Source organism: Bombus flavifrons, unplaced genomic scaffold, assembly GCF_040668555.2.
Source record: "Bombus flavifrons isolate JBK064 unplaced genomic scaffold, iyBomFlav1_principal scaffold0040, whole genome shotgun sequence".
Taxonomy (NCBI): domain Eukaryota; kingdom Metazoa; phylum Arthropoda; class Insecta; order Hymenoptera; family Apidae; genus Bombus; species Bombus flavifrons.
In genome coordinates, this window is record NW_027184785.1 from 76,818 (window position 1) to 220,996 (window position 144,179).

At 34.6% G+C, this 144,179-nt stretch overlaps 13 protein-coding genes and 2 long non-coding RNA genes across 24 annotated transcripts in view; 8 read left to right on the top strand and 7 right to left on the bottom strand.

Moving 5' to 3' along the window:
* Window positions 1-2,374: 2,374 nt before the first annotated feature.
* Window positions 2,375-20,448, top strand: LOC138189427 (balbiani ring protein 3-like). The gene is made up of 31 exons (XM_069131483.1): window positions 2,375-2,380; window positions 2,490-2,693; window positions 2,792-2,887; window positions 3,094-3,297; window positions 4,302-4,505; window positions 5,510-5,605; window positions 5,812-6,015; window positions 7,020-7,223; window positions 9,738-9,941; window positions 10,040-10,243; window positions 11,228-11,452; window positions 11,834-12,058; window positions 12,137-12,361; window positions 12,763-12,966; window positions 13,045-13,269; window positions 13,348-13,572; window positions 13,954-14,178; window positions 14,257-14,481; window positions 14,863-15,087; window positions 15,489-15,692; window positions 15,771-15,995; window positions 16,074-16,298; window positions 16,680-16,904; window positions 16,983-17,207; window positions 17,609-17,812; window positions 17,891-18,115; window positions 18,194-18,418; window positions 18,800-19,024; window positions 19,103-19,327; window positions 19,729-19,932; window positions 20,314-20,448. Exons 1-31 carry the CDS (start codon window positions 2,375-2,377, stop codon window positions 20,446-20,448), a joined length of 6,177 nt encoding a protein of 2,058 aa, XP_068987584.1.
* A 387-nt stretch (window positions 20,449-20,835) lies between these two features.
* Window positions 20,836-28,986, bottom strand: LKRSDH (lysine ketoglutarate reductase/saccharopine dehydrogenase). The gene is made up of 10 exons (XM_069131474.1): window positions 28,764-28,986; window positions 28,190-28,672; window positions 27,406-27,631; window positions 26,095-26,422; window positions 25,563-25,926; window positions 24,731-25,053; window positions 24,327-24,576; window positions 22,879-23,142; window positions 21,302-21,683; window positions 20,836-21,023 (listed from the first exon to the last, which is right to left on the bottom strand). The coding sequence occupies exons 1-10, from the start codon at window positions 28,785-28,787 to the stop codon at window positions 20,908-20,910; spliced, it is 2,760 nt and encodes a 919-aa protein (XP_068987575.1). The 5' UTR covers window positions 28,788-28,986; the 3' UTR covers window positions 20,836-20,907.
* Window positions 28,987-31,089: 2,103 nt separating this feature from the next.
* On the bottom strand, window positions 31,090-33,951 carry TfIIFalpha (transcription factor IIFalpha). The gene is made up of 7 exons (XM_069131476.1): window positions 33,782-33,951; window positions 33,510-33,556; window positions 33,063-33,434; window positions 32,671-32,993; window positions 32,077-32,360; window positions 31,659-31,996; window positions 31,090-31,363 (listed from the first exon to the last, which is right to left on the bottom strand). The coding sequence occupies exons 1-7, from the start codon at window positions 33,803-33,805 to the stop codon at window positions 31,150-31,152; spliced, it is 1,602 nt and encodes a 533-aa protein (XP_068987577.1). The 5' UTR covers window positions 33,806-33,951; the 3' UTR covers window positions 31,090-31,149.
* A 1,381-nt stretch (window positions 33,952-35,332) lies between these two features.
* LOC138189421 (uncharacterized) lies at window positions 35,333-38,655 on the top strand. 3 transcript variants are annotated; one of them, XR_011176042.1, is made up of 4 exons: window positions 35,333-35,469; window positions 35,564-36,586; window positions 37,049-37,215; window positions 37,290-37,418. It is a non-coding gene; the product is annotated as an uncharacterized LOC138189421 (long non-coding RNA). The 3 variants fall into 3 exon arrangements; XR_011176041.1 differs by lacking the exon at window positions 35,333-35,469 and adding an exon at window positions 38,449-38,654 and having other exon boundaries at window positions 36,430-36,586; window positions 37,290-38,369; XR_011176040.1 differs by lacking the exon at window positions 35,333-35,469 and having other exon boundaries at window positions 36,437-36,586; window positions 37,290-38,655.
* A 225-nt stretch (window positions 38,656-38,880) lies between these two features.
* Window positions 38,881-40,925, top strand: KdelR (ER lumen protein-retaining receptor). Its single transcript, XM_069131472.1, has 3 exons — window positions 38,881-39,093; window positions 39,194-39,383; window positions 39,628-40,925. Exons 1-3 carry the CDS (start codon window positions 39,003-39,005, stop codon window positions 39,983-39,985), a joined length of 639 nt encoding a protein of 212 aa, XP_068987573.1. The 5' UTR covers window positions 38,881-39,002; the 3' UTR covers window positions 39,986-40,925.
* DNApol-gamma35 (DNA polymerase subunit gamma-2, mitochondrial) lies at window positions 40,390-42,799 on the bottom strand. 3 transcript variants are annotated; one of them, XM_069131471.1, is made up of 4 exons: window positions 41,962-42,102; window positions 41,440-41,708; window positions 40,982-41,358; window positions 40,390-40,897 (listed from the first exon to the last, which is right to left on the bottom strand). In XM_069131471.1, exons 2-4 carry the CDS (start codon window positions 41,519-41,521, stop codon window positions 40,469-40,471), a joined length of 888 nt encoding a protein of 295 aa, XP_068987572.1. In that variant the 5' UTR covers window positions 41,522-41,708; window positions 41,962-42,102; the 3' UTR covers window positions 40,390-40,468. The 3 variants fall into 3 exon arrangements, with proteins under 3 accessions (XP_068987572.1, XP_068987571.1, XP_068987569.1); XM_069131470.1 differs by lacking the exon at window positions 41,962-42,102 and adding an exon at window positions 42,661-42,799 and having other exon boundaries at window positions 40,982-41,708; XM_069131468.1 differs by having other exon boundaries at window positions 40,982-41,708; window positions 41,962-42,101.
* Window positions 42,800-43,050: 251 nt separating this feature from the next.
* LOC138189414 (uncharacterized) lies at window positions 43,051-44,561 on the top strand. 2 transcript variants are annotated; one of them, XR_011176037.1, is made up of 4 exons: window positions 43,051-43,213; window positions 43,443-43,544; window positions 44,160-44,240; window positions 44,453-44,561. It is a non-coding gene; the product is annotated as an uncharacterized LOC138189414 (long non-coding RNA). The 2 variants fall into 2 exon arrangements; XR_011176038.1 differs by lacking the exons at window positions 43,051-43,213; window positions 43,443-43,544 and adding an exon at window positions 43,574-43,919.
* Window positions 44,562-44,603: 42 nt separating this feature from the next.
* On the top strand, window positions 44,604-63,246 carry LOC138189406 (carbonic anhydrase 6). Of its 5 annotated transcripts, none has more exons than XM_069131463.1 (7): window positions 44,604-44,686; window positions 44,783-44,836; window positions 54,971-55,021; window positions 56,074-56,229; window positions 57,998-58,221; window positions 61,483-61,716; window positions 62,070-63,246. In XM_069131463.1, exons 2-7 carry the CDS (start codon window positions 44,830-44,832, stop codon window positions 62,256-62,258), a joined length of 861 nt encoding a protein of 286 aa, XP_068987564.1. In that variant the 5' UTR covers window positions 44,604-44,686; window positions 44,783-44,829; the 3' UTR covers window positions 62,259-63,246. The 5 variants fall into 5 exon arrangements, with proteins under 5 accessions (XP_068987564.1, XP_068987563.1, XP_068987560.1 ...); XM_069131462.1 differs by having other exon boundaries at window positions 44,610-44,694; window positions 44,792-44,836; XM_069131459.1 differs by lacking the exons at window positions 44,604-44,686; window positions 44,783-44,836 and adding an exon at window positions 51,160-51,223.
* Window positions 47,134-49,509, bottom strand: LOC138189405 (TWiK family of potassium channels protein 18). The gene has a single exon (XM_069131458.1). It carries the CDS (start codon window positions 49,261-49,263, stop codon window positions 48,244-48,246), a length of 1,020 nt encoding a protein of 339 aa, XP_068987559.1. The 5' UTR covers window positions 49,264-49,509; the 3' UTR covers window positions 47,134-48,243.
* Window positions 62,412-88,575, bottom strand: Kal1 (anosmin-1 Kallmann syndrome 1). The gene is made up of 8 exons (XM_069131456.1): window positions 87,957-88,575; window positions 82,033-82,157; window positions 74,206-74,398; window positions 72,144-72,473; window positions 65,472-65,668; window positions 64,886-65,030; window positions 64,567-64,784; window positions 62,412-63,628 (listed from the first exon to the last, which is right to left on the bottom strand). The coding sequence occupies exons 1-8, from the start codon at window positions 88,096-88,098 to the stop codon at window positions 63,395-63,397; spliced, it is 1,584 nt and encodes a 527-aa protein (XP_068987557.1). The 5' UTR covers window positions 88,099-88,575; the 3' UTR covers window positions 62,412-63,394.
* Window positions 65,983-71,228, top strand: LOC138189407 (odorant receptor 85f-like). The gene is made up of 5 exons (XM_069131464.1): window positions 65,983-67,405; window positions 68,872-68,971; window positions 69,079-69,183; window positions 70,254-70,409; window positions 70,963-71,228. Exons 1-5 carry the CDS (start codon window positions 66,621-66,623, stop codon window positions 71,017-71,019), a joined length of 1,203 nt encoding a protein of 400 aa, XP_068987565.1. The 5' UTR covers window positions 65,983-66,620; the 3' UTR covers window positions 71,020-71,228.
* Window positions 88,576-100,357: 11,782 nt separating the features above from the next.
* btn (buttonless) lies at window positions 100,358-106,647 on the top strand. Its single transcript, XM_069131479.1, has 4 exons — window positions 100,358-100,664; window positions 102,737-103,038; window positions 105,283-105,443; window positions 106,567-106,647. Exons 1-4 carry the CDS (start codon window positions 100,378-100,380, stop codon window positions 106,645-106,647), a joined length of 831 nt encoding a protein of 276 aa, XP_068987580.1. The 5' UTR covers window positions 100,358-100,377.
* A 13-nt stretch (window positions 106,648-106,660) lies between these two features.
* On the bottom strand, window positions 106,661-108,126 carry LOC138189422 (MKI67 FHA domain-interacting nucleolar phosphoprotein). The gene is made up of 4 exons (XM_069131477.1): window positions 107,929-108,126; window positions 107,601-107,831; window positions 107,135-107,243; window positions 106,661-107,052 (listed from the first exon to the last, which is right to left on the bottom strand). The coding sequence occupies exons 1-4, from the start codon at window positions 108,064-108,066 to the stop codon at window positions 106,811-106,813; spliced, it is 720 nt and encodes a 239-aa protein (XP_068987578.1). The 5' UTR covers window positions 108,067-108,126; the 3' UTR covers window positions 106,661-106,810.
* A 979-nt stretch (window positions 108,127-109,105) lies between these two features.
* Window positions 109,106-110,459, bottom strand: LOC138189415 (uncharacterized). Its single transcript, XM_069131473.1, has 3 exons — window positions 110,344-110,459; window positions 109,804-109,943; window positions 109,106-109,705 (listed from the first exon to the last, which is right to left on the bottom strand). Exons 2-3 carry the CDS (start codon window positions 109,838-109,840, stop codon window positions 109,209-109,211), a joined length of 534 nt encoding a protein of 177 aa, XP_068987574.1. The 5' UTR covers window positions 109,841-109,943; window positions 110,344-110,459; the 3' UTR covers window positions 109,106-109,208.
* Window positions 110,460-115,867: 5,408 nt separating this feature from the next.
* Window positions 115,868-144,179, top strand: part of LOC138189424 (tachykinin-like peptides receptor 86C) — a 46,153-nt gene continuing 17,841 nt past the window's right edge. The window contains exons 1-2 of the mRNA XM_069131480.1: window positions 115,868-115,928; window positions 117,853-118,469. Coding sequence (XP_068987581.1) covers window positions 118,175-118,469 — 295 coding nt within the window. The 5' untranslated portion in view covers window positions 115,868-115,928; window positions 117,853-118,174. The remainder of the gene's footprint in view (window positions 115,929-117,852; window positions 118,470-144,179) is intronic.

Consider the following 144,179-nt stretch of genomic DNA (forward strand, 5'->3'; position numbering starts at 1 on the left):
CTCCGTGCGGCCAAATACTCAGTTTAATTGAAAATAGCATTTCAAGAACCTATAAAATTAGGGATCTGTCCTGTTTGGTTGGAACTTAGCATATACAAGAACCTATGTATTTAAGCTTAAAGTTAGGAATCTGCCCCGTTTGGTAACACAATAGCATAGACGAGAACCTATTGAGTTTCAAGCTACAAGAACCTATTTAAGTGTACGATTCTATGAAAAAGTTCATATCTACTGTTCTATCCGAGATAGACAAATATAAGAATGACAGAATCGTGCAATACTGAAACTGATTACAAGTTGCCTAAGAAACAGAAATTAATCGTTTATTATATATTCTTTTTAGGGCAGAAAAGGGAATATTCCCTTTCAAACGATTATGGATTAATGGAACGATGCAATAATTCTAATAAATTTTCCATACATCATTTAGATTTAACATTAACTTTTAGCATTCGGCATGTCATTTGTACTAGCATAAACATTTTTTCATTTCGCATGGATCTGCACTTTCTTCTGTAGTACGTACGATGGCGTTTGTTGAGACGAATTTAACAACTTTGCATATGAGGTCATTTAAGTTATTTAAGATGATCGACATCTGTTGTAAGATGTTATAAATTCGTCAGTTCCTAAAGAATCACTTGAGTCAGGGTCGCTGGCTAGTGGCTAGAAACAAATATTTTGAATTTCTTATTTTCCATGATGCTTCTCAAATTATCAAACATCACCGAATGTTGAAAATTCATTTTAGTCGATATACTTTAGTCTTTATTAAATTATTGTTCATATATTATCACCTTATGAAACGAAAGAACCTTTTCGGACAACCTAATATTGCAAATTCGTCCACTCGTTCTTCTATCAGTCAACCTCAAAAATAATGACTGAATGCAATGTATATTACCGAAAATTTTTTTATTAATATCTTGGAAACTAATAAATAGCTGAACTAAGATTATGTATTTGAGGACCCCAAACTTTTTTCTATTTTTTTACACAATGTAACAACTGTTGACAAAAAACGCAACAAAAAAAAGATTTTTCTTTTGTCCAACTAAAAGAGGTACATTCTAATCTCAGTAGAGACTCATCATAAGATAAATTATCATAACATGAGTAATAAATGGTTACATATCAGTGATAACTGATCGGTATAAACTTTTATCTGTAAATCCTTCAGTTCATACAAAATCACCAACAACAAAAGCCAAACGGTAAGCAATTTCCTTATTTCTACCTCTATTATATGAATATTTGAAATATAAATTTGGGGTGAACTTAACAATCGCGCATTAACAATATTTTGTTATTTTTTTTATCGAAACTGAAATATTTACATAGATGTAATCCTGATGTGTTATACCCGTTAGAATCCAACGAGGAATCGAGGAGAAAGGTGTGTTCGGAAGCGCTGGAACAGTATTGATTGAGAAGAAAGAGAGATATCTTATATGACTCGTGCATTCAGGTGGTCACACCGATGATTTTGTACTGAAACTTATTATAATGGCGATTTATAGGAATTTTATCGAATCGTTATTAATTATTAAGTAATTAATTCATTCATTTTATCGACAAATAGGGATGACCATGTTTGATCACATCTCGAGGCACCTTGCAGTACAGTCGCCCCACGTGTTACTGACATGGACATTCCTAAATCGTACATTCGAACAGATATCAAAACCTTAACAATCTCTATACCTATACGTAAAGAATATGTTCAAAATATTATAGAATGTCCAAGCAAGTCAAAGAGTCCTTCTCATTTTCCCTGTCTTTTATAGAACTTAGGTGAAAGAGAATTGGTTCCTCATACAGAAACGCAGAACGCTAGAATACAAAACACAAAAACAATTGTTACGGCAGAAACAACAAATTCGCAGCAACAAAGCAGTGCGGCAAAACTACGGACGAATCATTACAAAGCCTTTTACAAAATCAGAGTGTACCGGATATGGATACAGACATATCTTCGCATGATTGTAAATGCAAAGACGGATGTTCTACACGGCGATGTGGCTGCGTAGCAGCTGGAATTTTATGTGAACAACGGTGCGAATGCAAACATTATGGATGTGATAATCAGGTACACGAATCACCTTCTTCGACTCCTCTTTCTAATTCACGACCGCCCTAACGCAAATTTGGATATTAATTTTTTTGGTAAAAACAACAAATTCGCAGCAACAGAGCAGTGCGGGGAAAACTACGGATGAATCGTCACAAAGCCGTTCACAAGATGAGAGTGTGGCAGATTTAGATACAAAGAAATCTTCGCAGGCTTGTAAATGCAATAAAGATTGTACTACACGGCGATGTGGCTGCGTAGCAGCTGGCATTCTATGTGGACAACGGTGCGAATGCAAACATTATGGATGTGATAATCAGGTACACGAATCACCTTCTTCGACTCCTCTTTCTAATTCGCGACCGCCCTAACGCAAATTTGGATATTAATTTTTTTGGTAAAAACAACAAATTCGCAGCAACAGAGCAGTGCGGGGAAAACTACGGATGAATCGTCACAAAGCCGTTCACAAGATGAGAGTGTGGCAGATTTAGATACAAAGAAATCTTCGCATGCTTGTGAATGCAAAAACGGATGTTCTACACGGCGATGTGGCTGCGTAACAGCTGGCACGCTATGTGGACAACGGTGCAAATGCAAACATTATGGATGTGACAATCAGGTACACGAATCACCTTCTTCGACTCCTCTTTCTAATTCACGACCGCCATAACGCAAATTTGGATATTAATTTTTTTGGTAAAAACAACAAATTCGCAGCAACAGAGCAGTGCGGGGAAAACTACAGATGAATCGTCACAAAGCCGTTCACAAGATGAGAGTGTGGCAGATTTAGATACAAAGAAATCTTCGCAGGCTTGTAAATGCAATAAAGATTGTACTACACGGCGATGTGGCTGCGTAGCAGCTGGCATTCTATGTGGACAACGGTGCGAATGCAAACATTATGGATGTGATAATCAGGTACACGAATCACCTTCTTCGACTCCTCCTTCTAATTCACGACCGCCCTAACGCAAATTTGGATATTAATTTTTTTGGTAAAAACAACAAATTCGCAGCAACAGAGCAGTGCGGGGAAAACTACGGATGAATCGTCACAAAGCCGTTCACAAGATGAGAGTGTGGCAGATTTAGATACAAAGAAATCTTCGCATGCTTGTGAATGCAAAAACAGATGTTCTACACGGCGATGTGGCTGCGTAACAGCTGGCACTCTATGTGGACAACGGTGCAAATGCAAACATTATGGATGTGACAATCAGGTACACGAATCACCTTCTTCGACTCCTCTTTCTAATTCACGACCGCCCTAACGCAAATTTGGATATTAATTTTTTTGGTAAAAACAACAAATTCGCAGCAACAGAGCAGTGCGGGGAAAACTACGGATGAATCGTCACAAAGCCGTTCACAAGATGAGAGTGTGGCAGATTTAGATACAAAGAAATCTTCGCAGGCTTGTAAATGCAAAAACGGATGTTCTACACGGCGATGTGGCTGCGTAACAGCTGGCACTCTATGTGGACAACGGTGCGAATGCAAACATTATGGATGTGATAATCAGGTACACGAATCACCTTCTTCGACTCCTCTTTCTAATTCACGACCGCCCTAACGCAAATTTGGATATTAATTTTTTTGGTAAAAACAACAAATTCGCAGCAACAGAGCAGTGCGGGGAAAACTACGGATGAATCGTCACAAAGCCGTTCACAAGATGAGAGTGTGGCAGATTTAGATACAAAGAAATCTTCGCAGGCTTGTAAATGCAATAAAGATTGTACTACACGGCGATGTGGCTGCGTAGCAGCTGGCATTCTATGTGGACAACGGTGCGAATGCAAACATTATGGATGTGACAATCAGGTACACGAATCACCTTCTTCGACTCCTCTTTCTAATTCACGACCGCCCTAACGCAAATTTGGATATTAATTTTTTTGGTAAAAACAACAAATTCGCAGCAACAGAGCAGTGCGGGGAAAACTACGGATGAATCGTCACAAAGCCGTTCACAAGATGAGAGTGTGGCAGATTTAGATACAAAGAAATCTTCGCAGGCTTGTAAATGCAATAAAGATTGTACTACACGGCGATGTGGCTGCGTAGCAGCTGGCATTCTATGTGGACAACGGTGCGAATGCAAACATTATGGATGTGATAATCAGGTACACGAATCACCTTCTTCGACTCCTCCTTCTAATTCACGACCGCCCTAACGCAAATTTGGATATTAATTTTTTTGGTAAAAACAACAAATTCGCAGCAACAGAGCAGTGCGGGGAAAACTACGGATGAATCGTCACAAAGCCGTTCACAAGATGAGAGTGTGGCAGATTTAGATACAAAGAAATCTTCGCATGCTTGTGAATGCAAAAACAGATGTTCTACACGGCGATGTGGCTGCGTAACAGCTGGCACTCTATGTGGACAACGGTGCAAATGCAAACATTATGGATGTGACAATCAGGTACACGAATCACCTTCTTCGACTCCTCTTTCTAATTCACGACCGCCCTAACGCAAATTTGGATATTAATTTTTTTGGTAAAAACAACAAATTCGCAGCAACAGAGCAGTGCGGGGAAAACTACGGATGAATCGTCACAAAGCCGTTCACAAGATGAGAGTGTGGCAGATTTAGATACAAAGAAATCTTCGCAGGCTTGTAAATGCAAAAACGGATGTTCTACACGGCGATGTGGCTGCGTAACAGCTGGCACTCTATGTGGACAACGGTGCGAATGCAAACATTATGGATGTGATAATCAGGTACACGAATCACCTTCTTCGACTCCTCTTTCTAATTCACGACCGCCCTAACGCAAATTTGGATATTAATTTTTTTGGTAAAAACAACAAATTCGCAGCAACAGAGCAGTGCGGGGAAAACTACGGATGAATCGTCACAAAGCCGTTCACAAGATGAGAGTGTGGCAGATTTAGATACAAAGAAATCTTCGCAGGCTTGTAAATGCAATAAAGATTGTACTACACGGCGATGTGGCTGCGTAGCAGCTGGCATTCTATGTGGACAACGGTGCGAATGCAAACATTATGGATGTGACAATCAGGTACACGAATCACCTTCTTCGACTCCTCTTTCTAATTCACGACCGCCCTAACGCAAATTTGGATATTAATTTTTTTGGTAAAAACAACAAATTCGCAGCAACAGAGCAGTGCGGGGAAAACTACGGATGAATCGTCACAAAGCCGTTCACAAGATGAGAGTGTGGCAGATTTAGATACAAAGAAATCTTCGCAGGCTTGTAAATGCAATAAAGATTGTACTACACGGCGATGTGGCTGCGTAGCAGCTGGCATTCTATGTGGACAACGGTGCGAATGCAAACATTATGGATGTGATAATCAGGTACACGAATCACCTTCTTCGACTCCTCCTTCTAATTCACGACCGCCCTAAAGCAAATTTGGATATTAATTTTTTTGGTAAAAACAACAAATTCGCAGCAACAGAGCAGTGCGGGGAAAACTACAGATGAATCGTCACAAAGCCGTTCACAAGATGAGAGTGTGGCAGATTTAGATACAAAGAAATCTTCGCAGGCTTGTAAATGCAATAAAGATTGTACTACACGGCGATGTGGCTGCGTAGCAGCTGGCATTCTATGTGGACAACGGTGCGAATGCAAACATTATGGATGTGATAATCAGGTACACGAATCACCTTCTTCGACTCCTCCTTCTAATTCACGACCGCCCTAACGCAAATTTGGATATTAATTTTTTTGGTAAAAACAACAAATTCGCAGCAACAGAGCAGTGCGGGGAAAACTACGGATGAATCGTCACAAAGCCGTTCACAAGATGAGAGTGTGGCAGATTTAGATACAAAGAAATCTTCGCATGCTTGTGAATGCAAAAACAGATGTTCTACACGGCGATGTGGCTGCGTAACAGCTGGCACTCTATGTGGACAACGGTGCAAATGCAAACATTATGGATGTGACAATCAGGTACACGAATCACCTTCTTCGACTCCTCTTTCTAATTCACGACCGCCCTAACGCAAATTTGGATATTAATTTTTTTGGTAAAAACAACAAATTCGCAGCAACAGAGCAGTGCGGGGAAAACTACGGATGAATCGTCACAAAGCCGTTCACAAGATGAGAGTGTGGCAGATTTAGATACAAAGAAATCTTCGCAGGCTTGTAAATGCAAAAACGGATGTTCTACACGGCGATGTGGCTGCGTAACAGCTGGCACTCTATGTGGACAACGGTGCGAATGCAAACATTATGGATGTGATAATCAGGTACACGAATCACCTTCTTCGACTCCTCTTTCTAATTCACGACCGCCCTAACGCAAATTTGGATATTAATTTTTTTGGTAAAAACAACAAATTCGCAGCAACAGAGCAGTGCGGGGAAAACTACGGATGAATCGTCACAAAGCCGTTCACAAGATGAGAGTGTGGCAGATTTAGATACAAAGAAATCTTCGCAGGCTTGTAAATGCAATAAAGATTGTACTACACGGCGATGTGGCTGCGTAGCAGCTGGCATTCTATGTGGACAACGGTGCGAATGCAAACATTATGGATGTGACAATCAGGTACACGAATCACCTTCTTCGACTCCTCTTTCTAATTCACGACCGCCCTAACGCAAATTTGGATATTAATTTTTTTGGTAAAAACAACAAATTCGCAGCAACAGAGCAGTGCGGGGAAAACTACGGATGAATCGTCACAAAGCCGTTCACAAGATGAGAGTGTGGCAGATTTAGATACAAAGAAATCTTCGCAGGCTTGTAAATGCAATAAAGATTGTACTACACGGCGATGTGGCTGCGTAGCAGCTGGCATTCTATGTGGACAACGGTGCGAATGCAAACATTATGGATGTGATAATCAGGTACACGAATCACCTTCTTCGACTCCTCCTTCTAATTCACGACCGCCCTAACGCAAATTTGGATATTAATTTTTTTGGTAAAAACAACAAATTCGCAGCAACAGAGCAGTGCGGGGAAAACTACGGATGAATCGTCACAAAGCCGTTCACAAGATGAGAGTGTGGCAGATTTAGATACAAAGAAATCTTCGCATGCTTGTGAATGCAAAAACAGATGTTCTACACGGCGATGTGGCTGCGTAACAGCTGGCACTCTATGTGGACAACGGTGCAAATGCAAACATTATGGATGTGACAATCAGGTACACGAATCACCTTCTTCGACTCCTCTTTCTAATTCACGACCGCCCTAACGCAAATTTGGATATTAATTTTTTTGGTAAAAACAACAAATTCGCAGCAACAGAGCAGTGCGGGGAAAACTACGGATGAATCGTCACAAAGCCGTTCACAAGATGAGAGTGTGGCAGATTTAGATACAAAGAAATCTTCGCAGGCTTGTAAATGCAAAAACGGATGTTCTACACGGCGATGTGGCTGCGTAACAGCTGGCACTCTATGTGGACAACGGTGCGAATGCAAACATTATGGATGTGATAATCAGGTACACGAATCACCTTCTTCGACTCCTCTTTCTAATTCACGACCGCCCTAACGCAAATTTGGATATTAATTTTTTTGGTAAAAACAACAAATTCGCAGCAACAGAGCAGTGCGGGGAAAACTACGGATGAATCGTCACAAAGCCGTTCACAAGATGAGAGTGTGGCAGATTTAGATACAAAGAAATCTTCGCAGGCTTGTAAATGCAATAAAGATTGTACTACACGGCGATGTGGCTGCGTAGCAGCTGGCATTCTATGTGGACAACGGTGCGAATGCAAACATTATGGATGTGACAATCAGGTACACGAATCACCTTCTTCGACTCCTCTTTCTAATTCACGACCGCCCTAACGCAAATTTGGATATTAATTTTTTTGGTAAAAACAACAAATTCGCAGCAACAGAGCAGTGCGGGGAAAACTACGGATGAATCGTCACAAAGCCGTTCACAAGATGAGAGTGTGGCAGATTTAGATACAAAGAAATCTTCGCAGGCTTGTAAATGCAAAAACGGATGTTCTACACGGCGATGTGGCTGCGTAACAGCTGGCACTCTATGTGGACAACGGTGCGAATGCAAACATTATGGATGTGATAATCAGGTACACGAATCACCTTCTTCGACTCCTCTTTCTAATTCACGACCGCCCTAACGCAAATTTGGATATTAATTTTTTTGGTAAAAACAACAAATTCGCAGCAACAGAGCAGTGCGGGGAAAACTACGGATGAATCGTCACAAAGCCGTTCACAAGATGAGAGTGTGGCAGATTTAGATACAAAGAAATCTTCGCAGGCTTGTAAATGCAATAAAGATTGTACTACACGGCGATGTGGCTGCGTAGCAGCTGGCATTCTATGTGGACAACGGTGCGAATGCAAACATTATGGATGTGACAATCAGGTACACGAATCACCTTCTTCGACTCCTCTTTCTAATTCACGACCGCCCTAACGCAAATTTGGATATTAATTTTTTTGGTAAAAACAACAAATTCGCAGCAACAGAGCAGTGCGGGGAAAACTACGGATGAATCGTCACAAAGCCGTTCACAAGATGAGAGTGTGGCAGATTTAGATACAAAGAAATCTTCGCAGGCTTGTAAATGCAATAAAGATTGTACTACACGGCGATGTGGCTGCGTAGCAGCTGGCATTCTATGTGGACAACGGTGCGAATGCAAACATTATGGATGTGATAATCAGGTACACGAATCACCTTCTTCGACTCCTCCTTCTAATTCACGACCGCCCTAAAGCAAATTTGGATATTAATTTTTTTGGTAAAAACAACAAATTCGCAGCAACAGAGCAGTGCGGGGAAAACTACGGATGAATCGTCACAAAGCCGTTCACAAGATGAGAGTGTGGCAGATTTAGATACAAAGAAATCTTCGCAGGCTTGTAAATGCAAAAACGGATGTTCTACACGGCGATGTGGCTGCGTAACAGCTGGCACTCTATGTGGACAACGGTGCGAATGCAAACATTATGGATGTGATAATCAGGTACACGAATCACCTTCTTCGACTCCTCTTTCTAATTCACGACCGCCCTAACGCAAATTTGGATATTAATTTTTTTGGTAAAAACAACAAATTCGCAGCAACAGAGCAGTGCGGGGAAAACTACGGATGAATCGTCACAAAGCCGTTCACAAGATGAGAGTGTGGCAGATTTAGATACAAAGAAATCTTCGCAGGCTTGTAAATGCAATAAAGATTGTACTACACGGCGATGTGGCTGCGTAGCAGCTGGCATTCTATGTGGACAACGGTGCGAATGCAAACATTATGGATGTGACAATCAGGTACACGAATCACCTTCTTCGACTCCTCTTTCTAATTCACGACCGCCCTAACGCAAATTTGGATATTAATTTTTTTGGTAAAAACAACAAATTCGCAGCAACAGAGCAGTGCGGGGAAAACTACGGATGAATCGTCACAAAGCCGTTCACAAGATGAGAGTGTGGCAGATTTAGATACAAAGAAATCTTCGCAGGCTTGTAAATGCAAAAACGGATGTTCTACACGGCGATGTGGCTGCGTAACAGCTGGCACTCTATGTGGACAACGGTGCGAATGCAAACATTATGGATGTGATAATCAGGTACACGAATCACCTTCTTCGACTCCTCTTTCTAATTCACGACCGCCCTAACGCAAATTTGGATATTAATTTTTTTGGTAAAAACAACAAATTCGCAGCAACAGAGCAGTGCGGGGAAAACTACGGATGACTCGTCACAAAGCCGTTCACAAGATGAGAGTGTGGCAGATTTAGATACAAAGAAATCTTCGCATGCTTGTGAATGCAAAAACAGATGTTCTACACGGCGATGTGGCTGCGTAACAGCTGGCACTCTATGTGGACAACGGTGCAAATGCAAACATTATGGATGTGACAATCAGGTACACGAATCACCTTCTTCGACTCCTCTTTCTAATTCACGACCGCCCTAACGCAAATTTGGATATTAATTTTTTTGGTAAAAACAACAAATTCGCAGCAACAGAGCAGTGCGGGGAAAACTACGGATGAATCGTCACAAAGCCGTTCACAAGATGAGAGTGTGGCAGATTTAGATACAAAGAAATCTTCGCATGCTTGTGAATGCAAAAACAGATGTTCTACACGGCGATGTGGCTGCGTAACAGCTGGCACTCTATGTGGACAACGGTGCAAATGCAAACATTATGGATGTGACAATCAGGTACACGAATCACCTTCTTCGACTCCTCTTTCTAATTCACGACCGCCCTAACGCAAATTTGGATATTAATTTTTTTGGTAAAAACAACAAATTCGCAGCAACAGAGCAGTGCGGGGAAAACTACGGATGAATCGTCACAAAGCCGTTCACAAGATGAGAGTGTGGCAGATTTAGATACAAAGAAATCTTCGCAGGCTTGTAAATGCAAAAACGGATGTTCTACACGGCGATGTGGCTGCGTAACAGCTGGCACTCTATGTGGACAACGGTGCGAATGCAAACATTATGGATGTGATAATCAGGTACACGAATCACCTTCTTCGACTCCTCTTTCTAATTCACGACCGCCCTAACGCAAATTTGGATATTAATTTTTTTGGTAAAAACAACAAATTCGCAGCAACAGAGCAGTGCGGGGAAAACTACGGATGAATCGTCACAAAGCCGTTCACAAGATGAGAGTGTGGCAGATTTAGATACAAAGAAATCTTCGCAGGCTTGTAAATGCAATAAAGATTGTACTACACGGCGATGTGGCTGCGTAGCAGCTGGCATTCTATGTGGACAACGGTGCAAATGCAAACATTATGGATGTGACAATCAGGTACACGAATCACCTTCTTCGACTCCTCTTTCTAATTCACGACCGCCCTAACGCAAATTTGGATATTAATTTTTTTGGTAAAAACAACAAATTCGCAGCAACAGAGCAGTGCGGGGAAAACTACGGATGAATCGTCACAAAGCCGTTCACAAGATGAGAGTGTGGCAGATTTAGATACAAAGAAATCTTCGCAGGCTTGTAAATGCAATAAAGATTGTACTACACGGCGATGTGGCTGCGTAGCAGCTGGCATTCTATGTGGACAACGGTGCGAATGCAAACATTATGGATGTGATAATCAGGTACACGAATCACCTTCTTCGACTCCTCTTTCTAATTCACGACCGCCATAACGCAAATTTGGATATTAATCTTTTTAGGCAAAAACAACAAATTCGCAGCAACAGAGCAGTGCGGCAGAAACTACGGATGAATCGTCACAAAGCCGTTCACAAGATGAGAGTGTGGCAGATTTAGATACAAAGAAATCTTCGGATGCTTGTGAATGCAAAGACGGATGTTCTACACGGCGATGTGGCTGCGTAGCAGCTAACATTCTATGTGGACAACGGTGCGAATGCAAACATTGTGGATGTGATAATCAGGTACATGCATCTCCTTCTTTGTCTCCTCCTTCTAATTCATGACTCCCCTAACGCTAATTTGGATATTAATCTTTTTAGGTAGAAACAACGAAATCGCAGCAACAGAGCAGTGCGGCAGAAACTACGGATGAATCGTCACAAAGCCGTTCACAAGATGAGAGTGTGGCAGATTTAGATACAAAGAAATCTTCGCATGTTTGTGAATGCAAAACAGGATGTTCTACACGGCGATGTGGCTGCGTAGCAACTAACATTCTATGTGGACAACAGTGCGAATGCAAATATTATGGATGTGATAATCAGGTACACGAATCACCTTCTTCGACTCCTCTTTCTAATTCACGACCGCCCTAACGCAAATTTGGATATTAATCTTTTTAGGCAAAAACAACAAATTCGCAGCAACAGAGCAGTGCGGCAGAAACTACGGATGAATCGTCACAAAGCCGTTCACAAGATGAGAGTGTGGCAGATTTAGATACAAAGAAATCTTCGGATGCTTGTGAATGCAAAGACGGATGTTCTACACGGCGATGTGGCTGCGTAGCAGCTAACATTCTATGTGGACAACGGTGCGAATGCAAACATTGTGGATGTGATAATCAGGTACACGAATCACCTTCTTCGACTCCTCTTTCTAATTCACGACCGCCCTAACGCAAATTTGGATATTAATCTTTTTAGGCAAAAACAACACATTCGCAGCAACAGAGCAGTGCGGCAGAAACTACGGATGAATCGTCACAAAGCCGTTCACAAGATGAGAGTGTGGCAGATTTAGATACAAAGAAATCTTCGGATGCTTGTGAATGCAAAGACGGATGTTCTACACGGCGATGTGGCTGCGTAGCAGCTAACATTCTATGTGGACAACGGTGCGAATGCAAACATTGTGGATGTGATAATCAGGTACATGCATCTCCTTCTTTGTCTCCTCCTTCTAATTCATGACTCCCCTAACGCTAATTTGGATATTAATCTTTTTAGGTAGAAACAACGAAATCGCAGCAACAGAGCAGTGCGGCAGAAACTACGGATGAATCGTCACAAAGCCGTTCACAAGATGAGAGTGTGGCAGATTTAGATACAAAGAAATCTTCGCATGTTTGTGAATGCAAAACAGGATGTTCTACACGGCGATGTGGCTGCGTAGCAACTAACATTCTATGTGGTGAACAGTGCGAATGCAAATATTATGGATGTGATAATCAGGTACACGAATCACCTTCTTCGACTCCTCTTTCTAATTCACGACCAACCTAACGCAAATTTGGATATTAATTTTTTTGGTAAAAACAACAAATTCGCAGCAACAGAGCAGTGCGGGGAAAACTACGGATGAATCGTCACAAAGCCGTTCACAAGATGAGAGTGTGGCAGATTTAGATACAAAGAAATCTTCGCATGTTTGTGAATGCAAAACAGGATGTTCTACACGGCGATGTGGCTGCGTAGCAACTAACATTCTATGTGGTGAACAGTGCGAATGCAAATATTATGAATGTGATAATCAGGTACACGAATCACCTTCTTCGACTCCTCTTTCTAATTCACGACCGCCCTAACGCAAATTTGGATATTAATCTTTTTAGGCAAAAACAACAAATTCGCAGCAACAGAGCAGTGCGGCAGAAACTACGGATGAATCGTCACAAAGCCGTTCACAAGATGAGAGTGTGGCAGATTTAGATACAAAGAAATCTTCGCATGTTTGTGAATGCAAAACAGGATGTTCTACACGGCGATGTGGCTGCGTAGCAACTAACATTCTATGTGGACAACAGTGCGAATGCAAATATTATGGATGTGATAATCAGGTACACGAATCACCTTCTTCGACTCCTCTTTCTAATTCACGACCGCCCTAACGCAAATTTGGATATTAATCTTTTTAGGCAAAAACAACAAATTCGAAGCAACAGAGCAGTGCGGCAGAAACTACGGATGAATCGTCACAAAGCCGTTCACAAGATGAGAGTGTGGCAGATTTAGATACAAAGAAATCTTCGGATGCTTGTGAATGCAAAGACGGATGTTCTACACGGCGATGTGGCTGCGTAGCAGCTAACATTCTATGTGGACAACGGTGCGAATGCAAACATTGTGGATGTGATAATCAGGTACATGCATCTCCTTCTTTGTCTCCTCCTTCTAATTCATGACTCCCCTAACGCTAATTTGGATATTAATCTTTTTAGGTAGAAACAACGAAATCAAAGCAACAGAGCAGTGCGGCAGAAACTACGGATGAATCGTCACAAAGCCGTTCACAAGATGAGAGTGTGGCAGATTTAGATACAAAGAAATCTTCGCATGTTTGTGAATGCAAAACAGGATGTTCTACACGGCGATGTGGCTGCGTAGCAACTAACATTCTATGTGGACAACAGTGCGAATGCAAATATTATGGATGTGATAATCAGGTACACGAATCACCTTCTTCGACTCCTCTTTCTAATTCACGACCGCCCTAACGCAAATTTGGATATTAATCTTTTTAGGCAAAAACAACAAATTCGCAGCAACAGAGCAGTGCGGCAGAAACTACGGATGAATCGTCACAAAGCCGTTCACAAGATGAGAGTGTGGCAGATTTAGATACAAAGAAATCTTCGGATGCTTGTGAATGCAAAGACGGATGTTCTACACGGCGATGTGGCTGCGTAGCAGCTAACATTCTATGTGGACAACGGTGCGAATGCAAACATTGTGGATGTGATAATCAGGTACACGAATCACCTTCTTCGACTCCTCTTTCTAATTCACGACCGCCCTAACGCAAATTTGGATATTAATCTTTTTAGGCAAAAACAACACATTCGCAGCAACAGAGCAGTGCGGCAGAAACTACGGATGAATCGTCACAAAGCCGTTCACAAGATGAGAGTGTGGCAGATTTAGATACAAAGAAATCTTCGGATGCTTGTGAATGCAAAGACGGATGTTCTACACGGCGATGTGGCTGCGTAGCAGCTAACATTCTATGTGGACAACGGTGCGAATGCAAACATTGTGGATGTGATAATCAGGTACATGCATCTCCTTCTTTGTCTCCTCCTTCTAATTCATGACTCCCCTAACGCTAATTTGGATATTAATCTTTTTAGGTAGAAACAACGAAATCGCAGCAACAGAGCAGTGCGGCAGAAACTACGGATGAATCGTCACAAAGCCGTTCACAAGATGAGAGTGTGGCAGATTTAGATACAAAGAAATCTTCGCATGTTTGTGAATGCAAAACAGGATGTTCTACACGGCGATGTGGCTGCGTAGCAACTAACATTCTATGTGGACAACAGTGCGAATGCAAATATTATGGATGTGATAATCAGGTACACGAATCACCTTCTTCGACTCCTCTTTCTAATTCACGACCGCCCTAACGCAAATTTGGATATTAATCTTTTTAGGCAAAAACAACACATTCGCAGCAACAGAGCAGTGCGGCAGAAACTACGGATGAATCGTCACAAAGCCGTTCACAAGATGAGAGTGTGGCAGATTTAGATACAAAGAAATCTTCGGATGCTTGTGAATGCAAAGACGGATGTTCTACACGGCGATGTGGCTGCGTAGCAGCTAACATTCTATGTGGACAACGGTGCGAATGCAAACATTGTGGATGTGATAATCAGGTACATGCATCTCCTTCTTTGTCTCCTCCTTCTAATTCATGACTCCCCTAACGCTAATTTGGATATTAATCTTTTTAGGTAGAAACAACGAAATCGCAGCAACAGAGCAGTGCGGCAGAAACTACGGATGAATCGTCACAAAGCCGTTCACAAGATGAGAGTGTGGCAGATTTAGATACAAAGAAATCTTCGCATGTTTGTGAATGCAAAACAGGATGTTCTACACGGCGATGTGGCTGCGTAGCAACTAACATTCTATGTGGTGAACAGTGCGAATGCAAATATTATGGATGTGATAATCAGGTACACGAATCACCTTCTTCGACTCCTCTTTCTAATTCACGACCAACCTAACGCAAATTTGGATATTAATTTTTTTGGTAAAAACAACAAATTCGCAGCAACAGAGCAGTGCGGGGAAAACTACGGATGAATCGTCACAAAGCCGTTCACAAGATGAGAGTGTGGCAGATTTAGATACAAAGAAATCTTCGCATGTTTGTGAATGCAAAACAGGATGTTCTACACGGCGATGTGGCTGCGTAGCAACTAACATTCTATGTGGTGAACAGTGCGAATGCAAATATTATGAATGTGATAATCAGGTACACGAATCACCTTCTTCGACTCCTCTTTCTAATTCACGACCGCCCTAACGCAAATTTGGATATTAATCTTTTTAGGCAAAAACAACAAATTCGCAGCAACAGAGCAGTGCGGCAGAAACTACGGATGAATCGTCACAAAGCCGTTCACAAGATGAGAGTGTGGCAGATTTAGATACAAAGAAATCTTCGCATGTTTGTGAATGCAAAACAGGATGTTCTACACGGCGATGTGGCTGCGTAGCAACTAACATTCTATGTGGACAACAGTGCGAATGCAAATATTATGGATGTGATAATCAGGTACACGAATCACCTTCTTCGACTCCTCTTTCTAATTCACGACCGCCCTAACGCAAATTTGGATATTAATCTTTTTAGGCAAAAACAACAAATTCGAAGCAACAGAGCAGTGCGGCAGAAACTACGGATGAATCGTCACAAAGCCGTTCACAAGATGAGAGTGTGGCAGATTTAGATACAAAGAAATCTTCGGATGCTTGTGAATGCAAAGACGGATGTTCTACACGGCGATGTGGCTGCGTAGCAGCTAACATTCTATGTGGACAACGGTGCGAATGCAAACATTGTGGATGTGATAATCAGGTACATGCATCTCCTTCTTTGTCTCCTCCTTCTAATTCATGACTCCCCTAACGCTAATTTGGATATTAATCTTTTTAGGTAGAAACAACGAAATCAAAGCAACAGAGCAGTGCGGCAGAAACTACGGATGAATCGTCACAAAGCCGTTCACAAGATGAGAGTGTGGCAGATTTAGATACAAAGAAATCTTCGCATGTTTGTGAATGCAAAACAGGATGTTCTACACGGCGATGTGGCTGCGTAGCAACTAACATTCTATGTGGACAACAGTGCGAATGCAAATATTATGGATGTGATAATCAGGTACACGAATCACCTTCTTCGACTCCTCTTTCTAATTCACGACCGCCCTAACGCAAATTTGGATATTAATCTTTTTAGGCAAAAACAACAAATTCGCAGCAACAGAGCAGTGCGGCAGAAACTACGGATGAATCGTCACAAAGCCGTTCACAAGATGAGAGTGTGGCAGATTTAGATACAAAGAAATCTTCGGATGCTTGTGAATGCAAAGACGGATGTTCTACACGGCGATGTGGCTGCGTAGCAGCTAACATTCTATGTGGACAACGGTGCGAATGCAAACATTGTGGATGTGATAATCAGGTACACGAATCACCTTCTTCGACTCCTCTTTCTAATTCACGACCGCCCTAACGCAAATTTGGATATTAATCTTTTTAGGCAAAAACAACACATTCGCAGCAACAGAGCAGTGCGGCAGAAACTACGGATGAATCGTCACAAAGCCGTTCACAAGATGAGAGTGTGGCAGATTTAGATACAAAGAAATCTTCGGATGCTTGTGAATGCAAAGACGGATGTTCTACACGGCGATGTGGCTGCGTAGCAGCTAACATTCTATGTGGACAACGGTGCGAATGCAAACATTGTGGATGTGATAATCAGGTACATGCATCTCCTTCTTTGTCTCCTCCTTCTAATTCATGACTCCCCTAACGCTAATTTGGATATTAATCTTTTTAGGTAGAAACAACGAAATCGCAGCAACAGAGCAGTGCGGCAGAAACTACGGATGAATCGTCACAAAGCCGTTCACAAGATGAGAGTGTGGCAGATTTAGATACAAAGAAATCTTCGCATGTTTGTGAATGCAAAACAGGATGTTCTACACGGCGATGTGGCTGCGTAGCAACTAACATTCTATGTGGTGAACAGTGCGAATGCAAATATTATGGATGTGATAATCAGGTACACGAATCACCTTCTTCGACTCCTCTTTCTAATTCACGACCAACCTAACGCAAATTTGGATATTAATTTTTTTGGTAAAAACAACAAATTCGCAGCAACAGAGCAGTGCGGGGAAAACTACGGATGAATCGTCACAAAGCCGTTCACAAGATGAGAGTGTGGCAGATTTAGATACAAAGAAATCTTCGCATGTTTGTGAATGCAAAACAGGATGTTCTACACGGCGATGTGGCTGCGTAGCAACTAACATTCTATGTGGTGAACAGTGCGAATGCAAATATTATGAATGTGATAATCAGGTACACGAATCACCTTCTTCGACTCCTCTTTCTAATTCACGACCGCCCTAACGCAAATTTGGATATTAATCTTTTTAGGCAAAAACAACAAATTCGCAGCAACAGAGCAGTGCGGCAGAAACTACGGATGAATCGTCACAAAGCCGTTCACAAGATGAGAGTGTGGCAGATTTAGATACAAAGAAATCTTCGCATGTTTGTGAATGCAAAACAGGATGTTCTACACGGCGATGTGGCTGCGTAGCAACTAACATTCTATGTGGACAACAGTGCGAATGCAAATATTATGGATGTGATAATCAGGTACACGAATCACCTTCTTCGACTCCTCTTTCTAATTCACGACCGCCCTAACGCAAATTTGGATATTAATCTTTTTAGGCAAAAACAACAAATTCGAAGCAACAGAGCAGTGCGGCAGAAACTACGGATGAATCGTCACAAAGCCGTTCACAAGATGAGAGTGTGGCAGATTTAGATACAAAGAAATCTTCGGATGCTTGTGAATGCAAAGACGGATGTTCTACACGGCGATGTGGCTGCGTAGCAGCTAACATTCTATGTGGACAACGGTGCGAATGCAAACATTGTGGATGTGATAATCAGGTACATGCATCTCCTTCTTTGTCTCCTCCTTCTAATTCATGACTCCCCTAACGCTAATTTGGATATTAATCTTTTTAGGTAGAAACAACGAAATCGCAGCAACAGAGCAGTGCGGCAGAAACTACGGATGAATCGTCACAAAGCCGTTCACAAGATGAGAGTGTGGCAGATTTAGATACAAAGAAATCTTCGCATGTTTGTGAATGCAAAACAGGATGTTCTACACGGCGATGTGGCTGCGTAGCAACTAACATTCTATGTGGACAACAGTGCGAATGCAAATATTATGGATGTGATAATCAGGTACACGAATCACCTTCTTCGACTCCTCTTTCTAATTCACGACCGCCATAACGCAAATTTGGATATTAATCTTTTTAGGCAAAAACAACAAATTCGCAGCAACAGAGCAGTGCGGCAGAAACTACGGATGAATCGTCACAAAGCCGTTCACAAGATGAGAGTGTGGCAGATTTAGATACAAAGAAATCTTCGCATGTTTGTGAATGCAAAACAGGATGTTCTACACGGCGATGTGGCTGCGTAGCAACTAACATTCTATGTGGACAACAGTGCGAATGCAAATATTATGGATGTGATAATCAGGTACACGAATCACCTTCTTCGACTCCTCTTTCTAATTCACGACCGCCCTAACGCAAATTTGGATATTAATCTTTTTAGGCAAAAACAACACATTCGCAGCAACAGAGCAGTGCGGCAGAAACTACGGATGAATCGTCACAAAGCCGTTCACAAGATGAGAGTGTGGCAGATTTAGATACAAAGAAATCTTCGGATGCTTGTGAATGCAAAGACGGATGTTCTACACGGCGATGTGGCTGCGTAGCAGCTAACATTCTATGTGGACAACGGTGCGAATGCAAACATTGTGGATGTGATAATCAGGTACATGCATCTCCTTCTTTGTCTCCTCCTTCTAATTCATGACTCCCCTAACGCTAATTTGGATATTAATCTTTTTAGGTAGAAACAACGAAATCGCAGCAACAGAGCAGTGCGGCAGAAACTACGGATGAATCGTCACAAAGCCGTTCACAAGATGAGAGTGTGGCAGATTTAGATACAAAGAAATCTTCGCATGTTTGTGAATGCAAAACAGGATGTTCTACACGGCGATGTGGCTGCGTAGCAACTAACATTCTATGTGGTGAACAGTGCGAATGCAAATATTATGGATGTGATAATCAGGTACACGAATCACCTTCTTCGACTCCTCTTTCTAATTCACGACCAACCTAACGCAAATTTGGATATTAATTTTTTTGGTAAAAACAACAAATTCGCAGCAACAGAGCAGTGCGGGGAAAACTACGGATGAATCGTCACAAAGCCGTTCACAAGATGAGAGTGTGGCAGATTTAGATACAAAGAAATCTTCGGATGCTTGTGAATGCAAAGACGGATGTTCTACACGGCGATGTGGCTGCGTAGCAGCTAACATTCTATGTGGACAACGGTGCGAATGCAAACATTGTGGATGTGATAATCAGGTACATGAATCTCCTTCTTTGTCTCCTCCTTCTAATTCATGACTCCCCTAACGCTAATTTGGATATTAATCTTTTTAGGTAGAAACAACGAAATCGCAGCAACAGAGCAGTGCGGCAGAAACTACGGATGAATCGTCACAAAGCCGTTCACAAGATGAGAGTGTGGCAGGTTTAGATACAAAGAAATCTTCGCATGTTTGTGAATGCAAAACAGGATGTTCTACACGGCGATGTGGCTGCGTAGCATCTAACATTCTATGTGGACAACAGTGCGAATGCAAATATTATGGATGTGATAATCAGGTACACGAATCACCTTCTTCGACTCCTCTTTCTAATTCACGACCAACCTAACGCAAATTTGGATATTAATCTTTTTAGGTAAAAACAACAAATTCGCAGCAACAGAGCAGTGCGGCAAAAACTACGGATGAATCGTCACAAAACCGTTCACAAGATAAGAGTGTGGCAGATTTAGATACAAAGAAATCTTCGCATGATTGTAAATGCTCTTGAAGTGGTCACCACTTATAAGAAAACTCTACATCTGGTCTTTTTAGTTTCTCAAGCACTGAAGCCATCGACAGCGCGTTTGACAAAAGACTGCGACGAAGTCAGACCATAAACAGTAGACAAGCGACGTTGGCTTCGGGGTTTTCAGTTATTGGGTAACACAGCTAGCGTGCGGATCTGGACCAGCTCAAATTGTATTCTTACTTATAATTACACTTATATTTAAATATATTTTCTGCCTTACAATTTATCCACTAGTTTTCTCTGATTATACATCGAATAACCTCAACAAATGCAAAGCAGTATGTTCTACACGGCCTACACAATAACAATTCTGTCGCTGTTGTTTTCGTATGCTTTGTGTTACAAGAGTGGCAATGGAAAGTTAGCTTATATAAGTTAATAATTATATTTATTTATACATTATATTTATAATTACTTGTTATTAATATTATAAAGATGTTAAATCCACTTGGATGTCTCAAAGAATTCTATTCCTTCAGCTTTCAATCGATTGAGTATTGGTCGATAAATATCTGGGGTAAACGGAAAGACTACTCCTCGTTGTTGAATTTCACCTATTAACGAAAAAGAAAAATAATGTACTTTGAAATTATTATTAAATTATATGGTAAAATTTGTTTAGAAGGATGACATGCAATGAAAGTATCAGAAATATACATATGCGTGGATATATAAAATTGCAATAATATGTATTACGTTCTGTGTAAACATAATTTTGAACGCCTTTATGTTAAAAGGGATAACAAATGTCAATCGTAATTTTTATTATTCGATATGTAATACTGAACGAAGAAACATCTTTTAGAATAAACGGGAAAAAGAAGAACTATACCGTCAAGGATCATTTTAACTGCTATTGCCGTCGGATATCCAACACTGCGCGCCATAGCAGAGTATCCTTGTGGTTCGCCATACAACACCAAATTAATTCCTCTGTTTTCTCTTCTGTTGTCTGGCCAGAGTATTCCAACGTCGTGTCTTAGAATTACTAGATCTCGTTCATTTTGATCATAGCACAACTTTTTTGACAAATAATGTGTCAAAGTATCGAGAGGCGTATTCAACTTCAATACTAAATCTTCTTCAAGGAGTCCCAAGTCTTCAATTGCTTTTACGCTCTCTTCCGAGTTTAGCATTTCTGCCAACTTCCTTTTCAAATTTTCATAGAAGATATTATCATTCGCCAAACCAAGCAAATTGCAAATTAATACTCTCTGGAACAATAAAAAGTTAAACTTAGGTAATCTATGTAAGATCGATGGAAAATTAAAATAGATACAAAAGAAACAACACTACCACGGAACAATATGAGTAATTTAAAAAGTTTTATCTGCCAAATATCATAACTTTACTGTATCGCATCGAGATTTTAAAAAAGGTTGTAACGCGTATAATACATACGTGTATATTACTGGTATGTTCCAAATTATTCTTGCAGAAAAAGCAGACGTACTTAACCATTTCTCTTTATGTTCTCTTTACCTTAATCATAATCATATGCCCACGTTCTGAATTAAATTCGGATGTGTAGTTTAGTAATTGAAATATTGAAAATGTTAAATACAAAATTTGATACATTTCGTTTAAAGCAGGAAAGATCATGTGGAATCATTTTATGATTCTACTTCATCATTCCGTTGATATACATAGGATATTCGAAAAGGGAGCTATTAAGGTATGAAAAATTCATTACATTATGCATTACTCTACCAAAATAATCAGAGATAAAATGATAGAGTGTTTCCTACTCTGTGCAAGATTCTCAGCAAGAGATGTCAGAAAATTTAAGGAATACTTCTTCGAGCTAAGACAAAATGAAGATATTGATTAGAATATATATAGTAATCTAACAAAGCAAGCCTAGACGGTCTAAACAACGAGAGGTCAAGATCATTTTGATGATAAAAGTGATAACTTGATATACGATAACAACGAGTAGCGCGTGTATATACATATACAGGGTATATAATAATACAAATAGCAGAGTTTTCTGAGAGCATTCACGTTACGATCATAAAAGCTTTCGTTCGTGTGAAGAGGTTTGCTAGCGTACAAGAATATTTTGACCTTCTTCTTCAAAAAACGGACAGAAGGCGCAAAAGCAATGAAAAAATCCACGTGTGTCCTATCGGATCTTATTTCACAGTTACAGCCATTTTTGTGTTTCAATAGTCCGCAACTGTTTACTTGCAAGTTACGAGTGGAATAATTAAGTCTGTCCATTTCGTTTATTAATGTTTAGTTCATTATTATTCTAAAATGTTTTAAAATTGCGAATATGTTTTTTGCTTTACCTAAATTATACTTTAAATAGCAAAAGGCAATTTTCTTTCTCTATGACGAGTATACTCATTATTAAACAAAGAGTTGTCATTATTGAATTTACATATAAATGTCACTTTTACATACCCATGTAATATCTGGACCATTTGGATGCAAACTTGGGTGTGGGTTAAGATCCGTTAGTCCAAGAAACTGTAAGGCTCGTATTGTGTTACAGAAACCTTTATATCTTAATGTACCTCGCTGCATTGTTTGTACATTATTAAGTCCATATAAATCCTTGTAAATTGTACTATCACGATTGGGAAAACCTTCCAACGCGAAACCGGGCAAAAAGTCCAAATCTTGAACGGCGGACATAAGGTCTCCTCCTGATTCTATTTCTACAATCTTCAATAGAAAAATAAAATTTATTAATACATAACATAATACTTAATTGTATATTTTTCCCAATCCTTCGATCAAGATCAAATTAATATGTATTTTAATTAATGTACTTTATATGTATGTACATTTTATTTATTGCAGTGACAAAGAAAGCATTGATCCTTGCTGTATCTAGGAAATATATACATTTCCTTTTTTTAGTATGTGTTTAAGGTTACATGTACTTCTTAAAGCCATTATTGGACACAGTGAGAATGATTTATGGAACAAAACGTATCTGTAATAAATCGTATAAACCAATGTATAAACCAATGTATAAATCAATATCTTGCAGAAAATGTAGAGCTCTTTTGCCGAAGTCTTCCTTTTGTAGCATGTTGAGCGAATTAGTTAGCCCATGCTATACCCATTTAATAACGTATTTAAAATAGGTGATTAGGATATGTTGAAAAGAGTTTAGTATGCCACAAGTGTCACAAATATTCGGTTCAGTTTCGGTGATAAAGTAGCAATGTGTCCAGTTTGTATGAGCTATTCTTAATCGAGTTAGTGTTACTTGATCTGACTTTGTGTAGCTTGGTAGATGTTTCATTTCTTCATTCTTCGTTCCATGATTCTATTAACGTTTCAATCAATGCTTTCTGAGATCTTTGTACAAGATAGGTTCGTGATTTATCGTAGATACGCTGAAGCTAACATGTTTCTAAGTTTTCTTCTGCCAAAGGAAATGTCCCAATGACATATCAACGAATTAATATCATTTCAGGATAATCGGCATTAATGGCAAGTTGTTCCTTATTTCCACTTTTAAGCTACTATCCCAAATTGTTTGTCGTGTCAGAAGAAAGCAGTAAAAAATGGGCTGCGAACACTTGCCTATTTTAGGCAAAATCATCGTTAAGATACAGATGCGACTTTTTCAATTCACTTTATTATTTACCCGTAATCTAGTCGCGATCAGTCGAATTCGATTCTAGAATGCTTCAAACATTTAATTCCAAGCAGATGGCTTCAAATATGCATCGATCAATCATTAACGCAAATTCGACCAATTTACAAATACTTTGATTTCATTTCTCCAAAAGAATAAAGCATTTTCATGAATGCTTCTTATGCATTGTTCTTTTACAGATGTTTCATTTGACTGTCTACTTATGTATAGTTAGATATATAATAGATGGACTTACTTGCTTATTGGAATAGAATTTAGCCGATGATAATGTATTCAGCAACACTCCACGTGGCGACCAACTAAATTTATATCGTAAAGGATTAGAGGAACATTCTGGAGCGGGTAAACCGCCACACCAAGATACAAAAGATTCGATTTTTCCACCAGCTTGTTTAACATTGTCAAAACATTCTAGAGCCAATAAATGATCAATACCAGGATCAAGCCCTACTTCGTTAAGTATAGTCACTTCTGATGCAACAGCCCTAGTAATTAACACGTTAATGTATATTCATTTTAAATTGTCATAATTTCTAAATATTGCTTTGATATTAATAAATATTGCTGTTTACGATTTATAAATATCATTTTGTTATATTTGTTTGTATATTTGTTAATATCTATTTAATTGCCACTTACTCTGTATGTAAAGCTTTAACATCTTCATTCGTGTAACTCGCAGTCACTAGGTGAGTTTTAGCATGTATGCATACATTCGCAATAACATGATGTAGAGAATACGGTAACAATGAAACCACTACATCTGCCGATTTTACAATGTCGTTTAAAATATCAGGACGTTCAATTACATTTAGCAGAACCGGTTCTACCCCGGGGAAATTATTTGCTAATACGTCTGCCTCCTCTTTCAATTGAGATGCAACAGTTAAATGTATGTTATTATCTCTATGTAAATATTCAACCAACGGGGCCGAGACGTGTCCAGCGCCAAGAACGACCACCTATTTACAAAACAATGCTTGTTAATATATTACTTGATATTTAATTACCTTTGACTAATATCTTATTTGAATTATTTATAGTTACTTCGTGATCGTGCTGTTTTGCACAATGAAATTAGATGTCACGTGAAGTAACAAGGAAGCGTCTTATTAATATGATCAAAAATTCATATGTCCATATATGTACAAATATGTAGTCACAGTCAATTGGAAACTTTTATGAAAATGATCTTTCGCCTTATTCTACAAAATTGTTTTAATCGAGAAAAGATAGTGTCTATAACTTTCAAGTTCGAGTACGTAACAACGAGATGTGACTGTGAGACTTCGGAATACGTTTATCAATATCGATTATGTTATTTCAATAATTCGATGAACATTTTTAATAATAAATAATATTCAGATATTACATATACATTTGGATGATATAAAAATAGATAATGTATTGGTACTCGATGAATGAAATTAGTATGGTAAAAATTGACTCGAAAAGTATAATTTTTCTGTACCTTTTTGCTTTGTGCTTCTCTATTGTCTGCCTTATGTCTACAACGGTGATTTAGTAACCTTAATTCTTGGATATATTCAAAATTAGGTGTTAATCGTCCGTTGGATGCTATTATTGCATCATGTACTGCTGGACTAAAGTTATGTTCTTCTAATGGTGCTTTTGCATCCGACTGAATAATATCCAACGCGTAAGGATATAAAAGATTTCCAAAGAAATCCGTAGATTCTTTTGGCAGCTGAGTTGGCATATTGTCAATCGAACAAACTAACACTCCGGGTCCTTTAAAAGACTTTGTATCTTTGTTACGATCAGCATCGTATAAACAAAATGGAGTGTCAATCGTTGTACATTCGTTCATGAACCTATGAACATTTTAAAAATAAGTATAAGGAGAGCTTAAGAATTGGCTTTTATATATAGTATATAAAAAGATCGGTGTGAATGTCTAAATCTGTAATGTTAATGAATAAAAAAATCACTTAAGTAAACGATATGCGTGTTATATTAATATTGAATAAATTTAAACTTACTCGATACTGCCGCCAGGGTCTGCAGATATATCACAGATAGCTAACATTCGGTGGGGTAAAGAAGGAGCACCAACACTTGATGGTAACCAGGGAGTATAAGCTGGTCTTAGCAAGTATTTTGCATCTGGTATTGTTAACAATTTAGGCGAGTCAACAGCCCAATATATTCCATTAATTATCACCGATGCGTATGGTGCAATCTTTTTGCTGAAAGTGGAAATATATCTCTCAGGATGCTTGTCACATTCATCAGAATCAAAACCACCTCCATCTTTTCTTTCTAGATGATGTCTTCGTCTTACCTCGCATCCGTATATCTTCGTTGTATCTAAAACAATGTTGCCTCTTGTTTAAAATCTAATGATATTTACAATAAAATACAGCCAGTCACAAAAGTCTACATATACCTGCGGAATTTTCTTTGTATATGATTTACCTGTCGCAATTTGTCACAATATTATTTCTACCTACGATATAATTATTGTCGGTATATTTATAAAAAATATAGGGATAAAGGAATCAAAGGAATCAGAGATAACAGGTGTATGTCATTTTTGTAACACTGTATTTTCTATTTCCTTTTCACTTCTTTCTTCCTGATAGAAACGAAAGTAAATGAATATGTGTCTTAATTCACGACTTCCAACAAACTCATAGAGTTCATGTTTTTTACTATAATATTTCATACTTAAGAGATCTACATATCTTTCTACAGGCTTTTACTACATATCTATCTTATCTACGGGCTTTTGTCACTAACTATACGCAAGATGAACCACGTATAATGGCCCAGAAAAATTCACTGAATTTTTTTTATCTTTCGATTAAACAATATATACAAAGTTTGTAGTATAAACGAGAAGAGTATGATTCTTCAAGATTGTCATAATTCCTACGTGCTAAGAATCATATAATTATGTCTAGACTGCGGATTTTTATGCGTTTATAGAAAATTTAAAAGTGAAACGTGCTTTGGATTCGTGATTCAAACGTTTACCACTAATGAAAACAACATGATGAACATAAATGGAACATATTTTTAAATAAATCTCTTTTTCCTTTCTTTTTAAATTTCATATTCAATCAATGGTAATCCAATTAAACTTCAATATATAGTACCAAGTACTCCAAATTCAATTTCTTTCTTCAATCGATAATTATGAAATAGATATTAATTTAATTTGACATTCAAATGAATTGTTCCACTTTGTTGTTGAATTATGAACCGGAGGAAAGTACAAATCTCTAATATTTACAGATTCATTATGAAATAAATTATAATAGTAAAATATATAAATATGCAACGCTTACCGCCATGTTCGGCAACCTTTTTCAACATTTCGGGTGGAACGTATTCGTGAGGAAGCTCTTGAAAAACTTCTTGACCGCCTTGACTTACATTGCCACTGCCAGTGAAAATAAAAGTCAATGGTCCAATTGATTTAGGCATAGCACCTAATGCTATTTCGTATCCTGCATCTCGTATAGCTTGCCTTGCCATAGCGGAATCTCTATAATTGTGTGCTGGACCAATATGCTAGTAAACAATAATGACCGTTATTTATAGACAAACAATAAGTATATAAAAATAAATACATATTTATTAATTAATTTATTTACTAATTGTAGTATACGCGTCCGATTTAAATGTGTGCACGCTACCATTTTTCTAACTACTAAAAATGATTAATAATTTTCAACGCTACTTCCTACAATATTTGTTTACGTAAAATTTAATGCTTTATCCAAATTCGAGATAAAATGTTAGACATTCCATCGAAAAACTAATATCCGTGATATTCCGATAAAAAAAAAAGCAAAGTTAATGTCTGAAACCCTTTTTTTCGTATGGCGAATAATTTACGAGTTATTTGAACGTATTTTTAAACCAACAGCTATATATTAAATAAAAATAGAAGATACTTTGAGAAATTTTATTTGTTTTATTAAATTTTTTACATGTGTTTCAAAAGGGAAACTTTTTTACCATCCTATATGTATCTATGATAAAATAATAGTAAATTTAATTGCATAAAATACTTTCCAACATAAATATCATTGTTATAGTAAATTTCTTAACTTAATGCGATCTTACCATGAATGGTGTATGATGTCCTAACGCAAGTAATCTTAATCCAAGTCCATGTAATATATTCACCATACCAGCTACACCAGCATATTTCCCGAAGGCAACCACTCTTTGTCCATTATCATCTGTTAACTTTTCATAATCTAACAAACGTATATTCTTTTCCAGAATAGCATCCAGAAGAGGCATATTACTTTCTTGCGCCTTAATAGTATGGGAAAAGAAACAGTAAGTTCTATTCGATATAAGTTGATCCACAGGAACTTGTTTAACTCCAAAAATGACGGAAGCAGGACTAATATCCTCTTGTAGTATAGCGCCTGCAGCTTGGTAGGCATGTGCAGGATAAGCTCTTCTATTACTAGGCTGTACAATTACTTTCACTCCTGCCCTAATTAATTGGCGAACATTCGCAGGTGCCAAAGGAGCTCTTCTTTCCCATACTGATTGATCTTCTCTTCTGATTGCTATTATTTTGCCTTTTAAATTCTGTGAAAAATATTTTGTGATATCGATTCTTAACACATACAAGAAAATATATATTCGTATCTGTTCTTATTTTATAGCGCGCACTACTTACATTCATACAACGTGCTGAAGACATGATGAAGTATACTATTAATAAATTCACATTGAGTTCGCAATTGCGTAATTGAAAAGCCTTTAATATGACACCATATAATCGCGTAAAAAATACAAAAAGACTTCCTATCAATGTAACGTGTGTTCACTTTATTGAGTCTACAATAATAAAGTGGCAAGAGAAGAATACATACCGCAATACAGAATAACTACGTCTATTTGGAAATAAAGTTGTATTACTGCCATGATATTACATGGGTCAGTGAGGTCAAACTCAGAATATGTTATTCTTACTACATCACTGATAAACACCAAGCCACGTGTTTATCGAAACGATTTGACTTTCTTCCACCACATGATTTCCATCACTTCACAATTACTTCATATTGAAGATGCAATCTCTTTTTTTATTTCTTTCAATGTGACGTAATAATAAATGAAATTTTTCTTTAGTCCAATGTATCTTGCATTCGCTAATGACATATCGTTCCTCTATATTACGTACTACGATAGATTATTAGGAAATATAATATATTCGAAAATGTTGAATCGGCTTGAATCATTTGAAAGTATTTCGTAGCTCAAAAATATTGGAATCCCCAGAATGTTAGCATTCTCAAGAATATTGTAATTCCCGAGTATTCCGAGAACTTGAATCATGGTCTGGTACGGGTTTTTTAAAATATAGCCAACGATTTTTCCAAATTTTGAATCCCGACATGTTTTTCTTGAAACGAAAAATTACAATGATGTGCAAAAGTGTATAAACAGACCGCTAGTCTTATGAAAAAAATTATTCGATTGATCGGTAAGGATTAGCTAATTGCTAAGGAATAGCTAATACGAGGTGAATCTGTCAAACAAAATATAATAGTTTAGTTTCATTTGTATCAACAATATATGGAATATTTTATAAGAATAAAGACTTGAAACCACGTTTACAGTTTTGCACATTTCGTCAGAAACGGACCAAACAGTGAATAAACGGTAGGAAACGGAACAGTAAACAAATAGATAAATAATTTCAATCTGGAAGCCTTGAATAGGAGTTGATTTATAAATTTTATAATGTTTTCAATATCCCACGTAATTTACCATTACAAATATCTACGGTTATTATCAACAACAGTCTTTCCAATTTCCGCATCCGTCTTTACTTCTTGTTTCCTTTTATTCGGTTGGCAACTAAGTGATTGTGGATTTTATCATTAGGTGGTAATGACAAAATCCGCGATCACTTAGTTACCAACTCAATAGTTTCCTGTAATTAGGTACTTCTCTTCTTTCATTTTCCTCCTCTCTTCCCCCTGCTCATTTCTGACCCCATCTGCATCTTCTATCTTCCTTTCCTTCTATCCTTTTATCCTTTTACTCTTTTCACCTTCCCTAACCACTTCACTGTTTTCTCTGCCTTTTTCTGCTGTTTCTTTCATACTAATCCCTGCCGTCTTCACCTCTTCACATTTCTCCAATCAATGTCTTAACGTGTCTTAGCAAAATCTATTCGTGTTTTCCGTGCTACCGCATCTTGCTCTAGCTTAGGTTTCTCACTAGACCATATGTACCTATTTAACTTTGGCATAATCCGTGTGCAATCTGGATCTTTGTATCTTACTACATCACCTTTGCTTCTGCAACCCTTCCTCTCTTACCCTTAATACTTTCTCCTCTCATAATTTAGTGGTCTCTTTGTTAATCTTGTTTTCAATTTCTCTCTCTTACCTTCTTCCCACACTATACAGTCTGGTATGCACAAAATGAAACAGTATCATTCCTTTATGTGATAATGGCTTATCTCTGCGGCAAATCGCAGAGAAATATGGTACGAGTATGAGTGATAATTTCGAAAATAAAAATAAAAGAACGAAACTATGGTGGTGTGCTAAATTTTACAAGAAATGGTAGGCCGCAGATTATTTCCGACAGAGAGGTGCATAAAATTGTACGTCGTATTCGGTCTATATGTCATAAAATACCAAAAACCGCTACTACTATATTTATCTTATAATTACCTTAACCCTTATCGATCAATCGAACGATTGGTAGTATTATCGTCCTTTTTTTTATCAAACTTGTGGTACGTATTTATACTTTTGCTTGTTATTGTATATCACTTACATGCATATTTGAAAGATTAATTTTTTTCTGTATTCTATCTTCCATAATTGTATAACCCAATAAATTCAAAAACACTTAAACACTCTAAAATCCTATACAGTGCTTGTATTTAAAAAAGCTCATTCCGAAATGTGATTCGATTTCTCAAAATTCCGAGGAATCGCAACATTTTTTACTATTTCTGATTGTTGTCAAATAAAAGAAAATTTTATATTCGATTTACTTTATTATTATATGAAATACTATCTTCACACATTACATAAATGTCAATTAGATTGTGTTTTAATAGATAAATACATTTTGTTTTTTATTGTCTGCTTAGTTGGATTTATCTTTTTCAGTATTTGAGTCATCACATTAACTAATTGTTCCGAAGTAAGACCAGTTTTCTTCGATTTAAACTTTTGTAGAAGTTCCGTTGTTGTCATTGGTTTACGCATAAGATAACGCCTTACTGCATCTTCTGTGATGCCGGATTCACTGCAACATAACAAAAATACCTTTTACTTAAAAAATTATATTCTAAATATTTTTTCGCATGTTTAATATTTAGATACCATGCTTAATGATTAGATTAGACGAAACCTTAGCTTAAACGAAACATTAGCTTAATTCATAGTATATTAAAAATTATAATCTCATTATCAATTAATTTTAATTATATATAGATGAGAAAGATATATAAAAGATAGATCTATATATAAAATACTATTTTCAAAATTGAAAAAATTATGCGGAGAAAATTTTTAATTGTTTATAATAGCAAACGACATACCTGACTCCTGGAATGTAAGAAGTTACTGGTACTAAATTAAAATTATCCAATTTCAATTTTTTTGCTTGTGATAAATCTGGAGATCCAGATTGTTTTCTTTTTAAATTATCTAACATCGCAGCTGGTATAGGAGTTGCAGACCTTGAACTATGAGCACTATTAGATTTTTTATTATCTTTTTCCTTTATTGTATCAGATCCTGAATCTGAATCACTGGAAAAGTCACTAGAAGAATCTTTTCCTGACGCAAGCTTTTTTACATCCTTTTTCTTAGATTGTTTCTTCTTTTTCTTTTTATCTTTCTTCTTATCTGCGTCTTTATTGGTCTTATCTTTATCCTTTATAAGAAAGTAAACAAACGGAATAAATATTTCAATTAACATAAACATTATTATAATTTTTAGTATTTTGAATTTACCTTATCATCCTTATCCTTATGTTCATCGTCTTCGTCCTTTTCTTCTTCACCATCCTTTTTATCTGCCTGTTCCTCGTCATCGTCATCTTCATCAGAAGCAAGTAATTTTCTCAATGCATCTTCTTCCGCAACTGACTTAATTTCTTTTTGTTGTTCCAATTCTGATTCAGAATCGGACGAGTCAGAAATGTAATCACATTCTCTACCTTCTTCATCCCCATCGTCACTTTCTTCAAATGCTTCATCGTCAGAAGCGTTTTTCTTCTTCTTTTTCTTGACAGCAACTACAATACAAATATTTCAATTTATATTTTAACTGTCTATAATAACAAATACAGAAGTTATTTATTATAATAAAATAAATTCAAAATACAACTATATAACATTAACTATATAAATAAAAATTTAATTATCTTAACGCGTTGATTGCATATGACACATTCAATATATATTACAGCATTGTATTTCACAGACTAAGTGTATAACATATCTCATCTAAGTAATAACAAAAATAAAAGAAACGTGTAACTAAACCGCTATTAAGTATAATTAGCAGCACATACATTTCTTAACAATATCAGAAATAATATTCACCTTTGCCTTTCTTTTTCTTCTTACTGTCATCTTCTTCATCAGAATTTTTTTTATTTTCTTCGTCATCACTAGCTGAATCATCATCATCACTATTCATCCACTCATCCATTTCAGATATTTTTAAATCTTTCTCCTTTTTACTTGGTTTTTTCCCTTTTCCACCTTCTAACATTTCCTCATCATCTGCACCCTCCTCATCATTCCTAAGTCTTTTACGCAACATCAGTGAAAAATAATTCATTACTTTATTTCTACGACTAAACTCCTGTTCTGCTTCTTCTGCACTCAATGCTTTGTACCTTTGAATTGGTTGAAAATTATACCTGAATATAAAAATTGTATGCGTTAACATTGTAATAAATTCCGGTTTAATACTCAAGTAAATTAATTACCATTCATGCAATGGAAATGCTTCTATAGCTCCATCAGCAGCATGTGTAAAAACATAATATGCAGCATTTTCACTCACACCACCCTCCCTTATACCCTTAAACTTTTTCCCAGTTTTTCCTCCAGATTTTAAAATCCAAGGTTGATCTTCTGGTTTATATTTTCTACTTGTAATGCCAAACTTTTTTCTTCTTGCTTCTTCTCTTGCATCTCGTCCAAATTCAGAGCCAGCTCCAAATTTTGGTATTTCCTCTTCTATTCCTTTGTATTCCTTCATATTATTTTCACGTTCCATTTTCACTTGAGTCCATTTCGAAAAATCAACATTTAATGTGGCATTAAAGCGCATCACATTGTGCTTTTTCTTGTTATTTCTAAAACACAACATTTTATTTAATATTAATTCTATATGTAATTTGTAGTTATTATATAATTATTTTATTACATACTTTGGTACTCTGATACTGAATTCCTGTATGGAAGGCACAAGTGAAACCTAAAAATTATAATTACATTAATATGTTCAATTACCATTGCAATAAATAAATAAATGAATAAAGTATTTTAGATGTAATTTCCACTTTTATTATCCTTTAATTTGTACAACAATAAACTAGTTTCTATAAAATGTTTCATTTTTCATCCAGTTATAACCTATATACAAATTTTACGCTCCATTTTTAATTGTTATTACTCATACAAAAATTTTATGTTTAGATACCTTTGGAACCGCAGGCGATGTCATCTTGATAATTGAGTTTAGTTTTATAATAATGAAAAGAAGAAAACCATCACAACATATCACTATGCAAAACTAGATTTTATATTGTAGGTTATTTATAGGAATGGACAATTCTTTGTAAAATTTATGCACATATTATCCATCTTGATATGAATAACGACCTTGTTAAATCGTTTTATGAATAAAAACACCAAGTTTCACCAACAAAAATTAGGAGAAAATATGAACCTAATACCACAACATACGCATCCAAAGCAATCCACGGAATAGTGATGACAGATACAGCGTCGATACTTTCCAATTTAAATATCGACATTTTGTATCGATATATAATGCGACGATATATTCAGTACCAATACCTAACTCAAACATATCGAAAATGTCCAATCAAACTTTGAAATCAATTCAATTCAATTCACTTCTAAGCAAATTAAGCAAAAAATATTCAACAATAAGTGCAACATCTTTTTCATTTGAACGGCTGTTTTCCAAAGCGGGTCGAGGTCTAAATGGAGCAAGAAATCGCATAAATGAAGAACATTTCCAACAATTGCTATTTTTAATTCTATTGAAGAGTGGTATTTTGAATATAATAATCTATATTTTATAATTGGGTTTAATATTCTATAATTATGTTTATTGTATATTTATAACATCAAATTTAAATAAATTATTTTTTTTCATTCTTAGATTTTATTTTAACTAATATACTTCTAATTTAATTACAGGTATCAATACCATTGATATCGATATTTTATTCCCGATATTATCAATCTATTATCTTATCAATACTCTAGATATCAATATATATCAATACCAAATATCGATATAATTTAAATATATCGCTATCTCTAGTTCAGAATGGTAATAGCAGATAAAAATAGTATCCCGCGTTTCTAACGTGTAAGTCAAAGTGAACAAGGTGATGGCCAATGCAATGTTAAAAATCAGTGTTATGATCCGACCTTCGGGATCGTTATTTATCTGTTCCAAATTCAATTTTAAATTTAATTCGAATGACTTTAACTCAACAATGTTCCAGAAATGGTATTCGCTGCCGCCAGAAATAACCAAGAGACTATTTCGGTTAGTTCGACTGTTGCTCGTTATTCCCAATCGTCGAATTCCTCAGCTTCACTATGTAGCACTGCCAGAGGGGGTCGATTCTCGGTTATCCCAAAATAAGAGGTGAGCACTTAGAACGACTGAATGAGATGAATTCAAAATTTAACCCATTTATCTATAGCGCGCCGCTATCTTGAATATCTCAGTCGATCGTGTACTTGATATCGATCCTCGTTAGTATGCAGGAATGAGTAGTATCGTCTAGCGTGTTAATGCTATTGGCAAGTATTTGCACTTTCGGCTTAACTGCTACGGGCAGGGGTCCTAGCACGGGGAGGATTAAAGTTTCTTAAGGAAGAATGAATGATTTTAATATTTCTTTAATTTATCAGTTTATTTAATTTCATCAAGTTGCTATATTTATTAACTTATTTTGCCACGCATTTATTATTCCGTTTTATTTATCTCCGATCCCTCCACAACAAACTTAGTAGAATATATATAACTATCGTAGTTAACGAGCGAAACGGCCCTTGACGACAGCGGGTGTAGCTCTTCTGTGCGAAGAGCACCCTCGCGTTCAGGAATGGGTGAACTAAAAGGTGAGAACCTTATGTCCCCCATTTTTGTGTCCTTTCCCTCTTATATTCCTCCTCGCTCTTGGCATCTAACGTCAATGAAAAATTAATTTTCCAGTGTTCTCTGTTGGAACCAACGTAGCCTCACAAGTCTTGCCCAAAGACGAGCGGGCAATTGCCTGCTAACAGTGGGAGGAGAAATTGTGAAGACCAGTAGGCGTCTTCAATTATTAAAGATACCGTAACCGGATGCGATTTTACAACCACATTTAACAGTCAAAGGTTGCATCAGCGAACGGTAGGGTTTCATTTGCTATTATTTTCGAATTAAGTTATATAAGGGAGTGAGAATGAATAGACCCAAACGAATTGTTTTATTTAAATAGTAACACTAATTCGAAATAGTCGAGCAATGAGGAGGGTGGTTACAAATCTATGTGTTACAGAGCTCTCACCTTGTTATTATACTCCGTCGATCACACAAGGAGAATTTTCGGTAGTCAGTTATACTTGAACTATCTGAACTTGTTTACCAAATGAACTTCTATTACTGATTTAACTGACCGAAGTAGCTGCTCGTAGTAACTGTTTACTGATTGACGTTAAGTAACTCGCTGAAGCGACTGAACCAAACTGTTTACTGAAAAACCGAACTGAAGCAACTGATTGAAACAACTGTGATTGACTTGATTCGAAGTTCGAAGGATAAGTATCACGCAATGTCTCGTTCCCACGTGAACTGTTTATCTTTGTGCGAACGATGGAATGTTAACACGTAGTTATCTTGCGACTGCTGCAATTTCATGTTGGGGTTTAGTATGTGGTCTTCCCAAGAGTATCGCAGTCTTCATTTCTGCTGATGTCCTCAAGAGTATTACCGTTTCATATTTCTGCTGATTAGAGTTCGATATGCGATCTTCATAAGTACGTTGCAGTTTCCTATCTTTGCTGATAACCTTCTCAGGAGTATTAAGGTTTCCTATTTCCGCTGGTTACAGTCTGATATACAGTCTCCTTGAGGGCGTTGCATTCTCCCATCTCCCTTCTTCTGCCTACTGGGGTGTCATGGTGAAGTGCGCGCGTAAAGCGGGGCGCGTAGGCGAGCGTTCAATTGTTCTGCCAACTCTCCACACTGCAACAGGTATTACTCCACACTCCGTGATATAACAAAGTGTCTTACAGTGTAATCAGTTATTCGTGAGATATTTCTTTAAACACTCTGGGGACCGGCTGCTCCGACAAACATATAGCCTAAATTTCCGGGTGTTATTGGAGCGATTGAAAAATATTCAAAGCGACCAATATTACATCTAATATATTGATAACGGTTTCGTATCATTCAAGCATATAATGTAATGTAAAAACATTTTCATAACATTTCGTTTATAGCATCCATTGCTTTCTTCGCTATTCTATTTAACAGTAGTTAACATTTTTATAGAATACCGCATGAAGTATGAAAGACGCGAATTTGTATCTCTGGTCCCCAGAGTATTAATTCTGTTGTGCTTATTTTTGTGCGAACTAATTGAAGTGACATGGTGTGGTATTAACTGATTGTGACGTGCATATTGTTGCTTTATTATTTCAATTTTGATTGTAGGTTAGCACTTTACGTCGGAGTTGACAGATTTTTGCAATATTGTTTATTATTACGATTCGTTATTCGGGCAATATCCTATAAGCGATTCGTTGTCATCTCGTTTGCGTAATTTCCTGATCATGAGCGCAGCAGAACCGATGACCTCTGTTTCCAGCCCGGCCGTACAGGTATATAAATTCAATTTCTTGTTTACCCCTTGTTAAAATTTAGTTATTACTTTCTTCTTCGTGTATCATTTCAGTGTAAGAAAAGCAAAAAGAAAAGGAAAAGGCTGAATAAGAACCGTTCGAGGAAGCGCGGGCGCCGTGCAGGGATGAGGTTCCAGGAACAAAAGAAAAGAGCGTGTATGCTGAAGGAAGTCGTGCCCGCCTTCCTCAGCACACCGAATCCTGCGTCAACGCAGCGGTCCAGCAGTCCCCCTCTCGTTGACTTTACGTTGCCAGATGAAGATACTGCGGAGCTCTCGCCGTGTCCGTCGCCTGTTGAATTGCTCGTGACGGACCATTGTGCCAAAGTCTGGTTATCTTCGAAGATTCCGGTCGAAATTTTGAATGCGCACGTACGTCATCATATTTCCGGGGCAGGAGGGGTTTCGCCCATCGTACGATCCTGGTGCATGGATGTCTTTCATCAGATGTATCTCGTCGAAGATTTTCCTGGTGTGCCTTCTTATGATTTCGATATTCATCGTTTAAATTCTGATTCTACATTGTAGTGTGTAGTGTATATATACACACATATTTGTTATTATATATTGTTATGGCTCGCGTTGATCGCAAGCCGTGACATATCCCTATCTTATCTAAAGTCACGGCTCATGTTAATCGCTAGACGTGACATCAGCCAAAAGATGGAAAATAAGAATAAGAGCCATAAATTTCACCCATGTTCATCGGTGATCTCCCTATTCATCTGTACTTGTAAGTTAAACTATTTTTATATGATGCGTAACGACAAAATTTTAAACGTCTTCAATTTTTCTATTATCGTATTCATTAATGATAAATAAATATAAATTGTAATTTAAATAAAAATAAATTAAAAAATTAGAAAAATTTGGTGCAGATTTTGTTTACATATTTTAAAACAATAAATAAAATTATAAAACTAGATTCCAACAACACGTAAAATAGGATTGCAACTAGTAATTAAAATAAGATTTCGGAAATTAGCTGGAAAGTGGATTGGTTGTGATTGTGCAAGTAAAACCTTATTATCATCGAGTAAGAACAAGTCAGTAACCAGTGATTAAAGCGATCCCAAGTACCACGTGGTTGTACTACCCGCTCCCCAGAAGTGGCTTCACACCCTTCGCCTTAAGGTTTATGCTCTATCCCTATATTTCTATGCCCATATCATAGATGCATATCACTACTCAATTTTCAGACGATTTTCCCTAGGCTTCGGTATACGAGCGTCAAGACCTGTTTACATGATCGTGGTATACACACCATACACTGTGGCCCAGACTAGTTCGTACATCTAGTAACTAATTCTAGTAATAACATTTAAACGATAAGAAATATAGTAATTTAGTATGAATTTAAATATTTGTATAATTTTGGAATAAAAACCCAATGATTGTGAAAGGTTAATTACATGCAATAGATCATATGAAAAATTACAATATTATTAATAAAGATGTATTAAAAATATTATATCGAGTGTTTTATTTCTTTCCATAACTGTATTATAATTGATATTTATGTTATTTATGTCATAAATATCATTAATTGACAAAACACATATATTTAGAAATCTAAAAGCAAAATATTTACATATACTTTACGTACATTTATTGGAAACATAAAAGATGAAACATTTAAATGATGATCGGTCGGCCATCTGCTGATGTTGCAGCCGAAGCCACGTCATATTTTGTATGCTTTGTGACTTAGGTGTGTGAAGTATTTCTCGATTCTCTTATAAAAATTACTTTTCAGCAACCGAAAAGATGAACATATTTCGACTCTTAGGTGACTTATCACATCTCGTTGCAATTATCATTCTCCTTCTCAAAATATGGAAAACACGAAGCTGTGCCGGTATACATCACCGATATGATTTATATACTTATTATATCTAAACTATTATATTTTCATTTAAAATATCCATTTTTAATAATATTTGATGTGTGTTTTACAGGTATAAGTGGCAAGTCGCAAATTTTATTTGCGATTGTATATACAACACGTTATCTAGATTTGTTAACAACATACGTGTCAGCATACAATACATTTATGAAGATCATTTTTATTGCAACTTCTTATGTTACAGTTTTTTTAATGTATGTGAAATTTAAAGCTACATATGATCATAATCATGATACATTTAGGTACGTCTTTATTTTATAATAGTATAAGTTGGGAACAAAGATAATTGGACAATAACTGCTATCTGTCTCCTTGTCTTTGTCCCCGATTGTGTAGATATATATTAAATGACTATATCATAATTATAATAATACATTTATTATGTAATTTATTATGTAATATACATACATGTGTATGTTTTTGTAATTTTTAAGTAACGTCTGTATGTTGTAATTGTATGTAATATTATCTGTTATTTGTTTTCAGAATTGAATTTTTAATCCTACCTACATCGGTGTTGGCATTATTAATCAACAATGAATTCACAATTGTAGAAGTTCTATGGACATTTAGCATTTATTTGGAGTCTGTAGCAATATTGCCACAATTATTTTTGGTATCAAAAACAGGAGAAGCAGAAAGTATTACCAGTCACTATCTTTTCGCTTTGGGGTCTTATAGAGGCCTGTATTTGTTAAACTGGGTGTATCGTTATTATGCAGAAGATCATTATGATCTAATTGCTATAGTTGCTGGTTTAGTACAAACAATTCTTTATTGCGACTTTTTCTACCTCTATATTACCAAAGTATTGAAAGGCAAGAAGTTACAACTACCTGCTTAGCTGCATAGAAGTATTATCATTTGGAAAATTATATATTGCTCAAACGAGCGGTATTATTATTAATTGAATTTATATAAATTTTGGCAATATTTAAAAATCGAGGAATGTTCATGTACAAAGTATACATTTTATTAATTGTAAAGCATTCCATTTTTCTTTACATTCAACATCAGAAACATCCATGTATAATTTCTCATTTATATCCCACATGGCAACATTATTTTAGACTGTTATCCTCATTGATTCTCAGCATATTACGTCTTTATATAATACATAATAAGTATGTATTACTATGATAACTATATCATTCATTTAATTAAAATATACATAAAATACAAAATAATTGGAAATGAAGGTAATAATGTTGTGATTTCAAAATTTTTTATATTTTTTAGAAACTAGAAATTAATTATACTGATATTTTATATTTGTAGCTTTTGATATATTAATTTTATTTAAATGAAATTATATCATATTAATTGATTAACAACGCAGAATTATATATTTTACTAAATCGGTTATGTGTATTGCTTCACTAAGAGTTGTGGATCTATCTCTTACATATATAATGCCATTTTCAAGACTAGTCGTATCAACAGAAACTATAAAAGGAATTAAGCATGTATCAATAATATTTTCTGAAGTGGTTAATATTGTATTTAGGCCCTTTGTTCTTAGCATATTATTTAAGTAAAGTACAAAACGATTTAAATCATCATTTTGGGTATTCTCTTCATTATCTGATCTTTTTATATGAAATGCAACTTTATGTGGTGCTAACTTGGAATGAAGATGCATTTTGGAAGATTTATTCATATCATATGCGTCACAAAGTAGTGCTAAACAACCCCAATCTAAAGATACCTTATGCTCAACCATTTGTATGTTGGTAAAATCTTTTTTACTATCAACCTGGAAATAAAATAATCCATAAAAATAATTGTTATTTATAAATTTCTATGAGTTCAAGTATATGAAAGAAGAAATGCAAGGCACCTGGGAAAATAGTTTTTGAACATCTGTATGGTAAGTTATCTTTTCCACAATAACATTGCCAAATGGAAATTGAGCTTCAATATCTACTACATTACAACTTTTTATCTTTTTTGCTTCTGTAAGCTTAAATCTAGAAGGATATTGTGCTAATCTCCGCCACCAAATTTTACGTTCTTTCTGAATTTTATGGAATACATCTTTTATTTCTGTATTATTGTTAAAAATATTTGTCGCAGCAATTCTGTGACAATTTGATTTTTGTGTAGGCAATAGATTTGAATCCCAATAATCTTTTGAGTTCTTTATTGAAGCTAATCCAAATGGTATATCACTCAATTCAGTTTTTATAACAAAATTTAGAGTCTGATTAAATTCATCTGATAAGAATATATTATAGCGTGACATTGTAATGCAATTTAGAAACCATTGTTCTTCAAGATTTCTTAGTAGCATTTTACCTTGAGGGCCATATTTAAGCCCGCATTCTGTAAGACTAATAAAATGTGAACTTAATTCCTTTAGTATGTTTCCTATATTCATGATGCTCGTACGATAGTCTGCAATGGAGCTACAAAATATTCTTCCTCTGTAATAGCAGCATTCATTAAGATTTCTTTTTTAGATACGTTATGCTCTACATTATCATTTCGCAAAAGCATGGATTTTGTCTCAAATGGACTATACATAGGTTCAATTTCTTTGTTAATCTTTGTATTGCGTAAATTTTCTGTAAAAATAATTGCAGCTTTTAGGACAGAAAAACCATAATCGTCATCAACATTAAGTAAAGATAATTGTTCTATTTTTTGTATTGTCTCTTGTTTTATAACTGGCATTGTTGAACTCGAATCTATGGGCTTCATAGAATGATGATAAAGGACTGAATTTGAAAACATTGGTAAAAATATATAATTCAGTCGTTGAGTACATCGAACAAGTGCCATTTGTAGAATATTATTTATAATAATTAGTATTCTTACTTAACCAGCAATTAAATTTTCATCTAACAATTATTTTGTGATTTAATATTCTGTCACTGTAGTCAATACAATTTCACATTTGTTTTATATGTATTCGATGCAACATTTTATAGTTATACGTATAGAGACTGTTATACTTTATATATACAATATATATATAGACTACCACATCCAGCGTGTCATGGAGGGAAAAAATGGCCGTAGAGGGAATTTTGATGACGTAATGTAGCACGGTAACGATAGGAATAACGGTGCATTTGTGTTGGAGATGCGATGACGCTATAATTTGGAATCGTTTATTTGTAGACGCTTGTATGTGTTTACATACAGCTTATATATTATGATTGTAGAGGTATAGCGGATTTGTACTTTATAATTTGTATTGTTTTATTAAAGTTGCAGTATGACTATAAGTTCAGGCAAGACTAATTTGATGTAATATCGGTTTAGGTGACATAAAATTATTGATTTTTTGTTTTATTTATTATGATAGTTTTCGACGCGTAGAATTCAAAAATACAAGTTTTTAGAAATTCAGCGGTTCAAGAATTATGCGTATGTAAAATTAAGCATTTTTAGCCTATTTTATAGGTTAGTATGATGCCATATTGCCTCTATTCATTATTTGATTGGGCCGACCACGATCGCATAAACAGATCTCGATACTCATATACATACATATACAAGTGGTTACGTTACCAGATTGAGGGAATTTAGAGAAAAATCACTCTAAGGTAGAAGTAGAAGGGTTTTATTCTGTGATGAACGAGACAGAAACAATCTACTGATTTCTGATTGTTTTGTAGAATCAGAACTTTGTTTTCTTCCATATTGGCTTTTTCACGACTCAATCCTCGCACTATTTTCCCTTTCGGGTGTCGAGACTTTTTTTTATATGAGTTCACTTGTTCATATGACCGTATCCAAACCTAATGCAATATTCACGGTTTTAAATCTTACCGCAAAATGATCGCCAATCACGTGCATTTGTGTCATGGATATAAGAATATCGAGACGGAGCAATGACTAAGCGAGGCAAAGCCGTTTCTACGGTACGGAGAACGTGGTTATTTGGGGCCGCATTGGTGAATTGGTGTAGTTTGTAATCTTATTATCGTAATCTTATTATCATGAAGTAAGAGCGAGTCAGGTCAGCAGTAGGGACAAAAAGAGGGTGATTAGTTGTTACTAGGAAGACCAGGATGTATTGTGAGAAATGCCGCACAGTGCATAGTAAACAATTGTAGAAATAGTACGCGAAGTCATCCTGTTTTAGGAAAAAAAGAAAAGAAAAAAAGAAAAGAATTATGTCTTATATCATCGGTAAGAAAAATATTCTCCTTGCATATATAATAATTATATATATTGTATTGTCAAATGATACAAAAGTATACATTTAACTAATTTTTTTAATAGATTTCCAAAGAATGAACAATTAAAATCGCTTTGGTTAAATATACTAAAACTGGAGGCGGAATCAGTTAAAACTGAAGTAAGAATTTGTTCAGCACATTTTGCAGAAGATGTCTTCTATTTATTACATGGTACAAAGTGACTTTGACCAAGTACACTACCGTCTAAAGGTATGAAATTATATTATTATCAGAACTGAGAGTTAATACCTTGTTTGTAATGTCAAGAGCTTATGAATATGTTTGAAAAGAATTTTGCACAACTGTTTACCATATTGCAAAACAATTTGCAAGTGGTATCAAAGTATTCAAAGAAAGCCTATTCCTATTTTGCTATTCCTATATTCATGATTTGTGCATAGCTAGCTATTCTATTCATTAGACGACTCATGGATAGAGGCTGACATGGCGTCAAAGTAACATGTAAAATACGTTAGAAACGCACAACTGTACATATGCATAACTCTTGAACCGTTAGATTCCTAATGTTAAGACTCGCTTTTTTGGATTCTACGTGTCGAGAACTATCATAATATATTCAAAAAAGTCAATAACTTTATGTCCCCTAAACCAAAGCCTAAATATCTAATATTTTGCTTTAGTATAATTTAAAAAATAATGATTTATTGAAGAATACAAGTATTTTAATATGGATATATTGAATGTGTGCATTAGTTTCTTCTTTTAATATTAATTGTTTGGAAATTTTTGGAAATATATTGTTATAATATTAAGAAGAATTAAGTCATATTGGAAATTAACTAATAATGAATATTTTACATGTAGGCAGTACTAACAGTATGCTTGCTGTACCTGGTTCTAGTACAGTTACTAAGAAGATTAAAAATTCTAATGAGAGTGAATCCAGTAAGCAAGACACATATTTAATATTCCTATATGAGTTTAGATTAAAACAGGAATAATTTTTTTAATATACAAGTACTTCCTAAATTATAGAATTACAAATTGAATATAATTTTCCCTTTTAATAATTATTTATTTTGTTATTGTTTTTAATCTTTGCAAAATGCATTGTTATAATATTTAAAATGAACTAATAATGAATATTTTATGAATAGGCAGTAATAGTAGTATGCTTTTCCCTCCTGCAAGGAAGTTTAGAAGAAAGAAATTCCCTGATGGTTGGCTGAATAATCCAAATTTTGCAACATGACCCCAAAGATGTGATGAACCATATAAAGCCAAGTGCAGTGTGTGCAACAAAATTATAACAGCTGAAAAAAGCGAACTGTTGAAACATAAAAACGGTCTGGAGCACATGACACTTGTGGATATAAGAGAAAAAGCTGCAGGTGGTGTAGTACTTTCATTATTGACATTAGATTATATCATCTCTTTATACATATGTCAAATAGAATAATGTTATATTTGTTTATTTTTAATTATAGCGAGTATAGGGGACGACTAATCACGTCAGTATCGACACCATTTAACAATGACAGGTAATATCATTGATTAATAGACAAATAGGTTAATAATGAAATATCATACAAAAAAGTATACAAATTCTAGAAACGATATATAAATACATATACAATAAAGATTAACTATTTGCATTGCTTTGTTTTTGATATATCTTTTTTAACCCTTTCGCGATGGTGGAACTAGTCACAAGTATGCCACTAACGAACAGGTCATCGTGCTATTAGTGCACACCGTACACATTAAGAATGTCTCACGTTTTCGGAGCTCCCAGTGAGTCCGTAAAATCTTAGAGTATTTTGTTGGAACAGTAGAGCTAACAGTAGAGAATTTAAGCATGTTTCGAATATAGGGAATGTTATTGAATCTTTGTTCTGTATTTTAAAATAAATCCAGTAATAAATCTTCACTTTGAGTTGTTTATTGAAAATTATCTAATAATGATAGGTATAATTCAGTAATATGTTTGCATATAATAAGTTTTAAAGCAGGGATGCACACACAATTTAACGTCACATTCATCGCACCGCTATATTAGTATAGCATACATACATGCTGTATTAGTGACATGTTATGTTGATCGTTCGAATGTTAGTTTTGGTTTTTGAAAATACTTGATAAATAACTGAGATCGAAATATGTAAGTATTTTGTGATATTCCTTGTCCTTTTTCCCTTACTCTTCTTCTTTATTGAAAATGTTGCGCCAATTTCGATAGGAGGTTGAAATCTTTAAATAAACTTGTTATGTGAGTTAAATGATTTGTAGAATTATAATGACTTCGGTTTCCTAAGTAAATTTATATTCGAGAATATAAGGCTTTTATAACGGGAGCAATCGTATTATATTCATACCAGTTAAAAGAACTTTTAGAACTTCTGATAAGCAAAGACTAAAGAATTGAATTGTATGGCGAATTGTAATAGGCTCTGCTTACAATGTTTCTTTATATATAATCGCTAATCACAGCGCGCAGATAAAATTTTGCGTACGCTTGTGATTAGTTATATTTGTATATTATATATTATGTATAATGTCATATGGAGTATTTCTTTTATATATTATTTATATATTTATTTATTTATATATTTCTTTTAAGAAATCTTCGGACGAATGAAAAAAGAAGCGCGCTCAACAAGAGTTTATCGTTTTCTTTTTATTTTTCTTGGGATAATTTACAGTTTGCTCATGAGAACATCCGGTAAATTGACATAACGAATTAGGATAATAGCTTGTAGGCATATTCGCCAGTAGTTCATGCCTAAGGTTGTCCCCGGACAATCACTAATATTGTCAATATTTCAGGGTTTTCAATATCACTGTATAACACTAACAGTATTGTATTGACAATTCGCATTGATTTCTTTAATTCAGAACCTTGAAATATCGACGATATATATATTGATAGTCTGAGGGTCTAGAGTTACGTACAGTGGAGTCTCGGTTTATCAAGTCCTTCCGGTTTAACCGATGTCCTGTATTGTCCGAAGTGCTTTGAACTTTACCATAACTTTAATTTTTTCGGATTCTTAACATGAAGAGTACGAAAGTGTGAATGGTCAGGTATTGCGAAAGCAATTGATCAAACTTTCACCGATTAAACGGTGAATTATACTTAAATACGTATACAATACTATATTATGAAAATATTTCCTATGATTTTATTATACGATTTATGAACAATAACAGACCTTTCCGTATTATCCGAGTAGGCCCGGTCTACATCACGTCGGATAATTGGGACTCCATTGTACATTTGTTCGTAGATTATTGAGTGTCCTAGTTAATCAGATCATTGGGATGGATATAAATTGTTTGCTACTAGATTTGTTAGTAAAAGCGCATGTGTTTATCGGATATGTAATAATTCGTGACCTACGGGACCACTGATCTGATGCCTCTTTATTGATCCTCCTAAATTTTAATTAGACGTGGACTTTATTTATAGTATTGCACTATTGTAAGATTTGCAAAGTTTTATTAATTGTATAGCACAGGGACACATATTGTTCTATCAGCGTTTCAATTACTACTGTTTATTTGATAAAGGAGGTAACATGTGAAATGTTTGTATGATGGCATCTAGTGGTACAGATCGGGCGCTAATCATACTCGTACATAATTTATATAAGCACTTACACTACATTGTTTATTCTTGCAATTCGTGGTAAACAATTAGTTTTGATTTGATTTTCTTTCTGTAATATATCTTTTTCTTTTTTTATAAAACACAATCATTTTATGAAAAACTGCTTTTATTTCAAGAATTATTAGGTTGAGCAATTGTAAGTAAGTAAATAGGTAGAACTGTCCAGTCTTAATATAATAGAAACATTGATTAAAGAAATGATTTAGAATCTAATGTAGATTTTAGTCGTTTTGTGAGAAGGCTACAAATTTTATAATTATCATATACATCTATACTTTTATATGTGTGTATCTGTGTGTGTTTTATCATTTCCATATATCTCTAATTTTCAGCTTGAATTGCACATTTTTACTCTGCACATACTCTGCACAGGTAGCACCAAATGATATTACTGTTTGTTTAGATCGTTACAACACCATTTTACTGATCAACATTTAAACACAGCCGGTGATGCTCGAAAATACATACATCGAAGATTTTATTGTATTAAAGCTATTTTTCTACTGCTATACTGCCTGCAAGATGGAAGACGGTCATTGACAATAATAGAGAATATTTAAAGTAGTGAGTTTATTCCAATTTTGTGTACTACCAAGCTCGTGTATCATATTATGTAAATTGCTCACAAAAGTAGAATTGAAACTCATCCTAGAGATTACAGTCTTGACGCTTTCGTGTTTCAGGAATCCTAGAAGTATCTGTCGTACTCTCCAAACTTGTAAGAATATCGATTAATTAGAATTGAAACAGAAGCCTGCGTTGATAATAAGACATAAGGAGTATCGATTAGATTTTGTAAAACGATGTGTACAGTGGAAAGAGAACTGGAATTATAGTTACAGATAAAAAGAGATCTAGATGGAACAGACGGTTTCAATTATTATTAATATCATCACGTACAAGTATAAAAAAGGGAATTGACAAAAGTTCGGGTAAAGTTGTAAGACTGCTTATAAATGTTAAAGTAAACTAAATTTACACATTACAATTATGTTAATTTCTAAAACTCGTAATTTATATTTGTTACAAAATAACATTATTGCTCCTGCCAATATTGTTCGACTTTTTAAGCGATAAGAATTAAATAAAGAAAGAAAAATGAACGTCTTAATCCAGAATCTTATAAATTTACGTCCGATATATGAATCTTTAGTTTATATTTAATACACGTATGTAGAATTTTACAACATACCTATATCTAAATATACGTCTCGTTACAATTACCTTTCTGAAAGACATTCGTGCTTAATTGTTTAACGACAAAAGTGTCGATTAGAATTAATTCAGTACTTCTGATTTGCAGCACATTTCGAGCTGGTAATGAGTGGTATCAACAATCTCCAGGAACTGTTCTTTCATTTCCCGAGCTTTCACGTAAACATCCTCTTTCATCAAGTCATAACACATAGCGATCAGTCCCATACCGAGCAACAAGTAAACAAAATTTATTATCAATTTGGTTTGGCTATCAGCGGTTAGATCGCCGTGTGTCCACCCAGGCACGAGATCGCCCATTCCAATTTTGCACAGCGACGTTACGCAAAAATAAGCGCTATCCAAATAATCCCAGCCTTCCCATTCGGCGAACATTATCGAACCACTTAACACGTATCCGAAGATTACCCAGAGGCACGCTGTCGACGGCACCGTGATCCTCTGGCCAGGCTTTCGTTTGCCGGTGCACTCGTGCAGCCACGTGTACAGCGAGCGGAACGTTTGCGCTAATACCTTACCCATGTTAAGGAAATACAGAACGTAAAGAGGAATTCCTAACACGGCGTAAATAACAGTAACCGCCTTTCCCCAGGGAGTTTGAGGCACCAGAGTTCCATAACCGATCATCGTGAACACAGAAAGGCAGAACATCATGGCTGCTGGGAAGGACCACAGATCAGTCGCCGTTAAGCCACTACAGTTCTCTTTCCTGTAGTCGCCGGTGAAGTTGTCTTGGTAACGACGCAAAATTCGGTTAGACACCGTGTGAAATGTCGTTTTATCGAAGATATTTATAGTCCGATTGCTGGCAGTACTGAGCCACAGCTCTTCGGCGAATTGTTTCCTGATTAGTTCTCGAATGCAGACTGTCGATGGGATTTGGCTCTGAGACTCTATCATCATAAAACCGAAAGCACCTATTATGGCGTAACCAACCACTAGTCCACCGACGCCAACCTGAGTGCACATGAAGGCGACAAATTTTCGGCAATAATCCTTTATTCGTTCCCTGAGATCCGGATCGGTCATCGACGAACTGGAATCTCGACTTTTCAAGGAAGATCTTATCGGGACGCGCGTCATTTTATTTGCACACGGAATTAAGATAGAGAAACAATGCCCGAAACTGGGGGGATTAGATACACGTTGGCCACGACTAAATGATTTTCGTGCTGCTTTTCTATTTCTGTCCGACCACGCCGCTTCATCTTTCTTTCTATCCTCTACTTCTGTGACCGTCTCACTCTCTTCCCAGTGGGCTTTATCTCCTTTATTTACAACGCTATGTACATGCGCGCTCGGTCGTATTTTCAACTTTCTTCGACAAAACAGTAGGTATTCGGTATTCAGGTATCGAATCGGGCTAGCGCTAACAGTTACATGAAAAGTAGACGAAATAACTGGTGATAGATAAACTGAGCTAGATGGATAGAATCCATTACGATAAGCTACTTAAGAATCTAATCCACAATATTCATAAATTAGTAGACTGCGGATTTTTATGTATTTATGATAGAAAAATACGATATAATAATAAATGCTAAATAAATAATAAATATAAATACGTAAAAATACGATAGGAAAATTCTTTCGTGTTATTGAAATAGTCGAAACATATTTCCCTCTTCATCTATTTGGCCAGAAAGTTCTATCGCATGTGAAGTATACGTGTACAGGGTGTATCATAATATGTGAAACGCATTTCGGAAATGGACAGTAAGCAGAGAAACGATGAAAAAGGTTTGATCTTGTTTCAAAGTTCAATGTAATGTTTCGATAATCCGCAATTGCTTACTTTCATAGAAAGTGCTCGAAATGGCCATCTTCAATCTACATGCAAACTTGCAGTTGCCGTATCGAAGAATCTTGCAATCTTTCAAAAATTCCAGGCATTTGTTGAGTGTATCGGCAATCTTGTTGTATACGTGCATGAAGTACTTTAACACTGGCAATGGGTCGGATGCACGATTGTTTTCAAGTAACCCTAGAAATAAAAATCTAATGGATTTAAATGAGGGGAACGAATAGGCCAGGTAGTAGATCTGCATTTCATCACCTATTCACCTATTCACCTATTTATTTATGAGGAAATCGCGAAGGTAAGCAGTTGGACTATCGAAACACAAAAATGGCTATAACTTTAAAACAAATAGGATACATGTTCATATGAAATTTTTTCATAATTTTGAAACCTCTTGTCCACTCCTGAAGTATGTCTCACATACTATGATGCACCCTGTATTTTGAATTTCGTTGTCTTGACCTGAACTATGAATGTAATCTAACAGATTGATAGTGGACGTATATAGTGGACGACAGTGGACCTTATATCTGGTATAATTAATTAATTTATTTTTTTATTTATAATTAATCTCGTTTTGGCGATAGAAATCGTGTTCAGTACTTGTACTTTAGTCCCATACGAGGAGGTTGTTCCATTCTTATTCCTAATTTCACTATAAACTATATTATATTCTTGGAATGTGCTCTTAGTTACTATATTACATTGTTATTTTATCGTGTCATATTACACTCTTCTTTAATAATTCAACTGTTTTTTTAATAATTGGTACGTATCTATCCCAATGCATATATTAAAGTGATATATGCAGAAGTACATATATTTTTTACAAAAGAATTAATAATTTATTAAAATATTAATTTATGGTTGTACATATACGTATAATGTCAATTATAATAAATGTATTAAAGCATCGTTATCGCAGAATGTAACAAAATCATTGAAATATATGCATACGACCTTTGTATTTATATCTGCACCAACGCATGTACGTATAGTACAAGCATAGTCTACTAATTCAGTAGTTGCTCGTGCAATCTCCGTGGTCGAAAATCTCGACGTAGCTAAGAAATTTTTGAAGAAGGTCAGTAGAGCGGAAATTATTGTCTAAGTTGTATCGTTCAATTAAAAAAAACGACAATTCTGTTGTGTGTGTGTGTATATATATATATATATGTATATATACGTTTAAAATGAATATCAAATATTTTATATTTTTGTTGGCATTTCTCCACCGTTCAGGTAAATTGATACCAGTTTTAACGAAGTACGATTATAACAACAAGGTAACTGCAGTTATATTGTTATTTGAGGATTATTCGTGAAGGGACTCAGTTTTAACAAAAAGTATATTTCTTATTAGTGAAATGAAAATCATTCTCTACAAAGGATACGAAATATATATAAAACATTGAGTAATGTTGTCAAAGTTTCTGTTTGCATTTACTCTGAAACACATGTGAACACATAGGAACAAGTTGCTTAATTAAATGCGATTCGTTATACTCAATGTACCCGTAAATTATTGCTATATTTATTAAATCTTTATTATTATAATCAAATTAATTTGTTATAATTAAATGTAGTTATTATTACATTTAGAGTATTATTGAATAATCAGTAGTTGTGCATTTATATCGGATCGTATCGAAGTGTAAATCTAAGATTGAAGAAAGTATTACATATTGTTGATATCTTGAATCCTCGGTAGATTCAATTCCTCGATAGATAACCTTGCACTAACATTAGAATCAGATAGTGATACACGTACGCTCACTGCGAGCCAATACAATAATATTATAGTAATTTTTATTCATTTAGTTTTATTCTATTTATATTTAAGTAACGTACAGAGATTTATAAACAAATGTGGATCAATGCATTAAACATAAATTCCAAATAATTAAAATTTAACGAATCGTACAATTCACAGTTTCACAAATTAGTGAATTTTGAAGGCGGCAGTGATATTGGTCTAATCAATTTTCAAAAAAGCCATTTTTATAATGAACTTACATCTACTTAAACAGACAGAGGCGCGAACAAATTAAGTAGACCTTATCAGGATTCTTCAATCGATGGAAAGCCAAACACTTCGATATTTCAACGGAAGCTGGGCTTACACCACTTTGAAAATAAGCGGCCTCAAGTTGCTCGTGTTCCACCGTACCAAAGCATTCTCTCATTCACAGGAATTTAAATGAAGTTGTTTCGTGATTGCTTCCAGTTGAAAAGTAAAGTATGATTGCAAATAAGAAATAGCAAAGTACAAGAAGCATCGTTACAGTTCATGTGTTCTATTTTCTGAAACCCACGAGTGTTAATGATATTTTAATCCCTACATTTAATTGTCTCCAACTTGAATAATTTTAAACAAGTGCCATTTATTACGCGTATAATTTATGGAAGGACAAAAGTGACAAGCAGCTTGTAGTAAAATTTTTAATTGGTTGCCAGTTATTTTTTATACAAATAGGGGTTAATTAGCGTGCGCACACAGGGCAATCACAATGTTTAGTACAATGCAGAAAGTAAATGTCATATAGGTAGTAGGGCCTCGTGTAATCTCGGGGCTATCTAGCTAGATTAACGTCGTGTACATCAGTTGTAGGCTCATCGCTGTCACGTTCGTGTCATCGAGTAATCGCAACTTCTGACAGTTCTAAATATCATTTTTGCGATGAAGAACTTGTACATAATTTTTACAACTATCATAGGTAAGAGAAGAATTGCTTGCTAACTAAAACAAAGCTTCATTTCACATTAGAGGAAAGTACCTTTTTTCTGCAACGTATTTCGTTTTGACATCATATTTTTACAATATAAAAATTTAATACAAAGTGTTATAATATAAAATTTGATTTAATCGTGATTTAAATTGCAAATTTATCGTATATAGGAACAAAAGAAGAAATGTCAAAAATAGTTAAGGTGCACGAGCTTTTTATAAAAGGGAGAAAATCTATGTTATTCGTTAAGTCAAGTCTGTGTGAAATCGAATCGATTAAAAGAATAGTTTGTATAATAACGTGAAGATAATATTTGTCAAGTATTGTATAATAATTAAGTAGTCGATGAAGAACCAATAATCCAATGATTAAATTGATAATCCAATGAAACTTTTATGTCTGGCAAATAAGTAAAAATGTCATCGTATAAGCTTAAACTGTGATTGTGCCGTCGCTATTATGTGTTTGCGATTTATAAAAGAGACTCGACAGCAATCAGCAAAAATTGACAAAAACAGTGCAACGGAACTTTAATAACCGGAAGCTTACGTTATACTCATTAGAATTCATTTGAATTCTTCATCAGCCGTATGTAAAAGCGCCAATTTAAAAGCAGCGACATTCCTTTGAGGGTCGATTGAGTGTCAATTTAGGACGTACGAAACCATCGTTCAAGTTTTCTCAGAATTTTCGGTGCTGTTTTCCACCCTGATATCTCATTAATGGGAAACCACATTTATTTCTCTGATGTTCTGTTTAGTCAACGGTCAATGAGGTTAATTTTATTTCCTGCCGCACGCATTACTTATCGAATTTATTGGGTGATGAACTCCCAATAAATAGACGGATAGGCGGATTTATAATAGGCGAACGTATTTCACAGGAGACATATCAGGAGGACTGTGTATATACCTGAAAAACAGAAGAATGTGTTTTTATTCTTGAGAATTTCTATTAAAATTTGCGTACTTTTGGATTATTTATTTGCTAACAAAATGGTAATGTATAATGGTAATGACTATAATGATCCATACATATTAACTTATATGTAGATTGCAGATTTTTCTGCGTTTATAGGAAAAATACCAAAATGCATGAAATGCACGTAATATACAGATACACATGAAATATACAAAGTACGATATCTGTTATAATATTTAGTGGGAAAACCAGATATTTATAGTATGTAAAAAAATATTATACATAAAAATATAAATTTGCAAAAACATCCGCAGCCTGCTTTATACATTTCGGTTGAATTTATTAACTATTCTTATTCAGTGTTTTGCATAGTGATTCGTACGTGTGCAGTTTTATCTTCAGTGTGTTGTAACTTATTGCAAGAGACATTCTTCCTTATAGAACATAAATTACAGCTAGTTACAAAACGTTTGCTATAACTTATTACTACTTCCTTTGTTCTAATTTATAATCTATATTATAATCGGTTTACTGGATTGCAGTATTATCTGCAACTTTGGTATTTCCGTAATCATTTAAAGATACCAATGCAGCTTATTGTCCGATTACTTCAAGTACGTAAACAGTCAGCTGTTCGTTATATTAATAAATCTAATAGATAGTTTAATGAGTCAATATACACATACATACAACATTGTTTATCAAAAGACAAATTTTAGTCATCGTGTCAATAAAATGTTAGTGTTACGTTAGTGTAACATGTCTCGTGTGATAGTTGTAATGCGCTGACTACCCTTCTTCGTACAGTTCGAGGTACAGTAGGATGTAGCACGTTAATAATTCGCCTCATGTTCTCAATCATTGGTTTCCGGACTTTCATTTACGTATCGATGAAATCCTATAATTGTAATCGTATACGATTCGCACTGCATAGAACATCGCAAAAACAAGTGTTCCATTCAAGATTATTTTCCTATTTTATTGTACAACACATAGGAAGATGTTATGTTTCCGCGACTTAAACAATTTTGATAGAAATATAATAGTGTTTGCAGAATTACAGTATTAGTTATCGAATATCGAAATCTATAACCTAAACTGAAGTTAGCAACCAAATTTTTGCATGATTATCTATGTATGTGTTAGCATTTTTTATTCGAAATGTATACAAATTAACACACACGAATGCTATATATTATATGTTAAATGTTATAATATTTTATTTCATTAACTATCGATTTGTCTACTTGAGTCATAACGAAGACGTTTTTTTAGAGTTTCATGTAGAGGAGATGGCACCGAACTCAAATCTTTAACTGAAAAGTTTCTCTTGTTTCAGGTTTATACGAAGTAACTGCGTCTGATGACTGGTCATATTCGGGTGATCATGGTAATTATTTTTAATCTTAAACAAATTAATCGTACTTATTAATCGATCCACGCAGGTATGTCCTATACTGTATGTTATTCGAAAAAGTGTTTGGAATAAAACTTACTTTGTTTAGAGGGCAACATCTTACGATCGCATTCGAGATCTCAAGACGACCTTTGTTTTTTTTTTCACTAGAACTATACGTTTTTGTATGCATCGTTCGATGCATTGTTTAATTTTCTGCAAGAGAACATGAAGGTTCTTGGGTCGAAAATCGATGAATTTAAAAGATATTTAATCTTGTAAAACTTATCGTATTAAAGATAAGAAAAGATAACACTGTCCTTTTATCTTTATATGATGAAATTAAGACTGAAATGTCTTTTAAACTGATATCTCAATACCTTTTTTTTTTTTATAAAAAATTGACAGCTGCTTCGAATGGTATTACCATTCAACTCGATTCAATTCAATTTTCACCACGTGAAAACAAGTATAGTTCCATTTAAAAAACAAAGGTTACCTTGAGATCCTGAAAACACCTCCAGCTAAACAAATCTGCTGATCCTCATAAGACGTCCCCTTTGAAACAAAACAAGTTTTATTTGAAACCCTTTTTCGTATAATGTATAGTTTATGAAATATTTGTGTTGATAGATTAAAGTGATACATCCTGTATATGTATGCAGAATTATTGGACCATTCTGTTCAATAGATAAAATTATTTGCAGATAAGAAAGCATCAGCAAATCAGAGAATATAACACTTATACTTTTTGCGTCATTGTATCCATCTCGTCAATTGTCCTCTTCTTGCAATCTGTACACTGTACATACAAAAATAATGTAATCAGGACAAGCAATGGATTAATTCGGTCGAAGGTTTTCGGTTTTGAAGTAACTCAATGGTCATACTAAATAAATATTGCACCTAGATACATACGTATATACAAATAACATTCTATCAGATTGAAGTAATGTTTATTCCGTGATCGCCTATTTTAGTAAATATAACTGGTATGTTATTGTTTCTGACAAAGGCTTCATGGTATTATGTTTTCCTCTGTTTAGGCCCGGAACACTGGCCAGGCCTGTGCACGACTGGAAAGAGACAATCGCCGATAAATATTGCTACCGAAGATATCGTTAAAACTGATCTTGGTCCACTTAAATTCATAAGATACAATACTGGATTCAACGGCAAAATCACGAACAATGGCCATTCCGGTAGGTAAAGGAAAAAAAGTAAGCAAACCTTTTTTACGTTACATTTAAATGTTGAATAATTAGCAAGAGAAATTTCGAGGCTTGACCGTATAAGGCAAAATGGGATGAGAGACGATGAAATTGTGTCCAAGAGTCCCTTCTTGAGTTATAAGCAATAAAATAAAAGAATTGGCCAAAGTGCTGCTAGGGAGAGCAGCGAAAGCGAGCCAAGTGATGAGACGGTATTCCTCCTGTCAGAGTTTCCCCTTTTATAGACAAGTCAGAGTGTCAGTTATCGTTGTGAGTTGTTGCTTCAACTTTTACAATGACAATTGTACACATTATGTCTCATATTTCCTTCTAGTACGGGTTGTATCGTTGCAGTCAATACGAAGGTTACGTAAGCGAGTAGCAAGAAGGGTTTAAAGTGAGTTTCTCTGTCTATTATGTCTAGCGGATGATTAGGTTTGAGTCTTTTGTCGGATATGTGCGAGATGGTCTGATTTGTGTCAGGACTTAGGTGGTTTAGAAATCGTACGAAGCGTTCAACTGGCAGATCCAGTATAATATCTTATACCTGTCTGAATAAGTATGTCCGTATTTCGTATGGCTGTACCAGTTACAAGCTATTCGTTAGCTATCGAAGTACGAGGATTTCAGCTGAGGCTATTTGATCAATGTTAGTTTCCGAAACAGAGCCCCAAATGGGGCATGCATAAGTTTAAGTGGGCTCAATGGTGGCTTTACATATAAGAATCTTAAGCGCTTGGTTTAATTTAGAGTGTCGTCCCATTAGCCACCAGAGCTGCCTGTTAACCGTATGCGATCTGTTGCGAAGAAACGTGATATGGGGTTTTCAAGTTAGCCGCGTGTCGATATAAACACCGAGATATTTAATATTGTCTGAAGTGGAAATTGCAGAGTTCTGAAAGGTGATAACTGTGCGATTGAAATGGCGTGCGTTAGTGGAGAATACGGTGTGTTGGAATCTTAGCGAGTTCATATTTATTCGGTTATCGATGGTCCTTCGGAAATGAGATCGAGATGGTTCTACGTTGCGGAAGCGCAGCTGCTGTCAAAACGTTCGTGCAGAGGATAGCGTGAGCGAAGCACGAGTGTCATCGGCATAAGTGAAGAGATATGTGTCGGAATGTGTAGGAATATCATAGGTATTGAGAATAAAATGGAGAGCTCCAAGAATATTGGGTCGAGGAACATCAGCTGAGATCTTTTTGACCGAGGAGAAGCTGTCACGAGAAACAGTGAATATTTTGTCGTTGATCTCAGTAAGCTTAGTTTATCGATTTTATTGTTATAGCGGAGTCTATCCGCCCTTCGTTTATACGAACCAGGGTTTGCTTAGAGTCAGTTGTACGAGTTCGTAAGCGCGTTTCTATTATCCGAACTACGCTGAAGCGTACTTTCAGTTATACGTGCTCGTGTTCTGAAGTCGTACAGGCCCGTGTGTTTTCTAAACTGGCATATAAATTAACTATATATAACTATATATATATATTTTAAACTCCCAACATTTGTAAAACTTGTACAAAATTTTTTATTTGTCTGCAATTTCACCAAAATTGATGTATACCGAATAACAGTATTGAAATTGATTAAGAAAAACTTTCTCAATCAACGAAATATTAGGTTTTCCGTATCTGTTATTGGAAATTATATGGTCATGTTGTATGTACAAGCATTATGTATCGATTAATAGTAATTGCATTTACGATTCATTTTATTAATCTTCCTTAAAAGTACTTTATTTTCCATTTAACTTTTGTTATAGTACAAATTCGATTGTACGGTGCACCGATTCATCTCGAAGGAGCAAATCTTCCATCCACGTATATTTTGGAGCAATTACACTTCCACTGGCCCGCCGAACACACCATAAATGGCGTCCGTGACGCATTAGAATTACATTTTGTTCATTATGACGAACAATATGGCAACGCGAATATGGCATCACAGCATAAAAATGGCATTGCCGTAGTTGCTACCTTATTCGAGGTACGTTGATTTGAGCAATTTTAATACTTTTCTACATTGCCACTAATACGTATATTTGCAAAAAAAAGTTTGTCGCAAAATTAGTCTTGATCGAGAGATCAAGGCCGTTTTTGTTCCATTCCTTGTTCTCTAACCGTCACGAGTATCAGATGTCTCAAAGGAATCATCGTGGGTCTCAATTCAACCAACACCAAAATGCTATAATGCTCGAGACGCTTACTTTTGATCATCCTATACATACAAAAAAAAAACAAGTCCGACTGTGCAATCTGTTTTTGGTTCCTGTTGCTGAATAATGGCAAAAAGGTCATACATTAACTTCTAAGGAGTAATTGTAGAAACATTTTCACGATCTGCCAATACTGTTGTTGAGTGTATTGTAGAGTATTTTCAAATTCATCGAGCTTAATTAAAGCACTCCCAAGAAAAGGAGAGTTTAGAATAGAACAAAGGTAAGACACATTAAAAGAATTAGTTATTATCGAATGATCTAATGTCTTCTGTGATGTAATCTACTCGTTTATAGGGGATATATAAATAGATTTAACGAGTTATACAAATATATCATTTAAATCATGTAATCTTTGAATTTAATTTTGGAGATAATATCTTTTTAAATTGTTTCACGGTAAATCAATAAATATTTGTATCTAAGCTCAAACGTTATATCGTATACTTAATCTGATAGGTATTATTGAATTTTATTTGTATATTTCGGAGCTAACTTAAAATAGTGCTCATTATCTTCAATGCATAACTGACACCCTCTGGTCAATGCTTCGTAAAGTATTAACGATGCATATGCGGCAGTAATGTGTTGCGTTCTATCTCAAAACGAGCAATTTTCGCATGTGCAGTTAACATTTACCAGATGGGTCATCTGGTTCATTGATGCAACCCATTGATCATCTCAACTAAATTCATAGCCTACCGACTGCAAGTGGAGATTAACATTGTACAAGTGCAATTTGTACTACGTTGATTTAGACGTAGTTCTCTTGAATGTTTCTCACGACTACAAAATTATTAGCAACAGGTTTACAAAAATTGCATGCGTCGACCACTTTGACAATTTTAAATTTCTTATCGTTGATCGAATGCTGACATCTTCTATCATCCATATACCGATTACTCCTTTTATTCTTAGTTAGTAACATCCTCTTATCTTCGTTATACAGTTACATTTAGCGTTGTATAGGTGTAAATCGATCTGAGGGGTTCTAAATCGTGTGTTTCGTATTAAAATGTAGGCTCCGTTAAGTATGGTAATCGTGATAATCGTAAATTGCGTAATTCTTTCATCGAAAATCTTTTTTAACGTTTTCGTATGTTCAATATTTTTTAATTAGTCATCGATATACAGGACTATTATTTTTGTGTGTCAAAACACTAGCAATTGGTTTCATGTTTTTAGTAACGAACAACATAATATAATATATAGATTCGATAAGACTGATATAAAATGAGATTACGAAGAAATATTCAGGAATAACATATCTTACGACGATACAAAATAAACATTTAATGGTAACGCCATTCACGAAATTGTAGTACGTAGCTCACCTTAGATCGTAAAGCGGAGAAACGCGATAATATTGCAAACACTATTTTCTAAATTTATCTTGCAATTATTTATGCCATTTTCTCGTAATAAATAAATTCATTCAAGTATTGAAGGGATTCGTTTTTCGAGAATCGAACATTGATCGTTCGTATACGTAATGAAATTGAAAAATTGATAAAAAGTGAAAGTGATCGGCTAGACTTCTAAGAAGATCGTGCATCGTCACAGCTTACGCTCGTCTTGGTCCGTGGCAGGAAAACAAGGAAAGTTTCACACGAGATATTTTATCGTGAATGATACATACATACATCGGTGATGCCATTTTTCAATTGTGCAGCTCTCAGCTTGCTTTGCCGCTGTCTAGAATTGACCACGGGAGATGATTACACGTTCGGTTCCGTTTGAGCCCCGCTTCCTCTCCCGACTTCGCTACTGGTAGGGTAGCTACAGACGGGTCGATTGGTGAGAAATTTTAGCAAGTCGCCTCGTGTAAATGCAAATTTAGTCGACTGACTTGATCGACTGACGAACGAGGGTGGAGTGGCAGGTGAAGTTTTTGCGTACGAACACAGAAATTTAGCAGTATGGGTTAAGCTAAGTCCACACCGATAGACAATCGTTCGCAGACACGCGTTGCAGTCGATCGGCATTTGTCTTTCGTGGAAAATTTGTAGACGACGGAAGACAAAATTCCAGTCCATAGCTTGTGCATAAAAACCACGTGCATATTAACAGATAATCGTTGACAGATGTGCGAAACAGCCTATAAAATGCACATCCGCGGACAAGTATTTTGTTTTCCATTGGAAAACAGGAGGCAACGTGTGCGGCCAAATGTAAGAAGAATGTGTTTCTTATCCCGCTGTGCGATGATGAGATTTATGACATGGTATTTGCTATTGAGACGAAAGTCGAAGATGGACGATTTGAAAATACACGCTGTTTATCGAGATCACTGCAACGCTATATATTTAATGTATCAAGTTAGGCGAGGCATCCTTTATAATAGGTGAACCTGTGTAAAATGTCCGTTTATGTATCAGTGGATGGAATTTTCTGTTAGGTTCCACGTCATGAAATTGCGCGAAAGCTCTATTTATCATTTGAGATGTCCATACTCTTTCTGATATTAAATTAAAATTCGAGTTAATAGACGTAATGGTGGATACCTATCAGGAATAAAAGATATGTTGGATCATATGTTCATTGATCGCCTTGACTGCCTCGATGTTCTGGATATAACAGATGAAGCTCAAAGCATCGGCGCTGATCGCCGTGTCTGTTCTCCATCATGATTCATAACACATCACTGCTGACATCAGTCTTCTTGATCAGATCTGATACCTTGAAAGAGTCCTATCTTCTCACACTGCGAATGTAAACCTGAATAATGCGCATTATAATCTGTCCAACTCATTTCCCGAGTAATTTGTAATTGACATTTATTTTTAATTTCTGTTAATACAGTATGTATGCAGTAAGTTTCCGGGTGTAAAACACGTCTGACAAATATTTATATTGCAGTTGCGACAGAACTTCGTTTACACGAGCTCTATTTATTTGAACAAAATTTTAATTAATACTCGAGCATTCGAGATCTTTATAGAACAATTATTATTGTAGATGTATGTATTAATTGTATTGATGCGACGTGTAGATATTTACATAACATGTATGTATGTGAAATATCATTTCAGTTAAATAGCGATGACAATTTGGATATAATGCCAATTTTGGAAGCAGTGGAATTAGTATCTAACGCAGTCGGAAAAACTACGGCTTTGATGGGAACCAAGATTATTCCTTATCGCTTTTTACCAAAAAATCATACGACGTATTACCATTATGACGGATCGTTAACTACTCCTGGATGCCAGGAAATTGTCATGTGGTATATCCTTGCCGACAAACTTACGTTATCAGAGCAGCAGGTAAATTTATTTCTCGATTTCATGATCTATTTATATATATCTAACAATGAACGTTTAACACGTTGACCGGCACGGTGATGATCGGTAAGCCACGTTGTTAAATTTTTTAAAACGATTAAAACGAGATAAATTTCATGATCTGATAAAGTTTAGAGAATGTAAACGACACAGATAACATTGTAAGAAAAAATTGCACAAATACGATATAATATTTCACAAGAATTAAATACTATGATGTAGTATATTTCAATTTATCGCGACACACAGGACAAAACATGCGAGCGATTCGCATATAGGTATATATTAAAATGCAACATCCTGTAGAATCTTTACTTTATTTTCTTGGTTTTCAGTTAAGCATCTTTAGAAGTGTTGGAACAAACAACGGAACACTGATCTTCAATCACAGACCAACGCAGAGTGTCGGAGAAAGGACAGTTTATCATCATTTGGATGGATATTCTGCCGCGACAACCCATTTCAGCAATTTACTGAACGTGTGCTTTAGTCTCTTACTAACCAAATTGTTATATTTCAAATAATTCCAGTTAACTTCACCTGTGAATTTAGAATTATCTAATCGCATAAAATGTGATCGATATATCGTTGACAGACATTCAGCGATTCGAGAAATTTTGTCGCATCTCACTCATACCGTGCTTAATAATGGGATAATATTTTTTATGGTTATGATATATCAAAGGATTATAATTGTAAGAGAGATAAATGCAGTACAGTAGCTCGTGAAAGCAAACACTTCTAGAGAAACTTTCGATGAATACAGAGCGTAAGAGAACATGTGGGACCCACTTCGGGCGTTGATTGCACTTCATCCTTCGCACATAGCAATAATGAGAGGAGGCAAGATAGAGGAAAGGAGAGTTCGGATGAAGCGAAGGAGGAGGAAGATGAATTAAGAGGTAGAAAAACATATAAGGAAACTGGTCCGTATGAGTACTATTATGCGTTTCCATAATGATTCATGACTGTTCGCAAGTAACACAAGATTTGGTTCTAAAATGGTCCGTCTGATTTAATGCTAAATGTACGGTAACTTTTACGTGGATTTTCGGAATGGTTTCATATTTTACTATATTATAATCACGACTATTGTGTCTCATTATAGTGCTGACGAAATTTCAAAATGTTTCGTATAATGCACGTAATATATTCGTAACAAAGTTATATCGTAAGCGTTCGACGTGTACACGAGTAAGATTCAGTGACATACAACAATAAATCAAATATACGCGACAGTGAAGCAAGTCATTATATGTGTAGAGCATATGAGAATGAATAATACAACCGCGTTATATATAATTAGTGATGTGATAAACGACATGTGTACATAATGTATATCTTTGTAAATGATTTTATGTTTAACAAAAAACCAGCTAGAGTAGACATAGAGTAGAGTAGACATATTAATAACGTAGGTAACTGGCTAATCTTTCACCATTAATGATTATATTCTGTCACAATCGTTTTATGACGTATACTTCTTTCGGAGAATATAAAGATCATAAAATTTCAATTTTATTTGTTATCCTCTTTATGGTTAATTAAGAGTACATAGCATAAGCATTTAAGGAACTAATTAAGTTTATTTGTATACTTGAATACGTAATTTCGAAAAATAGTGATCATATATATTTACTTATGGCAAGGAACTACTTTGCTAAAGATAAGTAGCGTAATGTCGTTTTCTCTTTGACGACTTGGTTTTACACTGGATTATTTTATTATGTAAGAGCTTGCCGTCTTTTTGTTCTTCTGACTCCTTCGAACAACCAGTGGTAACGAATTCTATACTGGCACCATTGTCATCATTATTTATATTATTGAATACATTTCGTACGTTTACGTTGTATGTGCATTCACTTTGAAGATGTTTTATTTCAAGATGCGGTGTCTGCAAGCAATAAAGTTTGAAACAACATAAGTTGCATCCAATTGATATAGTATTTACGATCATCGGTAGTATCTGTATAGCAGATACAGAATTTATGAACATTAAATAACAGAATAAAGAAATAATTAAAAAAAAAAAAAAAACAGATAAATGAAAAAGTAACGCACAACATTTAACTATAAATATATGTAAATATATATACTTTTACTCATAAGTGTTAGGACACTTGTGAAAAATAAGATGCACCGAAGATATTTTCAAGAACTTATCAAGACTTGTAATTATTTCGCCTGTAACCTTGTTACATAAAGAATTCTTACGTTTTATTCGATAATAAAGATCACTGGATGTCACTGGATTTTTATTCTATTTCATAATTGATTCCGTGAGCCAGATTCAAATTTGTTTTTCTAATTGATTTAAAATTTTCCGAATAAAAATCTATCAAATGACTGTGAACACGAATATGCGTATAATTACTAATTTATTGTGTTCTTATAACTCTTACGAATGACTTACGACATTACAACAATAACTTACATATGTATATGCATGTAATGCATACCTATGTAGATCAGTATATGCAGTAAATATTGAAATAAATTAGTGGTATGCTTTTTAACACGAAAGATTTATATCCTGGTGATTCCATGAGAAAGTATTAAGTATTGCTTGTAATTACCAATTGACCGTTACTACAAATCGATCAAAGTGTCCAGACACTTATGAAAAGCATACTCGTTAATTCGTTACTTTTTCCTACAATTTTTCTAAATAGATTTCACGATATGGATCGTCATCTTGCACGAATACAAAATTCTAGCGGATTAATTATTTTCCAAATAATCTATCACGTTCTGTGAAGAGACCTAGCAAGTGTTAGTTAATACTAATACTAATACTAATACCTACAGAACAGAGGTGTATACATATAATACCTGAACAAGTTTCCACCAGGTTTTCTTCCGACGGGATATGAGTTTTTCCTGCGAAGCCGAGCAGGATGCCTCTCTCCAGGAGACGTTGTACGCCTTTACATCGTGGTTCATCGGCCAAACCAAACGTACCTTGACCTCGCCGCAGTGACAAGTCATTCGCCGTAGATGAAGATCGCCGTGGTATCGCTCGCATCTGCGAGATCGCCTCCCCAAATCGGCTTCAATGAAAGGGCACTTCTTCGTTTGTTATGCCAATTATTAGGCTCGACAAAAATACCAGTAGCAGATGGAAGAAGAGCAGGCTGGAATTTCATCTTACCGTATGCCATGTAATCGGTGCTATTGAAAACTTTCGAGGCTTTTCGCGACAACAATCGCCGGCCACCGTACAGTGCAACAGCTTGCACTTGAAGGAAGTACTGACACCTCAGTTCCAAGTTTTTCAGTTCGTAACACGTTTTGTCCTAAAAATGCAAGGAAAAGAAAATCACTTTCGTTGCAAGTCATAGCGAAGATATATAGGGTGTATCATAATACGCGGGGCCCAAGTTAGGATGTCACGAACGAATTTGTCATTGTTTTTTTGGGCCTTCTGTCTACTCTTCAATTCGGTCCCACATATTATGAAGCGCACACCCTGTTATCCTGTAGTTAGTTAGTTAACCATCCTGTAGTTATTTGTAAATCAACGTACATTTACGAAACAATTGTTTTAGATATAACGATAGGTTTCAGATTGAAAGTAGACAACTAGGAAGAAGAGTGAAAACTAGAATATAATTTGTGATATTTGTAGTTACTTGTAAACCAATGTATAATTATGGAAAAAAAGGTGCATATGTTAAAAGAATGGTAAGAATAGAGCGTGTAATGATACTTCTGTATTGTAATTACGTAAAACTTACTTTCAGAACTGTTCTATGATAAACGAGAATGGAATCATTAGTCGGTCCGTGAACAAGGCGGCTCCAAAACACTTTGTAAAATGTTATCGGCACATCCGAAGCTGGTTTACTCCATCTTAGGGTAATACGCAGTTTTCCATCTACCAGTCGCGCATCGGATAGAGTCAAGTTTTGTGGTTCTTTTGGATTCCGTGGGTCTAAAAGTAATAAATTGCCCTTTAAATTTATAATATGACATCCGCAAAGAAAACTTCCCTCTCTTCTCTACTTTCTGTCGCAAAACTTCGTGAAAGCTAATTGCATGTTTCCGTAATTGTTAATTTATGATATCGTTGATTTATACATAAATTTCTACATCAAAGGCAAGTACCTGTGCGATGTTTCCGATGTCTCGATGATAAATATACACTACGTTTATGCATTATAAATTATACAAGACTACCTTCTGTCATACAAAGACAATCGAAGGGAGATCTAGAAAGTTGTAATTACATGACGAACGATCGACGGTTCAACCGAAAGAAGTTTAAATTGCACATGATATATTATGCACGCCAGTGTATGGTGCTACTGGTAAAAATGATAAATGGATAAGCAGATCATCGATGGAACGACAAGGTGCAGTATTATCAAATATTTCAGACCGATAGAACATTCGCGAGCCTCTCTATCGATGAAAAGCATACCGTTGACTATTAACATATTGTTTTAAGCGATAGCAGATTAATAGTAAAGGATTTATTAAAAAATTAGACATTTGATCAACCACATTTATATTTTCGTTGCAGCCGACTCTCAATTCGTTCCACGTGACAAATGGAACATCTGTATTACATTTTACGTAGCTATAACGTATTAATTTATCTAAGACAGTTTCGTATTTGCATTAGTGTACATTATACGAATTAAACGTAAAGAAATCTTCCATAAATAAAAGGGAGAGAAAATTTATGGAAACAAATTTATGAAGAAAAATTCGTTCTAATAACTCGTTATTACGTCTGTTAGTCGTTGTTATGACTGTACAATGATAAGATGAAGTGAGATATACACGAGGACACAGCTCAGAGAACCCATCTATAATTACAAATTAATTACGTATCATATATTCTTGTTCCTACTACCGAAAAGAATTAGTTAGCCAGCGGAATGGATTTTCGAGACTTGAATCCTTTCAACATCTTTTTAAGTACGCTTTCGGCCAATGTTTTGCCGATGTCGGGCAGAGAAACGAAATTACCCATCTTTTTCAAAATCTACTCGACCATCATTTGGTTAATAGAAGTGACATATTTTATTGCTTGTGTTGTCGGAATTTTGACTGTATCGAGGGAAAAAGCATTGAAGGATGGAACGGTAAACCTTGTGATCGCGATAGAAGTGCTCGTGCTAATGATTTATATGCATAATCGTAAGAATTTACTACGTGGATTAGTTGGAAAATTAAACCATCTTATCGAGGGCAATAAAATACTTCGGAATATGATAGTTAGCGCACTGGAACCAATGGAAAAGCCGTTGAAAATTTATACGGTTGCTAGTGTTGGTTCGCTCGCTCTTTGGATATCGTTGCCGCTTATCGAAGTTTTCCGGAAGAATGAGTTCCGTTATTCGGATTATCGAGTGCCATTCGTTCTATCCAAGGAACCTTTCCCACTCAGCGTTTTCGTCGGCGGTGTCATCTTCCAGATCATCGGCGGTACATACACGCTAATCAGAAAGATCAGTTTAGATATCTACACAATGTACATCATTCTGTTAACGACGGCTCAGTACAAGTATCTTCGAATGAAATTTGCGACGATATTCGAACAGAAACCCGAAACTTTAAACGGTTCGTACAACGATATTACCCGGCAGAATGTCTCCTTCAGGAACGAACGGATGATCCAGGAAATGAGACTGTTGACCCGCCATTACGAAACTGTAGTTGAGTAAGTATAAGAAAGTGATCAGTATAAATATTCATGATATATAAATGAAAGTATGTATTAGCTCGTAGAGGTATAAGCGCAAAAGTATTTTTATTACACGATAAGTTTGTTTCACCAATACCTACACGATAGCGTCGCGTTAAAGCGTGTAAAAAGCGTGTAAAAAGCGTGTAAAAAGCGTGTAAAAAGCGTACTGCTTTGTAACAACTACGTGCACTGCTGTGTATACGACAATTCCTGAGCGACGCCGGTAGTTGGCCGCAAATCGTACAACGTTATTAGCACGTTAGAAGTCGTACAGCGTTTGCACTTTCGTTTTCTTACAGTACTATTTTACGTTACATATACGGTATTGTTCTTTTCTTTACGTTTCCCACTCGAACAAATAAACGCTCTATTCTAATAACTCATCACTGTGAAAATTGATTGGCTCTTCCATGTTTGTCATTAGAATTAGTGGAGCGTTCAGAGCGTTCAATATCTATTGTCAATATTTCGCAGTTCTCAACATCGTGTTACGCAAAAATCTCTGTATATCGTCGATACAATGTTGTCAGTACTTGATGAAAAATTGCATTTTCCTTGTACGTTCAACATTATCGAAGATACATTGCGTTTCGAGTTAGCGTTTAGCGACGCCTAATTAAAAGAAGCCATTATTTTAACATTATCAGTGGAAAGACTACAGAAGTGGCTTTTAAGAAGAGAAATGTGTTTCCACGCGGATTAAAAATATGTTTCAACGAACACTCTCGTCGATGTTCAATAATATTGAGAATATTATATTGCACATACATCGATCGTCCGACTGTACCTATAACGTTGAGAACCGTGATATATTGATAATAATATCGATCATGTGCACGCTTGTTAAGATTAAGACGAAAGAAAAAACAAAAGAGTTACCAGATTTGTACTCTTTGAACATTTTTTAATTAGAGAAAACATAATTTAAATATCCTTTGATTTTATATAGGCGTAGTATATGTATAATTCGATTTGAAGTGGTACGATGATACACGATTAAGACTTAAACGATACGCTAACAAGTTTTGATGGCAAATGTTTGCAATCTGGCAATCGCGTTTGCTATACATTTTAATTTTACTTTAGGAATAAATATTCACGAAAATATTGCTCTTTTCACATATATCGAATACCTGAAAAGATTATTTATGAAAATTTTAAACATACATAATTCTTATATAGACAAAAATACCAACAGGAGAAATATACATTAATTTGTCTTGAATAATGTATTTTGAAGAAATATTGAAACATTTTTCTTGCCTCAACATGTACGAAATTTACACAATAATAATGAAAAATGGATAATTTGAAAAATATACAGAATTTGTATAATGTACATGAAATTTTGTGAAATTTTCCAATTTTTCATGACTTTGTAGATGTGACATTCTTTTCATGACATTTATCGTCGTAATAAAATTTCGTAATTATTGTAGGATTGCTGTTATGTTGAAGAAATTGCTTTTTCTAAACGTCGGAGTTCATTACATAAACAACGTTTTCCGGTTCTGCTTTCTAAGTTTTATGTTCGTAATGGTATATTTTATGTTCCAACTTCTTAATACAGAATTTTGTTTCCTAGTAAATTCTGTTTCTCCCGTTACTGCTTATCTTGTACAGACAACAACTATTTACTTTTTCAGAGTACTAATATGTTTTCCGAAAGATGTTTAGTTATATTGTATACAATTGGTGCGCTGATACAATTTTATATATTGTGCTATTGTATTCAAGAGCTACTCGACGCGGTAAGATTTTTTAAATAGTATAAACAGTATGATGATATTGTTTTCTGCTGGTTAATCTCTCTTGGTTAATAAGATATATATTTTAGTAATAGCAATGCAATAAACAAGAAAGGCTATATACACATATATAAACATTCAATTTATATACATCCATGAATTTTAATAATATCAGGTATACAAATGAATAAGCCAAATTTTGTTTAAACGTAAAAAGATTGACAGTAAAATGAAATGGTTCCTCCGCCTTTTTGTCGCTACGTATTCTTAACATCTTACTATCGAAAACGACATCTCATTTAGCGTAGTTTCTAAAAATATAATCCTAAAAATATATATTATATTAAAAAATTCAATTTATAAGTGACAACGGAAAAAGGTTTTGGTTTAAACGGTTTGAGAATCGGCCACTTCTGTTTGATCGACAAGCAACGCTCTGAAAGCTCACGAAACTGCGATCACGACGATTTTAAAAGCAACTACTGACTGAGAGTTCAATACAAACGTAAAAACAGCTTGCGGAGCAGCTAAAGGTAATACAGCAGATCATTCGAATCACCTACACGAAGTGGGAAAGATCGAGAAAGAAGAGAGGTGGGTGTCCTATAGGATTGCTGTATGATAGCGCCAGACTTAACTTAAGTTGCTTTTGATGCAAAAGACATCGCAACGAGTCTCAGATGGGAAGTTACGCAATATCTGGTGTATTCAGCTGACATTGCTCCATCAAACTAACACCTGTTTCGGTCGACGTAGTCACTTTCAACCATTTGATGAAATATATAAAATAGCTGGACCATTTCATCGTAACAAAAGGCATATTTTTTCAAAGTGGAATTCATCGACTGCCTGAAATACGATTTAAAGTTATAGAAAACGATGGTGGTTATTTTGAGTGGAAAATTTTGTTTCACTCTTTTTAAAAATAAATCTTCAATCTGCGAAAAAATCGAATTATTCGTTTGTACGCCTAATATAGTTTATGTAATAAGATTAATGTATTTACACGTAATAGTGCGTTATATGTACATATATAATTGTACAATGTATTAATATCCATTCGAAATTCTTAGAGCAACGCTGTAGCTGACGATGTAATATATGAAAAGTGGTATTTGCACGACGTACCACTGCAACGTGCACTTCTTATGATAATTTCTGCCAACAAACTAGAGTGCAAATTATCTAACTCTCGACACATTGATTTAACTTTGTCGTCATTCATGTCGGTAAGTGTACTGTCTTAATAATATTAATTACTTTTACTTGATAATTATGCTACCTGTTACATACAATACGTCCAGAAGTAAATCGAATCAATTGACCAATTGCCAAATTGTTTTATATAGAATTTCTTTTGTTATTGTATTTTTATCTTTAACGTATAATAGCGCAATTTGATCGATTTGCTTCAGTGGTCCTAAAGCTTCGAAGCTTTTGGTGGTCCTGGGACTATGGACCCAGCGTTCGGCCCTTTCGTAGAAAGACGAGGGGAGGCATTTAAGATGAAATAAATTTACGTAAATGTGAAATAAAATTTAGTTTCCAATAAATTATATTTCAAGATTAGTTAGCCGTTTTTAAATTTCTATTCGTATTTAGGAAAATCTTTTCGATGGTTTGGGAAATGAGGATTCTCGAATGACCAGGCTCATGGCTATAGCTCCCCTCCTCTAGAACTCTTTTAATCCGGGCCTAACTTTTAGACAGGACATCTATATATAATTATAGATAATTTAATTAACTACTCTCTACTTAACTGTTTTTTCGCTGTTTTTCCAGATCCTAAATCAAGCATATTCCGTATGCTTATTGTTTCTTAAATCAAGACCTGATTAAAATTGAATATTATAACGTTATGCAACGTAACATATCTTAATCGTTAATTAATCTCTACGATATAATTAAATATAGCATCGTAAATAAAGCATCTATTTAATTACAATGTAATATTAACGTTTGAAGAATATGATTATATTTTATGTGATAAAACAATTAATATGGCCATAAAGATAAAGATCAAAATTAAAAATGTATTATATTTCTGCAATAACTACGATATTCGTTTAATTTCGATTTCAAGATAACTGGTACTCACAAATTCGATTACCGCGAACAGTTTCTCGCTTCTGTTAACCATTAAGTAACACGAATGATCGGCAAAAACCAAGTACACGTAAAATACTCATTCGCGATAATCTTTCATCATATTTCGAGTCGTGACACAAAAGTTGTTGCATCAACTTCAGTAGGAAGAATAACAACGTTCGCTGTGTGCACTTTGATTTTTTCCCTGCGCGATTTCCATGTCTTTTGCAACGTATAGTAAAAGCAGGATATTTTTCAGAATGAACGACGAAAAAAGGAAGCGACTTAAAGTGGTTACAGGAAACCAAAGACAAATTTTCCGCAACTAAACTCGTTAAATGACTGCTTGTTAAATTGATTCCTTGTCACGATAAGTGTTTATAGATAGCTAGTAATCGAGTTTGGTAATTGAGATAGCAAGTAATAGTTAATTTCACGCACTATTTCCATCTGGAAACAAGTTTGCAGAGACCCGATTTTAAATCAGGACAACGTGCTGCTCGCTTCAAAACTGGAATAAGCATGTTTCGTGCGTACTTGCGTTGTTCTTTGGATGCAATAAGAGTAACGCAGAGAAACCTTGGATGAATTCTTTTTGTTCTCTAACTTGCGCGTATTGCTCGGATTCTCGCGGAAGAATCGCAAGTTCCCTCGAGGAGCAATTGCTGGATGGTTAGAGCTAATTCGTTTGCAGAGACTATGCAATATGAATTAAGTGGTTTTGAGGCCATTCCCTTCTAAAGCTAAGTCTACATTTAACAATAAACGTGAACCAATTGTAACACGACGAGTGACGCTTTTCGCGCGAAAAGTGTCCTGCTCCAGATATGTGGCAATCGTTTATCGCACGCTATTCGGAATAATGTAGCGCTTACCTTTTGTTTTAAAAGGTTTGGAAGGCTCCGAGTATCCTCGGGATCCATTTGCATTGATGGCTGCCACACGAAATTGATACCAGTGTCCTGTCTTTAATCGTTCTCGAATCGTTGCGTGTGACTTGGATGAAACGTGACGAACAATCCATGGACTTGATCTAGATTCCAGGTACCTTGGTCCAAGTAAATGTCGTTCCTCCACCAAATACCTCACACCTTTGATTCCGATAGACTCATCGATACGCTGTGCCTTAGAATTATACCAAGTCAAAAAAACTAAGTTGTTCTTTTGTTGCCTGATTTGGACATTCCTGGGTATCACGGGTAAATCTGAAAAAAAAAGAAGAAGAATGCAAAAATGTGAATTTTATCTTAGTTTGTGCGCAAATATGTACAATTCCCGCTGAAAAGTTTGGAGCACCGTTTGCAATTTCAAGCTATGATAAATGGTTGAAACTCTTCCAGGATAAGCAACACGATATTTACATCGTCTCTTCTTACACGAAACAACAAATACAGAGATAGTACTGTGTTCGAATATTAATGACAGTAACTGTGTTTCAATGAGGGAATGCCGCATAACATTTAGTCTTGCAGGAAGGCCTGTATCGAATGACTTACTTGAGTCAACTGCTGTCGAAATACGCTGTAATATACTGTTCTAAACTTGGTTATTATCAACTGTCATAAACTCTTATAAACTGTTGTTGCAAAAGCTTGTGTGTCTTAAATGTTGTAAAAAAAAAAAAAAGAAAAAAAAATTCTCGGTCGGATATGAAATAATTTAAAAAGTTCGAAACTCAAGAGACTGGAATGCTGATCTGTGTTAATGATTTTTTCGAGCACAGCGTTCGAAATTCTGCTTGTCGATTGGTTTTCATCGAATGCAGTGAATTTGTAATTAGCGTGCTTCTATGGCATCACGTACGCATCCCCATGCATCTCTATTGTATGGAACACCTTTGTGAAGAGAAGGTGGTCCTTTGTACCGGAATGTGTTTGAAGCTTCGGACTATAATTAGGCAAAGTGGTGGTTTTAGCTTTCGATAAAGCGCAGAGTTACGCTCAGCTAATTTCTAGACTGCAGTTTTTTATGCATTTATAGGAAATTTAAAAGTGTAAAATTGCACAGAATGCACGTACTGTGTGCAGATATATGAAATATCCAAAGTATAGTGCTTTCTATAATACTGTGTAGATAGAACAATTTTCTACCCTGGTCGTATTTTTTCAATTGTATTATCAAATAGATGAATTTGCATAAAAATCCACGATCTATTAATCGTTTTAACCATTCGGAAACTTCGAGTTAATTATATTCGTAGACATGGGGGCATGCCAATTTTGGTGTCCTTTCTTCGAAAACATGTAAACGAAAATCCGTCAAGTGTCTTAATCCGGCCAGACGGAGTAAGTTTCGGATATTTCTATAAAGTAAGAATTAAAACAAGATTTGTTCTATATTTTCGTTAGTGACTAAGAAGGTGCGTTAAGTCGAATATTAAGTCTTTTATGCAAAAATTCTTGCATATTATTGTAATGTGGATTGATGTAACATAAAGGAAATTAAAAATTCAACTTTTTTCAGTTTTAGAATTAGACCATTTTTGTAGTCACCAGCGCATTTATTCCTCTCTTTGGTAAACATTCATAAAGAGACATCCACCTCCGATTTCCAATAATTTTTTGATATGCCGTTGTAATCACCTTAAGCATTGTCGAGTAAGGTTTCAGTTGGGACTCTCCGTTTATCGAATAGTTATTGTCAGGAAGAGTTTTTACGAATGTGTAAACAGTAGTTTATTTATTGATACAATAGTAGGTATCGGTATCTTTACTGAAAGAAATCTTGTAAATTGTTCATATCTCGAATAAATATAAATAATTTAATCGCACGTAATTAATTAGTTATTCGTAAAGCATGCAAAATCAGTGTTACAAGCGCATCGCCTGCAGATACAATCACACTAATACAATTAATAGTTTTATATCGTAAATTGGAGAAATTGCGTCCGTGTAAAGAAACCTTAATTATAAATGACAAATAAAATCTAATGCGTACCAGTTACATTGTCTAAACCGACGGGATGCATGCATGTGACACCGCAATCATGTCTGCAACATTTTGCTAAATCCGGGCAACGAGAGTCATCGACGCAAGCTATCAAACAAACAGCTTCAAAGGGTGACATGGATGCTTTATCAGGACAGTGACCAGGTTTTGTGTAATTGGATGCCAAGCAATTTTCCATACACTAAAACAAAACAATACATCGAACAGTTATACTCACATGTATGTACAATATATTATATATTTTGTTTAAGAAAATAAATATACAAAAAAGAGAAAGTAATATAAATAAAAAATTGTTAAATATATATATCAGGGAAGATTCTATCTCTTTCTGGTTAAATTGTTTCGTTTTCAATTATATATTTATATTAATTTATATTAAAATACTATTTATATTAAAATTAACATTGTACCTCCACATTTACCGATATTGGTCTTCCTACAAGTAACATTTTCAAGAAAAACAAATTTTTCTTTTCCAACTGTTTCGGATATCTGAACGTGTCGAGTTCGTACACTTAAACCAATTTCAATCTCAAACATTTCTCTCTTTTATGTTTCCTCGAACAAGTTTCTTGCTAGCCTACGCAATATGCTTTTCATCAAAATACGCCTCTAATCATGGAAAAAATTTATCTTTGACGATATAGGATGCGTCACTCTTGTGCTATCCGACTTCTGTGGACACACCTTCCCGGGAACGTTGCCTTCTTACTTAAACTATTTACGTTGCCTAGCAAAAGAAGAGGAATTTCCATAATTGTGAAGAAATCCTATTCCTTTCTTTCTTGCCTTTTGCCACGTAACATCTTCATTTCGGTGAATCATTCTACGTATATTTTTAACCCATTGTTGGCGGTATACTGTGAAATAAATTTTGCCGCAGTTCCCGCGTATTTTTCGAAAATATGTCAATGTTTGTGAAGTGAAAATCGTCGATTCTCACGTTTCTCGTCAGCGGTGTATTAATATACAATGCCTTGCTATACAATGTCTATATAAAACGTATTGAACACCATTGTACTTATTATACCGAGTGTAATAGAACATATGGAACTCGTTTCCTGAGGTGATCGTATATCTAAGAACAATGAAAAAAGTTCCTGTAAACATATCCTCTATCTGTCTTGCTTCGTGAGATCTAACGAATTTTGCAAACAGAGCAAACTTTATCGAAAATGTTGAAACATCAGGAATCAGAATAGAACAAGCTTTTCAACAAATTCGGGAAACACCAGTAATCGTTCAAAGTGCAAAACGTCTACAGATTTGCCTTGAAATGCGAGGTGGTGATTTTCAGCAATTTCTCTAAAGGTGATTAGATAAGACAAAATCAAAAAAGAAAATTCGTCGTGTCTCATACACGAAGACAGATACACGGTATGTTTATATGAATATTTTTTCATTGTTGTTAGATATACAATCAGCTTAGATATACACATGTTCTGTCACATCCTGTATATTATATAATTACATATCGATTAATTAAGTCGATTAATTTGATACTATGGAAATTAAATATATAGAATCTGTTTAAAAGATACCTCATTAGAAGCAAAGGTGTGTGCGAATATTATTTGTAGCCATTGTACAATATTAATATTTTTAATGCGAACTCAGTCACGAAAATTATCACGAATGTATGAATTTTCAGTTTCGTAATCCACACACGTATTCGGTTGGTAATAGTTATCTGGAAAGTGGCCGTCATTATGGTAATTTCCTAGCTCATTCACTTAATGACTTAATACATTGCAAACAGTGCTGTAAACAGCACATTGCGCCGGCAGGATAAAATATCCCAGCTTCTCTTCTGTATATCGTCAAGCTAAAATTTGCAAATCGTTATCGATTTGCCTGATAAAAATGAAAGTGAATAGATCGTCTAGAACGTTTTAACGCTATGTGTCTTAACGTATCGACAAAATTCATGGAACTTCTTCCATGACGCGGTGCGAGGATCCTTCGATAGAAGGAGCCAAGTCATTTTATACAGGATCCAGATTGGCCACGCGAGACTTTCTCACGAATTCCTTCTATAGAGAATACCCCCCGCCCCCGCCCCCCCTCCCCACTGCAGTATGTGCCAATGTCCTCTTGAATATATATTGATTTTTTGTAAAGAAACCGAAACCTCACGAAATCAGGCCAACCTTCTCAAATCACCGAAGGAATTCTTCCACGATACAAAGAATGTTGAGAATCTTTTCAGATTTACCCAGAGCAATAAACGCCTTTACTATTCCATTTAACTGTCACTAATCGTCGGTACACGTCGCTAATGATCCAAACCTTGATGTTAAATAAAGAAAAAAAAATCGTCTAAATAGTTTTAGTGGAGCTAAGGTTTTTATTATAACGCTTTACATTTAAGAAGTAATGTAATTTCATCGAGAGATTTTTGTGACCGACTGTATGTATCTCATTTGTGGCGTTACGTAAGGAGAACATTTCCTTACTGTTCTTAAAATATCCTTTGATATTGTGGCAGGAGAAAGGGAAGTGTCCTAGAATTCGTTCTTTTTGTCTCTGAAGTAATGCAAGAAGCACGACATCGACTAACTGGATGGCAATCAGAAACAGGATCATGAAACGGCCATAATCGTTAAAGACCTTATATGCAAATTTTCTCTATTCATTTACGAAGGTTTTCGGTTGCATTCACTGAGATCCGGATTGCGTTATCTTAGAAACTTCTTTCTCGAGCTTAGAATCCACGAGTTTAGCTGAACTTTGAATAAGATATCAGCACTGCACATTTTTCGTCATGATTGTTTCTTTTCGGGGCCATTTTCGATCGCTAAAGTCGAATATAAGAGCCATTTGCCATGGAAATGAACGGTTTTGAGAATTCAGTCTTATGAACATTTGGCCGACGAAGGTCTTGACTGTAGAAATCCGCGTACAGTCGTCATCATGTATGCGAGGTAGACAAGTGATGTCGTATTAACAGTGCTCCAAACGTTAATTTTGCTGCTTATTACTTATCGCTCACTGTAGAATCATGAACTAACCGATCGATTCACGACAGCCGGAAAATATAAAATAACCCCAACCTTCACGATACAGATGTATGCAAAGTGGTCCATACAATGGGTTAAGAGCACCAAATTTTAAAAAGGATATTGTCAAAATCCACGAACATGTCACGCATCAACAAGTTGGCTGAGACTTTGTACACCACTTCCGGCTTTAGTGATCTCGAGAACCACTAAAAAGTGTCATTCTAGTCGAATATTTTCCAGTGCGAATACTATACTAGAACCCGAATTTCTGCAAGCAACTTTTTCTATCGTTCTTAATCCCCACATTGTGTTTATGCGTGTAGACGATCAAGCGCAATAGGTAAAACAATCGTAAACGGAGTTTCTTTTATGATCCGGATTATAGTATTAGATAATCGCACCATGCAAAATCATTTCGATAATAAGGATGCTCTTTATGACAATAATGTACATAGATCTGGATAAATAGAAATTTCATAGGAGGAGCATTAATGCAAAGATGTTGAAGAAAAACGAGGAAATGTCACGTTAAGAAAAAGTATAACAGTTTAATATGAAGTGATTTAATAAGAAGAGTAAAATAGTTAATAGTTAAATGTTTATACTAATTACTTAAACTGTCTAATAACTTCAAGTTAGATCTTTGAAAAAACGACACGAATTCAGCTTGATGATATAAATACAGTGGGTCACAAAAGTACTCGAATACTTGCCACAGAATTCTTTCGTAAGTAAATATAATTACACGAATTACAGGAAACTTTTTGGAATTTCGTTAACACTATTAGACACGACTACCGTGATTATATGTAATAGTAAAATTTTCGAAATCAATTTTATAATTTACATAGAAGATACAAGACAATTATTGGAAACATACACTTATTGTTAGTGAGAAATTAGGATGCAGCATACAAAGTAGTCTTTTCCGGCTACACGACTGCAAAATTGCAACACATTGCAAAGAAAACAAATTCGAAATTGGAACTTTAACATTTTTGCACAAGAAACTTTTCGTAGATCTTTTGCAGACCTTCGCCAAGAGGTGTATAGAATAACGTTACGATACCCGTGATAAATCATTTTCCAACACCTTGTAGAATGAACGAATCGTTTTTATTTTATTAGTAGCATTCGGATCCTAAGAAGTGCACCTTGAATATTGAATTTGGTTCGATTTATAGGTACATACTGAACTCAATTAATTGTATATACACGTACCTTAAACGCCAAGGAAAATGGATTGAGCTTAAACGCTGTATGCACGAGACTATCGTGTGGTGTGTACGAGCGAAGCGTTTCCAGGGATTGCATTAACTTAAACACGACACAGTTCGCCTCCACGGAGGACTCCGTGCGTACTATGTAACATCTTCATACACTAGAACGATGATTCATAGCATAATGCCGACCACGTGCTTTGGTACTCGGGAGGATTGCTCTTTCGCTTATTCTCATTTTCTATTTCTCTTCTCTTCCGCAACAAGACTGTATAATCTGATCATCAGTTGAACGCGGCAAATAGAAGGAGAGCTTCAACTAGATACAATAACTGCTTGTCACTGAATCTCGGTTACACGCGAGCCGTACTATACCTTACTTGCACTATCTGCAACTATACTTTAGATATTTTATATATTTTTCGATATCAGGTATTCTATGTACTTTGCGTATATATCGAAGACATCAAAATATCCTTTCTCCAAGTAGTCGTATCCTTAGCTTTCACAAAACTGCGAACAAAGTTTTCTGCGACTATGTCGTTATATTGAAATGTTGCCTGTTGGCGGCAAGGGATAGGCAGGTGCAACTACGAATGCGATATAATTAGATTCAGAGATGGAGTTATAATGGGAAATATAAATATCGTAGAATGGGTAGATTATCAGATTATTTAGAAAAAGGGGACAAGGGAGTCAGAAACTAATTGCTAAGATTAGGTGCAAAAGTATAGGAGAGGCAAATAGATATTGTACGGTAAAAGAACGGAGGTGGTGTGTTTTATGCGAAGGAGGATTGGGAACACTGAAACACTGGGTGGAAGAATGTGGAGGAATCGAGGACAGAAGAATAACATTAGAGGAAATTGTTGGGACGAAGAAAAGATGAAAGAATGGTTAACGAAATTAGAAAGAAAGAAGGAGTGTATGAGAGTGGGTGGGGGAGAGAGGAAAAGCGAATAGAGGAGACAGACACATGGCAAAGCCAAAGAAAGTATGCGCAATGGAAATATCAGATTACATTTAAATAATTAAGTATAGAGTAACTAAAACATAATTAAGAGTAAGTTGAAATATATATGTAACAACCTAGTGTATGTCGAGCTTGAATGACTGTGAGAATGAGAAATCCATGTAGATCAATCTCGTTTTATAGCCGGCAGGCAAAAATGAATAAAAAGCAGATATATATTTAATCATAAAATGACATTAAGATAAAGAGACAATAGAACTATACTTACTATGATCCTACTTCATCGATCTTTCTATTTAGAACATAATATTTGAGTCTATCGCTAATTGAGGGCACTTTGGGACTGAAAAAGATACGTTAGAATGTAAGGCGAAGAGGGTGAAAGCTGAGAGTAAAAGTGAACGAAGACGGAAGATGGGAATGGAATGGCTTCAGATTTGAGCGCTTCGTATCTAACAGATAATTTTGTATAATATTATTCAAACCAATTGAAATTTACAACAGGCCAGAGTGGTTCTTGTACTATCAAATAAGCGGCTCGCGTATTAGACAAGTCTTTACTTCAATCTCAATTTTCATGTCTAATGTTACATATCTTTGTATATTTGGAATTACTTAGAACACTGATCTTGACGACATAGGTATATCAACGTCATTGAGATCGATTAAGTATACCTCCTACATAATTATCATGAATTTTCACGATATTGTGCAATTCTGCATTGTTTTCTATTTCTAATTCTGTTGCATTGTTCGCATAATTATAGGTTCCGCTATAAAATATTTTCATGGTGCTGCGGAAGTTACGTCGAACGGTAACGAACCCATAAAGAAGAGATGCGGTTTCTTAAATAAATTTTTCGCCAGTTATGCAAAACGGAGGACACCTCGTTCATTTCGATGGCCTTGTAGTAAATTGTTAAGGTTAACATTTTGAGCAACTTTTTCTTATACGTATAGTCGTAGTTTCGCCTTGTATTTCAAATCATCAAGCAACTTACGTTTAATACTACGTGTATTATTTAACGATTTACTTTACAATTTACCTTAAAAACGTTCGTTCCGTAAAGAATTTGTCAATGACGGTAGATACATTTTTTACCAAATGAATTAGAATACAACGTTCCATACATCAATCTATGCATCGAAAACTACTTTACGCTAGCTTCGCCGGTCGCGGCGGCCTGTCATTATTTAGCCCAACCCACAAACCATGGATCTTTCTTTTTTATTTATACAGTACTGCAGATGATTATCACATCATTGACTCGGGTTTGATATTAAAGCAATTTTGGCAACGTTGTGCAATTTTATATTATATTGTTTGCATAATTATATGTCTTATAATTATAGGTCTATAAATTCACTGTGACCCCAAAGGACTGCCGTGCATTTTGCTGCCGTAACAGGGATATACATTATTCGAACGATCGAAGGAACTGGTCAGCGTACTTATTGGCCTACTTTTTGCAAGTAATGTAGGAGCGGATGTATCCTTACGCCGCGAGGATAATCTGGGGCCATTGACCAGCTGTGCCGGACTTTATTACGAAAATCGATAGCAATGTCAATCCTTTAAAAAATTTCATTCATATATCGCACAATATTTTAAAATTGTGACTATAATGCATGACGTTGAATGTTTGATTACAAGCCAATACAGTTATTTACTAGTTAAACTTCAAATGTTGCTATTGCAGTCAGGATAATCGTGTCTGATTACAGTGCCATTAAAATTTCAAAAAGTTTCGTGCAATACGTAAAATACATTCATAAACTGTGCTAAATGTTTCAACACTTTCATCAGCTACTGTACGTATTTGTATTACGTTATGCATTAACTCAAACGCTTGATACTTCAGATTCGGCCGTGATTGAACCTTATAGAAGAGACGTGAAGTATCTTACATGGATATAGGTACCGTCGCCACGTGGTCCTGTTAGTATAGAATAATTCAATTACACTGCCCGTACGTAGGACGGAAGAATCAAACGATGTCAACATACGCGGACAATGCGGCCCGACATCCACGGTACTTTCACATCTTCGATCGATCGTACGATCGACAGCCAGTTGATGTTGATAGACGATTGATAAAAAGAACCGTCGGAGATTTCCACGTGCTGTCAGATTAAAAACTTATTCTATCATCGTCGTCGAATCTACCGAACAAGAATCAAATGTTTGGAAGGCTGAAAAGATTTAAGCCATCAGACTCGATTGGAACAAGCAAATTCTATGAGTAACAAATACAGAGAAATAAATAAAGTATCAATGGATGCTTGAATATCTCTGTAAATATGTCTGAATTGGTATACAATCTGAATTGTATACCACAGTCCTGTTTCTTCGATACAACTTCAAATTTTAATAGGCTTTAAAATATACAAATATTTCGTTCTGCTTTTGGCAATTGATCGCATAAGCTTTCCAGAACCCGACAAGTTGCTCTTCAAATTATTCGCCATTGCATACAGATACGTGTAGTATTAGCGGTGTTCGAGGAAATGTTCAGAGTATTAAATAGTATTAATAGTGAGAATATTAGTATTAGCAGTGGTAAATTAGCAGTAACTTTGATGTATAGAAAGTATTTACTCACGTTGGAGTACTTACTTCGTCAGGATAATTGCCACCGCAACGAACATCGCATCTAGCAACTCTGATAGTGTCGTACTCTTCGATGTACTTGGTCCAAGATGCGAAACATCCTGGTAAAAGTAACCACCAAAGCCACCATTCTGCGAAAAAATTAACGCCAATATTGAATAACATGGTGGCGAGTGAAGTAAATTTCAACTTCGATGAAACAAAACGCGATGAGCTTAAGACGAATCGAATTACATTTACTTTTTTTCAAAAGGTTGATACCGATACGAATACCAGTAAGTCAATACACTTTCCAAACATGACATATTATACACTGGCAATATAGACGAAAGAAATGTGAACAGCTATTATCTTTAGACTGCGAGAATTTTATTATTTTAATAATAATTATTATAATTATTTTATGCCGCAATTTTTCATCGATACGGTTAAAAGAATCCGATCTTGGCAGGATTTACCTTTCGAAGGACTTGCGAAACCCTCGATGCTGCGGGACATTCCGTTTGAACAGTAACAATATATTCCGAATAGTCTGTTAAATTTATCCTTAAGTCTCTTACAATTACGTAAAAATCTATAGTCTGATTATCATATTCTTTTTATAGCCAGAGACGCTTCCTGATACTGCAATTTTGATTTTTCTGGACAAAGACGATACAATCAAATACAGATCATCGTCAAAATAGCTATCGAACGAAGTGCTGTAAGTTAATTAACAGACTGATACGAACTTATGAATATTTAATATGTTACGCGTGTTGTACAAACAATTGAGTCGGTTCTTTGCTAAATCGGTTAATTCTGCGAAACAAAAAATATAAAAAATTGATGAAATTATATCAGACATTGGTACGTATCGACAAATAAAGTAAGTGCTTTGGCATCAAAATTTGAAAAATTTCCAAAGTGAAATTAACCACTTTATCCTGTGAATGGCTCAATTAATAATGGGAAAGATATAAATATGTTACTTGTAAATCAGCTTGTAAACGACCAATCATAGATTACGAAAAAATAACTTACACGAAGCTGAAAACTATCAACAACACAGACAAAATCGAAATATACGGAGGAGATAAAACGATCGATACTATCAACACTAAGCTGTTTGGTAACTGATGGTACAAACGAATAGAGGGTGATTCTACATGAAAAGATGAGCAGGAAAGAAAGAATAATATTTTTTCATTTAAGGCTTCGTTTTTGAGAAAATCAATTTTAAAACCCAAATACATATGCATATACACATGTACGTATAACATATGTATACCGTGTGTGTGTGTGTGTATAAATATACCGTAAGTAGAATTTTGTGAATTTATTAAAGACGACGAAGATGACGAGATATAATTATTTACGACTATATTTACATACTTTATAACTTTCAGTACAATGCTTTAATTATAATTTTAATTAAATAAAAGAAACAATGTTCTATACTTTCTGTTCTATTCCTTTATTAATGAAACAAAACATAAATTGCTAAAGGAAATTTAAATATATCTTACTCGATAATATCTACTTTGAATGTTCCGTAGTTAAAAGCCGTGTGAATAGCGTACAAGTATGCATGTGTATGCGATATATATACATATTAATTTCGGCATAACGATTGCTGGATACAATTTCGACAGAATTTTATGCATTTGTAGGAAATTTAAAATTGCAAAGATGCGCATGGCATGTGAAATTACACGAAATATTCAAAGTACAGTACTTATAATATTCAGTGGATGAAGTAAATTTCTATTTAAATTCTATCCGCTTGATTAGGTTTACGAAAATACGAATTTGCATAAAAATCCGCAGTTAATGATCGCAAACAGTTGACGAAAGTACGCGATTTGTATTTACAAAATTCTAACGTATTCTTAAGTGCACAAATTGCTGACAGTGTAGCGCGACATTTTGTATAAACAGATGGATGTTTCTACTTTAGTGACTCGGCTTTCGCTACTAAATACGCAAATCGTTCGGATTTGCCGTGCAAATACCAAGTCCATGTAGCGAAGTGTCGGCATATTAATCACGCATATAGTTGGACCTCTGTTACCAAGTACGTGATCAGAGTTTCATCGATGTGTTCTGTGTGTGTAATTGCGTCGTTCAATTATAGAAATCGTTCGTCCAAATTTCATCCGCGTATTCATCCTAAATACTTCAACGCATCTTCAACTCTGCTTGTCCTTCTCGCTTCTTCTTCGCGTTTGTATCTCTTCGGATGTCTTCTCTGTTCTTGAACTATTTTATTCGTAGAAAGGGTAGAATACACTCAAAAAAAAAAAAAAAAAAAAAAGAAAAAGAAAAAGAAATTTCAATCGAAATTATGTATATTTTAATGATATCTGTTGAAATATAACATGCATTTAGGATCACGTGCAAGCGAAGAGGACAACAGGATTAATGTCAATCTAATATCAAGCTGGTATATCAGTTGCTCCGATATTCATTTTATTGAATTGTCTATTGGGATTTTTCATCCTCGTCAATTTTGTGTACAAACAACTAAATCTCCCTTTAACTTCGTTTTTCTTATTTTTTCTTGTGATTATAATTTATAATCAATCATATATACACAGGGTGTCCCGCGACGCGAGGACAATCGACATGGAGATGATTCGACAATAAAAAATAAGCCAAAAAGAAAGAATACAATTCTTTCGGACGAACAATCCGTGGCCTCGTTTTCGAGAAGATCGAGTTTGAAAATCTGTCAAGTAGACAAACTTGGCTAAGTGCCGGCAAAGTTTAATTAAAATTCCGTATTATTTCCGTTTAAGGCCTGGTTTTCAAGAAAATTAAATTTGAACATCTTCAGTTAAAGACTAATTCTAATGCATGATACATTTTCAAATTTATCCTCTTTAAAAACAAACCATCGTATAAACAAAACTTTATTCAACATTTCTCGCTTATTTTCACATGTAGTTTAATCTCCTGCCGATCATTTACGCCTGTTCACTCTGCAATTAGCCAAGTTTAACCATATGTACTTGCCAAATTTTCAAACCCGATCTTAATAACGGGACGTGATATAAAAAAGTTTTATTCTTTCTCTTTCGACTCACTTCTACGTGTAGAATAAGTCGATTGTCCACGAGTCGCGAGACACTCTGTATATCTATAGATACGGGGTGTCTGTTAACTGGTAGTACAAACTATCGGGGGATGATTCCGCATGAAAAAAAAAAAAAAATAAATGGAAAAGAAAGAATAAAATTTGTTCGTTGAAGGCTTGGTTTTCGAAAAAATAAAGCCTGGAAATCAAGTATGTACATGTATACGTACATGTATGCGAAGTCTCAAACGAAGAAATTTTATTCTTCCTTTTCCATCTATTTTTTCACGTAGAATTACCACTTGGCTGTTTGTATTACCAGTTACCAGATACCCTGTGTACATTATGTTCATTTTCACACCTTCAAGTTGCCCACAAATGCATAAAAATCTCCCTTCTACTTATCACATATTTAATATCGTTGCCATGCTGCTTTTCTTAATTAAAATCCAATTTAGTTTCACACGTCTCCATACGATCGCTATCACATTCAATCTCCGAGAAATATTTACTTCCCTTTTATTAATATTACATAAATATCGTAAAATAGCTTGTACGTATTGTGATTTCAGTCGGGGAAAAAGCTGGTAAAAGAATCCTTTGTATCTTAACGAGCTCATTTGTGTAACTTCAATCGTTTAAAATCACTAAAGAAGTAGGTAAGAGGTATTTTAAAAAACCGGTTCAATTATCGTGGTACAGCTACACTGTGGTTCGCGATAGCCAAATAAAGAAAGAAATTAAATGGATTCCTCGTATTTCTGAAATACTTCTATTTTACATAAATGCTTATGATTGTTTCATATTAATCCGATACCTTATACACACACACGAAATTCGTTTTACAAATTGATCTTCAAACCATTTGTGTGCTTTATTGAGATTGACTGATAGAGGAACGAATGGATGAATTTCTAATAGAATAATATATCGAAATAAGTATAGGTACAAGTACAGGTATAGTGTATGCTGAACCAGATCCTCACTATAACAGCGTTACAATACAATAGGAAGAAGGTAGGGAACACGTTCATATATTTATAGCAAAGGACATTACCAAAAAGTTAACCTCTGTGTGTAGCTCAAGCTGAAGGTTACAAGAAACAACAATAGAAATCTACTTATAGCTCTTTTGTTTCTAGATCTTGTAATCCAAAACAAAATTTATATTCAAGGGCACAATAATACGGACCTCTGCTTATTCCGAATTTTCTTTTTGTTTCCCTAAATTCTATTCTCTTCGTAACAGCGGTTTTCAGGTCACCGATATACAAAAGAAAAGTTGTAGAGTTTTTCTTGAAGTAATTACTTCAACATGCCTCATATATAGAAATTGCAAATAAGTTTGACAATTAAGCAATATATAGGTATATTTATATTATATATATATATATATATATATATACCGCACTACCATTTTGTAAAATTATCGTTAATTAATGTTTCACTACACAAATGATCTGTGTATAAAGAAGAAGTTTCAGTTTTTTACTAAACAATTTTCTTTTGTCAATATACCTATATATTTTTCTTCTGATGTATTATACAAAGAAATTGAATGAAATTTAATTACATTATTTCAATGAGACGCACATTGCGTAATCACATCGAACAGTAAAACAGTATAGAGCGAGATATTCCAAGTTGGTATATCCAATGGTGAAATTTTATAGATTCTTATATTTCGATTCTTAATAAGAAAATTTTGCATGGGTGTTGAATTTTACATATTTTATCAGCAGAATTGCATGAAACCAATAATCATATTTTCCAGTAACCTTCCGAGTTGCATTATAAAATTACTCGATATAAGCCACATGCAAACAATATGCAACAGATATAGATCTCCTTATAACATCTTTAAATGTCTCTTCTGTATATAAAACAGAATAATAATTAAGTAATAATAGAAAAGGTTCTAAGAAAAACCTAAATATTTTCATTTTGATAATTTACTTGAAAATAAATGCGAAATTACCGTGTGTGTTTGTCACTTCAGCCATAACATATGAAAATTTACTGTTTATATAGGTTAACTTCAAACAAATTGCTAGGATTTTTACAACAGTACGATTTAAATATCTTTATTTTGTTTTACTTTGAAGTAACGTTTCATTTGCAATTTTTCTTAGTCAATTTACATCATCAAATTTGGTTTTTTAAATACTTACATTTTAAGCTGTGATTACGAAAGGAAATTCTAACTATACGCTTAATACCTGTTTCAATCACTATTTCTTCCTACATCTATTTTATAGAATTCTGTTTCTCCGCAATTTCTACGAACTTGTAGAATCTTCTGTTCGTGTCTTTAATTCGCGGAATGAACTCGCATATTTTTCCCACCTTGATAAAACAATTCTATTTCAACGTGTCTTTCAACACTGTTGCTTGTGTGCAACTTTTGCAAATTCTCTCACTGCTTGTCCCTCGATGGATTAAAATAAATCCGAGTAACTGTATTTACCGCTTCAAACGTCGCATATAAAAATTTACTATTAGTAGTCATCAAACAAATCGCCGAAATTTTCACCGATATTCTCAAACATGATTCCTAACTGCTACTTAATCGCAAGCTAAAATTTTAACTCTTACATACGCTGTTATAATTCTACAAAATGGACCTACATTTGGCAAGAGCAACGAATAAATGTAACATATAGCACAGAATAGAGGACTGTTTTTTAACAATTTTAAACTCGTTTCTTACCGCCACGGCATATTGCAACATTCGAAGATGAAACGCACGAAAGGATCTCTAAAATATACAACGAAGATCTTCGTATTGTTCGAAGATGAGCCAGACAATGGTGAGAGAGTCGAAAAAGCCTATTGTAGTAGCAGAGACCTAACAGTCATTTGACATACGTACGTTTTAAAATAGTTGGCAACGCGAAGTCAACGCGTGATTTTACAGCGTAACTCGAGCCTCCAGCTACGTGCATCAGGGGTGTCAAAGGACTTCCGTGCGTTGCAAGAGGCAGCGGGCAGAAGCGCCGGAAGCGGAGCGGCATATCCACGGAGACGTCGTTGGTCGGTCAACAAAGTACCGGAAGGATCTTCGTGTGCGATCGAGTAGCGCGCAGCGAACCGGTAAAACCAAAGACGGAGTGAGCCGATCGCGGTGAACCGTTCGAACTGAGATCGGGCTTACTTTCTTGCGCGGTCTGATCCTCTCCTGCACTTCTCTGGCACTTCTCCTACTACTTCGACCCACGCCATTCGTTTCCACCACCCTGCTACCACCCGTCGCAATGATCGAATCATTAACTTTGGAAAGGGTCCTGCCAGTGGCGAATACAAGCCTCTCTTTCGGTCTCACTCCCTTTTTTTCTCTCTCCTTCTCTTTCTCTCTCTCTCTCTCTCTCTCTCTCTCTCTCTCTCTCTCTCTCTTTCTCTTCTTCCCCCTCCCTCTTTCTTTCTCTCTTTCTTCCTGCTTCGAGTCTTTCGTTCAATATCACTCGCGTTTCGATTACTCACCTTCGTCTTTTTCTTTCGATAAGAATTTCTACAACAGCGCGTTAGATTATTGAGACCTATCGCGTGGTATCTACCGAAGCAGTTGGAGGAAGAACACGCGAGGAATAAAGTGAGCTTAGAAAGATAAGAGTGCGCGCATACGTATGTACGTATGCGTGAGAAAGGATAAAATAAGCGTTATCCTAACATGCTGTTCCATTCGATTCGCTGAATTGGAGGAATAAACATTTGGTTTCGATACGAGGTCGAACATTTGCACATTTCGTATAAAGAATAGAGAGTAGTTTCTAGAACGTTTGTAGCTCCTTTCCTTCTGTCGCGGTTTTTATAATTAATCCTCAGACGATTAAGGAAACGTTTGTAAATAACCAAATATAACGAGAACTTTAAACAGGTCGTTTTTGTAGTTTGCCTTCCATTCGCATCCGCTTTCTGTCTACGCTTTTTATTTTAGGTACGTGGTTCGATATAAAATATGACGAGAAAAGTATCGGAGATCTTTATCCGAAAATATAAAACGATAAATAATCCTAAAAACTTGAAGAAAGATACGTTTTTTTAAATAATTTTCACGCACTGATCGACTGCATGCTTGATTAAAATTCAGTCGAGAAGATTAATGCGTTACAGTGGATAAAAAATGCGTTCTACACTACGAAGATGAAGTATGGAACCTGATAAAAAAGGAACGCTTCATTGGGAAGTAAGGATATGTATAAACACTTTTTGTAGCTGCTGTAACTCGAATTTCGTAACTCTTTCGTTCAAAGTTTATTGCACAACATTTCATTCGTAGTAATTTTGCTTCATAAACACCCAGAAAAAAATTATTGATTCCTTCAATTATCATGGTAATGCTGGAATATATCATCGTTTCTTAGATATTCCTCATTTATAAACTTCATATTTACCTGCGCAGGTATCATTTTTCTTTTTTTTTCTTTTTTTTCTTTTTTTTTTTTTTTTTTTTGAAGCCCAAATATAATGCCTGAAAAGTCGCAGTAGGTTGAAATTAGTAAAAAAAAAAAAAAAAAAACGAGGTGCAAAGTAGAAAGCTCGAAGATATATGAAAAGATATACAGAAAGCGATAAATATACGTAAGATATACAGAAAGATATAAAGAAATGGAAGATATGGAGAATAACATTTTGCGATAGCTTTATCGGGTTGCTGCGATGCATTTAGCTGGGTATGGAACCTGAAATTTCTATAGCAGGTAATTCAAAGGTCTCGAAAATATTTAATTCGTGCAGGTCGTCGAATAAATTGACCCGGAAATGAGGCGGCGGTTTTGTTTAAAACGTGTTTCGGTTAGATATTGAACAGAGTGGAATATGTCTACGCGCTCGTTGCGAATCTCTCGGTCCAGCCTGCCGCGCAGGTATTACAACCTGTGTGGCATGAGAACGGGGCCTTCTCTTCTCACATAATGAACGACTTCGAAGAACGGTAGTGGCATTGACCTGAATCTATTAGGGCTTTGGTTTGGCGGTATTATAGCTGCCCGTGAATCAATCCCTTACTTAGCAACATTCGTAGACCACACAAAACTTCGTATAGCTCATTATACCGGTCCTTATTCCACGTTTCTTGTCTGGATAAGCGTAAAACATTCTTCTTTTTGCGTCCTTTGTGAATTCTGCCAGTTGAACAAAAGCTCTTCTCCGGTTGTTTCAACTTCGGTATTTCTCAGTTTGCAACATGTTTCAGTTTGCGATACTTCGATCGTGTTAAAAATTCTCACCGGCGCTATTGATAAAATCCTATTGACGATTATGGAAACGCTATTGCTTTAAAACTTAAAGAAATCCAATCTTTTATTTATTTTACGTTATATGCATGATGACTCTACAGAAGCGTGGATTATTTGGCAGTGATTTTGTCCACACGCTTTCTCATTTAATTTATGGATTCTAACAAACTTCAAGCGTGGCAAAGGGCGTGCTGATATTGCCGCAAAAGCGTTCATACGAATAAATAACTATACGTTAATCTGTATTACAGTTAAACGTAAGAATTCTCGTATGAAAAATATCTGACTCGATTCGCTTTCATAGAACACTGGCACAAGTACAAGAACTATGAAACTGAACTATGAACTGAATGGAAATGCAAATTTTGTTTGTATTGGAAGCCTGCATACAAGTATATATTATACGTATATACAAGACGATATACAAAATAAGTGGCAATAATTTCAGAGTTTTTAACTTTAACAATTGCTAACACATTTTAGTCGCATCTTTGTCTGTTTAATTTGAAATATGTTCAAGATAATAATTGTTATCGGATATATTTTACATATGCACATTGTCGCTTACGAATATGTGGTCATTAACTTGTTGGAATATAAACTAGTAACAAAATTACAAATAGAAAAATTCAGGACGTCTTTATCTTTTATTACAGCTATCCTGGAATATCACAGGACATTGAAATTTATTTTTAAAAGCTAACATGTTATAGAAAGTTTGGCATTTACGAGTGTCAAACAGCTGCATTGTGGAGCAGGTCTTTTATTTAAGAAGTTCATTATACTTAGCTTGTCTGGTTGGAAAAAGAATCTTCCAAATTGATCGAAAGATTATAGATTGAAGAAAAATAAAAGAAAGAGACTAATTCATCGTGTTAGAGAAGAACCAATCGTTTCGTACCAATTAAAAATAACAAATAAAATAACATAGTAAGCAACAGTTCGACATATTACGCTTGCAACGAACTTTTCTGCACTGTTCCAGTTAGTACAGAAACAGGTAAATCTCTAGAGAAATTAAAAGATGCAAGCGTTACGCTGTTAAACACGATAAATAAATTCGACTCGAATAAGATCTATACTGATGGAAGTAACGCTACTTCGTAATTCGAAATCAATAGGATGCGCTTGTATTTGCCACGATTTAAATATTTCAGTAATAAAGAGCCTGGAGCGCATTGCGTTAAACGAAGTACTCGACATTGCACTAATTAATCCTAACCAATATAATTTCAAAGTACTTATTCTCTTAGAGTCACTCTCACTTTACTAATATTATACGTATACACAAAACTTTTAACTTTAACGATTGCTAACAAATTTTAGTCACATCTTCGTCTGATCAACTTGAGATATGTTCTATATGTATGTTGTTGAGAAACGATATACTGAGAATCAATCTGTCTGCCCTAAACAATCTTACGAGTACCAAAATAGATATTAAAACGAGTCCATGTTCATTACTTTTGACACGTGAATATTTTCGATATAGGCAGGAAATTGACCCACAGGGGAATAAAAAAGTGAATGAGTTAGCCAAAAATGCCACGTTATTCAAATCGATCGATAATAACGCATCAATACCCTCTATTAATTTTCCAGAAATATATATGAATATAATGCCGACGCTAATACTACAGAACACAGCCAAGACCAAAGGCCTGAAGAAAGTTAACTAACGCTTTCTGTATGGATAAAGTTAGAAATAAACCGTGGTTATGGAGAAAAAGATTTGCGAAGATAAGCTACAGTCGCCATAAACAGATGTGGACTCGTTACTACGAGCAGGCATTATAAATAGACCGAAATGTTACCGAATCTTGCGAATTGCAGGGCCCGAACCATATCTTTTGGAATTGTTCGCTATACCATGAGCAGAGACTTATATCGATTGATAGGTTGCGAAAATGCAAAGATTTCTCTTCATTCAACGCAAAACCTCTTCTCGTTGAGTGCAAAATATAAGAGTCTTAGGACACGTCCAAGTTGTCAGTGGCATTCAAGGTGGTACAAAATGTACTTGTATGAATCTTGCGATCTAATACTACATCCAGTTGATTTTGTGTAGTCGTATAAACCTTGTTTTAGTAAACCTAATAAAGGAGAGTGTATAGATATAATGAAAGACAGTGTATAGTATAAGAAGGCGTCTTTTAAAGATTTCGACGATGCTCGTACGCTCTTTCACGACTATGTCATGTTAAGCTTTCTTTAAAGCCAGTTTATCATAGGTTGTTCTACTGTGTGTAAAGTGTATATAGAAGAGACGTTGTTTCGATTGAGATATTTGTTCACATCGCCTGCAATTGAAAAGTTCATGCTGCATCTTTAAGAGTATTTGTCAAGGAACAAGGAATGTCCATATCATTTTGCCGAAAATGATAAAGAAGTTGTTAAAAATGAATCGAAATATACGAATATGATAGTGACGCCACTCTCCTAACACGTTCCATTTCATCTTTTTTCTTTTCGGATATCGCGCCATTTGCAAAATAATTAACGTGAAAGTCACGTAATAAATCGACTAAAGTTTGGAATCGAAGAAAACAGAAATATCATAATATCATTGCTACGCGCCAACATCCACTTTGTATCCACACGCGTGTGCAAGAATAAAATTCCAATGCGATTTCACTTTTTTCTATTAATACATACACAAAATGTTTTCAACTATCGGAGTGGCGAGAATGTAATTTCGTTTTCACTAAAATGCTATTATTCGATTCCACATCAGATTGATATTTTTGATAACCGATGCAACGGAGACGTTTATCGCGAATCGAATGTTAACTCTAACATAAGATGCTTGGCATAAATATTTCTCCGGCTGTAAGAAGATGAACTAATCTTATGATGACCAACATCAGAGTTCACAGCTGCGACAGAAAAGAATTGTAATTGTTCTGATTACTGTGACACTACAATGATAATATCTCTTTACTTTGATTTTTTCCGCTAATTACATTCCGATAATTACTTCAAATATACATGTATGTACAGACATGTATTTTATATCATTCCTATTTTTAAACCAAATACCATCAAGTTATCGAATGTACAATCAGTACACATGTTCGCCTCCGAATGCGCAAAGCGGTGATTTTATGGTACCTTGGCTTTGCTCGATTCCAAACTTCAGTCGATTTAACAAATAACTTTTTCATTAGTTCGAAATAGACTCAATACCCGCAAAGAAAGAAGATGAAACGTAACGTGTTAAGTGAGTCGTATCTCACTATCGTACTTGTTATCGTGCATGTTAAGATTTATTTTTAACAACCTTTCCATCGTTTGCCTCGGCAAAGTAATAAGAGACACTCTTAAAGCCGCATGAGTTTTTCAATTCCAGGCGATGCCAATCAATGGCTATTTTTTAGGACCGTTGTTTTTATCGGAAATTTGTATACAGGAGGACCAGGTCGTTGAAACCAGGAAAGTATCAAGTTGAAACATCAGGATCATCGAAACCACTCTTAGTGGAGTTTACTCTGTAATTTCACTTCGTATGCAGACACTCGATCCTGTTGAAAGATCCAATGCCTGTTTCTTTAATCTTCGCATGTGTAGGCTTCCAATATAGCTTTTCAAATATGTTGCTAGTAAATGACTGATTTTAACGCCGCGCTTCACAAAAACTAGCCGAGTCTTACCTGTGGCGGTAGTGCGGATCGAATCCATCACGGAGACCGAGAAATTATAGCGATATTTTAAATGACCTTACGAACAGTTACTTGAACTTTTATTAACTGTAAAGTGATTGGAGGACGAAAATCTTCTCACTTGTGAAGAGTAGCAAATAACGGTGAGTACGAACCAGTGGTTGTTAAAATTTTGGGTTTCTTGGGTCGTTATTACGTGTCATTTGTTCTATGATATAATAACCGCTCTTAATGACTTTTCTCGTAAATTAGAGCGAGTTTTCTCGTCGATTAAATAGAATTCCGATAAGCTGCGCATTTTACTCTCTAGAGATTACTTCTTGCGATCTTTCCTTGTTCGTTTACGTCCTTATATAAGTTTCTCTTCGTCGTTGCCAGTTTTCTATAGCATATTATGATCATATTAATATGATACTAATATGTTTATATCTTTGAAAAATTTGAGAGATTCTATTTAAAATTATGCAAAGATGGAAGAAAAGTATTTGACGAGTACACTGGACAACACAAAACACATTCACACACAGTTTATTTCAATGATTTCTAAATTGATAGATGATTTGTTTTGCATCGTGCGCAAATAACTTGTATGAAATATGTACCATCGTACCGTATACTACGGATTGATACCTAAATGATTATATCTTTTATTATTTATAAATATCGGATAGTTATGCGGATCATTATCGCAGACATTATGCGGATCAAACGTGATATTTTTATTATTTATGCACGTTATACAGTTTGACGTATAAAATACTTGTACGTAAATTTCTTCCGTAAAAAACAAAATGCGTTTCAGTGCGAATCTCTATGTGCATATAAATATGCAGGCGAATCAAGCAAATAAGAAATTTATGTAACAGCCTTGAAACTTTTCTTGATTTCTGTCAGTAGTAATTTACAACCCAAAGTTATATCCAATATTTGAAAGCGTTTATTATAAAACGACATTGAAAATCGAAAACTGATTTTACATCGAAACTAGAAAACTGACTTTACGTTGAAAATCGAACACCGATTTTAAATTGAAAATCAGAAAGTGACTTTTCATTAGAAATCAGAAATTTTGCTGATTGTTACGACTAAACTAAACGTTAAAATGTTTAACACGTTAAAGAGAATAATAAAGGCTATATACATAGAATAATATTATGTATAGCGTTATGTATGCTTATATGCTGGCCAACTATCAGTTGCCTATTTCGCCAATTACTTTAATGGCAATTTCCGCGAAAAGAAAAGATAAACATGATAATTAAACATTTCCAGCCTTGTGTTTCCATGTAAATAACGATCAAGTCTTAAAAGATAATTGAACGTCGAAACGTAATGACAGGCGACGTACCATGAACACTTATACTTTTGTCCACAGGATAATCATACGTTTTACGATATTATACTTATTCCTTAACTACAGATAATAACAACATAATGCGCAATAATACGGTTGAAGATTTATGCCTTTGACCGTTCTAAACTTGACCGTGAATGGCCGAATTTCTCGACCGAATAAATTAATAATAAAAGTATTTACTTTATAACTTTTATATCGTCAAAGTTCATAGACAGGAATACGATTCGATAGAAATGTTACTCAAAGCAAACAAACTGCTAGCTTTTAACATACCTGCCTTTTATTTCATATATTCTCATAGTACTTAATACTTCTCGTGCTTGAGGGCGGATTTTTCTTTTTTTTCTTTTTTCCGGGCAACGTAAATATGGTCTTCAAGTAGGAATGTAATTTTTTTATTTCAGTCCTTCGTATTGCTTAAATTATTTAATCTCTTTATCATTCGTCGATATCAGGAATCGATTATTTCTTGTAAAATAATACAAATTTTGGCTAGAAATAACAAATATGTTGGATTTCTCGCTTTGCGAATGAATGCCAACGAAATTTCAAAGTTTCGCCTAATGCGTATTATATATTTGTAAAAAGATTCCGTGGTAAGGATTCGAATACTTTCGTCAGCCATTCACAGTCACTCGAATACGTAGGTGTCTATTAAACGCTTAATTCTCTACAACGATATTTCGGTTCCATTGCAACCAGTGCTGCCTAATTTCTAACTTGGTGATATCGTGTGAGTACTCTTCACGGTTAATGAGAAATCCAGGCAATAACTACGGATTTATAACCAACAAAATTTCAACCCACCTCATCCAAAGGTTTTATGAGCAACTTATCGTCGAAGATGAAGTGGCATATGTTATCTATCGTAAGAAGATTTTAACACGATGACGAACATATATCATAAATATATATTTGATGATAAATAAATTAAGGGACAAGTATAATTTTAACGATTGCGCGATATTAATAAATTTTATCACACGTTATAAATTCGTACCACGATATAACAAATTGATAAAAATTGCTAGATATCATGTGATTCTGAGTTGTTTATAAAATATTTATAATTAATAATTTTAAAATATTTACAATAAAGGATTTATTATCATATATTTGCTTCCCACTAGCTAGCTTATATTAATCGATCTGTGAAGGTTTTTTTGAAACAAATATTTTCATCATATCACATTGTGTGATAAAGGAATTGAAAGAAGAAATTGTGAAATGAAATTTTTCGAGAGTCAAATATACTTATACACGTAGCTATATAATTTGTATACTGTATATAATCCGACAATTAAACATTATTTCCCTTGGTACGTCATTATTTCTATAAATTCGATACAATATTATAATTATCATTGTATCGTAATAAGTTACGCGAAACTAATAATTCAATACACAATGTACAATACAAAAAGTATTGTCACGTATCCTTTTTTCCAATGAAGCAGCGTTCTTTCTATCAGGTATCACATTTCGTTTTCATAGTATCGAATTTTTACTCATTTAATAGTACTACCAAATGACGTCAAATTCGACAATGAAATGACGCCAATTAATTAATTGGTATGTAAACGCTATAGTAAGTGCGGTAAGCAACGATGTGGCAATCTTCTAACCATTTCTTTTAGCAACGTATTCCAAATTCGTGCTTTCAAATTATAGCAGCTCGATGATTACTATTCCTATGTCGGTTTCCGCAGACTGCCTGGCACCTGAACATTTAGCAGTTTCTCGAGTTACACGGAACTCCTTTTTCTGTCAAGCGGATGTTAGAAATGTACGAACACAGGCATACGTGACTCGATACAAATAACTTGAAAAAGAAAAGCAAACAGTGGCGATGATTAATGGGATCACCGTAGTCGACCCCTGAAAAGAGAACCTAACACTCTCGAAAATACGTAGAACGAAGATTGCCACCAAATTTCATCGTCGCTATTCTTTCTTTCGTGTTTTCTTAGGTGGATCCTGAATTGACTTATATGCTCACTGACGCAGTAATGTTTGAGGTACTTGCGATGAAATTTTCATAACGAAGAAGTAGACAAAATATCTTTACATCGATATGTCCTGTTAAAAATGCGAAGAACTTTTGTCATATATGTAATTATTGAAAATAAAAGTTTCCAATATGATGCCACTTCGTTTTCGAGAAAATCGAATTTCAAAATTTGTCAAATATACTTTTAACCTGACTAATTACCGACTAAGTACGAATAAGAAAGTATTCGCATAAACATCCGCAGTCTATTTATTATAAATTATAGACATCATTTATACGTTTGTATTAAAAAAAAAAAAAAAAAAAAAACATTTTGACGATTAGTAACGAAGTAATATTTATTGCAAAAGTATTTTATCGCATATTATCTCCTCAAAAGCGCAGCACTTTTATGAACTAAACGCATATTTTCGTAACCAGGTATTCAAAAATAAAATTACCGTAGAATCTATCCTACTAGAAATTGAATTTTGCGAATGAAGATCCCTAAAGATCTTCTATTAAGAGATTCTGGGAAGAAGTAGCTTTTACATCTAAACGGAAGATTTTTATTCTACGCTTATACCAATATACAACGTGCAATAATTTTCATGAAAAAAAAAGACGATTAAAGGCAATCTCCACGAAGCTCGGAGGGACTTATGTCCGTTAAATTTATTTTTTAGTTTATAATCTTAACTATAAATAAAAAAATCAATAAACATAATTTTCTATCGAAGTACTGAATAACTTTCATTCAAATTTCATATTAGTTTGTCAGTCATTTGAAGCAAAAGTTGTACTATTCGTAGTGATGAAACATAAACATCAAAGCCAAAGACCTAATCCAAAACGAAATAACATTTTCCCCGCCGAAAACTACTACGTGCGATCTAAATGCTATTACGAGCAACCGAAATAAATTTCCCTCGTCTATAAGGTTTATCTGGAATGAGAAAGATTTTCTGCTCACGTATAATTATTATTTGTAACCAAAAACATTTTGGTCGAAAACATAATTCTTATTCTATAGCTTTTTTTTTTTATTTTGGTTATAACAGTCATAGTGTCTGATTTCTTCGTATTATTTTTAGTACTATTATTATTATTAATTATAGAAGATGTTTAAAAGGGAGATCTGTGTCTTGAAGAAGTTACAGTAGTCACCGAGAGGGCTAAAAAATGCGTAATCAACAGAAGTCATAAAAACATAGTTAACGCCCAAAGTAGTCTATATCTTGTAAGTACTGGCCACTTGTTTCTCTCTTGTTGATCAAGATCTGTTCGGATTGGTTGGACTTGACAGAGCTGTACGAGAAGATTTGTCTGTCCTTTCAGCCCTACTCCAGCCCCACATCTCGTATTCTCCAACTGCACATCTATTCTGATTTCCGCTGGCCTGTCGCAACGTGGCCGTGTGTGCTTGTTTGACATTTACAAGTTAGTGCTAATACAATTCACGAGTAGCGGGTGATCTTACAACAACTTTGGGAGTAAGATTTGCTTCGAGATTCTTGTCCCTTTCCATCAGTTCCTCGAGTGATTAATTGTTTAATCAGTGCATTTACGTGATTCGTTTGAAAAGATTTAAGCTTTCACACTACCTGTTAGTCATTTATTTTCGACACCTGTTACAGCTGTCCAATTAATAATTACATTTGCGATTTATCAGGTAAGCGTTACAATATTTTTACTCAATACACGTAAATAATAGTTTTATCTTCATTCTACTTTTCCCACTATTTTGTTAATTGTACAAGGTGGTAAAAACAAAAAAAAAAAAAAAAAAAAAAAGAGGTGAATGGCTTGAAGAACTTGTAGCACTCGCTGAGATGAGTAATTAGTAATGTCTAATTAGCATAATTGGTAGAAACAATCCTGCAACATAAACTTTTATTATTTACGACCAATCGATATCGTAAGTGAGCCTTTCCTTAATTTGAAAAGTTTTTTTTTTCAAAATGTGATCTATCTATCTAGGGATCTACGATCTCTAGATATGAGTTTTGTATAAAAAATGGGAGAAACCATGCATCTATTATAACAAATCTGAACAACTTTGAAACAAAGCAATCTTCATTAATATCGGTAATAATTAGCCTGTGGATTTTATGCATATTTCGCAAACTGTATATATAATTTGCAAAAATATATAATATACCTAGAGCAGAATACTGTCATAATTTTGTAACAGGTAAAATTTCTCAAGTCTAATAATAAGTCTGATAATCTTGCGTTGACAATCTCTATATTACGTTGGCATTTAACGTATTACGAAGAAATTCCCTTACGACGTCGAAAAATTGATTTTATGTCGAAAGGACTACTGGGACCTATATTGATCGGACATATTTTGATTATATCTTTTTTTTAACGATCTGTATATCTAACAATGAGACCCGTAGGCCCACCGTTCAGTTCACGCAGCGGCGCTTCATAAAAGCGTAAGCGCAGTCTATTAGACGCGACGATACGTCTAACGCCGACGTTCATACGAAGCGTACGGTAAGATACATTTTGTCTGGCAAAATACGAAGCGACGAGGAAGACGCGTTCATCCTACATCGGCAGATTCGTTTATAACCGCAACCTGCCGCATCGTACGCGTACTGACAATGTTAACGCCAGTCGTCACGATGGAAACGCGTAACGACAAAGACGAGTCGCTACTGTTTCATGGACAGGTGCACATTACTTTACAATTCACAATGATCGCTGCATGCAAGCGTATTGTTAACATTAACGCGTCTAATACGCTTTCTATGAAGCGACGCTTCGTGGACAGTGGGTCTTAAGCCGAATTTACACTGTTTCACTTGGAAGGAACACGGCGGATGAACGCTGCTTTCATTCTTCTTCCATCCGTGTATAAATGTGTTCATGTGTCAGGTGTTCCATACACGGATCAAAGCAGCGTTCATCCGCCGTGTTCCTTCAAAACGAAACAGTGTAAATTCGGCTTTAGTCTCTCAGATATTACGTTTTAATACCTTTCATCCCTACGACGAAATCGTCTAATAAGCGAGAATAAAATTTTCCTTATTTTAGATGAGATGTCTTGGTTAGAAAATATAGCTTCGACAGACCAACAATATTCCGAAAATGTTTTCGAAATCCCGTCAATGCCACTGACACCGACTTCTTCTCAGATGAACGTTCAGAGCCCTTGTTTTCCTGGAAACCGGGATCCCCCGTTGAGTCACGGATATCTTTGGAATAACTTTTCCAATCCATGCAATATTTCAACGTCAGTTAACACGTTGAGTGATCGTGGATTGTCACCGTTTCATAGCGCAAATATCCAGCATTCCAATAGTAATCGAAATTATCGAATATACAGGTACAGATAAAAGTAATTAGTACGTAAACTGTGGATTTTCATGCATTTATGAGAAATTTGAAGATGCAGAAAAGTACAATTAAAATACAAACGTACAAAATGCACGTTGCAAAGATATTAAAAATATCTTTTCTACTATCTTCCGTTTTGTTAGTTACGTTGACAAAAACATGAAACTGCATAAAAATCCGCCGCCTAGTAATTAAAATTGTGAATATTCGAAAGCAAAGTTTTCTATGAAAATGTTCATTTTCTTATCGATTTCAAGTCACGATATCTATCTTTTACAGCAAAAGCAATTTTAAAACCCAACACATCGTCGATTAATCCCGTGTTATTAAAATTATCCACCCTTGTTTGATTTTCAAATTAAACATATTATTTCCCATCCTCTTCAACGTTTTAGAAAGAACATCGTCGTAATATTAAACTATCGAGAACATTAAATTATCCCTTGTCTTAATAATTATATCTTTGATTCCTACAAAACGTTGTCAATTTGTCAGCTACTTTCAAGATCTAAATCCAACAATCTGTTTTCATTTTCAACTGTGTCATACTAAAATATTTATCGTAATTTTTCTCCTGTGATATTCGTACACATTTAATAGGTCCATTCTATTCTCTGAATCAAAACATTACTGTTATTTCATTAAATTCAACAGCTAACTTGGGATTTCATTTTAGAAATCTTATCCTATGTTCAAGCAAAAAACTGTAAAATAAAAACTGCAAATAAAACTGCAAGGATACGTCCAATGGAATTAGTATGTTAGCTAATTAAATTATTCAAATGTTTTTAATGGAAGGAGTATGTTGGCAAATAAAATTATTTAAATATGTGTAAACTAAATTCGACATGATATTCAAACTTGGTTACTTAATATGTATTTCGAAACGCGAGGCTATGTTACATTTCTAAATAATAATTGAAGTTTATGATAATAGAACAAAAGCGAGTTTACTAAATGCAACGAAATTAAAATATCTTATTCGCAATTAAATTTTTTTCTATCGCATTGGCAATGTAGCAACGAGAAGACGGATAGAACTAGAAGAAATGAAAATTACTGACAATTTCGGAAAAATACTTATTTTCAATTACGTAGGAAAAAATATGATTTCTATTAGTTTCGAATTTCTTATGAGATATCATTCGATACCAAAAAAAGAATATCATTAATTAATTCATTTCTCCTCTTACTAAATTATGTTTTACAAGTAAAATAAGTTTAGAAATAGGCATAGATTATGGGTTCCGGATTAGATGTATATATTTAGATTTGGAACAAGGTTATTCCAGACAAATCTGAAAAGTATATTCAACGATAAAGAACTCAAAGTACTTTCGTGATAATCTAAAGTTACGTAAATACTAATAATCATGAAAACATAATTATTGATGAAATTCTAGACAATTATAAATACTTCTTAAATGATTCATATCATTCATTTCACGTCTCAAATGGAAACAAAATGCAAAGTTTCCATATATTTAAATAATTTGATATATTAATTTAAATATTTTTCGATGGAAAGAATACAATGCCAGAATACTATTCCGCACTTGTTTGACAGATTGAACAATTCGAGACTGAACAGTCGATATTTGATGACTAAACGCGAAAAGCGTTCAAATATTTATAATTTACTAAATGGCATTCCCTTATTTAAAAACTATTCTATGTATTACATATATTTTTATTATTTTTTATGCTAAAGAGAGAAAGGAATTCCTAAAGATATAATTTTATAATATCAAAGCATCGATTTAATTTTCTTTGGACAATCTCATTCAGTTTTCTTTGCGTCATTAGCTTTTTCAAGCAAAACAACAAGTATACAAAATTTTCTATTATAATTTTTTTATTATTATATTACGCTGAACAATTTCCTTATTAATTCCTCTTGCTCTCCGTTTTATATGAAGCTGTGTTTTAAAATATGATTAGAATGTAAAATAGTAGTCTTGTAACCCTATAGCGTAGCCAATAAATTACTACTACCACTACTAGTAATTTCTTTATTATTGTAACATCATTAAATAACATCTGCTTACTTCCGATGAAAAGATGGGAGCAATATTCGCAGCAAAACTCCACTATCGATGAAGAGGATATAATTGACGAGTCGAGAGAAAGAATAAACATAAGTTCCACAGAGCAGTCTTTAGATTTTATTTGTGAGAGAGCTCAAGATCGTCAAATCTCCACGACTACAACGGTATTTCGCGCTTGGGAAATTCCGACATATCAGAACACTGGGCAAAACACTGAAAATGAGTTGAAATGTCGTTCGTGGCAAGAGTCACGGTATTCGATTGGCTTGAGCAACAATTCCTTTGACAATGAAGCGTGTTCTGTAGAACAAGGTGGTAAGATACTTTCACACGATATTATCAGCATGCAAAATAGATAAAGTAACAATTCTATATCAACTTTTCAACAGTGCAATTTAAAATGTCGAATAACGAAGACGTTAATAGTTACTAAATAATTGTGTTCACACGAATTGATACGTTAGTAACGAACACTACATTAACTTCATTTATGACTTTACCGTCGCCAATGTGGCTATAATGGGGCCAGCGTAGCCTAAATATTTATCAAACATGTAACTATACTTTTCATTTCATATCATCGCGTTTAACAAACGACAAGGCTATCGTAAAATCATTGTAAAATGTCATATTGGCATGATGTATGTAATACTCTTTGCAATAAACGCAACAACATTCAACGCTAACTTCTCCTTCATCTTCGTCTCGAATATTTATCTGAATTACACATTCATTCATCGATAGAAAACGAAATGAAAATATTTGAAAAATATTTTACTCTATATTTCCAGACTTATTTTTAGAGGAATTCCACGTCATTTTTAGCCGAAACATGCTTTTGAAATCATGTAAAATTTATATATGCCTAAAGATATGTTCCATACTACTGAAATCAAAAGAATTGAAAGATCGATCATTCATCTCTGTGCATACCGTTCTCCTCAAATAAAATTTTTGCAAATTTAGTACATCCACTGTTGATAACTATTGATACAGATACTTTTAAAGCAAGAAACGACGACATTTTCTACATTTCATGAATACGTTACATTCTTTGGTGTTGCACAAATTCGTACAATAGTATATTTAACTTTTAACAATCAAAGATAAAATAAAAGTATTTAACACAAAATAGAGATAGAATAAGAAAATTGCACAAAGATGTATAAATTTTCTTAAAATCTCCTAATAATTCAACAACATTCGAAACATAGTTCTCAGCAGCATATGTAATATAATTCGCTTTTTCATTACAATCGCTACATATGTTTCTCGTTATTATTATACTAAATAATATTCAAGAAATTTTAATTTACTATATATTCATATTAAGAAAAAAAAAGAAAAAAAAAACAAAAGAAAGAAGACGTAAAATTGATTTAATTGAAATTGGAATAAAAACAATATTGAGATATTAGCATTTCATTAAAAATTCAATTCTCGACATATATATGTGACGACAATGAATTCGTTTAATTAATAAAGAATGAAATTATTCGCAAAACTTTGCGGACTGGTTCGATTGACGTCAGTTAACAAATATAGATGAGATAGCGGTACGGAAGCAAGGCTAAGGGCTCTACCACCGATCCGACCACGTTTTATACATCATCGCCCGCAGATGATCCTGATTCCGACAACCCACATTATAGCGGCACGTTTATTAACTGGCACGCGGGAGCAGCTTGGTAATGACGCATCGAATATGCAGCTATTTTCATCTGACTGCCGCTTTGTGAATAAAAAACTGATACCGGTTAAAACCTCACTACGATTATATATATCGTCACGTATAACGCTAGAGGATACAGGAAATCGTCACTGAACTGAATTTTCATCCGCCAAATTTCGCGAAAGCCATTTGAAATCACGTTAGCAGATACTAGTTAGCAAATTAATTTTCAAACATGCGTCAAAATACATAGATTCATATTCACATTTTCATTCGAGATGGAATTATTTAATAAATTCCCATTTCTTCCGAGACTGAAGCATAAAACTACAATAAATAAATACCCTAATAGCACACGATAATGGATTATTATTTTAAAACCCATATTTTTTATTAGTATAAACAAACATATAAGATAAAGTTCATTATGGAACAAGACAATATAAAATATTTAATCCTATATAAACTTACAATTTTAGAGAAAAACAATTTCATGAAGTTATCACGTTATGTTGTATTAATGATGGATTTAACGAATTTTACTATAAATCAAGATTTTCTATATGCATTCATTGATTTATACAATATTTATAAATCTGAATTTATTTCTTCTCTATAAGAAGCTACAGTAGGCAAGTAATAGTTTTCAGCATCAGCTTATTCTAGAATTTGGTTATGTAAATTCTGATAAGAAAGAGCTACTACATCCTTAAAAATTTATAGATTTTTTTTTATTGAATTTTGATATACACGAAATTCTTACGTTTCATATAATGTAAGATGATATTTTAGTTTTCAATTTTTAAAAATACTATTTCTATCGTGTTAAAAGTCGTAACTTCGTTAACTTATTAAATTTATTAAAATCTGAATTCTTTACGTTTCAGAGACAAATAAACGATTGACCAGCGACAGACCTCGCAAAGAAAGGACTGCATTTACGAAACACCAAATCCGCCACCTTGAATATGAATTTGCCCATAGTAATTATCTGACACGTTTACGTCGCTATGAAATAGCAGTTGCTCTCGATCTAACAGAACGTCAGGTAAATTGATATTGCAATGCTGATAATTTTCAACTTCGTTAACCCTTTAATAGTTTGATTTGTTTTTAAGATCTTCTAGGACGATCGATTGTAGGGAATGTTTCGCACAATTGAAACAAGTCGTAGCTCTAAAACGACAGAAGGCAGGAAAAGATGTTTCGTGTTTTAACGATTTTAAAATCACCTCTATCTTTTAAAATTTTAATATATATTTCATATCGTTTATTATTTTGTTATTCTCTAGAAAATAGTATTGCAAAATACTTAGATCCAGAAGTGATTCCATTGAAAGATATAATCTTAATTTCATAGAACTCATTGCATTTTGTCTTTCCCTATCTTTCATACGATAAGTTCTACGAAATTGGAAATAAAATATCTTTCAAACTAATTTTTTAAAACACAAGCAAGACAATATCTTCTCATAGAAAATAAAGAAGCAATTGTACGTATAGAAGAAATGTATGATTCAAATATATGATTGAAGAAAATAATAGCGAGCTTCTAAGTCTTAAAGCACGTCGTGCAATATTCAGAACTATTTCATTTTACCTCATGAATTTTTTTCCTACTCCATACTACTTCCGGATATAGCTTGTTCCATGTTATATAAAAATAATTTATATGTATATTAAAAGCAGTAAAATGATATGAAATACGTGAAAAATACATCATTCTCAATTTTTTATAACAAATTATTATTAATTCTAAATATAAAAATATTTGGAGTTGTACTTTACTATTTCGATTAAATGTAAGATTATTAACTTGTATTCTGAGGCGACTGTATATACGTTATCCCATATAGAAAAAATATTACACATGCAAATTTATATTTGCTTTGAACTATTTGTTCAAATGATGAACTATTGAATCAAATGTATCGATAAGATATAATATTTGACAAATAGAAAGTTTCATTTCGTACCAACTAATTATAAGTAAATAAAACAATATTACAGGAACAGTATTTTAATTATAGACATGATTAGTTAACTTTGTTAAGTAAAATTCTATTGTTATGTTTTGTCATGTTATAATTAATAATATATCATGGATTATCATTTGAAGAAAATATAGTTGTGTACGTAATAACTAATGTAATATGTTCCTAATTTTTTAGGTAAAGGTATGGTTTCAAAATAGACGTATGAAGTGGAAGAGAACAAAAGCGGGATTAGGAAGCGGATCAGAAAAATTTTGATGATCCCTGATAATTATTTCTTTAATTTTAAACATCTTATACAATGTCCAATGTAAATAGTAAATTAAGTAAACTCATGTAATCAAAAAAGTGTTCGATATCTCTATAGTACTTAATTATAACATTTGTACATTATTGTGTTTAATAAAAAATTTACTTAACATTATTTAGAAGAATCTATTGGTACAAAATTCATATCAAAACCCTTCTCTTTCAATTTCTTTTCTAAAGCAGATAGTTTATGTCTTGTACTTTGTTCAAAACTTACATGCCTCTGGTTTTGGACACCTCCGTTTCTTATTTTAGTAACTTTATTTCTGTTTACTACTTTAGGATAAATTTTTGTTGTCCATGTTTTACCAGCAAAAAAGCCATTATGTTGTTTCTCAGGTGGAATATACGTAGCTAATTGAAAACATTAAATGATATATTACATGGTAAAATTGAAGCATTCGCTTAATAATTGTTGTACATTTTTGTATAATACCTTTTAATAATCTTCCATACATAAGATAGTTATTCATTGTTTCTGCAGCTACTTTTGCAACTTCAGGGTACACGAATTCCACGTATCCATAGCCACGACTTCTACCAGTCTAGAAATAATATATACTATGATATTATGTATTCAATTTTTAAGCGTACCTTATTTTATATTATATGTTGTTAATTATTATTGCAAACATTAATGGCAACTATTAAAATGACTAACTAAGAAGGGGTACATCAATAATACACACTTAATTAGTATAAGTCAGATTAATCATTACAGGAAGAATCTATCTCTTATATTATGTAGGACATATATTGGTATTCTAAGAAAGCATATTCATATTCAAACCAGTACAAATAATATTATAATGGTAATCAAACTCGTAAGATAGGTAGTTGGAATTTTATAACATTTATATACATATTTATATCATGTATAATTCAAATTCATGTATACTTACATTTCTTGATCGAACAACTCGTACTCTAGTTACTTTACCAAATTGTGTAAAATACTCGGTCATTTGTTCTTCGTAGAAACCATGAGGTATATGACCTAAATACACTATACCTCTTCGATATCTTATTTGAGGCCTTATTTTTCTCCTCCTGACTTTAATAACATTGTGCGATTTTTCAGGTTTTGGAGACGAAACAGTTTTTGGAATATTTGTTGCTTTAACATTTTTCTTCTGGAATAAGACAAATTTTTTCAATTTAAAATCTTATTCAATTTTTTTTTGCAATTAAATATCACAGCATGTAGATTATGTTTAAATGCGTACTAACCTCCAACACTTTTTTAACATTTTCTATCGCTTTAGATACAGTTGATTCCTCTTCTATATCTGATGATTTGCGTTTAACTTTTATAGCTTTTTCGAGAGGTGGAACTCTCACTGCATTAGATTTCTTTTTAATTTTCATTTTATATTTGTATTAATACAATGTAAGAACACACAATACACATTAACGGAGAGGAAATGAGAGTAGTGGCAATGGCGGTAGGTTACTCATCTCCCGGTACAAGTGCTGCCCCAAGCGGACAAAATCTCGCATGCGATGTTATCGACTCAGTATAGCACTAATTCGAATTTTGAATTGAAACTATTAGGTTATCCGAAAAGTGTCTTCCTTTCGCAAACGTGTTTTTTACAACAGTGCACCTTCATACAAACGTGAAACCAAGTCTGTGAAATGACGCGGTGTTTATCTCAACAGAACAAAATGGATCGTAAGTAATTTCGTCAAAATAATATAAAAGAAAAAACGTTGTGTGTCTATTATTTCCTCATAAAACGAAAGAATGTTTTCGGATAACCTAATAAATGAAATTACAAAGAATAGAACGACGTCCTGGAAATAAAGTAATAAAATACTATATTTGCAATATGTTTCAACCGTATCATGATACAACCGATTGGAACGGTGATTTCGTGCAGGATCTGTTATATTTGTAATGTTTTCCAATTTTAATACGGGCCGACTGCTGACATTTCTAAAACAATTAATTTAATAATTGAAACTTAATGTTCATTGTCTTCCTCTCGCCCAAGTATTAAAAAATAGATTCTGTCCATCAACTAACGGTTTTGCACATCTATTCTAGTGTTTGTTTCGGTGTTCAGAATATATACATTTTCCAAAAATCGTCCCATGAATTCTTTAACACCCCATTACAAGCAAAAGGGAACCGGTGGATGTACAATTAGTACAGTGATGACAGAAGGGTCAATTTATCTTGAATAAAATACGGATGGAGATGCAAACGACAGAAGCGATAAGATTAAAATTTCTGTTTAAAAATGAAAAATGTCTACGTCATACTGTGTTACAAGGAAACGAACGAAAAAGTAGATAACGATGTTGAAAAATTCAACGGAAAAGCAATAGCTTGCAACAACTTATATCGCTTACTCTTTGGTTTAATTTTATAATGATTTATAAGTAAAAAAATCTGTAAGAATACACTTTGTAATGAAAGGCATATTTATATATAACAATAGAATATTATTATCATATTATAAAAAAAAATCACTTTGATCTCGCACAGATAAATAATGATTTTCTTAATAAAGGCGTTTTACTGTCGTTCCAGCTGTTTCTTCTCGAGTATGACGCGCAAGATCATCGGCAGCGAGTGCACCTGTAACACGACCCACTATTCTACCAATTACAGAGCCAGCCACTGTGCCAGCTGGACCAGCTATACAGGTACCAACCGCAGCACCAGCTTTTGAACCAACGTGTGAACCAACAATTTTCCCTATTCTTTTTGCATGTTCCACATCCCTCAAAACTTTCTTAAGATATTTGATCGTGTCTTTAATACGTCGCTTCTCCTCGGTATCGCTTTCAGCCTTACGGCATTCTTTCAGTTTATCGATGGCATCCTTTATCTCATCGACTTTCTCGCTTGCGTGACTTTCAATGCATATACCATCGTCGAAAGAGGAAACTGTACAGAATATAGAGTCTGATACACTAACTACTCTTAGTGTGGTACCCGAGTGTTCCAAAGTGTAGTTGATCCTGTCTGTATAGGGGTTCCATGCACCGGGTAAACCTTATGTGTCAATATTAGTACGAGTATTAGCTCGTAAATAGAAAAATCATTTCTACGCTAAAGTTACAAATAATTTCCATTCTCGTGTATAATCTTACCTCCTCGTGCCCTTCGCCTATTGTGAATCGGACTCATATTTTGAATTCCCACAACCCCTTTTGCGTCCAAATGCTCGACAATTGTATCAGTGTTGGATATTTTGATATCCTACACTTAAACTTTCTGCCCACGCTATGATCTAAAAGTGGAAAATGAGAATCACGTTGAGGTTCGAATATTTGAAAACCACAAAACATTTTTTTTTTGGTTTAAGTCCTTATGCGAACAAATTATGAAAAGAAGAAATTGTTTAAAATAGTACTGGCAGTTTTTCGCGAATATCATGGAAACTAAGCGACACCACTTTGTATGCATATAAGAAAAAGTTATTTAAAATATCGATTTCTACAACATATTCAAAAATCATTACAATTGGAGAGTAGTTAACTTTTCATCGTATAAACTATTTTGTAAAACGTATATTTCTTACAATTACTTCCACTTCAATTTTTCACACAATAAACTTGAGGAAGCATGTATCATAGTTAATGATATTGGAAATAAAAATTCAGGTGCTTAAAGGAATATGTTGTACTTACAAATAAGATAATGATGCTTTGAAAATTAAGACGACAAATATTATACCTTATATTATAAAATACGATCGAATCGCTACAAAATACTGAACTCGCAACTGGAGAAGAATACATAGTATATGACTTTATTCGACTGTTTATCTTATCTGAGAATAGACAATCTGAGTATATGTAGAAGCGAACGTATGTGTTTGCGAGATACAGTGATTTGCAGGACAGTTGTAGTGATTGGCGTTATGAATTAAAAATTCAATTAATATCGGAAAACTGTTGTTGAAAGAAAACGAATTCTATTTAAAATTGAAATAACCCTGTTATGCTTTTACAAACGCAACAAATAAAAACTCAGTTTCGTTTTTGAAAAGTGTCTATTAGTTGTTTGATGGCACTATTTACTAAATTGGCCAAAAATTCCTTCGAGATTCCATTTCTGATAAAAAATCTTTTTTAAACAAACATACAGGCATTTAGGGGAAATTCTAATGTTGGTATAAAGTTATTTAGCGAAAAAAAAGGCAAGATAAGCACAATACGTAATATTTTCTTCGATCTTAGATCTTGCGATTCGATACAAGCTAACCGATTACAACATAATCCGTAACACGATAGATACGTAGCAAAAAAAGAAAAATACTTTCCTCTAAGCGTGTTTTTATCTCATCGAAATCAGTGAGGTGTTTTCTATTTTAAATACTGTTTTGCTTTTCGATCACAAATGTCAATAAAAAGACTCTGGCACAAGCATAATCTTTTTTCATAAGGACTTAAGCTAAAAAGATGTTTCGTAGATTTTGAATGTTAGAGCTTTAACAGGATTTTTAAAGGTTGAACGTGGCATATCCAAATATCTAACACTGATAGAATCGACGAGCATTTGGGGGCAAAAGCGGTTGCCAGAATTTTAATCGTCAGTCATAGTATCTGTAGGCAAGGGGAACCAGAAGGTAAGATTATTTGTGAGAATGAAAAAAATATTTTTAACATTAGCATAGAAATGAATTCTATATTTACAGGCCAGTTCTCGTATTAACATTCATGCAGGAAGTCGGTCCTATTAGTGAGATAGGAGTTGCTGGAGGCGTTGGTGCACTTGGTGGTTTACAAACGGGTGTGACAATTGATGCTAGCTGTGGCCCACTTTCCGCAACGGCCTGCTGCGCAGTTGGTTTCGTAGTTGTGGGTTCTATGGCAGATGAATACGTTGCCTGTCAACTCGTGCGTTCTTCTGCCAAGTGATCCATCGAAGTAGTATTAGAACACGTCGATCCAGAAAATTATTTTTATCCGAGAGAAGTCAAAAACATCTTTCTATAATATGATAGTAACATTCTGTCATTATTTATAAATATATCTTGCGTTAAAAGATGCGTTCTTGCGAATTTTGTATTTGTAACCCACCATAAAATTAAGCCAGAACAAAAATGTGAGTCAAGGCTTATTTTTTAAATTATAAGCAATCGAATTCAATTTAACACCAAAGTACACAATGTACAGAAAGAAATTGGCTGCGAGAAATATTTATACATATCCTGATCTTCCAATGAAGCGTTTTGTCATCAGGTTCTAGATTTCACTTTCATAGTATTAAATTTGTCTAGTTGTATGAAAATATGTATAAAGATACGTTAATTTCTTAAACATTGGCAACACTCACAAAAATCTCGCTGTCTGGATATTGGAACAAAGTACTTACATACTTATTTACAGGCTACTTGAATTAAGGAAAACTCAAAGTAACTGTACCAGTCACTGGCATAGGGCTGGTAACTTCGTGAGTTTATGATGCGTCGGCTGCTATTAAGGTGCAGAAAGAAACCTCGAATTCCTCGTTTATCCGAGAAAATTTGATCCAGTGACTGTTAACATATAAGAGATAAATAAGTATATTAAGATAAATTTGTCTTTCTAATATCTTGCAAAATTATGATTCACGATGTTTTTATACTATAACAATTATTCAGTCAACACATAGTGCACCCATTCAAGAACTGTCAGAGTAATATTTATCTATTTATTATTCTTAACCGCTCTTCAACCGGAGCGCTAAATTTTTATCTACCAACTGTGAATATGATATTATTCCTAAACCAGGTATCAAAGTCGTTTGAAGAAATATCGGTGTCGATTAGGTTTGTAAAGGAAATTTTTTCAGAGAAAAATTCCACACGTAACGTTTACACTTTGTGAACGAAAATAATGTTCAGATTTTTCATAAGGCATATATGTTTCGCAATTATTGAACTCAATATGAAAGAAGTAGAAAATGAAAAAGTGTCTTTAAATGGGTCGAGAGAAGTAATTGTTGAAATAAAAACGTAAATAACATATCCGATTTAGTAGGTGAAACAATTAGAGAAAAATTGAATTGTGTTTCGGAAAAGATCTAAGTTAGAATATGTATAGCAAAAATAATTACAAAGGGTCTGAATGCTACACTCATGATCGACCTAGAATGAAAAAGTCAAGCTTCTTGATAATATATGTATAACTTTGCGTACTTTTTATCTCTTCAATATAATTTTTATGCATTCTTTTGACTTTCATAACTATACATATACACGTGGAACTCTTTGCGTACTGTATAAGAAACATCGTGAAACAATCGATTTGCAACAAAATAGAAACTCGTGTTAAACTAATGCAAATAATAGGAGAAACAGTTCAAAATATATATCTGCATTCGATAACAAAACTTTATTCATTAAACACATGCGGCAAAAGGTAATGTGTTAAGAAAAACAAAAAAAAAAAAGATATTTCTTTCTGAAATCAAAATTTTATTCATCGTCATTCTCTATCATTCTACGACGATTATTCTTATTACTGGAAAAATATCATTTCGTCGCTCGAAATATCCTTCGTCTAATCGTTTCGTGACATATGTTCTGTTTTCTGTTTTCATTATTCTTCATAAGAATCCATACGAGTTCTCAGTTCCCTGTGAAATCCTGTAAAACCTTCGAGGTTGATATTATTTCCAGTGAAATGTAAAAACGTGTTAAAAAATCGTACAACTATAAAACCAAAACGTGTAAAATAAATCGTTTAAAGTTAATAGCACACGTTAAAAAATATCGCGTAGAAAATGTACCGTGTGAAAAGAATTCCAGAAGTCTAAAAAAAAAAAAAAAATAAAAAAAATTGCGGTACTAAGAGGAAGTTTTGTTAAATTTTAACGAGAAACTGTGTACAAGAAGCTTACCTTTGTTCTTTCGAATAGTGCAAGCAATTTAGAGAAACTTTTAGTTTTCGAATTACTCAACCGTAAACATTTTTCTCATTTTCCTCGACCACTACTTCGCTACTATTATTTCGTTTTAATCGAGATTATTTTAATTGAATCACTGCCGATACGAATCGTAGATAACATCGAAATGAAGTGAAACCTTTCGTCATTTATGCTAATGAATTACTGAAACAAGGTTTTTATATGAAGTAAATAGAGCAAGATTCCAATCGTTCAGAGTCGCTCGTGTAAATCAAATTTTAATTAAGTGGAAATATTAATCGTTTCATTCGAAGTTTCTCATTTATCTAATACACGCGTATCTGTGTATTTAATATAACGAATGATTTTAACTGAACGACTTGCTTTAAAAGTCAGTAAACGATAGATTCTGTTGATAAACCTGAAATATGAATAATTTGTTTATTTTCATTCAATAAGGCGCATCATAATGAACGGATGAGATTTTCTTGATTAATTCATTGAGCCAGCGTTGAATCAATGAAATATTTCATTTTATAACCTTTTATTCAATTAATTTAAATTCCTCTTTGTTAACATTGCGATTGTTAGACTGCGGATATTTATGCATCCACAGGAAACATGAAAATGTAAAAATATACAGTCCGTGCACATGACATGCAAACATACATAAAATATTTACAATAAATTGCTTGTTATAATATTTAGTAGATGGAACGAATCTCTATATAAATTTCAGTCTTTAGCTACATCGATAAAAATACAAACTTGTACAAATAATCGCAGTCTAATGACTGCGAAAAAGAATTCCAAGGATTTGTTTAATATTTTTTGTGTCGTTTCTTCTTCCATCTGAATATATTATATTTTTATCAAGTTTGAAATCATTTTGGTATTTAGAGTAATACATAAACTATTTTTCTTCCAAGTCATAGACATTTTCTTCTTCTGTGGAATGATCTTATATTATTATTCTAATACACTATTTATTATTTTATTACATTTTCAAATAACAACCGTTGGACCACCGTTGGATGATAATTGGTCATGTTATGGAGTTTTCGATTGAAATATCTACGCTCCTGATTCCACCTAAGTATCTTCATAACAGAAAATCTAAATAGCGATAGGTGATAGCCACATTGCGAGTTCTGAATTAGATTCCTCGTAACGTCGATTAGCACTTGGAAATATTGAGTGATAAAGGATCTTAGGATGTGGTCTCAGATGGATTAATAATACCAAAAATATACTACATAACATGGAATTGCTTCTGTAAGAAAGTAACAAATCAATAAATATAAAAATATTCTATTATTAGGTATTTTTGAAAGACCAGTGGTTTTCGCTAGTTTTGGTAGACATAGCTTCGTGTTAACTATCGGTAGTTCTAGTGTTAAATAGCGAACGGTGTCGAAGACGATACGATATCATTACCTAAGTGAACGCATTACATCTATCATATCTATGATGAGCGATCGCGTTAGTGTTACCTCTGAAATATTCCGCAAAACGTAAACATCGAAAAATATTATCTTATCGGACTATTCCTCGATACCGGAGACGAATGAATCGACCAATTACTATTGACACGGATGATATGTTTTTTTTTCTATTCATCGTTAAGAATAGTCTGGCGGTTTGTTGGTTTAATCAAATCTGGGAAATAGTATACATAGAGGATGACTCAACAAAAATTGACACTCGAATATTTTGAACTGTGAATAAAATATGTTTAGAAAAATCGCGCAACTGTGACCCGTGTAAAAGAAATACTATAATAATAATATAATAAATAATATAATAAAAAAGAAAAAAATGATGCAGCGATGGCTTGTTTTACAAGCATTAATAATGAGCTTACCTTACGAAAACCGCATATTTGTAAAATATAAAATATTGCAATCATATAATCATAGAACATAGATACTAGAAATACGTAATTTTGAAATGATTAATGTTCGTTTAAAAAAAGAGGATTTTAATACCTCCGATGTTATTTTTGAAATCGTATAGTGGTAGAAAACATACGGAGAATCTATTTATTAGCTTTTTATACTGTTTAGCTGTTTATATTGTTTATTAGCAATCGTCGTCTTTCACGTGTAATCGTGAGGCGCGAAAATTGATGAACTTGCTGGTATTCGATAACAATTTGCTAGTTTATCAACCGACACCAGGGTCTGTAATACAAGTAAATGAACGATGTAGATGAACAGCAACAAAAAAAGCTATCGGTAGAAGACGCGAAGGCGCAAGTCATTGCGCACGCATCTTTGAATGAACGCGATTTTGAAGCTTCAGTTGCTCGAATGCAGTTCTTGGGTATGCACGGTTATCGCAGTCTCGCATTGTTAGGCTGATAGACGCGTTTTTTGTGGTGAGAATGTGAATCGGGCCTATGAACAACCATGTCGGGCATTATTAAATAAATTTTCGTTTAAATAATTATCTAAACAGAGGGTCAGTTGTTAGTTGGGACTTTGAATAAAAAATAGAAGTAAATTATTTGTTATATTAATATATTATTTAATATAATGAAATTAATTGTCCTTTTCAAATACAATCTTATTTTTCATTTATTATCTTTATTTATTTTTATTCGTTATTTATCGATCGTCGAACAAATTCGAATTTTTACACAAACATTTCCATCAGGGAGATTCCTGTACATTGGAATTTGTAACTTTTAATAATGTTTGTCAGCTATGATAAACACGGCGAAACCTCGAAATATGATGGATATACTTTCGAACAATTTGTTGGATAAGCGAGTAGTTATAAAAGGAGGTTTGATCTGCGATTTATTTATTGAAAAATAATCTTATTAATCTCACGATTGTTTCATTCGCAAAATGAAACGGACAAGGGAAAGCGAAAATCTATTTATTTACATAATATCGTTTGCTCTCCAATTAAAATCAAATGAAAAATAAAATTTGCAAATAAGAAATAAGAAATAAATTATTTTTGGCATCGTTTAAATGACTTTTATTTAGATATGAGATTTTATTCTTACTCGCGACTGAAATTTTATTTCAATTTGTTATTTATCGTCTCATGAGTAAATGAAGCTTTGCCCAACATTGATCGACGATAATAATTACAAAATAGAAGCGGGAGATTAAATGGCATCGCCGATAAATGATTTCACGCCTCTGTGTGTAATTTGAAAAAAGATCGCGCTAATTGAACGAATTTCAACTATTCCCGCGCAAATGGATAAAAACGAGTGGAACCTTGTTGGAATAAATATCGTGTTACCTTTGTATTATAATTAAGTTCGCTTTTAATTGGCGCTTATATTTTTACATTTGCACAGTAATACGATATTTTGTTATTATTATTATTTTATTAAACAATATCACAACCCTTCATCACGATGCTCCGATTTTTGCGATTCAAGTTTACGTTGTTATACGAAAACTGGTGATCGTGTCGATCGAAAGAATCTTACCATTATTAAAATGAGGTTTTGAAATTAGTGTAGCTGTAATTGTCATGATTATTAACACAACTCTGATGCATAAATGGATCCGAATGAAATCTCACAATATTAAAAGTAGAACAAATATAATAATTTGTAATAGTTTCAAGTTTTCTTAATTTGTTTTTAATTAATTATTGAAGTAAAATTATTTATTTCAAAGTTCATTTGGTTAAAATGTATGTTCATTTCTAAATTGTTAATTATTAATTGATTCGCTAGTTATCGTACTACATTAACAAAAATTGTAATAATATTTGAACGAATCATTTCACACATGAAATTACATGAATATTAGTAAAATATATGAATTAATAGCAAACCAGTGATGAAAAGCAATGTGTTTGTTTTCTGTAAAAACAACAGATAGATATCGTATAAAGTGTTAATTCTGGTTTATTCTCACTGGTATTTACACTGATATATTCAACGTTTTATTTATACGTAGACAACTTAACGAGCTGAAAGTAATGAACAACAGATGACAAGATGACAAAACTGATATAATGTTTGACATTTACGGATTCCAATTCCTTTCTTGTATATTATTTTTTAAAAGTAAATTTTATCGTATCCTGATAGGCCTATATTTGCTGGTCTAATAAAATATAAAATCGCCTCGAGTCTTTTTGCCTCCGTTTGTGTAATTAAATCACATCGTATTAAGAAGAAACCAAGTGTCCATATACTTTTCAGCGATAGTGTCTCCACACATTTGTTTCTATTGCGTACATCTTTTTCTGCCTGTTGCGTTCGCCGTCGTCATTTGTCACTGTGAAACCGCAAACTTATTATAGCTCGTACATAATGTTTTCAGAAACAGCGGCGCATTATTTTCGAGAAAAAGCCGTATAAAAGTGGAACTGATAAAACAAGTTCGCCAACAAAGATGAGTTCTTGAACAAACTTTGCAACTATCCTATGCAATACACTAAGAGAAGATATTCTGAATTGTTACCGGTAACGATTAGTTAATACGTAGATTTAACGATGCAACGGTTTGAAAAGGGGAAAGACAACGTAAATTACGTTGACTAACGGGAATTCACGTGAAAAGACCAGAGAATTTCACCCAAATTGTTCGCACCTGGATACTATTGTCGTTTTTAAAAAGCGCTGGTTTTTGTCAGGCTCAAAATATGGACAACTTGTTTTCCTATGGCTTGTACAACTGCAGTACTATAATTCTCAGACGAAACATCACGATCTTGTTGATGTTGAATCGTAGCGAACTTCTTAATATATTGGAAAACGCTTTGGATAGTTCCACGGAACAGGAAGTTCTACGTGATGCTTTTTTAGATTGTTTCCTTAATTATCAAGAGCGGCCGTTTGACTTATCATGGTGGCAAAAGCTGTTCTGGTCCCTGATATTCGCTGCAATGCTGTTGGTGGCAACCGGTGGCAACGTCATCGTCATATGGATCGTACTTGGTAAGTGATCCTCATTTCAGCACAATCGAACATTGGTAATTCGAGCCTTAAGGGAAGGGCTAAGAGTTTCCAGTTATATATAGGTTTCCATTTAACGAAGTTATCAAACAAAAGAGCTTTAACTAACGAGAATTCGACATACAGAAGTTTTCTACAAATCTTCGGTTACATTCCTTTAAACTTTAGATATTTAAAACTTCCTCTTAGAATTCATTTTATTCAACGCAAAAGATAACAATTATGTGTTCGATTGACGAAGAACTGTTAGATTGTGAGCGACTTGATAGATATACATACGGCTTGTGGCGTTTTATGCCTTTTCTTTTATCGAAACAGTCATGATCGTTAAAAGAAAGAAGACAATATCGCAAGAATGATTTCTGACATTTTGCGGCACAAAACTAATCTAAAGGATCTAAAACACATCGAACGACTTCGAATCTGTATATGTGGTGACAAATTCGAGTCACTTCGAACCTGATTCGGATCTTAAAACTCTTGAAAGTTTCAATCAGTCCTGAATAATTAATACAAGTATCGAGTCTTTGAACTTTAAAGTCTCTTGAGTCTTGATCGTGTTGGAAATCGTAACGCGGGATATTCGATACGCTTGGCTTGAGAATTCAAGAGTGAAAACAATGTTTGAGGAATGTTGTTAAGTGCAGGCTTTACGCTACTTATCTTATTGAAACACAGACAAACATCAAGTGGTTCAAAGAACTCGTCGATCATCATTTTGACGACGGAGCACGAGCAAGATTTCCAAGTTGAGCAAGACTCAGAATACTTTATAAAGACTCAAAACCCATCAAGATTCCAGACTGAATCAAAGCTTTCAAGAGTTTCAAGCTTCGAATTCTGTTCGTGGTGATTACTTATTTCTTTCCCATCCTATCGCCACATATAGCTATACGCTCACGAGTTGCTGAGACAGCGACGATGAGAAGTTCGATTTATAGAAGCAAACTTCGACTCGTAAAAGTCTGGCTATTCTAAACTCGAATTACAGAGGTAAAATAAAGCATATGAACTAAGTGGCAAATAATTCGAGTTGACGTAAATCTCATTTCGACTTATAGAAATCTTGGCGGCAGAGCGAATCTTATAGAGGTTCGAATTATCGAGGCTCAACTGGTACATATATATCGCTCATTCTCTACAATAATCCATAAGTTCGTGTCGTTTCAAATTTTCAAACTCGATTTTCTCGTAAACTAAGCCTCAAATGAAAAAATTTCATTCCATATCTCGTTCTTATTTCTTCATAAGGAATCACTTCGTGTCCGCTTGTACACGTTATTCGGTCGCACCCTGTATACCTACATAGATTAGATTCTATGACGTGTTAACATTTATCGGATGCGTTTGACCAATGTCGATATATTCTATTAAAAGAAACTACGCGTTTATGTTCATTGTCAGTGTGCACACACACTGTTCGCATGATGCGAAACGACATGAAAATGAAACGAATTTAAAATCTTTTTTTAAAGGATGGAATATGCGTGGATTCGTTAGCTTCATACAATTTCGTGCCGTGCAGCACCGGGCTACTATACGTCTGGATTAAATTGGCAATTTCTATTTGGCACTTGAAGCCGATATTCGAGTTATAAAAGTGCTAACAAAGACGAGAGTGAAAGTACGACTAACCAATTATGGAAAGCTTTATTTTATATAGGCTGAGTCTAGTAAATAATTGGGCCAAATTACGATACTGTTCCTATTGCAGATAGAAAGAAATGGGGTGGGGGAAAATTTTGCATTGTTCATCAAGCTCTATCATCGTGCAGTGCGATTTTTACAGTTTTTTTACAGTACATTTTGCATTGAGACAGTTGTTGAACACAATTGCACTTTCTTTTTCAATGCAGCTCTGCAATTTTGTTCGCATTAGTTGATTCCCCGTGCCATTCACAACACAAAAGTATTACGGTAAAATCATGAAAAATTCAATACCTTTCGAAATATGTAATTGATTTTCGAATTGAAATCTACTACAAATGCTTCCACCATTGTATCCTAAATATTCTCTCACTCGTTTTCTTATATTTATCCAACACACACAATTAAACAGTCCCTTTTCATTCGATTTTTCATGCCACCAACGGAAATAAAAGGTTCTGTATACAGTCTGTTTTAATAAAAAAAATTCCACAAGCCGTCAAGAGGATTTTAGTCACGTGAACGTGGTGGCAAGGCTGTCGGATGCCAAATCATTTTCCTCCATAGATTGATATTAAATATCTCGTTATGGTGCGAGCGTTACGAGCCGGTGCTCTATGCCGCTGATAATATTTCAAACAGTTTCGCGTCTCTGGTGGAACATCACGTGGCAAATCGGCCAATGTGAATTCTAGGAAATACCGATTTCCTTCTGCATATAAAGTGTTATGGGAAATGGAATACGGATCGATAAGGCACGTGTTAAGAATTTCTTATCACACATTGATGCTGTACCTATTGTTTGTACTTCTTGTATGCTGTACATTTTCCGTGATCCAGACATTTTCGCTGCATCGATTAAAAATACCATTACTCGTTAAAGTATGTTCGTTTATCCGTAAAATTGTTGGCAGAAAATTTCGTTCCCTGCAGTTCTGTCTTAACCCTCACGTGTACCTACGTCATGGCAATTTAACACGTTTCTCACGTAAAGATGACGCTATTCTGCCATTTGTAGAAAGATTAATCTGAAGCTCTGTGACTTTTATTTTTCTCAGATGAAATATATACAGTGACGAATGACAGGAAGTTCAAAATTGATACACTGTAAATCGCAGTTACCTTTATATTCAAAGTAAGAATATGGTAGAAGTACGATATTAGTAACAGTCGGTATATTTATTCATTTATGGTAATAATTTATGGTAAAAATTACGGTTTATTACTAGAGTGCCCACAGACAACCAATAATATTATGAATATTTTAAAACTTTTGTTTTAGATATGGGCTTCCGTTATAAATATTTCAAGATTTTCAACGGAATTCATTTTGTCCAAAAATAACGACGATATCGCATTCACAATACATATTGATCCTTTTAGTTGAAAACTTTGAAATATCGACGATATACGCATGGTCTGAGGATATCCTTATACATATATTTCTTATTTTGTAGATTTTTTCTCTAGAGTTAACGTCTCTGTAGAGTTAACGACAAAACAAGCGACAAAAGAGTGTGACAATATTTGTTACGCAAAAGGGCCCTGTGTGTCAATTATACGCAATTCTTACGTTTTATCAAGTCCTGTAACGGTTAGTTTATTGTTTTGTAATTGCTGCACGACGGTTATGCGCTCATTGTACAACCCCGTCGGGAATAAATAATTTTGCGATAATGTGTGTTTTAAGCGTCTCTGATAATTCAGATAGACGAATGTATAAAGTTCTTCAAACATTAAATTTCTATTTTTAGCAACATTTTTAGCAACATTTTTAGCAACATTTTTCGCAACACAATTTTTCTGCTATGCAAAAAGAACAGACCAGACGAATATTCTAATTACTCGTAGTAACGCCTAATTGTTTGCTTTAAATATAGCTAACAATAATTCAGGTTAAACTATAATCTGTCGAGTAGTATTAACTTTTCGATTTCAAACTTCGGAAGAACATCGTTCCAATATTTCATTTACACGTTACGTATGACATTCAATATGCGTGTCATTTGAAATTCTTTTTATCTTGTTTTCGAGAATGGAGCCCTCAATCTCGCTGTTCACGATAGTGCGGAGTATAATCCCGACTAAATTAGATAGGAACTGGAAAAGAAGAAACTGATTGGTCGGTTGATCCACAGTATTATCCAGTAGTGTTCGTTAATACCAGATGGTAGGAAATTTAACGAGTGTCTTTAAAAGCCACAATAAGATAAAAATGAAGAATAAAAGTTGTGTTTGAAATTTTGTTGTTTAGTTATTGACATTCAAAGCTATTGAGAGCACCTCAAGCTACGAAGAGTATAGTGGCTTCAAAGTTGACGGCATATGACCGACTTATGTTGACGACTAATGTCGCAAGAAACCAAACTACGATAACGTAGAGATGATTCTGTGATACTTTTCAAGAAGAATTGAATGGAAACTTCGAATAAGAGTCTAAATCGCATTTAAAACTTTAGGAAAAGTCGGTTTCCAAGCTACGTTGTTCCGTAACACTTAACGTGCTTCCTGTGTTCGACATTATGTCGCCTTTTCACCAAATGTCTGCAATCTGTGTGTACTAAGACGATCGATAAGAATCGTAGAACCATACTTCACGATAAAGTCCATTTATCCGAATTACTTTGATTGGAACAAAATTCTAATCGACGCCTGATTAATCGAACGTTTACTGGTTGAATTTATATTGCATCGTGAGCTTCTATTATGTGAACGAAGCATAGTACGTAGTGAGGAGAACTGGTAGGCTCTTATCGTATAAACCTCGATTTAAACTGTTTGACCACCGATACGTTCAGACAAATGGAGTTCTACTGTACTATTAATCCAACTTTCATCAAAATGTGCTATAGTCTTTTATTCGAGATTCTCGTTCAATGGTACGTTAGCTCTTAAACCTGTCGACTCACAGGTAAAAAGTAAAGTGAAAGAATACCATAGCTTACCCTATGTTCTATGCTGTGTATGTGTGTGTATGTGTACGGAGTTTCACACCTTCTTATGCCATTCTTATGCCATATTATCCCATTGACCATTTACTGTAATTGATGATGGAAGAGCGTTGCACGTCTTTCGTGAATCGTGATTCGTAGCTCGCGTCAGTATTCGATTGGTAAGCCTATAATCAGCGTAGTATTCAATTAGCATTTCTCGTAACTTGTACATCTTATAGCACAACACTCTATGGAATTTCCGAGTTAATATTTCTTGTAATTTATGTCCCTGCTCTAATTAAGTGCAAGCCGAGATTGTTGTGAAGCAAGTGCATCGTGTTAGTTCACTGCGAGTGTTCATAAGCAGAGCTTACACGTATTGCAGTCGTTTTCTACAACTGTCCAACTGCTGGAATACGGTGCGCTGTACGATCTCCGTTTTCTTGCAAATAAAGATTCATTTTTGTTCTTGGTTCTTCCTTTTTCTTTTAATTGTTTGGAAATCCACCATACCATTTCGTATTATCCGTGATGTAAAATAAACACAATTATGCAGTTCTGTCACTGTAATTGCAAATGTTAAATACAACAATTTTTTCAAGCTTCCAAGTTTGGAGATTACGTGCAATTCTCGTAAACGTTTAGACACTTTCAATTGCACGTGCAACGTATTTTTCTGTATTCGATTGTTTCACGGTAATATAGATGCGTGTTCAAAAAATCGTCAAATGCGTGTTGATAGATACAATACACGAAACATAATAATCACTGTGCACTGTAATATTCATTAACATCCGACCCGCTTAAATATGCACAATGTCCGCTTAAAAAGTGCATAAACTCTTTTCATTGCTCCCTTAAATTTCATTGTGTTTAAAAAGTTTATTACGAAAATAAGAAGCTATAATTTAAAAATATTTATTACGAATTGTGACATGCTTAAATTCCGATTTAAAAATAGTTTCCCTTCCTTCAAGGTGCATTACAAAATTGTCAATAAAAATCGCCACATATTTGTTCCTTTAGATGGATCGATCAGTACACTGAACAAGTGCTTGTACGTAATGTCGCCAAGACGATATTGTGAACATCTCTGGTGGATGGTATTATAAATACTGACACAATTGTCAATACACAAGAAAATTGTTTCCGTCAACTAAAATATTGAAACTCATTCAGTTTTGTAACATTTGCATCGCAGGTAAAAAAGAAAAAAAAAAAAATGAAAAATACATCATTTTTATCACTAAAATATTTTTGCCATTAAATATCAATTTTTATTGTTAAAAATATTGTTGTATCTAAACAAAATAGATATATCTAGATGCAAGTAGAAATGAAAAGAACCTGCATACATATATACAACTATACATATTGAACTTATACATATTTTAAGGAAAGCAATGGAGATTGTTAGTTTCCTATACAGGATGTACAAAATGCCTGAGGACAAACTTTAGAAATATACAATATTTTTTTAGAGCGATTTAAAAGCGATTAACTTTGAAGTTATCAGGTGTTTAATGTACAAAATTCTAAAAGCACAGTATACGTTAAATCAGTTGCTTCGTTAAATGGGTTGATAATAACAAATGGAAAACTGTTAACAAGAGATGAGACAAATGTCAGAGATCCGCCAACGCTTATATATGCTTCTATATGTGAAAACGTGTGCGTTGAAATGAACTGGGAACGAATTCGATATATTCTATAGATGCAGTGTCTTATTCGTAAAAACATCTCGTAACTCCAAAACCAAATGGTTTTTGAATCCATGTTTATTAAGCTTATTTTCCTAAATACTATATACTTCTAGAGTTCGTCACCAACCTTTTTGAAAACCCTGTATACAATATGAAAGTCTTTAATGCGATTTTAATGGCTTCTAGTTTATGCTTTTATTTATGGAGATGGAAACAAAACGCATAATAAGAAATACGTCATTTTCTTGTACTCCTGTGAAATACAATGCTTTATCAGGGCTGTTTAGTAGGCTTTTGGACATTGTACTATCGATATATTTTGCATCGGAAATTCAAATGTATTCGGTCCAGCGCGGCAGCAGGTGTTTTGCCGCAAAAAGCCGGCAGCCCAGGCCGCACACTTCATATCGCACAGCTCGATGCTGAAAGGATTAATTGTTTAATTTAATTTATTAACTGATCGGAGAAAATCCCTTTTACAAGAAGATAGTGAATATAGAAAAAACAGTGAAGATATATGATATGCAGTAAGAGAAAGGCAAATATCGGAGTGACACAGTCGCTGTAAGGTAATAGGACAAACATGTGATTAAATATATCGTAAAACTATATATTATTACAAAACTATATATATTGTATGCAGGAATGTTATATTATTAGTTTGTAGGTAACAGTATGATTAATACAATATCGTTTGCACTCACACGTAATCGAATATAAAACTCCGTGCCACGCATTCGTTACTCGCTACTTCTACGACACAACGACACAACGATCTTCACACGACGACGATAAATTCAACTCTGACTCTCTCAACTCTCGTTACAATGTTTTCCATGCTCACCTTTTCCAAAACATACCTTGATAACGCTCGCAACACTCTTTGACAACGTCAACATATCTTGACGACGCTAATAAACAATTACCCCTCACGCCACGTCCTTCCCTGATGTCACACTATCTCACATGTAATATCTAAAAGTACGCTAATACTCTACTCTTAGATTAGCTAAGGTTACATGGACTTTCTTCCTCAATAGTAATTATACATAAAAGCCGAATTATATTTAGTTATTCGTATTTTGTCGTAAAGAAGAATTGTTAATAGACGGAGTATGTTCTTCGCGATGATTGAAAATTCCAGAGACTACGAAAGCTGTTTCAATTCACCTAAAAAGATACTGCGAGCATACAGGGAGCAAGTAATTCTTCCTATTTCAAAGTGTTTTCGACGGAAAATCGAAAAGAACGAAAATTACAGGTTTTTAAAAAACGGTAGCCAATTGTTGAAATTGCGTAATGCCACGATATTTCATGCAACGATGCTTCCAAATTCGTTTGGCACGTCGTTCGCTAGTTTTTATTAAGCTATTCACATTTACGTAGATTGAGTAGTCATTTTCGAAAATGGGCGTTAGTGGCCGTAATGTGACGCGTATTCCAATAAAACATTGCAGCAACTTCCTGAATTCCGATCGCACGATGCGAAGGTAAATATTATATTGACTTTTCAAAGTTTGAAAACTGCGCCATTCTATACTGATCGTACAATTCAATAAAGCCGATTTAGAAGTTTCAATTGGATGTCTGCGACGATGAAATTACTTGCTGTTTACAAATATTATATTGCTACTTTTTAAAGAGTAGAAATAAGAGATTTCTCGCAGGTATGCATACAAGGAAAATTGAAACACGGGATGCGTGTATTCATAAATGCGTGTCGATACTTCACCGTTCCGAGTCAACACATAAAAATGAATAAAAATGCCGTGTGAGTGTATCACACCCTTGCGAGGAAAGTGACGCAACTAAAGAAACGCGATTTTGCAGATATCACTACAAAAATGTTGCAGAGACGCTTCTCGACCGACTATGAAAATCTTATTCATTTATCTCCATCGTTGCGTCGCGAATAGTTGGCAGTTCGCGACTTTAAAATTGACCGTATGATAATGCGCGAGTACAACTTAGCGAATGATTTGAGACGTACTCTGTTCGAAGGTTTGAATGATTATCTACTGAGCGCCTAAAGTCTCCAACTCGCATCCTTCATCTCCTTCCACAAGGGTAGGTTACGCTAAATTTCATTCCTCGGTGGTGATCGAGCATCAGTGAAGAATTAGTTAACTTGGTTCAAACATTGGGAAACTTAAACATTTAGGGAAAATTCAAGGTACTCACCTTACGATACTTACGACACGTCAATTTTCCATCGAGGTGCCAGAAGAAACTTCGAATTCGTCGATACTATAAAATTAACGTTCTCCTGGCTACAAATAAAATGATATGTAACAATAAAACGTACAGAAACATAAACTTATAAAATAGCAACGAACTGACGTCTGTTCACCCTACTTAAACTAATTGCTAACATTCATAACTTGGCTGGTAGAGAATAGCTGTGTTGCTCTTTCGGATTTATATGGCACTGTGCTGTATCCTACAAATTCGTCTTCCTGTTAGTCGTGTCCTGACTAGAAGATTGATTTTCCAGTGTTGAGAACTAAAAATGAAAAAGAAAAAAGAACAGTTGATCCTGTTTTATGAGCTGTTATCCTTCTTGTTCATTAATTTGATTTAATTATATCCAAAAAGACAACAATTTTATATACTTTTATAATCGAAGAGCAGGGAACTACACAAAGCGACATTTCCACATAAAACCCAGTTCTAATTAGAAACGAAATGATACAATCAACTGGAAGGTTCATTCGGCAAATTCTGATAATGATCGGCAACTTGAGAAACAGCAAATCCCGCTTGTCTGTACAATTAATTTAAAGGGACAAAGCATCGAGTAACATCAAAGTGGCGCTCGAAGTGTCGCCTTTAGTTTTCGAGTTGTGGATGATTAATGAAAATGTTCAAAGCGTCTGCGTTATGCGTCAACTACCGCACGTCTTAATATTCACCGCATACTCGACTGAATGTTATACGTGTGTGAACATTATTCAAAGTTTATCCTTAAACTTTACTGTTCTAATCTTTAAAAGGTAATCGTGGTCGGAATTGAAATAATATACAGAACAATAAGAAATTATTATGCGTTAATCTATTATGCGTACTAGATATTTGCCATTTCAGATAGTATGATGAATGATGCTGTCAGAATTCGAAAAATAAAATCGCCTTCTAATCATTCGTTTGGAAGAATAACAGAATCTAGAATAAATACAAATGTTTCATATATTCGTAAATATTCATATATTCGTACAAGATTTTTCAAACTTATTTTTCCTTAATCAAGTTGCGATATCAAGTTGTCGCAACTCAATCTATGTGCACTCAATCTGCACCATTAAAATCACAATACGTATAGTATTTTGCATTCTTCTACCAGAATAATAGACGTATTTAAATTAATTAGATACTCTTGGTAAATATATTCGTAACAGTTGTTTAAATTTATCTTCTCCTATTGCGATATTAAATAGCCGGAGTTTAATAAACATTTGCATTACTGGGATTCATTCGCTCGACTGAAAACTGTAATGTTATGTAAATCTTCTTACACGTTTCTATTGTATCAATTTACTTCAAGACCATCTTGTCTAAATATTATAACTGGTAATATTACTGCATACAACTGGATATGCTAGATGAACTTATCGTATTGCAGTTTCTTCCTGGTTTCCGCAAAATAATTTTTATAACGAAACGTATTAGTATTCACATACAGTTTTCCCATAGCCTGCTAATATTATTTATTTACAGTATTTGACAATATTAGATGTACTTTTATAATTTAATGTGTCAGCTTTAGACCTATAAGTTTCAGTTTATGCAAAATGAGTTTTATGACTCCGTTTCTCCAATGAGCTTTTATGACACCAATTCCAGATTTTAATTTGCCACGATGGTCGATGGATGTAATGCTGTTGGTTTTTCGAGAAACGATCATGTTACGAATTCCACTTTTGCATCGAGTGTAACGGCTTATTTCTCGTCGAAATAATTTGCATTATTGTTAGACATTTAATTTAATTAAAATATTGAATTTGTTCAAACACCGAGTTAAATTGTCTGTAAATTGTATTTTTTTTATATTAGACATCGACTTGGTATTTCTATAGTAGAAACAAACCAACTCAGGTTGCCACCATCAAATGCGAATTTTTGCAAAAAAACCAACAGTGTTCGTTCGTCCATGTTTTTCACGCTTCAGAAAGAAATTATCAGTCTTTTTAAATTTTCATTCGGCGATAACTTTCTTTTGAAGAATGGACAAACGAAAATTTTGATTGGACCAATGTGGACAAATCGTGGACAAATACCGTTTGTTTCTTCGTAAAGATTCGCATTTTGCAGTGCCAATTTCATCGAGTTCAGAAACAATCTATCTACGATCTGTAGCAAATTCTTTCACTCTTACCAGTATAACTGTTTCAACAGGCTTTACGTTTTACAAGACTTAAAAATTTGCAAATAACGTGGGAAGAGAAATCTACGGAACTTAATTTTATTTGGCAGATCTCATCAGATATGATCTAATGATATCTATTTAAATGAAATCGTTCATGTACATTGTCGATGGAACTTACGTAATTTTATTACGTATAATTCTGTTATGTAAATAACTCCCAGAAAGTTAGGATCGTAAGAGCGTAACATCGCGATACTTTTGGGTTAAACCAGCGGAAAAGTTGTACCAACAGTTAACCTAATACCTTAAATACATATTTAGTTGAAAAATATGTTCGCAGTCAAGGGGTTTCTATAATGTTTAACACAGCGTATATCTCATTTAATATAACCAATATTGTCGATAGAATTCTACTAAATTATAAATTCTGCTGAATTATAAATGGATATCATTTAATTGCCTTACATAAAGCTTTGATGCTTGATACATATAGAGAGTTGAGAAATTAATTAATGCAAAGGTAATTGTACAGGTTGAACAATGTCGCAATGCATCATGCATCGATGCCTGGATTTCATCACATGTTTCGATGTATAGATCTGCATCGGCGAATCGGTATCAAAATCAACTTGTATCGATGGAGAAATCGGGATACCAAATATAATTTTGTAGGAAATAAATTTCCCTCGTTCGATTCTTCATAAATACGTGCATGCTTCAGAAATCGCTTTGCTGAATGATCGGTGTGAAATTGCAGTATTAATTTTTAAATCTTCCTAACTCTTTCCGGTGGCTAAAAATCATAGGGATGCAAAAGATCTGTCTTCTCTCTCATCATGCAAAGAACTGCATCTCTCGTCATTGCACTTTGTGTTTTAATCCATAGGCGAATTTTATCCAACAGATGTTGAAAAACAGTATCATTCATACGCAAATATTTTCTATAATCGGCCGATTCATTCGTTTTTTGGTCTTTGTAATAACGCAAACGGTTAGACGATTTTCTTCTTTCAGTTAACCATCTTTTCGGCCATTTCTTCCTAGCATTTAATCTTTTATTTCTTACGATCAACGTACCTTAACGATAATACCGTACCGTACGATAATAATGGGGGTTGAAAAATAATCAGACATTTCGAAATACGTGTTTCAAAGTTAGTATCACGCCACAAACTGAGAAGAATCGGTAATGCGAAGGTAAACTGATGCAAAATTTCATGAAACCTAAGTGTCGGTGCGTGCATCGCAATACGTTTCAACGCGAACAGCGAGATTAAGTCATTAAGAATGGCTTATGTCCTGCAAATATCCTTTAAACCTTTATTCGACGATGCAATTTACTCATTATGTAAATTATAATTATATTACAACGACTGAACTGCCTCGTTGAAGGCTTTGCAACAAAAACAAACAAAATTTATACAAAATAATGTTCGTCGTTCTAAATGAAAGATTATCTTCTCATATGTATTAGCCTATTGCATTTGATACAGGAATTTTATGCTGTACTATACTCACAGTAATAGTATTCCAACACTCTTAGAAGCTTTCTATATATATATATATATACGTTATACAAAGTATTATTTTGAAGTATCACTAGCACTATAACAAGACACGACTATAGTGATTGTATCGAAAAAATTCGGAACTGATCTGAAAATGCATAGAAAAATTAAAAAATTGCAGTATTCTAGTGTAAATAAAGATACATGGTATTATAAAAAAGAAGAACTTATTTATAATTATTACTTATAATTATTGCCATTATTAGTACTATTATATTATATTGACATTGTTAATACTATTCTCGTTTTCAATAGCAATTTACTGCATGAAAGCTAAGAGATATTCTATAATGTTTAGCGTTGTAAGGTAATCGTACGATATTCGATTAAACGTCGGAGATGAATAGCTGCATTCCACTTAACCTGTCTACTTGCTGATTTCACAGGGACAAATCAAAACTGGCTTCATGACATTTTCAATTAGAGAGAGTGAATGTGTTTCTCTGCATATATGTCTGTACATATCGTGTACATAACGATATTATAATATTAGGTGAAGTAAAAAGTTCTGAGCGCTTTTTCGCTTTATTTCGACGATGAAATTAACATAGTCAAGATTATTCGATTTAGATTAAATATGCGCCGTTTTGTTCGATTACTTTTGTCCATTTTGAAGGCAATTTCATAATTCCGCGGTTGAAGAAGTCCTCGTCCCTATTGGTAAAAAACTTGACCAGCTCATTTTCACAAGCCTCTCTTGAGGCCAGTTTTGTACCATCAAGAAAATTTTGCAAAAACTTAAAAAGGTGATAATCGCTTGGTGCCAGGTCTGGACTGTACGGCGGATGCGATAGAACCTCCCAGCCAAGCTCTCGGAGCTTCTGACGCGTCGTTAAAGATGTGTGCGGCCTGGCGTTGTCTTGATGGAACACAACACCTTTCCTATTGGCCAATTCTGGCCGCTTCTGGTCGATCGCCTGCTTCAGTCTGGTCAGTTGTTGACAATAGAGGTCCGAATTAAGTGTTTGCCCCGATGGGAGCAGCTCATAATGGATGATTCCCTTCCAATCCCACCAAACACACAATAAAACCTTCTTGGCCGTTAATCCACGCTTGGCGATCGTTTGGGCCGGCCCACCGCGATTGGACCACGATCTTTTTCGGCTGTTGTTCTCGTATGTGACCCATTTTTCATCGCCAGTCACCATCCGCTTCAAAAATGGGTCGATTTCGTTACGTCTCAACAAAGAATCGCAGGCATCAATTCGGTCCAAAAGGTTCTTTTGCGTCAATTCATGTGGCACCCATACGTCGAGCTTCTTCTTGAGACCAGCCTTATGCAAATGGTTCCAAACGGTTTTCTGGCTAATCTTCAGTTCCTGGGCAATGGAATAAGTGCTCACATGCCGGTCCGACTCGACGATTTCCATGATTTTATCCACATTTTCGACGATTGGCCTACCAGAGCGTGCCTCATCTTCGACGTCCATATTACCAGAACGGAATCGTTGGAACCACCGCTTTGCTGTTGCATTCGATACTGTACTGGGTCCATAAACAGCACAAATTTTTTTGGCCGCCTGCTCCGCCTTTTCACCTTGGTCGTAGTGGTACTGAAGAATGTATCGAATTTTCTCTTTTTTTATCTCCATTTTCGAACGCTGTAACACACAACTGGCTTCACCGAACACAAAACTGACAAAGAACCTTTTTGATGCGTAATATCACCTTGAAATCGGTGTATACTATGACTCGATGCGATGTGCACATCGTGAGATATGGCTCACTAAAGACATCTAGCGAAAAACGCTCAGAACTTTTTACTTAACCTAATATCAACGAAATAAAAAGAATGAAATTTCCATATTTTTTACCTTCTTCTGAAGATATTTCAATGAAAGTAATATCAACAATTTTGATACTTGAATTAATTTGATTTACACCGGCAGCTATGTAGGCCAGCAGACCATCTGATGAAGATTTATCCCTATTTCATTTACACTTTCCATTCTAAAGCTAACGAATAAAAGTCGACGAAGCAACGCATGCGTCCACCGAGAATACACACACGTATTGCAATTTTCCTCTTCTATGAATATCTCAAATGTACGTATGAATCGTTCAGAAGCCACGTTGTTTAACTCCATAAATTGAGAAGCAGGAAAAAGTAACGGTGTAACTCTATTTTCACGAGCACTATTCTCTCAATTTACCTTCGAATTTGCTGTTATTTATGTCATCTTGTAATCAATGAACTCATGGAAGTAACCGATTTGTCTTTTGAGAATTAAATATTAATTCTCAAAATACTTTTTTATATCTATTTTCCTACATATCAGTTTGTTATGCACAATTCATTTAAAAATTGGCATTGGTATAAATTGCTAATCTTATTATGTGTAGGTTTTTGTTTTTCTGAATTAATGGGTTTATTAATTGGGTTTAATTAATTTCTAAACAAAATGATTATATTTATCGGATTATTTTTCAGATTTTTTAACATAATATCTTATCTACATAACTACGAAATAAAAATGATTAATATCATATAATACATTTAACTCTATTCAAACACGCGATGATCATTTAACATTTAACATAACATAACGATCATTTGAAATCATTCAACACTGTTTAAATAAGATTGTATTGGAATTTATCTTCGCCTAAACAATGTTAACAATCCACGCGCAATAGCTTAACAATATTTCAGTACTTTAACACGGTAAAGTTGGAAAATATACACGCGGGGAATTTACGAGGCTTAAGCATAGAAGTTTGCATTCTTCCTACACATATACATATGTACATATATAGTCGATAAGGAAACACTATCATAGCATACGCTCCTTAAATATAAAATATTATGGTAAAAACGTTGATTTAACAAATTTGTTGCGCATTAAGACGCATGTTATTAAAATGTAACACAAACCATTCATTTTCACCTTTAGTAAGAAAAAAAGAAGTAAAAAGGTATAAAATATAATTTTGTAAAATTTACATAAGTACGTTTGTTATATCTATAAAAAATTATAAAAATCAATATCTTTCAATATCTTTAATTCCTTTTAGAAATACATAAATAGCAGTTGTACCGATATGTAACTATAAAGAAATTTTGTGACAAAGTGCGTTCTTCTTTGGTAAGTCGCGATTTAAAGGGTACGAAGAAAAAAAAAAAAATGTATATATTGGACCAACAGGTGTCGCATGCGTTAAAAAGAATCAACACTAACAACGTATGAAAATGTCATATCTATCTATGAAGCACGTGTAAGTGCCCGTTGATAATGACACAACAATTTATTACCGAATTATTGCCAAATTAATGAGGACTACCTAGTTCAGGAGTAGAAGGTAGTGCAGTCCCGACTGCTAGATCTTCAACCGACTAATGACGGAAACGTTCTCGAATGATGGGAGGACACAGGCTGTTTCCTGCTGATGACAGACAGAATTTACGATCGAATGATCAAACGATTATTCACATTAACTGGCTGTACGAAGAAAGAAACTTCTGACTTCGAAGAAACGTTAGATTGTGTTGGAGTACAGCTACCAATGTATTTGAGATACCATAATCGTTTCGAATCTATACATATGACGACAAATTCGAATCGTTTCAAACTCGATTCCCATCTTGATACTCTTGGAAGTCTTGATTCGGTCTTGAATCTTAATAGATTTGTTTTATTATTTTATTAAAACATAGGCAAAGACGAGTTGGCCCTGAGAATTCGTCGATCGATATTTTGACGATCGAGCACGATCGATACTTACAAAACCTTTTTAAGATAAGCAACACCCGAAGCACTAGATTCAAGAATATTAATTTTTCTCTTTTTCATCCTAGAAGTCTTGAAAATATTGATCGTGAATCAAGACTTTCAAGAGTTTTAAGCTTCGAATACTGTTCGAAATGATTCAGACGTGTCACTACATTGTATATCATACAGGTTCGAAGCGATTCGGACTGTTTTAGATTCCATCGCTAAGTACAGAAGCTTTATGCATTGTGCCACAACGGCTGACTTGACGATTTCTTCCTCGTTTCGACCATCGAGCTAGACTAACTAACCTAACCCTGTACGTGACTCGTGGAAATTTTAAGTAAAATTCCAACATTGATTGTCTTCCACTGAACGGAAGAAAAATCCAATCAGTATGCTCGTTAGATATCGCTTATACCCTTCCACGCGCCCGAAGCGCGCCTATGACGAGGAAAGGGTGAGCGATATAATAGACTAGAAGCTCGTTTACCGAACACCGAAGACAGTTCGGATTACCGAGCAGTTCCGATAATAGAGGTACACTGAATAGCTAACCCGTGTAGCTCTTCTTACCAGTTTTACGATTTCAATTGTTCTTTCCTCGATACATTATTCCGAACAAAAACAATTGATTGGATACTTTATTGATCCTAGATGACTTTACAGATCCAAATTTTGACTAGACTTCTTAGAATGTCCTATCTCATTCGTCTTCGAACTTTCTAAGAGAATTTAGATTAAAATTCTGTCAAGATACAATTATTACAATTTACTATGTTACTGTAATTCTTTTAAATAATTGTAAGAAATCTTTGTTGTAGCAAAACATATATCGTATACCATTATACTACGTATACTACGTGTATTGTATACTGATACTTATAAGGAATACTTAAACCCGAATGACGAACAAACACCGGTTCTAATTTCACATACAAATTTACTTAACGACTGACTTTGCTCTTACGCGCGACTGGAATTAAATTCAAGAGCTACTGTACTCTGAAGAATATTAAGTAAACTATTACTTAGCAATTATTAGCTATTTAACTTTGAAGAATATTGAATTGTCTAACGTCTGCATTTCACGTGGTCGCAAAAGAAGCGAAAGTAAAACGTCATAGGAGAAACGCCTGAAGTAAAACAAAACAAACGTATATCTTCTTCTATCTTGCCTGACCGTTTTTTATCGATATTTTGCGATAGCGAAGGTATTGTAATCAATATCATGAGAATGCAACTTGTATTTAAAATAGATGTTAAAAATAATTTTATTCGCACAGTTGTAAGGAGTAATCAAAATCTTTAAATCGAAATAATTTCCTATCTATCTAATGTTACCTCCGTTATAAGATTCACTTTGAATCAAAATCTTTATTTTCATAGAATACGTTTTTTGAATGAGAACGAATGAGAAATATCGGTTTCCAGCGCTCAGCTATCCTCACAATGCTATTATATAGCAATGACTGTATTAAAACAATAAAATCAACAAATAATATATCTAATAATGTAATGTAAAGTATTTATTAAATTTGAATCTTACAGTCTAGAAATTGGACTTGGTTTAGAAAAATATCTTGAATATCCATATCCTCGTTAATTCGCATACTCAAATGTCACTAAAGAGTCTATTTGCCAACTTACATAATACAATCTCTAATATAAATCTTTTATTTCCCAACTTCTTGCTTCTACATTAATAATATATTTAATAATGTACATACATAGTACAAGCAATTAATAATAACTTAGAAATTAATTAGAAATAACCGTAATGCATTGAGTTAACCCTTTCATTACCGGAAATGTACCAGAGTCCTGTGAAATTCGTGTCCATGCTGAGCCCGTAAATTTACGGATTCGGCACAGCGTATAATCAGTCGATAGCAAAATTTATCGCACACCGTTTGTCTGATCACAGGAATATATATTCGGCAATTAGAGAGTTAAATCTTTGAAGCTTTGAATCTTTGAATCGCATTGACATAAATGCTCTCTCATTTTTATTCGATAGTGAATCGAACTAAATCCATCACAAGATTAAGAAAATGAAAAATTGAAAAAATTCTCTAAGAGGAAAAAGCAGAGAGAGAGAGAGAGAGAGAGAAAGAGAGAAGGAGAAGAAGAGAGAAGAGTCGTGTTAGCGGTTACAGATTCTAATAATATTAAGAGCAAAATTGAACATTATTTCAATTAATTTTGTATTTAGACAATAGTCACTCAGTTTTCAGAAATTTAAATGAGAAACAGAATGACGTACTTAATATGTGACTGAATCTGAATATTATTATTTCTTAATTATTATTTCTTGCTTATTACTTTGGCCATTAAACAATTATATTGTTCTATTATTCTCGGCCATGATATTAATATAACGTGCTTCTGTTAAAAGGCTGCTGATTATTGTTTATATAGGATAAACTAAACTGATTTTTCTAAAACACGTAGTTGAGTCGATTCAACCTATTTAGCAAAATCTATAGAATGTAGTAGTATACATATAGCAGTGCACAATATAGTAATACACAATTTTGTCTGGAAGTTGCAGAAAAAATACTGTAGTAGAATCATCATATATTATTATGACGGTGAACCTTTTAAAAATGATTGTACGTGCATCTGCATAATGACCATATTCACTATGCAGAGTGTGTAGTAGCAGATGGTAGATTTAAGGGATGCTCTACGATTTGAAATGAAACGAAAAAGTCATAAAACCAAAGTAACCGTTCTTTTAAACATTTTGTGGAAAAATGTCATTTGGTAAAAATCCATTTTTATCTAAGTGGAAGTCAGTTATCGATAAGTTTGGAAGAAATTTTTCAAAAAATGAGATGATTGGAAAATATTAATTTTTAATTGCTATAATTATGAATACTCATACTATGAGCGATTAAATTTTTGTTTAGTTACGAACAATATCGACGACAAACGTTTTTTATGATTACATTTGATTATTTTGATTACATATGATTACATTATGATTACGTTTTTTATCTAATAAAATATATAAGTTTTACAATTAATGTTTGTCATATTATCAATGAACATGTACAAAATTATTAATAATGTTAATAGCAGTTAACAATAACCGCATGTAACCAAAAATAATGTTTGCCCATCGATAATGGCTATACTGGCAACCAAGAAAAATTCCGCTCATTTATATTGGTTATTGATAATTAAAATTAAATTTCCGCCATTGATAATGGTTATCCATGGCCAAAATAAAATTCCTATCGACAATAATTACGGCTTATCGAAAGAATGTTTATCATTCATAACGCTTATCCGTAACCAAAATTTTGAAATTAAGGATACTAACTCTTATGCCGTGGCTTCTAAAATTTGTAAAATTTGTGTGATTCTAAAATGACGATTACAATATCTGGAAAAAATTGTATTTCAGGCTTCGTTTATTATTTATTGAGGGCAAATAATCAGCGAAACTTCTCTGTATGACAAATATAGAGCAGCGTAAAGCAAGGCACCACAGTAATCATCAAACTGATCAACTCGTGTTCTCCAGTATGCTGCTACATATCGCAGAGAAGAAAACTATAACATTTGGCACGCTATGGTAGACAACGATCCTTGCAGCTTATATTAGACAAGTAAATTGCAGTAAAAAGTAAATACAGTAAATAAAATTGGTCCTTCGTACAACATATTTTCATAGATTAGCACGACGTGTTGCGACGCGGTTAAGATTTTCTAGTGCGGAACATTCTATTTCACAATGTCACCGCGATAGTAAAACAACTATGATACAAACTCATCATGTAGAAGTTACTTGGCGTTTAACCCGCGGATTCAATCAACGGCAACGCGCCAACAACAGATTAAACATTAATCCTACCTAGACACAGAAATTCATACGAAAATACTAAAGTTTATGGAATTTCAGAGTAGAGATTTAAAAAAGCAAAGTAATAAACGCAACGTATACTATAGGTATATGGACATAGTACGTATAACATATAATTTTTTATTTGAATTTATTCATAATTATTCAAATTTTCCCCGTGAATAACTTTTATTTGAGAATAACCAATAAACAAGAAGATGGAAACTAAAACTCCATGATTCATGCAGGCTGCACGAAATAAATCCACTAGATAGTGCAAAACCCGCATAAGGGAAGACGAGGGGAAAAGAAAAAACGCAGTCGTCGGATGAAACGAGTTATTTCACGTCGCGTCCCCTGAGCCGGTTAATATTTAGTGAGATTAGATATATATTTATTTATATATATATTTACATAGGAGACATATATTTTCACTCATTTATCGCAACACTTGTGATTGTGCTCGAGTTTAATTATCCTCGAAACCCATTCAAATCAGCAATGTTTGCAATCGTAAATCTTTATGAAAGCTCCCATATAATACAACTTTGTCGATCGAGTTGTCTCAGCGTCAAATAATTATAATTACAAGACCTTATTAATACATTATTAACCAACTATATTATGCAAAAACTAATTGATGCCACCGGCTGTTTCATCTAAAAGTTAACACGTTCACTTTGTGCATGAAAACACGAATTTACCGATCGATAACCCTTCTGCACGAATAACGAATACACGAGTTTATTCGTCGTACAGTTGAACAATGTGTTAACATCTGCTGCGACTCTGATTTTACATCAGTATCGTCCACACGTCTCAAACGTGCCACAATTTCTATAACAAATATGATTTGCATTGGGATGACAATTTCGCAGTCCGATTCGTTCATGAAGTTCCTGTCTCCTGCGAGTTCCTGAGTTCGTATTAGGTTTCTTTAGAGTAAGGATCCTCTAGGAACGTGAAACGCGCGTGTTTAGCCCAATGCACCTCTCAAATAGAGTTGGCTCACGTCGCGCACATGTATCCTGCCAGGTCATTAAACCTGATCCTAACCTAATCATCAGAACTATGGAAGTTTTGGAGTATACAGAAGCTATATAGAGTCCGTTCGACTCGTATGCACAAATGGACTTAAAAGCAGACTTCTTCTAAAAGAATAAAAAGGAAACGTAGAAAATGAGAGGCTTAGTTTTCGAGAAAGTCGAGTTTGTCAAGTATACTAGAATGTGGCTAATTACCGACTGGCTGCGAGTAAAGAATCAGGAGGCTATTGTACATGCGAAGGTAAATTAGAAATGCGGTATAGATTTCGCTCAAGATTTTATTTTCAGGAGAATAAGGTTTGAACGGGTCTAGTTAAGAATTGGCCTGACACAGCTGTATAATTTTCACATTTATTTCTCTCGTCTCGCAAAAAATGTTATTCCACATTTCCAACTCTCTCTCACACGTAGAATAATCTATCCAGTTCAGAATCATCCATGTTCAAGTATACTTGACATGACATCTAGTTTGTAGATTTTTATGCAATTTCATACTCTTATAGATATAAATAAAAAGTGGAATCTAAGCAAAGATTTGTTTCACCTATTGAATATTATATTTGTATACTATATTTTGAATATTTCGCGTAAGTTCTGTGTATGTTTGCGTCTTCAAATTTTTTGCATAAATGCATACATCGAATGTATTAAATTTCCCATAAAAAACAATCCACTGTTATCTTTTATTCCGGGAATACAAAGATTCCATGGTTAGTTTTGAAGGAAATTACACGAATGCATATACCCTGATAAAAGAGTTGCAACGTAGCTTGAGATAACTCAAGTACAAGCGTTCGAGGAAGTTAGAAATGCTCGTCCTGAAGATCTATTTTTCTTTTGACTTCGTATGGTAAGTGACGTGAAGATTTTCTTCAGAAACTGACGGATTTTGAATATACGAATGCGACAATTCAACGATATCGTCGAAAAGGACTTGATCTCGCTTCTACAATGGCTGATGTACAAAGCATATAAACGCTACAAAGGGGACTGGAATCAGATTTTGTAGAGTGTCAACGTAACGTCCTAAGTGGAGTTTGGAACAAGCAATAGAGCTACAATATATAACTCCATGTACAGGGTCCGAGTGAATAACAGGAATAAGCGGGCTTGAGGTGATTTCTTATGAACAAAATAAAAAGAAACTGTACGATAATATTTTGTCGTATGACACTTGATATAATAATATCTGATTTCGAACTGATTGAAGATTCAAATATTTGACAGAAGATCAGTCTTCTTCTTAGACAGAAAGTGTCAAAAAAATGTACAGTCAAATTTGTTCACAAGATGCTCTGATCCTGGGAGAAACGCGTGTATTGGGCCAAATTCTTCACTAGACATGTTCAAATTTATTTTCTCGAAAATGAAAGCTTAAACGGTCAAATTTTATTCCATATTTTTTACTTTCTCGATTCTTCGAGTAACTGGCATTGCTACAATACATGAACTATATCCTGCCTTTTGTAATCACTCTGACATTTAGGGTCACTTATTATACCTGTCCGAGCTAATGAGAAGACTCTGGTCTTGTAATAACCTGACCCGCACCTACTAATTGTCGTTATAATTTCCCGTTTTAGGTTTCTTTCCCTTCGTATCGTAATTTCGCCTTTCGATGATTGGAAATGTTAGAATAACGATGGAAGGATTGAATAAAAAGTATTTCATTCTTTCAGCCAAATTCAAATATACTAGACAAATTTTCAAATTCGACCTTTTCGAAAATTAAGTCTTGGGCGAAAATATGTCATTCTTTATTCTCTTCTTATTTTTTCATAAGAAAGCTTCTTACGTCCGCTTGTACATGTAATTCACTTGTATGTATGTCACAAGTATGTCACTTTATATAGCAAGTTACGAGGTCCACTGTTCTGTATCTCAGCCCTAGTCTTAGCTATATACCAGTTTGCTTGATCCTGTACAAATTTCTTCCTACCCATGAAAGCCGCATTCGCGTTTTTGTCCCTTGTTCCTGATTTTGCAGTCGCGATAGATTTATCCTAGCATTTAATACTAATAGGTTATCTGACGCCGCATCAAATTTATCCACGTGGTGTACTAATACATTGCAGGGTTGCATTGAGATTATCGACAGTTCCATCGACATCAATTCACCGATACAAGCTGTGATCAATAAGAACTGTTACCAATAATACTTTCGATCGACAACAGCTTCCACTGACATTGATCGATATTTTTTCGCAAACACTGCTTCAGTCTACACAGATTTAGCATAAGACAGCCAACCATTCATTTTTAATTCATTTTTTTTGTACTAGTAAACGCAATCATCTTTTCGTATCTATAAAAATTTTCTTGTAAAAGCTTTCACTTCTCGCCCTATGTATTACACCTTATTGTATTTTAAGAACGTAAGATATAGTACTAGAATTATGGAAAAATGTATTATTATATGGTCAATAGCCTATTTCGCTAAAAAAAATTGTGCATTTTTTACCAGTTCGATCTAGCTGACCGAAAGTGAACATAGTGTCCAATAATAATTATTATTATTATAATTAATTATAGTGCATGCGTGGAATAAAAATTCTTGCTTTTGAAATTACCATACATATTCGTATCGATGCTTTATATTATTTCAGAACTGTATGAAAAGTTTAGTGTAAAGGAAACTTTTAATTCCTCTTATTTTCTCCTTCACGAAAGTTTACTTCGTACAAGCTGCAGCGCAACACTCGTTGCCGTAAGGTGACTAGTATGACACTTCATTAAAGATGCATTGATAGATCAACAGGGATAGATCAATGGATATATAAAGTTCGCATTACGTTTAAAAGAATCATTTATGAAAAATAGATTCGCTTGTCGTATGTAATCTGAATATAACATGATTTTTGCAACATGACATTTTTCTGCAACCTATCTCTCGCGTTACGGTAGTTGCGCGGTGGTTGAATATTAAATTAATGTCCACCTCGTCCGTGGATTTTTTTTTCTTAACATGTGCTGACTTTCGCTTTAATACAGCCACCACAGCGCATACTAACCTGCTGCACTAATCCTAATGTTTTATCAAATATTATTTTATCAAATAAAAAATTGAATCTTTTTGAGCTTGTGTCCGCGCTCCACCAATTATTGTTCAAATTATTATACTATTATTATAACTACGATCTATATTCATTTTATTTATTCATATTGCTATCTGTTTAATGAAGATACTGTTTAAAACGCTGGCCTTCTGCAGCAATGCAAGCATTGAATCTAAAAGTGCGTTCAGACTATCAATATTTCGAATTTCTCAACATTCTCGTAAGTAAGAGATTCTCAGACGATCAATATAGTGTATATATATTGTCGATACAATGTTGTAAGATTTTTTATTTATTTAAAATGGATTAAACGGTTCCAACGCTCTCTTTCACGCGGACCACACTTTCTCACAGACTTCTCAACTAACGACTGACTGTTAATTCGTCTTTCTCCCTTAAGCATCCCTTTGTCTTTTCTCATAGCCCTATCACGTAGGCCTTTTTTCCGCGTAACCATTCGACTGAAGGACCCACGATACTACAATATTGTCTCGCTTTATGTGGAATTTCAATTTTACATTGCTTTCTTCTTCATTGTTTCAATTCAATCATCTAAATAAAATTTGCTCACTTTTGTAACTGTGCTGAATTGGTTTATATCCGAATCCGTATGTATCTGTGAAATAGAAGTATTTTTTATCAAGTTTTCGTGAATATTCGAAATATTGAGAATACGTCAACCCGTCCTGTTAATGTTCGATGATATTTACAATATCGTATTGACAATACGTATTGATCCGTTTTACGTACGATAATGTTGAGAACCTTGAATTTTTGACAGAGAACACGTTTACATTGATCAGTTAAATTGTAGCTGTACATTGGTCTGGTAATATTTGTTGTTCCGCACCTACGGCTCGATCTCTCAGAATAAATGAGTGTAAATAAGTACGTGAAAAAAATGAGAACCTTTTCGATTGTTTGTGGGGATTTTCTTCAAAATGAAGCAAAAACGTGCAATTATCTAAAGAACATATTTTTTTTTTTTTTTTTTTTTTTTTTAGTTTATCGGTCCCCTTACACGTTCCAGAAGTTTGACATTAAAATTGGGAACACCCTGTATATAGCAATATCAATAAAATTTAATGAAATTAAAGACGAGCCTGTAAATAATTTCAAAGGCATAAATAATATTAGTATAATATATCTGATGATTTTAATAAAGGACTAAATAAATCAACGTATTTCTTCTTTATTGTATATTGAAGTACCTTTCTGCGCTCATAATTCGCAGTAATTAAATTTCAACATTCTGAAGCTTTTCTCATGCTTGTTTCTATGCTTCGTCACAATCCGAATGGATGCACAAAATGTGGCCGGTAGCTGGCGTCCGAGGATACTAAAAATCAGTATGTATGGCGACGCTGTATCTCACGAGAATCGTCGCCTGACCGCTTCCATCGGCGACAATATACAATCAGTATCCATCATACGCGTATCGCGATACATATGTCATGTTTATGTGCGAAATAAAAAAAGAAAAGTAATATGTATTCTACGGATAGGATTATCCTGCATACGTAGAAATATACCAGCAATGAGTTTACTTACTTATATGGAAATACTTCATCTGAATTCTGAGTGAGAGTTATTTTCTGCCTTACATGATCGAAACCTCTTTGTAATCAAGTAGTGTTTGAAACATATACGTCATTTCTATATTCTTACAAAATATCATATTTACGCGTTTTTTTCTGACAATGTTATCCGTATCATTCACATTGTTGAAAATCTGTTACTCTATGATATTTATATTGTTTTAATCATCCGAAAAAATCTAGTAACACGAGTCAGACACATTACAGACAATCAG

Bases quoted from the DNA above. Each gene is read 5' to 3' on its own strand.
- LOC138189422 (XM_069131477.1), bottom strand. From the start codon at position 108,066: ATGAAAATTAAAAAGAAATCTAATGCAGTGAGAGTTCCACCTCTCGAA. The intron at 107,832-107,928 runs GTTAGTACGCAT...GTCTTATTCCAG, and splicing joins ATGTTAAAAAAGTGTTGGAG to AAGAAAAATGTTAAAGCAAC. The intron at 107,244-107,600 runs GTAAGTATACAT...TATTATTTCTAG, and splicing joins GAGTTGTTCGATCAAGAAAT to ACTGGTAGAAGTCGTGGCTA.
- LKRSDH (XM_069131474.1), bottom strand. From the start codon at position 28,787: ATGTCTTCAGCACGTTGTATGAAT. The intron at 28,673-28,763 runs GTAAGTAGTGCG...TATTTTTCACAG, and splicing joins CTTCAGCACGTTGTATGAAT to AATTTAAAAGGCAAAATAAT. The intron at 25,927-26,094 runs GTAAGTTTAAAT...AAATGTTCATAG, and splicing joins GACCCTGGCGGCAGTATCGA to GTTCATGAACGAATGTACAA.
- LOC138189405 (XM_069131458.1), bottom strand. From the start codon at position 49,263: ATGACGCGCGTCCCGATAAGATCTTCCTTGAAAAGTCGAGATTCCAGT.
- LOC138189406 (XM_069131459.1), top strand. From the start codon at position 51,175: ATGAATATCAAATATTTTATATTTTTGTTGGCATTTCTCCACCGTTCA. The intron at 51,224-54,970 runs GTAAATTGATAC...CTCTTGTTTCAG, and splicing joins GGCATTTCTCCACCGTTCAG to GTTTATACGAAGTAACTGCG. The intron at 56,230-57,997 runs GTAGGTAAAGGA...CTTTTGTTATAG, and splicing joins CACGAACAATGGCCATTCCG to TACAAATTCGATTGTACGGT.
- DNApol-gamma35 (XM_069131470.1), bottom strand. From the start codon at position 41,521: ATGAATATAGGAAACATACTAAAGGAATTAAGTTCACATTTTATTAGT. The intron at 40,898-40,981 runs GTGCCTTGCATT...TTTTATTTCCAG, and splicing joins TTCAAAAACTATTTTCCCAG to GTTGATAGTAAAAAAGATTT.
- LOC138189415 (XM_069131473.1), bottom strand. From the start codon at position 109,840: ATGAGTCCGATTCACAATAGGCGAAGGGCACGAGGAG. The intron at 109,706-109,803 runs GTAAGATTATAC...TTGACACATAAG, and splicing joins TAGGCGAAGGGCACGAGGAG to GTTTACCCGGTGCATGGAAC.
- KdelR (XM_069131472.1), top strand. From the start codon at position 39,003: ATGAACATATTTCGACTCTTAGGTGACTTATCACATCTCGTTGCAATT. The intron at 39,094-39,193 runs GTATACATCACC...TGTGTTTTACAG, and splicing joins GAAAACACGAAGCTGTGCCG to GTATAAGTGGCAAGTCGCAA. The intron at 39,384-39,627 runs GTACGTCTTTAT...ATTTGTTTTCAG, and splicing joins CATAATCATGATACATTTAG to AATTGAATTTTTAATCCTAC.
- btn (XM_069131479.1), top strand. From the start codon at position 100,378: ATGTCTTGGTTAGAAAATATAGCTTCGACAGACCAACAATATTCCGAA. The intron at 103,039-105,282 runs GTAAGATACTTT...TTTACGTTTCAG, and splicing joins GTGTTCTGTAGAACAAGGTG to AGACAAATAAACGATTGACC. The intron at 105,444-106,566 runs GTAAATTGATAT...CTAATTTTTTAG, and splicing joins TCGATCTAACAGAACGTCAG to GTAAAGGTATGGTTTCAAAA.
- Kal1 (XM_069131456.1), bottom strand. From the start codon at position 88,098: ATGCCGCTCCGCTTCCGGCGCTTCTGCCCGCTGCCTCTTGCAACGCAC. The intron at 72,474-74,205 runs GTACGCATTAGA...TTTTTTTTTCAG, and splicing joins CGGTTTAGACAATGTAACTG to ATTTACCCGTGATACCCAGG. The intron at 63,629-64,566 runs GTATTATATGTA...TATTGCTTGCAG, and splicing joins CCTGGTGGAAACTTGTTCAG to ACACCGCATCTTGAAATAAA.
- TfIIFalpha (XM_069131476.1), bottom strand. From the start codon at position 33,805: ATGACATCGCCTGCGGTTCCAAAG. The intron at 31,997-32,076 runs GTAAATTCAAAA...TTTCTTATAAAG, and splicing joins ATAAGGATAAGGATGATAAG to GATAAAGATAAGACCAATAA. The intron at 31,364-31,658 runs GTATGTCGTTTG...GTTATGTTGCAG, and splicing joins TCTTACATTCCAGGAGTCAG to TGAATCCGGCATCACAGAAG.
- LOC138189407 (XM_069131464.1), top strand. From the start codon at position 66,621: ATGGATTTTCGAGACTTGAATCCTTTCAACATCTTTTTAAGTACGCTT. The intron at 67,406-68,871 runs GTAAGTATAAGA...TAATTATTGTAG, and splicing joins CATTACGAAACTGTAGTTGA to GATTGCTGTTATGTTGAAGA. The intron at 69,184-70,253 runs GTAAGATTTTTT...CGAAATTCTTAG, and splicing joins TTCAAGAGCTACTCGACGCG to AGCAACGCTGTAGCTGACGA.
- LOC138189427 (XM_069131483.1), top strand. The intron at 14,179-14,256 runs GTACACGAATCA...TAATCTTTTTAG, and splicing joins ATTGTGGATGTGATAATCAG to GCAAAAACAACACATTCGCA. The intron at 18,116-18,193 runs GTACACGAATCA...TAATCTTTTTAG, and splicing joins ATTATGGATGTGATAATCAG to GCAAAAACAACAAATTCGAA.